General features: G+C 44.2%; 1 protein-coding gene across 1 annotated transcript; it reads left to right on the forward strand.

Moving 5' to 3' along the window:
* Window positions 1–14,823: 14,823 nt before the first annotated feature.
* Window positions 14,824–72,285, forward strand: thbs2a (thrombospondin 2a). Its single transcript, XM_078405410.1, has 20 exons — window positions 14,824–15,377; window positions 15,588–15,666; window positions 34,391–34,587; window positions 35,029–35,169; window positions 43,245–43,338; window positions 47,223–47,393; window positions 49,569–49,745; window positions 50,769–50,942; window positions 52,280–52,407; window positions 52,494–52,646; window positions 53,396–53,614; window positions 55,583–55,690; window positions 56,426–56,585; window positions 58,333–58,451; window positions 59,857–60,091; window positions 60,764–60,991; window positions 61,964–62,235; window positions 64,770–64,867; window positions 66,147–66,286; window positions 67,870–72,285. Exons 1-20 carry the CDS (start codon window positions 15,003–15,005, stop codon window positions 67,875–67,877), a joined length of 3,276 nt encoding a protein of 1,091 aa, XP_078261536.1. The 5' UTR covers window positions 14,824–15,002; the 3' UTR covers window positions 67,878–72,285.
* The last annotated feature ends 71,894 nt before the right edge of the window (window positions 72,286–144,179 follow it).

Consider the following 144,179-nt stretch of genomic DNA (forward strand, 5'->3'; position numbering starts at 1 on the left):
GGCCCCCAAACTGGAGAGGAAACAAGTCATCCTCCATTCTGAGGGCCCGCCAATGAAGTAGAGAAAGATTACATGCTGACACAATGACCTGCTTCATTTTCGACATTACAATGGGAGAAGGTTCGCCCGTGCGCAGTTGGGGCCCATTGATCTAATACAGATGCTCCTTGACTTACGATGCCTCGACTTACGATATTTCGTCTTTGCGTTGGTCCAAACGGCGGGAGAGGGAGACGATTAAGGGGGGTTGAGGGGGGATGGAGTAGGTGAGTGGGCGAGTGAGAGGGAGGGGAGAGGGGATAAGGGGGATTGAGGGGGGATGGAGTACATGAGTGGGTGAGGGGGGGATGACGGTCAATAATGGAGTGGGTGAGTGTGGGAGGAGAGGAAGGGGGGGAGGGGGAGAGTGGGGGTGTTGAGAGGGGATGGAGTTAGTGAGTGGGTGAGGGGGTGAGGGGAGGAGGGGGGGATAAGGAGGGTTGAGGGGGGGTGGAGTGTGTGAGTGGGGGGAGTGATAGGGGGAAGGGGAGAGTGGTGGTGTTGAGAGATGATGGAGTGGGTGAGTGAGTTAGTGGGTGAGGGGGGTGAGGAGAGGGGGGATAAGGAGGGTTGAGGGGGGATGGAGGGGGTGAGTGGGTGAGTGGGGGGGTTTGCACGGAAGGTTGCCGGGCCCGCAGTAGATATTTGGACCCAACGGGTCCACGCCCGTCTAGTTCCCCTTAATATCTTACTCAGTTATTTTAAATCAGTCTATCAGTTACTGCTTCTTCTCCACTCCACCATCCCAACCCACCCTACTGAAATAAACCACAGCAATTTGCAGCAACTCCATCAAAACTAATTTTAGCACAGAAGGGGAGAAATTGTTTGGAGTGACTACTTGATGTTTTAAAACCTGGTCCATATTTACTCTAATGACTTGAGGTTGAGAGAACTCCAATGATGATTAAGCTTCACCACATTCTGCTGTTTCTTAAGGTTTCTCAATATTCTGAAGAATCAAATATTTTCCAAACATGAGTATTTTGGTCTTTGAACGGCTTAATTCATTGTTGCTAATGCAACTCTTCTGCTGTCTAGTTGTTCCTGTTTACATATGTATCCAATTTCCTATTGAGATTTGCTATCAAAGCTGTTTCCACCACTTTTCAGGCAACATATTCCAGATTGCAAGAAAATTAAATGGAAGCAGGAGCAGGCATTCGGCCCTTTGTATTTGCTCCATTCAATAAGATCACAGCCTATCTTTCTCCTCAGCCCCACCTTTTTACATTAAACCCATTCCTCCATAAATATCCAAAAATCTTTTATTTCTGATTTTCAGCATTTGCATTGTTTCATCTCTCATGGTTCCAGTAGGTTTCTCCCAGTCTTCCATTCCGATCCGTCTTCTATTTACACCTCCACCTATTTACACCAGATTTGGCTAAGAAGCCTTCACCACCTTCTCTGAGCCAGCATCACCGAGTCTCCTTTGATTTCCACCAAATCAAACCATTTACCTTTTTTTCTCTCTTTAACATAAAACATGTTTGATTTCTAACTTTTTTCCAGTTTAGTTTAACTTAGTTTTGAGATACAGCACGGAAACAGGACCTTCGGCCCACCGAGTCCACACCAACCAACGATCCCCGCACATTAACATTATCCTACACACACTAGGGACAATCTACATTTATACCAAGCCAATTAAGCTACAAATTTGTACGTCTTCGGAGTTTGGGAGGAAACCGCAGATAGGGCAGCATGATGGTGCTGCCTTACAGTTCGATCCTGACTACAGGTGCTGTCTGTACAGAGATTGTACGTTTTCCCCGTGACCGCGTGGGTTTTCTCCGAGATCTTCGGTTTCCTCCCACACTCCAAAGACGTATAGGTAAGTAGGTAAATTGGCTTGGCATAAGTGTAAATTGTCCCTAATGTGTGTAGGATAGTGTTAAAGTTAGGGGATCGCTGGTCGGTGCAGACTCAGTGGGACAAAGGATCTGTTTCCGTGCTGTATCTCTAAACTAAACTAAACTAAAAATCTCTGAGAAAACCCACGCGGTCACGGGGAGAACGTACATACTCCATACAGAAAGCACCCATGGTCGGGATCAAACCCGGGTCTCTGGCACTGCAAGTGCTGTAAGGCACCAACTCTACTGCTACACCACCATGCTGCCCTTTGCCATAATTCTGATGAAAGGTTTGGTGCTTTTTGAAAAAAGAACTTTTTCTTTCTCCACAGATACTACTTGCCTGCTGAGTATTTCCAAGATCATGTGATCTTATTTTCAGTATGCTATTGCCCTGCTCACTAGTTCACTACCCTTTAAAAAAACACCTCTCCAATCCTGGAATGTTACATCTGTAATGAATTTGCACATGTATTCCTAAGCAGAGAATTTGTGCATGGATCAAATAGGGTAGCACAGTGGTGCAGTGTGAGGACCTGGTTTCAATCCAGACCTCTGGTGTTGATAGTGTGATATTTGCACTCTCTCCCTGTGACTGCGTGTGATTCCTCTGGGTGCTCTGCTTTCCTTCCATATCCCATAGACGTGCAGGATGGTAGATTATTTGACCATTGCATATTGCTCCAGGTGTTTAGGAGTGAGCGGTATAATCTGGGAGGAGGTGATGAGAATGTGAGGAGAATGGAATAAAGTGGAAATAATGTATCACTAGTGTAAATGGGTGGTCGATCATGAACCTAGTGGCATAAAGGACACCTTTCTGTGTCGTATTTCACCACGGGAGTCACAGGATAAAGGAGTTGAGGCTTTGAGGGAACTTATGGAAGAATTCTTTATACATAGCGGTGGGGTAAAATCTGGAATGGAGACATATGAAACTGCATATGCTGGAACCTTGGGTAAAAACTAAAGTTCTGGGGGGACTCAGAAGCTCAGGCAACATCTGTGGAAGGGTGAAGGAGTTTTGCCATGGTTTGCTTTCACCTGCATACATATACTTGGCCACACCTTGGATTTAATCTGAAGTGTTTGTAAAGCACAATGGTTGCCAGCACAAGGAGTTTAGTTTAATTTATTTTGTTAAGTTTAATATTGTCACGTGTACCGAGGTACAGTGAAAAGCTTTTGTTTGCGAGCTATGCAGTGAAAGAATAGATTATACTTTATTACAATCAAGCCATCCACAGTGCACAGATAAAGGATAAAGAATACAACATTTAGTGCAAGGTAAAATCCTATAAAGTCCGATCAAAGATAGTTCACCATGAGGTACGTGGGAAGTCAGGACCACATTCTAGCTGATGACAGGACCGTTTACCTGCCTGATAACAGCTTGTAAGAAATTGTCCCTAAATCTGGAGGTACACGTTTTCAAACCTCTGTACCTCTGGCCCTATGGGAGAGAGGAGAAGAGGGAGTGATCAGGGTGAGACTGGTCCTTGATTATATTGGTGGCTTTGCCAATGTGACGTGAAGTGTAGATGGAGTCAATGGAAGGGAGCTTAGTTTGCGTAATGGTCTGGGCTACGTCCACAACTCTCTGCAATTTCTTGCGGTCTTGGATGGCCAAACATGCTGCAATGCATCCCAAGAAAATGCTTTCTACATTGCATCCGTAAAAGTTGGTGTGGATTGTTGGGGGCATGCCGAAATTCTTAAGCTTTCAAAGGAAGTAGAGGTGTTAGCGTGCTTTGTTGGCCATAGCTTCAATGTGGCTGGTCCAGAACAAATTGCTGATGATATTTATTCCTAGGAACTTGAAGCTTTCGATCATCTTTACTTTGGCACCAACAATGTATACTGTGTGTGTACTGTTTCATCACAATCTCCTTTGTCTTACTGACATTGAGAGGTTGTAGTCTTAGCACCAGGTTACAAGGTTCTCAATTTCCTTTTTCATTCTGTCTTGTCATTATTTGATATGTGGCCCACAACGATGGTATAGTCTATGAGCTTGTAAACTAAGTTGGATTGGTATTTGGCTGCACAGTCATGAGTGTATAGGGAGTATAGTATATAGTATAGTATAGAAAGAGTTAGATTTAGCTCTCAGGGCTAACGGAATCAAGGGATATGGGAAAATAAAACAGGAACAGGGAGTATAAGAAAATAACTGCAGATGCTGGTACAAATCGAAGGTATTTATTCACAAAGTGCTGGAGTAACTCAGCAGGTCGGGCAGCATCTCGGGAGAGAAGGAATGGGTGACGTTTCGGGTCGAGACCCTTCTTCAGACAGGAACAGGGTACTGATTTTGGATGATCAACCAGGATCATATTCCATTCTTGGTTTGGCTTGATGGGCCAAATGGCCGACTTCTGCACCTATTTTCTATGTCTTTATATGTTTCTGTAGTAGGGGGCTGAGAAAGCAGCCTTGCACGGCACCATTGTATGGAGAATTGAAGAATTGCAACCATGCACAGCACCATGTCATGGTTACAATGTTACAAATGGTAGCTGACACAGGGTACGACTTTGCTGACTGGCGTTTTGAGAGGAAGAATTTCCATTTCTCGTGTTGCAAGTTTGGAAGCCATTAGTGATGGGGAAGCACAAGGGGTGAGCAATTTTAGTTTGGGAAGCAAAGATTAAAAAGGCTGAAAAATATAAAGCTGGCCTGGAGATAGCACATATACTTATCACGGGAAGCACATTTTTCTGCCTGGTACCTGTCTCACACCCTTTAAAGATTCTCTAACAAATACTTTGTAATCAAATTATTTGATAACATTCCTTCTCTCACTGCCAAATTTTATCTGAATTAATGTGAACAAACCTGGAAACTACATTGCGGGTCAGGTCTCGACCCGAAACGTCACCCATTCCTTCTCTCCTGAGATGCTGCCTGACCTGTTGAGTTACTCCAGCATTTTGTGAATGGAAACTACATTGGATCGGTTTTATAAATTCAAGTTATAAAATCAGATAATCATGGAGTCATATAGCGGGGAAACATGGCCTTTGGCCCATCTTGTCCATGCTAACCAAGATACCCATCTATGTTCAGCCCACTTGCCTGCATTTGACCCATATCTATCTGAACCTTCCTTATCCAGGTAGCTGTCCAAATATCTTTGAAATGTTGTTACTGTACCTGCTTAATAACTTTCTCTGGCAGCTTGTTCCATATATGCACCATTCTGTGAGAAAACGCTGCCCCTCGAGTTCCTATTACATCTTTCTCCTCTCACCTTAACCCTAAGCCCTCGAGTTCTTGATCCCCCAACCCTGTCTATGGCACTCATGATTTTATAAACCTCTGTAAGAACACCCTTCAGTCTATGTGCCAAGAAATAAAGTCATAGCCTGCCCAACCTCTCCCTATAACTCAGTTATAGAGTCATACAGCACAGAAATAGGCCCTTCATGCCGACCAAGATGCCCATTCTAAGCTAGTCCCAATTGCCTGCATCTGTCCCTTGAGTCTTGACAAATATTCCGCGTGAATCTTTACTGCACTCGTTCCAGCTTATTGGCATCTTTCTTATAGCAGGATGACCGAAACTAAACACAGCTATGAAATCACACAGCCCTTTCGCCTTCCACGTTCATTCCAACTAGTATAGACCATCCACAGCAATCCCATTTACCAGCACATGGTCTGGCCTGGTTAACCACTAACCCACATAAATTCAAATGATATTTACTTGATGCAAAGAATGAGTCAGTTTTGCCACACATAATGGGACGTTGTCTGAAGCTCTCTGATGAGTTTTCCGTGACCTTATTGTGTTCCCTATGAGTTCTCTTAGGATGGAATGTGAGAAAAGTGAAAAGGTCTTTTGGATATAAGGACTAACAAAAGAACACCGTTGGCATGCTGAGTGGGCTTGTGGTCATCGGAGTGAAGCATACTTTTCATCTTGGCAATAAACTTACCACAAATATCCAGAAATAATTCACCAGTCAGACTTTGCATCCTGGAACACTTTAAAAAGGTTTATTAAGTCACTCTTGGATAGCTAAAAGTTTTTTTTGTTGTAGCTTTCAAGATACACCGAACTTTCACAAGGACAATCTTTGCAATAAAAAGAGTTTCTTTGAATTCCTAATTTTAACAACTAGAGAAATCTAAGGGTTTAACTGCATAATAATTTGCAATTGGAAACAGTCTTTCTTTAAATGCAGACTTGCAAGATCCCTGCGGCACTGTGATTAGAGTAATAGGCGTAATAAGCATGTGTATCTTGAATCCATTGGATGGCATTAGTTTTTGGCAATTAAATGTGTGACCATGTGTTCATTATAACCCAATTCAAAATGACAGCTTGTGTTCCTATTTAAACTCCTCAGAAAGGAGCCAAAATGCCAAGTGGGACACTTAGTTACAGCTGTTAAAATATTAAGGGCACTTTACCTTTCTAGTCATCCATTGTTATCACAATGCAAGCGCACTGAAGCAGAAAATAATAGAAAACGTATTATTTGGGTTGCTGTAGTGAATCCTCTAGAGACAAAGAACCTGTAATATAACTTGGACTGTTGGATAGGACCTGGTTGTTACCAGCTTTCATGTGAGAGATTCAGATGTATCATCCTGGTTGGTCGTGCTTGTGGATTCTCTGCGACATTATCAAAATAAAGATTGCTGCAGTATTGATGCTCCTCCACTAGGGGCCGGTGCTGATTGAATGGCAAGCACTTCCAGAGGTTAGGCCATTCCTCCCCAGTACCGGTACTACCATGCCATAATCTTCAACCCATGCCCCTGATCACCCTGGCTCCCCTGTGAGATCACAAGATCCCTTCCCTGAATGATAAAGCATGCTGAGGAACACAAGGAAACAAAAATATTAGATTTTGGTAACCTTGAGTCCATTTTAATGATGAGTCCAACTTTATATTTTTGCAAATTTGATGATGAGATCTTCACACTTTGGTTCCATTCTTGGTGGGGTTTGGTAGCCTAACTAAGGAAGTTGTTTTCAATATTGTGTTATTTATAACACAAGGCTTGGTTCTGCCACTGAGGAATGGAGGGACACACCCAGAACCTGAGATTTGAAATAGATAGCTGTAGTGATTTGAATAGGAATCCGAGGTTGTCCCTTTTAGAGAAGACTGCTTGATATAACAGAGACGATCAGAGCTATAAAGGGTACTTGTTGATGAGGAGGTCACCACACAACCAGAAGAAAGAGGTTTAGAAAAATTGGCAAACAATTCAGGAAGAGTAGATTTTTTTTTTTCCCAGTTGAGGGTTTATAATCCGGCAATGCCGGAAAAGCAGTGGATGCAAACTTTCCAGCAAGTTGGATAAAAATTTATAAAATTCATAACTACATGAAGAAGAAACAGGAGATAAAGGAGACCATAGGTGTACTGCACAGCGACTGCTCTTTCAGAGTCAGACTCAGGAACAGCTTCATCCCCAGGGCCATAGCTGCTGTGAACCGGTCCTGCTGAGCCGGATGGCCACAACACATAGATCAACTTGCACTTTACCCTGTCTAAAAACTGTTACAATTGTTTCGTTTCGTTGGGTTGCTGTTAATTACTTAAATTATTGCATCGTATGGGAGGCGCATTCCCAATCTCGTTGTACCCCTGGGTACAATGACAATAAAGATATATTGTATTGTATTGTATTGTATTGTATGTAGAGCTGGATAATTTAATAGAAAGGCGTTCTTTGGTATAAATTAGAAATAGTATACTCCAATCAGTGATAATTATTTAAATAATTATCTCTGGTTGTGAAATTTGATGTGTGGTCTGGAATAGATATCAGTGAACAGCAGCTGGTTGTACTGTCAGCTGTGCTTCTGAGCTCAGTGGTCAATGAGGTCTACACACATGCCCTTGTGTGAACATGCATTGCTCTGGCGGTAGAGGAGGGACGAGGGCTTACATTCCTTATCCCATGCGTGCCATGACTAGCACTTCCTTAATCATATTTAGCACATTCCAAGGGGTACAGGTAGACCACTTGGGAATGTTTTGAATGCAATGTTGCATTTAATTGGTACAAGATGATTTCACCTCTGTAGTTTATCAGCAATCACATCCTAAGTTGTGTTGCACTTTATGCAGCAACCTTTATGAAAGCCGAAAATACAAGGATATTGACTGCACAAGTTCCTTTGAAAGCTATTATAATGTGGAGGGAGTCTCAGAATTAGACTCAGAAGATATAATGACTTTAGCAAGTCTAGGTTCAAACAGTTCTGGGCAGGACACATCAGTGGACATGACATAATATCAAAGCAGCGTCTGAAGAAGGGTCTCGACCTGAAACGTCACCCATTCCCTGCTGCCTGTCCAGTTCAGTTGTTCCAGCATTTTGTGTCTATCTTCGGTTTAAACCAGCATCTGCAGTTCCTTCTTACACATAATATCAAAGCAGCCAATTTTAGGGAGAGCTGACTGAGGACAAACGATCATGTGGTGAACACAAAAAGAAATTCAAAAACTCTCAGAGTTTTGGAAATGGCACACACCCCTGGGAACAGCAGCATTGGATTGTCCTATCTGGCGTACCTGCATTAAAAGTACTGTTTGTTCATGCCAGGAAGTCAGAGGAAAAGCAAATGTCTTCTTAAAAAATTAAGAAGCTTGGATGCTAAAATATCATTACACCTCTGTCACCTGCGAAAAGAAGGTCCGAGTCCCAGATTAATTTAATCCGCCATCTCCATATACAACTCAATACTGTAGACTGGATATCATGCACTTACCCAAGAACTCAATGAATGACAAACAATAATAAGGAAGAGACAGGAAGAGCTTTTCTATCGTTAAAGTGTTGCAGATAACATGTGGGCATTACTGGCCTTTATTCACCATCCTCCGTTGCCCCTCAAATAAGGTGGTAGTTTCAAAAATAGGTTTTGAGTCACATATGGGCTAGATTGTCTAATGGCAAGAGATGCCTCTTTCAATTGAACTATACTGAAGAAGCTGGGCTTTGTTCCAATTGTTGCGCGCTCATCTTTATTGATAGTAGCATTTCATTGATAGTAACTTTCACAGTTACTTGAATTCTTAGCCGTTGTAACAGGCTTGAACTCTAGAACACTGATCCCGGCCCATGAATACTCATTGAGTAACGCAACCGCTGTGCAGTACACCTATGCTGCAGCTGCAACCAATCTGGAAAATGGATCTTGAGGATAATTTGAAGTGGGGAAACGTGAAAGTGTTCATGTGGTTAGGTGAAGAAATGTACGGGCCATGCTGGGGAGTCCTGAAACTGTACAGATCCTCAAAGAAGCTGCTCAGGCTGCAGTTAATTTCACCTGTAACACTTGGAATGACAGGGCATTTCATGATAGACCATTTGCCAGTCTATGCCAGTGTATGTGTTCCATGAGTTTCCGCCCACTCTGTTTCTCATTGAATTATGGAATTAGACTCATAGTGTCATAGAGCTATACAGCACAGAAACAGGCCCTTCAGCCTAACTCGTCCTGCTGATGAAGTTGTCACATTTGCCTGTGCCTGGCCCATATCCCCCCAAACCTTTCCTATCCACGTATGTGTCCAAGTGCCTTTTAAATGTTGTAATTATTCTTGCTTCTGCCACTTGCTCTGGCAGCTCGCCTGTTGTTGAAATTTATGGCATTGAGGAGTTTACTCAGCCCATTCTGTTCACGCCAACAAAAAAATGGGCTTCAGGTTCAAATCACTCCAACTCCATCCAAATCTCAACCCTGGCTCCCCATATGTTCCATTCCCCTCAACCATTCCATGTGGTTGTAGAGCCTCCTGTGTAACAATGACCTTCCAATTCCTCCCATCCAGGGCAGCACAGTGGCACAGGTGGTAGCTTGGCAGCTCTAGAGACCTAGGTTCAAACCTGACCTCTGGTTCTCCCTGTGACCATGTGGCATCCCAAAGATCTGGGGTTGATAGGTTAATTGGCCACAGTAAAATGCTTTTGAGAATTGGTATTTCTCTGTGAGCCAGCATTGACTTGTTGGACAGAACTGGCCTCCTTCTGTTTTTCAAGGAAATAGGGGACTAGACGGTTATCAGTTCCAAACAATTGTGATGTTGTAGTGCAGATTAATTTCTACGCTGGTTTTTGAAGGTTTTTTGGTAGCAAATATTCGCTCTCAGTATTCTTAATTTATTGATATTGCAAGAAAGATTAATGGTTCTGATCTTCACAGCCAAATAGCTACATGGACAGCTTTACTGCGCACACACATTGATGTTAGTGATTGAGAAACTGTGAACCAGAGGCTTTAAGAATTATGAATCCATCTCAGATAGTGTGACTCATGAGGTTTCCTGAAGAATGTTCTTAAAAGCCACCACAATTGACTGGAACAGATAAGTTATTTCATTGCAACACATTTCAGACACCCAGAATAAATCATCTTTGAGTTGATCGGAAAACAGAGAACTAAGGCAAGAATGGGATCTGCAAATGGAATTGCTCCCATTTTCCTATTTTATAGATTGCTCATTGCACAGCAAGTATCACCAGGATATTCCCATTAAAATTATTCCTCATAGTTTGTTCATGAAGCCAAATAATTAAAGTTATCTGAAAGATGGCAGTTGGAGTGCGACAGGGATCTTGACTGTGAGAGTCTGATGAAGGGTTTCGACCCGAAGAATCATCTATTCCTTTTCTCCAGAGATGCTGCCTGACCCACTGAGTTACTCCAGGGCAGAGAGTGAGGCAATGAGAACAGGATGTGGGACAGTGTAACGGTTCTTTGAGTGCCTATGGAGATGCCAGTCCATTAGGTGTGAATCCACTGAAGGTGTGAACCCAGTGGAGATGCTGATCTAACACATGAATCAATCTACTGGAGATGACAATATAATGTTATCCCGGTAAAGATGTTTACACAGTGGAGATGTTAATCCAATGAATGCATAAAACTAGTGTATGAATTACTCCAGTGGACATTATTCCAATATATGTGTGAATTCAGTGACGGTTAATTCAGTGGAGACGTCAATCTGGTGGAGATACTAAATCAATGGATGTTAGTCTAGTGCTGACGTTGAACAATTGTGATGTTGAACTAGAGTAGTGGTTCATCTGGTGGTTTAATTCAGTGATGGGGATCCAGTTGTAATGTTGATCCAGTGGAGTTATTAATCCAGTGGATGAATCAGTGGGTATTATTACAGTGCGATGTTAGTCCAATGGATGGGGTGAATGAGATAGGGGTATATATTTGCTGTATAAATTAATCTAGTGGATGTTAATCAAGTGAATGGGTTAATCCAATTAAAATGAATCCATTATAATCCAGTGAGAGGTTAATTTAATGGATAATAATCCACTCTATGTTAACCCACTCTACTCGGCTTCATCGAGTTCGATACTTACATCCAGAAGCAGAAGAAGTCGTACGATGACTCGTGGTCTCATTGGAAGCTGGGACCTATCAACACTGAACTACAGGACATACAGAGGATCATGGTGACCAACACTGAGATCTTACAGAGGGGCGAGTCTGTCCGGTGAGTCCCAGCCTGGCCTGGCTGCGCGGTGTGGGGAGGAAGGGGTGGTGGAACTGAGGGGGGTGGGGGGGGGGTTGGGGACCTCATTGAAACCCACCAACTAGTGGAAGGCCTGGAGTCAGAGAGTCAGTTAATCAGTTAAGTCAGAGGGTGGTGAATCTGTGGAACTAGTATTGGGTGTAATGATTGTTAAACCAGGGAAACACATTGAACCTATGGGCTGAATTCAGTGGATGTGGAGAGGATGTTCCCACTGGTGGGAGAATCTAGGACCAGAGGTCACAGCCTCAGAATTAAAGGTTGTTCCTTTAGGAAAGAGATGAGGAGGAATTTCATTAGCCAGAGGGTAGTGAATCTTTGGAACACATTGCCACAAAGGGCTGTGGAGGCCAAGTCAATGGATATTTTTAAGGCAGAAATAGATAAATTCTTGATGTGTATGGGTGTCAGAGGTTTTGGGGAGAAGGCAGGAGAATGGGGTTAGGAGGGAGAGATAGATCAACCATGATTGAATGGCGGAGTGTACGCGATGGGCCGAATGGCCCAATTCTACCCCTATCACTTATGATCTATGATAATCCAGTGGAAATTAATTCAGCAGCAAAATTAACCAATATGTGTTAATCTGGTGGATGTTAACACAGTAGGTTCTAGTTTTAAAATAGTTTTAAATACCCTGCAGATATATTAATCCATTCTGTTAATTCAATGGTTAATCCAGTGATGGGGCCAAATCCACACATTTATCATTCCAGTCCCGCCCCCCTGACATCAGTCTGAAGAAGGGTCTCGACCCGAAACGTCACCCATTCCTTCTCTCCTGAGATGCTGCTGCCTGACCCGCTGAGTTACTCCAGCATTTTGTGAATAAAAACCTTGTATTATTCCAGCAATGGGATTCGGTTTAAAGCAGCATCTGCAGTTCCTTGCTACACCAGTGTATATTAATCCGGTCCAGGGCAGGGGTCCATCGGGCCGGTTAGTCTCACCAGCACCAGAGGCGAGCGCACTGTAGTCGGGACACTGGTGAAGGATGAACTATGAACTATGTATCACCTCTTCCAGTCACCTCGCATTTTAACACTCGCTGCACTTGAACTGCATACCGGACACGTTGCTAAATGGCAGGGGTTTGAAAAGATTGGTTAAAGCAGCCCGCTGCGCACTGTGGAGGACAGACTCGCGGAGAACGTTCCCCTGTACTCTCCCGCACATCTAAGCCTGTAGAGTGGCGGGCGGCTGGCTGTCTCTAGGGTGTGATTTTGAAGCACCATTCTGATTTAATATTTTGTTGATAAGCCACGGGTGCGGATATGCACTTTAAACTCGCAATTTACTCCCTAACTGAAAACCTCGCACTAAATGTAAACTTGGAAACCCTTCTAGTCGGGGGGTGATTTCTGCATGAAAACTGCCACGAATCCCTCCAAATGTTCTAATGTAAAGGGGTTAAGACGTGGTCGGTGGTCGTAGAGTCAGTCGGAGGGCGAAGGGTCTCGACCCGAAACGTCACCCATTCCTTCTCTCCAGTGATGCTGCCTGTCCCGCTGAATCGCTCCAGCACTTTGTGTCCACCTTCGTTCTAATGTAATGTGTCCATGAAATGTTGACATTAGCCGGGTGAATGGGCGGGTTTTCCCTTCACCCTTTGGTCCTCTGTACTTTCCCCACGTGGTGAGAGTCTCTGAATTCAGCGCCAAGCCATTGCGTTTAGTTATTGATTTGCAATGGTGAGATTCCTGCCCTAGCTAGCCCTTAACGAACGGTGGGCTGGAGACTGTGTCCTCCTGTCCCGGGGGGGGGCTGGAGACTGTGTCCTCCTGTCCCGGGGGGGGGCTGGAGACTGGGTCCTCCTGTCCCGGGGGGCTGGAGACTGTGTCCTCCTGTCCCGGGGGGCTGGAGATTGTGTCCTCCTGTCCCGGGGGGCTGGAGACTGTGTCCTCCTGTCCCGGGGGGGGGGGGGCTGGAGACTGTGTCCTCCTGTCCCGGGGGGGGGGGCTGGAGACTGGGTCCTCCTGTCCCGGGGGGGTGGGGCTGGAGACTGGGTCCTCCTGTCCCGGGGGGCTGGAGACTGGGTCCTCCTGTCCCGGGGGGGGGCTGGATACTGGGTCCTCCTGTCCCGGGGGGGGGGGCTGGAGACTGGGTCCTCCTGTCCCGGGGGGGGGGGGGGGGGGCTGGAGACTGGGTCCTCCTGTCCCGGGGGGGGGGGCTGGAGACTGGGTCCTCCTGTCCCGGGGGGGGGGGGCTGGAGACTGGGTCCTCCTGTCCCGGGGGGCTGGAGACTGTGTCCTCCTGTCCCGGGGGTGGGGGGGGGGGGGGGCTGGAGACTGGGTCCTCCTGTCCCGGGGGGGGGTGGGGCTGGAGACTGGGTCCTCCTGTCCCGGGGGGCTGGAGACTGGGTCCTCCTGTCCCGGGGGGCTGGAGACTGGGTCCTCCTGTCCCGGGGGGCTGGAGACTGGCTCCTCCTGTCCCGGGGGGGGGGCTGGAGACTGTGTCCTCCTGTCCCGGGGGGGCTGGAGACTGTGTCCTCCTGTCCCGGGGGGCTGGAGACTCGAGAGAGGGTCAGGTCCCACCACCGGACCTGCAAGCGAAAGAAGTTTGCGGGACGGGACGGGGGGGGGGGGGGGGGACGGGCGCGGGAGAATTATGTAACTTCTCTGGAGGCATGAGTGTACACCACTTCCCCTCGACTGATTGACGGCGCTGACGGGAGGGTATATAAAGAGCCGAGCCCAGTGAATCCCGGCTACTTTCAGCTGCTGGGCACAGACCCAGTGAGTGGAGAGAGAGTCAGACAAGCCAGCGAGCCCCTACAACACACACACACACACACACACACACACACACACACGGCTACAGGCTTACAAGATTACAAGATCACTCTGCCACATCGAGTACAGGCACCAAACACCGGGTGAGATACCTTTTAAAAAAAAAACCAAAATCCTTATAATTTTAATGCATAAGAAATAACATGCAGTATTTGCAAAGAACGTCGATATGATTTGAACATTCCCATTTATCATTGCTAAGTTAAAAAAGACTTGCGTTTCCTTTGTTGGGACTCTTTGGGTAAATTGTTCGCAGTCTTTGTCAAACAACGTGGTAAGTCCCCGTGTTTGTCGGGGTTTCGATTCACTTCTTTGCAAAGAGCTGGAGTGTGGGATGGGAAAGTGGGTGGACGGTTTGGGTGTCGAGTTTGGGACGCTCTTTCAAGATCTGCTGTCCTCTGTTGTAGGGCTGATGGTGCGAAACGAATATCTGCGATGGCTTCTGCCTCTGATGCTGGTGTTTGGGACCAGGAGTCAGTCTGTCGGTAAGTTCACAAGTTATAGGCTTTGCATTGTCGCACCCAATCTATCTCAAGCGTTTGGATTGGGTTTGAAATGGTCGCTGTTGGGTCACTCTATGTTTTTTTTTAACTTGCTCCTCAGATGTTCCTCCCGAAGAGGAGGTCACCTTCGATCTGTTTGCGATCAGCAATGTGAATCGGCAAACTGCTGGAGTGAAGTTGTTTCGAGGTCCGGACCGCAACACCCCTGCTTTCAGGTTCAACAGATTCGACCAGATCCCAGCAGCTTCCAGCGAGAAGTTCCAGGAGATCGTGAGGCTGATGCAGTACCAGGAGGGCTTCATCTTGATGGCCAGTCTGAGGCAGGACAGGAAGAGCCAGGGGACGTTGCTGGCCATCGAGGGGCCAGGTTATAAACGCCAGCTGGAGATCATCTCCAATGGACTGGCAAACACCCTGGATTTCCAATACTCAGTGGAGAGGTCCCAGAACCTGGTCTCCTTCCAGGATGTGGACATCGCTGATTCCCAGTGGAAGAATATCACCATCCATGTGAATGGAGAGAATGCATATCTGTATGTGGGCTGTGAGCTTGCTGATAGTTTCATCCTCGATGACCCTTTTTATGAACAGCTGACCTCAACCAACAGCAAGCTGTACGTGGCCAAAGGACTCACACCAGGCAAGAACTTCAAGGTATGTATTGGGATCTTATCACCAATGGCTGCATCCAGCAATAAGACTCTTGGAATTAATAACAATCCTGAAATTCTAATCGCCTTCCAGACTAAATGCCTCCATCAATAATCCCAGAAACCTGTCTCTGTTAAGCTGACATACTGATTTTGTGAGTGGTTGCCCAGTGCTGATTGTGAGGAATTAATGGTGTTGCTGTCTTGCCCGTAGGGTTTCCTGCAGAATGTCCAGTTTATTTTTGGCAGTTCCATGGCGGATATTCTCCAGAGTAAAGGCTGCCTCCAGCCAGGTAAGGTTTTATTCTCAGACCAGCTGTGTTTGGTGAAGATGCTTTCAATTGATTTGTGGTTCAGTTTGGTTTTGTTCTGAAATAACACTGGGTAGAACAGATAATCACAGAATGGCATGTCACTTATTTCTCTTTGGTGTCCTTCATGAGGTTTCCTCTGTGTGTTATAGGCTGCATAGACTGTTATCATGTTGTATGGAGCTTCCTGGCTTGATCACACGCACAGAGTTAACCACTGATATCATGTAACAACAATAATAAGTCACATTCGTGGCTCAACAAGTTGCACTCTTGTGACCTGAAGCAGAATGTTGTAGGTTCACATCCTATAATGGGCATTTGAGTATTAAAGCCTATGCTGAAGCGCTGGTGAGGAGGCTTGGATGAGATGTGATAAACCCGCTCTCCCAGGTGATCCCAAGAAATTGTTCTGAAAAGTATAGGGGAGTTTTCCCGGAGTCCTTGCCAATATCAATCTGTCAGCGCCAACACTATTTAAAAAGAGTGGCTTGTCTGGTCATTATCACATTGCTGTATACTGGTACTCACTGTATGTATTAGCTGCTACTGTTCTTTGATGCAGAAATACTTAAACAAGTACTTCATTTCTTGTAAAGAGCTTTAGGGAATTATGAATGATGCAATGATTTTTTCCTAATTCACAAACAAAGGGGTTTGGAGAATACTTTTGTTGTGGGTTATTTTGCAAAGCATTGCGAGACCAAAGGAAGGAAAACTGCAGTGTTAAAGTTGGGAAGGATGGATGCCATTGACAGGTTTAAGTTACTTGAGAAGAGAGCCCAATTGTAAGAGGAAATGGACTGATTTCAGAGTTGTTACCTTAATGCAAAAGGCTTGGGTTTAAGAGACCTGTCATGGGTTGGTTGCTTCAAAAATAAAACATGCTGATTGCCATAAAATTTGGTTGGAAAACGGGGCCATTTATATCAGAAGTTGTGAAAGGTACGTCATAATATTAGGGCAGTCTACAGAGCAGTAGCTGTCAGCAAAATGTAATGCATATGTTGTAGAGAACTGCAGCTGTTACTACTGCGTACAACTTCAGAAACAATTTCCATAGGCACTATGGCCAGACAGAGAATCCATTTGGAAAATATTTGAAGTCAAGTATGGCAGGATGATTCCTAGAGATGGGAAGATAAGAGATAAATTGGCATTTGATTCACTCAGCTCACACTAACCTGCATCCAGCCCAGGTTTATTTAGTCTACATCTGAGGAGCTCAGTATTTCCAAGGGCTTACGAATTGAAGGATTTATTGGAATGAGAGTAAAAAATGGTCAACTTGCTTAGAAGACCACGTGCCATCACCAGCTGGAGATTCAGAGCTAATGTTTCAGTCATAAACGTTTTCTGCAGAACTTGACTATCTGTCCACAAATGCTGCTCAAACTGCTGAGTACCTTTAGGTTTTGCTGCGGATTATTAGCATCCTCATAACTTGTGCCTTAATCATTTTTCTGCTGGTTTAATGATTCGGTGCACTAGGGGGCAGATGACTCCGTGGGCTCAGCAACATGTACAGATGCTGGAATAAGAGGCAGGCAACATCTGTGGGGAGCCTGAGGAAGGGTTAACCTTTCCTGCCTTTTCCTCTGTTTTTCTCTCTCCACCAATACTGCCTGATGCACTACCGAATGTTTCCAGCTTTTTCTGTCTTTATTCCAATAACAAATCCTAATACAAAGAGGATGGACTTAATCGTAGGGACAGTTCTCTCATCCCAATGAAGTCCTGTTGCTCAGCTGCATGATTATCTTTTCAGAAGCTTTGATCATGTTTCCTGTCAGGGATTTATTTATTTCAATGTTGTGTTAAGTCCAAGTTTTCCTGAAATGATGTACGCAGGAGGCCATTCAGCCTGTTGCGCCTGTACTACTCTGCAATTTACACCACTCCTCTGCTCTTCATCAACAACTCTAAAATTTCTTTTGAAGCAGCTCAACTTTTGTTGAGGGTTTTCCCACCCCAAGATGGTTGAACTGCTCTAGTCTTTTAAAGGCATTCATTGGTCCTGTTTGCTGTAAAGTTTGGAGCAAAAGGATCAATGAGTACTTTCAAAAGGCTATTGATAGACATTTGAGAGAGAACAATTTGGTCAACTGCAGGGTAAGGTCAGGGAATGGCGATGATGAGATCACTCCACAAGGCCATTGTGGCCAAATGGGTGCCTTCTGTGCTGTAACAATTCAATGATTTTAATTCAATTCATTTATCCTCTGGTGTTGGCATTAAGAATGGTCTTTATAGACAATAGACAATAGACAATAGGTGCAGGAGTAGGCCATTCAGCCCTTCGAGCCAGCACCGCCATTCAATGCGATCATGGCTGATCACTATCAATCAGTACCCCGTTCCTGCCTTCTCCCCATACCCCCTCACTCCGCTATCCTTAAGAGCTCTATCCAGCTCTCTCTTGAAAGCATCCAACGAACTGGCCTCCACTGCCTTCTGAGGCAGAGAATTCCACACCTTCACCACCCTCTGACTGAAAAAGTTCTTCCTCATCTCCGTTCTAAATGGCCTACCCCTTATTCTCAAACTGTGGCCCCTTGTTCTGGACTCCCCCAACATTGGGAACATGTTATCTGCCTCTAATGTGTCCAATCCCCTAATTATCTTATATGTTTCAATAAGATCCCCCCTCATCCTTCTAAATTCCAGTGTATACAAGCCCAATCGCTGTCTTTCTTTCATACACTCAAGGATACGTTATAATTGCAGACTTAAACTAACAACTGAAATGTCATGTGCAGTATAGAACAAATGGAAACATTCAAAGTCCTTGACTGGTGCTCTTAACATTCATGGATGGATTTCAAGGGTCTACCAGGAGCACAGGCAACCTAGAAGAGGTTTCAAAGATCTCTAGAATCGCAGCTGAATCCATTCAATGCACAGCAAGCTTTGGATAACCTCTTTCTGTCACCTATTCTCCATAACAACTTGAGTAGAATGCGGGCCACAGCTAATCAGACAGCTGGCTATAGTCATCAAAATTGCTAGGTACACCCAGCATTGGTCGTACTTGTCCAGACATTGGTCACACATCATCCAGAGCACTGGACAAACTCCACCCATAACACCGGCTACAACCCATCGAAACTCCCATATACTCCCATCCTGAGATTGGCTGCGCCCTATGTAAAGCTTTGACTACAATCCATCCAGAGCTTTGACCAGGATCAACAAAGAGAAATGGCTGCATCCCACCCCCAGCTCTACCACACCTGATTCAGTGCCCTGGTTGCATCTAATCCAGTGTCTTAGCTACATCCCATCCAGTGCCCTGGCTGCATCCCATCCAGTGTCTTGGCTACATCCCATCCAGTGCCCTGGCTGCATCCCATCCAGTGTCTTGGCTACATCCCATCCAGTGCCCCGGCTGCATCCCATCTCGAAGAGCATTGAAGGTCTGAATATTCTCTTTGTGTTACTTTGTGTAACTCTGTCCAAATAAAAGATCCTCACAGGTTTCTGGTGTAGCCCTGACTGCAGAGAGAAAAGAGCTTAAGAGGGCGTTCTGGGCCATATCCTTGCTTCAAAATCCTTTCCATGATTCTCCACAGTCTGAACTCATTCCTTCATGTCCAAGAGCAAACTCGACCCTAGATCACACCAGGCTCTATAATGTGGAACTGAACTGTTTCTCACATAGCTTCTAAAGAAGGCCGGCAAGTCATTCATAATTCACTGAGACTCCCCTTGTTCCAAGAGTGCATCATCTGAAACCACATTGGAAATGTCAGGCACCTGGGAATTTGTGTGCAGACACATGTAAGGTCATTGGCTTTGATCCTCTCTGTGTTTCCCCAAGTTAGCCAAACCAATCTCTGTCAACTTTTGCCAAGTGTCAGGGGAATTGAACAAGTGGAGAAGATTGTTGTGTTGAATCATTGTTGATCTGATGGACCTGCACTTCATCGTGGTGCCAAGGATGATACAAATGTGGTACGGGCTGCCAGAGAAAGTCGTTGAGGCAGGCGCAATAACAACACTTAAGGGACATTTGGACAGGTACATGGATAGGAAAGGTTTAGAGGGATCTGCGTTAAATACCGGCAAACAGGACTGGAGTTCCTGGCAATCACGGTGAGCATGGATGAGGTATGCCGAAGCAGTCTGTTTCCATGCGGTACTCTCTGACTCTTTGATAAAACCTCTCCCTTCAGATAGGAACTTCACCCCTGCTATTCCACTGTCCACCTTACAGCATGTTTCAATCTCCTTTGGTGATGACCACACCTCTTCCTCCTACACTCTTGTGTGCAGTGGCCGGTTGTTGAGCAGACGGGATGTTGCACTCTTGATGTGGAATCTCACTCCTCTATCCTTTTGGACTTTGTTCACAATGACTTCACAAGTGTGCCTGTCTGCAGTTCCTACTGATTTAGAGTTGCTCTTTCTCTCCCTTTGGAAGATAATTTTGATTAGAGTTTATTTTCACTCTGTTCTTTAAGATATATTTTGCGTTGGGCAGTGGTGTTTCTCTGTCCATATTGATATAGAGCAGCATGGGCACCACAAGCCAACCTCAGTGAATCGAGGATCCTCCCTACCACGGATCCCACTGCAGAGACGTAACTACCACAGGGAGGGAGTGGACTGCTGTTCTTTCAAAGGTGCTGCCTTTCAGACTGTGGCACGGTGCTGCCTCGCAGCACCAGAGATCCAGGTTCAATCCTGACCAATCATGTCTGTGTGGAGTTCGCATGTTCCCCATAACAGCATGGAATTACTCCTGTTAGGGGTCATTTGCATGCCTAATTAACCTGCCAGCAAGTTATTATGATGTGGGAGGAGATTGGAGCACAGGGGGGAAACCTACATAGACACTGAAAACATGCAAACTCCGCACAAACAGCACCTGAGGTCAAAACTGAACCTAGAGCCTTTGAGGTAGAGCACCAGCTGTATCACTTAACCTGGTAGCCACTAACTTACCTAAGATCAGTAATTTCCTGAAGGTTGAACCAGGGGACTTTGTAGTCTGTAGGTTTCCACTCGTTTTTAAATGATGAACAATTGCTAAAACTGTTAGAATGTGCCAAAAACAAAAAAAACATAATTCATAAGCTGCGGCCATCTCTCCTCTGGCCAATGTTGAACATCTACCTGTAATTACCTTTGAGAGGCTGGTGTTGAGCTACTTTCCTGAACCACCACATTCATCTTGCATTTTCTCCCAAGGTGCTATTAAGCAACGATGATGAAAATAATGACACATTTCTAAGTCATGAATCTCCGTGACTCATGCTGATGCTGCTGGTGCCAGCGCCTCCATGCTGCCCTTATTATGTAGGTGACAGAGGACAGGACTTTGGGAAGCAGACTCCTGGCCATCACTCGTGTTCTGCCTGAGTGTTATTGCCAGAATTTCATCAGGCACACGAGCAAGAGAAGCAGAGACCATGTGTTGCCAACAATTACTCAGTGTTGTTCTCTTTGAATGTTAGCAGTAGTTTGTTTTCAGTTTGTGTCTCAGCTGTGGTATCCCAGGCACAAAGGATTCTACAAATTGGACCATGAACTCTGTAGAAGATGAACTAATCTGAACTATTCTATGAGCTATTCTGCGAGTGTGGGGGATTAAGACAAGATCCTGTGAAGGAACTCATGCCAGCACTTGCATCGCTGGAGACCCGAGTTCGATCCCGACAACAGGTGGTGTCAGTACGGAGTTTGTACGTTCTACCCGTGAACACGTGGGTTTTCTCTGAGATCTTCGGTTTCCTCCCACACACCAAAGACATACGGGTTTGTAGGTTAATGGGCTTGGTATAAGTGTAAATCGTCCCTAGTGTGTAGGATAGCGTTAATGTGCGGGGATCGCTAGTCGGTGTGGATCACTAGTCGGTGGGTAGAAGGGCCTGTTTCCCCCCCTGTATCTCTAAACTAAACTAAACTACTATCCACCAAAACATCAGAAGAGACACCCAGCATGGGAACGGGCCATTCGGCCCACCGATTCATGCTGGCCATCAAGCATCCATTTACATTAATTCTGCAAAAATCACTTTTTATTCTCATTGACTCCTCCCAGGATCTACCACTCACCCCCTCACTAGCATCAATTTTTAGTGGCCAGTTAACTCAAAGCCTACACGTCTTTGGAATGTGAATGGACCAGTTCAAAATTGGACTTAGCAAAACACCAAGTACCTTTTACAGATCCATGTGATGACTCATACTTGTCCAATACACAGCAACTCTCGACGAGATTCTGGCAACTTCCCTGCAAGAACTCTCTGAATGACGAAGAAAATACAGCTGGAAATTGATCTCCTTTCAGCCACGCTGAGTGTAGAATACAGTGATGCCAATGCCTGGCTCTCCACATCCACTCCTTTGATTTTATTGCAGCCACGTAGTGTACACATCAGCTCAAATAAAGTTTTGAGATATCAGTCTAAGTCACCTGAGTGATGTTGTGGTGCTGGTAATCTGGATTTTAAAAAAAATTAGAGGAGATTTAAATTTGATGTCAAGAGGAGCATCACCTCAAATGCTGACTAATATGGTGACTGGATTCGTAGTAGATGATTTTCATTCATGCGCAGTTTAGTCCTGATGGTGGCAATGTGTACATGGTCTGGTTGGTTTTATACTTGTCATATCATCTTGTGAAGTGGCCTGACTATTATATGAACTCGTTGACACCATGGGCTTGAATCCATTGCAATGTTTTGTGAATGTAGGATGATGTCTTCGTATATAATCAACACTTTATTTTCCGGGCAATAAGAGTCATTCAACACAGAAACAGTCCCTTCAACCCACTTGGCCAAGCCGACCAAGGTACCTACCTAAGCTAATTCCATTTGCCTGTGTTGATCCATCTAAAACTTTCTGATCCATGTACCTTGATGTTTGTATCTTTCTTGATGGGAGGAATTATAGAGTTGGAAAGTACAGAGACAGGTTCCATGGCCCGCCATTTCTACGTGAAACAATTCACACCCATCTGTACAACTCCCATTTACCTGCATTTGGCCTGTAGCCTTCTATGCCCTGATGATTTAAATATTCATCTAGACTCATCATGCAAGGGTGAAAGCAACAGGTGTCCTAAATTTTCTGAGACGCAACTTTTTATCATTGTTCAACTTCTATCAAGGAGAAGTTATACTTCACCCTTGTTAGACCACATTTGGACTACGCAGCTGCAGCATGGGATCCATACACAATTAAAAACATTTCTTCCATCGAACATGTCCAAAGACAGGCAGCTCATTTTGTTACAAATACCTATGAGAGAGAAGCAAGTGTTACCGGACTTCTAAATTCATTGGGGTGGAACACTCTCCAAGACAGACGTAAAGCCCACCGTTTGACCTGTTTTTACAAAATGTTAAATGGTCAGCTTGACATAGATTACCACATCTACACCAAACCCAAACCTATCAGGAGTAGACGAGGGCATTTGATTCAATTTGAGATACCAGCTATCAAGACAAATGTGTATAGCAATTCATCCATCCCTCGCACAATTAAAGCATGGAATAGTCTTCACCCTACTATAGTTATTCAACCAGATGCAACTAAATTTAAGACAGCTCTTCTCCAAGAAGCCCTTCTAGCTTAAATCCATACCCTGCCATCTCCAGTTTAAATTCCAAGAACCAAGAGAGTGACAGTCTCTGCACCATTCTCTCTGGCAGTGCTTTCCCGATTCCAACCACCCTTTGGGTTGAAGTTCTTCTCATTGGATCTAAACATCTTACCCCTTGTGTTAATCCTGTACTATGGTGAAAAGGCTCTTATTATTCACACTATCTCTGTCCTCATTCCATAAATTAAAGGTAGTCTGAGGAAACCTTCAGAGACCCTAAATAGCCACGTGTATGTCAAGAGACTGATGGTTGATGGGAAGAAGCTGTTCATGAACCTGGAGGCCAGAGTTCTCAGATTCCTCTATCTTCTTCCTGATGGTAGCAGCGAGATGAGAATATAGCCAGGGTAGTGTGGGACTTTGATGATATTAGCTGCCTTCTTGACACAGTGGTTCCTATAGATCCCTTCAATGGTGGGGAGGTAAATACTGGGCAATGTCCACTTCTTTCTGTAGCGTCCTATGTTCTTAGGCATATGAGTTACTGTACCAGGCCGGTATGCAACCAATTAATATGCTTCATTATAATGAGTGGTCCACCCGGAAGTCCTATTTCCTTGAATTAATCATTTGAAATTAACTTGTTACATTGCTGCTTTCCATTGAGATGTTGTAACAAACTATTACAACATCTCAATGGAAAGCAGCAATGTAACAAGTTAATTTCAAATGATTAATTCAAGGAAATAGGACTTCCGGGTGGACCACTCATTATAATGAAGCATATTAATTGGTTGCATTCCTCATCTAAGGTCAGAAATGGATTATCTGTCTTAATGGCTGTTTGTGGGAATATGCCGCATATAAATTGGCTATTGCATTTTCCATGACAATAGTGAACGCATCTCTGCAATTCTCTTCCACTATAAAGTGGACCTGGGTGAACTGCTATGTAAATCCAAGTTGTCTTTTACTTGGAGCACATTCTGAACACTGCAGTTATCTCAAATTGAACTTCAAATGAAGGCTGGTTCTAAGTTGTTTTTTTGTTGATCAGGTTAGGATTATTTGTAATTGAGAAAGTGGTTTCCTTAAAAAAAAATCTTTACAAACTGATTTCATTTTAAACAAGTGAAGAGAAAATGTTCTGATGTATTACAGACACAAAATGCTGGAGTAACTCAGCGGGTATTAGATCATGACAGCAAGATTGCCACACCTCTGTGTGTTGTTGCATTCCAAGATATAGTGGTTTGTGATGCAGCGTTACCACTGAGTTATCTGTTGTCATAAATGTTTGCAGTTTGTTGTCTGAACTCTTTGAACAAAATGCTATTGTGGTAATTTTATTCCTTTAGGAAATTATTAAATTAATGATTCAGGGAATCATTACCCAGGAATATCATAGACTTGTTATAATTCACTACAGTTTCAATATTTTATTGCCATTGCTAATGTCTACTCTGCCATAAACAATGCCAGAAGTATCATTGTGTTGTTACAAATTGTTCCCAGAGTTATTGCGATATAATCATTTCCTAGAATACTATTAATTTAATATGAGCTATCCAGGATATTAGTGGATTATTGGGGCTAATCGCTCTAATACTGTAGTTACCCAGCTGTACCAGAGAGAAGCTTCCGCTGGTTGCAATGCACCTGACCTCCCACTCTGCCCCAGATTCACTACCTAGTCCAGGTTATGAAAGTTTTATTTTACCCACAAGGATTTGTGATCCCTTTGTCCCAGAAATCAATCCATGTACATTTAACTAAAGTTTTCCATAAAGGGATGGTTTAGAAATGAGCACTTTACTTAATTTGGAGGAAGAGAAAGGAACTAGGATTCAGAAGATGGAATTTCCTTTGCCTTGCTGATTTGCATGGCTTGCTGACATCAGTAACCTTCAGCAATAAATCTTCTATGGCCAAGTCTACAGGGTTTATCAACTCAGAGGTGGTGGGGAAGATATTGCTCAGTGAAAAACAGAATAATTTATCTCGACCAATAGGTAACAATACACATATTGGAAATGGGCTATCTTGACATTAAATTTAGGGTTGTTTCTTAACTGATGGAGCTAAGGATTTGAGTTAGACTTGATATATGTGTCCTCGTTTATATCAATGAGGCATTGAACACAGTCACACCATTTGAATGGTAATTTCAATTAATATACGTTTGGTGAAATATTTTTAGTTTTCCTTTTTTTATATTTATGTTATTAATTAACATTAATTAAATGTCAAATGCATCATGTTTAAATTGTAATAATTTAAAATTATTAAAATCTATTTTAACGTTTAAAAAATATTGGAGCTTATGTGAGACATTAAAATAGTATAATTAAATTGTAAACACTCGACAGGTTGGTGCAGTGGGTGGAACCTCAGGATTGGTTATTATTAATTTAGTTTAATTTAGAAATACAGCGTGGAAACAGGTCCTTCACCCCACCAAGTCCATGCCAGCCTGTTCACACTAGTTCTATGTTATCCCACTTTCTCATTCACTGTCTACACACCAGTGGCAATTTAGAGAGGCCAATTAACCTATGAACCTGCACTTCTTTGGGATGTGGGAGGAAACCGGAGCACGCGGATAAAACCAATGCTGTCACAGAGAGAGCTTGCAAACTCCACACAGACAGCACCTGAGGTCACGATTAAACTTGGGTCTCTGGTGCTGTGATACAGCAGCTTTACCAACTGTGCCACTGTGTGATTGACATTTCCTCCAATATTATTGTATTCGTATCAATTACTCCTCTATGTGTTACCCCTATTTTCATTATGTTGCATTTGTCTCTCCATTATTTTGTTCTTGCTAATTCCTGAGTTTTGCGGGTTTGAAAATTCATGCTGTGGAGTATCATAGCATTGTTCTCACTTACCTAGAATATCATTGTAATTTAGTTTTGCTTCTGGCATTATTTTATTTTTGAGTACTTTCCCAAATTTATTTGTAGCAATTTCTGTTCCTCAAAGGTGATTTGCATGATTATCAATTCCTAGAGTATAATTGTGTTGGTATGATTTAATACAAGTATCGTTCTGTTATTACTAATTCTCCCCAGCATGATTGTGTTATTTTATCCCCCAACCCACCTTCACCAGCATCATTTTGTACTTTTTAGTTCCCTGAGTATCATTCTACATTGCCTGTATCATTCTGCCAATGGCAATTTCTAGAGGCATCAGTTTCATAGGGTCTCATTATGTTTAGTTTAGTTTAAAGATACAACTTGGAAACAACGACCGTTCACATTAGTTCCATGTTATTCCACATTCTCACCTACTCCCTACACACTAGGGCATGTTTTTTGGGATGTGGGAGGAAACCAGAGCATTGGAGGACCCCCATAGGATCACAGGGAGAACGTCCAAATTCCGTACACACAGTACCCGAGGTTAGGATTGAACCTGGGCACTCAGAGGCAGCGGCTATACCAGGTGTGCCAGTGTGCACCTCTATCAGCAATTTCCATCAGTATTTTTATGCTATTACCACCCAATATAATTGGGCTATCATCAGTTCCTCTGGTTATTATTTTGCTATAATAATTTTAAAGAAATGGCATTGTGAATTTGGCAACTTCTCGCAATATCGCCCTGTTATTATAATTTCTCCCCAAAATAACTTGTTATTCATTCCTTGGAATATGTACCTAAGCAATTGTCATTGCATTATTACTAATTCTCACAACTTCAGGGAGAGAGCAAATAGTATCATTGAATAGACTTCATTGAAATTGGGGACGGACCAATATCCTAGTGGATCACACAACTAGCTCTGTAGATAAAAAATTAAACTAATTCAGAGGTGGGGGATAGGGAGTGGGATAAGCGAGTTTAATGGGAAAACATTTGGAAAGTTAAAGCTAAAGTACAAGATGTGAGTGTACTTTAATTAAAATGATAATGGTAATCAAAGTTTTGTCAGGAAGGGAATAAACGTAAAACATAAGAATTTACTTCCAAGCAGAATGCAACTGAAAAAGGCAACATTACGGGTGCTATCTGAATGCATGATACAAGAAAGATAAATTAACGGCATAAATAAATGGATACAATCTAATGACAGAAATGTGGTTGAATCGTAATGAGGAGTGGGAATTAATTTCTAAATTGTACTTAACTTGAAGACAATTTGCAGAGAATAAAAAAGGGTGAGAGACAGCCCTGATAAAGAACAAGATAAAAATATCTGTAATCAGGACTAGAATCAGTCTGGGTGGAACTTGGAAGTAACAAGGGGGCTGAACACATTGGGGGGAGTTGTCAATGGGCGTCCAAAAAGGAATGGAATGTCAAGTGCATGTAACAGCTAATATTATTAACATGGGGAGCTTGATCAACACATGTATGCCGTCTCTACATCAACGCTTTTATGGTTCCTGCCATTTATTTTGTATGTACTACCAGAATCTGACCGCCCAAAGAGCATTACCTCATATTAATCTGGATTAAATTCTATCCGCCACCACTCCACCCAACTCCAGCTGATCTATGTCCAGCTGCATCCCGAGACTGGTGGTCCAAGGCTTTCAGTGTTTTGCGGTGAACGTTTATTGCCAGCGGGTAGACCGGTGCAGCAGGGCAGGTGGGCAGTGGGGATCTATTGTTAAGGAAGTGATAACAGGGCACTTAGAATCCATCAATATGTTTGCTTTTCTGCATGAATTCATACAATTGAAATTACTTCAGGGATTTATTAGGTATCACAAAAAGCTGGAGTAACTCAGCGTGTCAGGCAGCATCTCAGGAGAGAAGGAATGGGTAACGTTTCGGGTCGAGACCCTTCTTCAGACTGATGTCAGGGGAGGGGGCAGGACAAAGAAAGGATGTAGTTGGAGACAGGAAAAGAGTGGGAGAACTGGAAAGGGGGAGTGGAAAGAAAGGGACAGAGGAGCTATCTAAAGTTAGAGAAATCAATGTTCATACCGCTGGGGTATAAGCTGCCCAAGCGAAATATGTGCTGTTCCTCTAATTTGCGGTGGGCCTCACTATGACAATGGAGGAGGTCCATGACAGAAAGGTCAGACTTGGACTGGGAGGGGGAGTTGAAGTGCTGAGCCACCGGGAGATCAGGTTGGTTAAGGTGGACTGAGCAAAGGTGTTGAGCAAAATGATGGCTGAGCCTGCGTTTGGTCTCGCCGATGTAGAGAAATTGGCTTCTAGAACAGCGGATACAATAGATGAGGTTGGAGCCCTGCCTCACCTGGAAAGACTGTTTGGGTCCTTGGATGGAGTCGAGGGGGCAAGTAAAGGGACAGGTGTTGCATCTCCTGCGGTTGCAGGGGAACGTACCTGGGGAGGGGGTGGTTTGGGTGGGAAGGGCCGAGTGGACCAGGGAGTTACGGAGGGGACGGTCTCTGCGGAAAGCAGAAAGGGTTATTAAGCATTTTCTGAGGATGAATAAGCAGAATAGATTAGGGGGACGTTACCAGCAGTCATTGTGTTAGTATTGATTTCCCATTATCACTGTATTAGTATCAATTGCCCCAGTACATTTATGTTAATACCAATTCCCCCAATGTTATTGTGCAAATATCATTTGGCCCTGTGTCATTGTGTTAATACCAATTGCCTCAGTATCATTTGATAGTTTCAGTTCCATTAGTATCCCTGCGTCATTATCGAATTTCCTGGAATATCACTTTATATGAAGTTGATCTTTCTGCTTCACTGTTCATCGTCACGCACACAGAAGCTGTTTGCTGATATTTGATCTCCCATTCCAGCGTCTGGAAATGGGGAATCTACATCTGGCACCGAACTTCGAGACTGAGAAAAAATAAACGTTTTTATATATTGTCTCACTTCGGGGGTCTCCAGTTTTCAATTGCAATCATTCCATTCCGGCAATAGAATTATTAAGCAGAACCTATTTAAAGTCAGCATCCCAGCAGAAGTCTGAAGAAGGGTTCCGACCCGAAACCTATTCCTTTTCTCCAGAGATGCTGCCTGACCCACTGATTTACTCCAGCATTTTGTGTCTAACTCAGCAGAATAAATGCTTTAGGAAAATCTATAGGTCTTGAAGGTCAGAGAACAACATGTGCAACACTCCTCAAAGTGCATCAGATGAGGGGTTGATACCGGGACGGATTCAACAAATGAAATAGGAACAAGGTGCATGTTAATAAGAAAGCACAACTGTATCTGACTGTCATGGACCTTTGAAGACACTGTTCTGCCAACTTTGCAATGGATATTATTTCCATTGGATAACAGCAATTACTGTTGGAAATAAGACATTATGAGGTGTAGCATCTGTATTAGCAACTTCCCATTGTTAATATTAAAATGCAGATGATCATTGTGTTGCCATCATGTACATAGAATATTTTGATTTCAGACCAATATTCCCTTCTTTGCTTTCATATTATTAAAGCCTAGATCAAGTCCCAGCAATATTATCATGTATTGTTATTTCCTGGACCATCGTTATGATTTCATCATCCCATACAATGGGCACCTCTGCCTGCAAGGCTGAGTTCGGCTGAAGAGCCTGTTTCCGTTCTGTATGACTCTAGACTGCCATTGAGGCATAAACTATTCCCCAGAGTATCTCTTGGACAGGAACATCTCCCAGAGTCTGGGATAAAAACAAAAAGTGCCGAAGATATGCAGCAGGTCAGGAAGCATCTGTGGAGCATCTGGGAAATAGAGTTAAAGTTTTAAATTGATGGCATTTCATCAGAACTCGATGCAGAAGTGGATTTAATGAACAAAGCATCAAAGAGGATCTGATGAAACATTTTCTTGAAAGGTCATTCGCCTGTGAAATATTAACTCGTTTTCTTGTCCCACAAATACTATCTGAGCTGTCAAGTCTTTCCTACATTGTCTGTTTTTACTTCAGATTTCCAGCATCTGCAAGACTTTATTTTGCCTCCCAGGTATATTGGTTTACTTGTTCACACATGTGCATATTACTGCTAGGACCAGCATTAACTGGCCATCCTTAATTGCCCTTGAGAAAGTGGTGGTGGGCTGCCATCATGAACTGCTGTGGTCCTCCCATGGTGCTGATGGGAAAGGTGTTCCAAAATTTACACACAGTTGCACTAAAGGACCTGTGACACATTGCCAAGTCAGTATGGTGTGTGACTTGGACAGGACCCTGTAGATGGTTGTATTCCCATGGGTTGCTCCCATGCCTTCCTCGATAGTAGAGGTTGCAGATTTAGAGGGTGTTGTTGAGGAAACATGCTAGGTGGGAATATACTTTAAATACAGGATTATTATAATTTCTACAGGATATAACTATGAAACACAAGCATAGGCAATGAAAATGCATTCATGATGATTGTCATGTCATGGCTTTTCCTTTACACTGTTTTCCGTTGTCAAATTCTTTTTTACTGCTGATAAACCAAGCGATTTGCTGCCTTACAACAGTTATTGAGGAACACCAGTGAGGTTCACATTCATAGTCACAGCCTGATCATTTGTTCTAGTTCTACAGGCTTGCCAAGCTGTCTGCTCACATGAGATTGGTGGATATCGCTCATGGATGATAATGCACCAACTTGGACTGAATGTTTATTCCATTTAGCCCGTTAAGCTCATTGTATAATCAGACATGAGGATCACAGTCTATTAAGAAGCAACAAGCTGTCTCATCCCTCACAAATGTTAAGAGATATGAATTTAGGAGAATCGTCTACAACTTAAGTGTTTTCCAGACAGTGAAGGAATGCTTCTGATATGACCTCACTACGGTATGTCAGAAATTTGTTCACTCATTGCTCCTACAAAACAGCAATGTGATAATGGCCAAATAGCAACATTAGATGATGAGTGAACGTTGGGCCTAGGGACATTAGGAAGAAGCTGTCAACCCTCACTGGACCCAATGAAGCATTGCTGGCTACCTGGGACTCTTGTAGCAGTAACATCTCCAGTTCCTCAGCTGGAATTGGCAACTTGGAATTAAGGCCCTGGTCTCTGGACTGAGCACTCCAGGCTCAGAATGTGAGAGTATTAATCCATTAATCCAGGGTTGCCTTTGTGTTTGTATCTTAAGAAAGGATATTAGGAATGGCCTGCAGCTGAAAGATTCAAGTGGAGGTTGGTATTGGGAACTCCAGCAGTCAGTATTTTACACCATTTTTCTTTCAAGTTCAGTTAGGGACAGGAATAGGAGGAGAATATTCAAACTTATTCCATTATTTCCTGAGATCATGATGTTTGTATTTTAACTTGATCATTATAACCCTTCAGGCAGACACAAAATGCTGGAATAACTCAACAGGAAAGGCAGCATCTCTGGAGAGAAGGAATGCGTGACGCTTCAGGTCGAGACCCTTCCTCAGACCAGGGGAGGGGGCGGGACAAAGATAGGATTTTTTCCTACACATTATAACCCTTCATATAGGCACAAAATCAATCCATCTTAAAGTTTGTCATTTTAGCTTGCCCCCTTAGTCTCAGCATTACATTTTGCCACAAGAATTCATATTTCCGCTAACTGGCTGAAGAAGGGCTTCCTGAGATTACTTCTGAATGCCTTGGCTCCAAACCAATCTCTATTTAGTCTTTTGTCTTCCTGGGCCCAAGTCAGTTTTGGAAACTATGATTCTTTCATTCTTCCCCCAGTTCTAAGCAAGGGTTACTGACCCAGACCATTAACTGGTTTCTCTTTCCGCGTCAAGCATCCTCAGCGCATCAGGCATCCTCTCTGGAGAAAAAGAACAGGCAACGTTTCGGCTCGAGACCCTTCTTCAGACCTAGAGTCAGTGGGAAAGGGAAACGAGAGATGTATAAACGGTGATATAGAGAGATATAGAACATAAGCATAAAACATTTTATGTTGTGTGAGCTGATTTATAAGGTCAACTCAGTACTCTCATAATCAACAAAAGGACACAGTGCTGAAGTACCTCAGCACATCAGGCAACATCTCTGGAGAACATGGACAGGTGACATTTCGGTTAAGTTCCTGATGTCTGCCAGTAGATCAATCCCATCAATCCCATTTCTCCTGATCTTTCTACATAACCCCATGAATTGTTCTCTCTCGTGTGGCTGTTCCCTTGAGAGGACACTGTTTCCATCTCCTCTTCTGCCACTGGGTTGCAACTCTCTGCATTCAAATGCTTTTTCTCAGATCATCCTTGTGCATTTTGCCAAAATCTATGTTCCTGGTGCTTTAACTGCCACTAAAGGGAAGAGCTTCCCTCTATCAACTCAGTTTAATCCAGTCATGTTTTTGTACATTCTGAGGAAAATAACTCCAGCTTTGAGCCGTAGTGTTATACAGCACAGAAATGGGCCCTTTAGCCCACTATGTCCAGGCCGACCATTAAGTACCATTCTATCTAGTCCCATTTATTAGTAAATAGTCCATGAGCTTGCATGCCTTCACAATTCAAGTGCTTATCCAGATACATTTTACAGACTCTTTCTACCTTCACAGACAGTGCTTTCTAGTTTGTATCCACTGTGTTTTCCACAGACCTGAGCCTTCTACTCTTCAACTTATGCCCTCTGGTTTTGGACTTCTCCACGGAAGGGGAAAATACTTGCCTAGTCCATCTACAACTGGAACTGACCCTTATCCCGGCAACCACTCTTATGAATCTCTTTTGCATCTTCTCTCGTGACTTGCACCTCCTTCCTTTACTTTCAAATGGGACATTGGATAAATACTGAAATAGTGGAAATAAGAAGACTCTGGGCAGAGAACAGGGGAGTAACCCCAAAGTGCCAGGACCACCATAAAGGGCCTCCTGCCGTGGAGGTGAGGGCTGGAAAATGGCTACAGGGAGAGTGGTCTGGGGTTCAGGAGAAGGCAGAAGAGAATTCACCGATGAAGGGCTGATGAACACCGATGGATGGAGGTGATTTTGGAACAAGCAGAGAACAAAAAAGTTTGTGTGGATACGAAGGGACTGCAGTTGGTGGTTTATACCAAAGATAGACATAAAATGCTTGAGCAACTCAGCGGGTCAGGCAACATCTCTGGAGAAAAGGATTAGGTGACGTTTCGGGTCGAAACTCTTCGAGAAGAAGGGTCTCGACCTGAAATGTCACCTATTCTTTTTCTCCAGAGATGCTGCCTGACCCACTGAGTTACTCCAGCATTTTATGTCTAATAAAGTTGATGTGATTATTAACAGGTGAGACAGAGGAAAGTGTGGATGATCCAACCTAGACAATATAATAAACAGGATAAAGGCTAGCTACTGAAGGGTAAACAGTGACTTGGACATGGACTGAGAAATGTTATGGGAGGGAACTGAATACAATAAAGGGAGGATCAGGCACCTTTCCTGTTAGAATGAATAGAATCCCCTTTGGGATCCACTTTTGCACTTTGAGCGCTGTTCCTCTTGCCACAGGTACAGAGTGTCACCAGCATTTTCACTGCTTTGCTTGTGTAAGCATGGGGTTGGTCTTGCAACCCAATCCTGGCTAGGTACTGAATTGAAAATTAACGAGTCATTTAATTGAGGATTTATTGAGGGAGTTGGCTGCACTTTCCCTGCTGGACCACCTCAATTCAAAGGGCACATCATTAGAACCGACCTGTCTGTGATGAAATTAGGAAACCCATCTTTACACATTTAGCAGAAATACAGAATGAAAGAAATGGAAATTGTCTGAAAAAAAATTATTGTTTTAGCAAAATTTTGTGATAGGTGGTAGCTTCTCCAGCTCTCTGAGGGGGTTCAGCTGCAATTCAATATCACTATGCCAGCAGCAATATTTTGTAAATGATCTGAGGTGTCGAAAGAATGGTGTGTGTTGGGTTTCCAGTGGTTGGCAAGGCAGCAGCATTCACATCTGGGCCGTGCTTCTGAAAAAGATTTTGCCGATGATTTTCCGTCATTATTACGCTCCCCAGTCCTCACCAGTGATTATCTTGGCCACATGTTGATCCTGGAATCCATTCCCTCATTGTACTGCTTCTAATGCGAGAATTTTATGTGCAAAGTTGGCGGTTTAGATTACCAGCAAGACTGTCGAAACAGTTTCATCACATTAAGTGGATAGATTTCTGCTGATTCAGTTTTTGGATGTTTTCAGTCAAAGCGATTGTTGGCAGCACTTGATGCGGCAGCCATTTTGAAATCTCGACACTCTCCGTCTTCCCAGCACTTGAATTATAGCTCCTGTTCTTTCATTCCCACCGTACAGCCGAAGCCACAAGCAGCCATGAGAGCCAAGAGTTTTCAGGTGTCGTCCCTGCTATCAAGAACGATTTAATTGGCCACAAAACCAACAAAGTCGTGGATTTCTGTGACCATTCCTGCTCTGATATTGGGAACATGTTTAAAGAACTTCATGGACTAAGGGTTCTTGTCAGCAATCTGGCTGATGGACTGGTTAAAGTGGTATGTACCATATGTTTCATATCATAGGGACACACCTTTATCAAATACAATGCCCCTCCATCTGTGTACATGAGGGAACACAGATACACAGGAATATACCTTGTATTGTATATATGGAGGAACACACAGACACAGGAATATACCGTACATTGCGTACACAGGGGACACTGGTATGGAGGAATATATGCATGGGGGCATGCAGGCATATACCTTACGGAGTACATAAGGAAGCACAGGTCCACTGGAATGAACATTACATTGTGTACGCAGGGTATCACAGGTACACATGAATATACCTCAGACTGTATATATGGGACTGTATATATGGGAGAACACAGGTAAGCAGGAAAGAAGAAAATAAACAAGGGAATGTACCTCAGCACGTGTTCCAAAATGCAAATGCAAGAGTAACTCCTGTTGCACATGGAAAATCTTTTGCAGACAGAAGAAAACGTAATAATTCGTGACGTCCTGGAGGAGTCGATGAAGAAAGTGCGTCCGGGTCAATGCTGGCACAGTGGGCGGCTCTTCGACAACAAGGAGGAGTGGACTGTGGACAGCTGCACCAAGTGTACCTGCCAGGTGAGCTGGGCTCAGATCTGGGCCTTAAACACCATCCATGCATAGTAGTGGGAGCAGCTGGTGCCTCGCTCAATGCCCAGATGATAACTTTAGTTTAATTTGGTTTAGAAGTACAGCGCAGAATCAGGCCCTTCGGTCTACCGGGTCCGCCCGATCTGCGATCGCCACACACTAACACTATCCTACACAGACTAGGGACAATTTACAATAATGCCAAGCGAATTAGCACACAAGCTTGTACGTCTTTGGAGTGTGGGAGGAAACAGGAGCACCCGGAGAAAACCCACGCAGGTCATGGGGAGAACGTACAAACTTCATACAAACAAGCACCCTTAGTCAGGATTGAACCCGGGTCTTGGCCCTGTAAGGCAGCAACTTTACCGCTGCGCCACCATGCCATAAGAACTTTTGCAGATCTGATTCTTAAACTGATGATACTGCTGTTATAGAGGGTTCAGGAAGAAGAATAGAGACTGTAGACAGGAAATAATATGTATTTTAAAGACTTTCATGATCACCGCTGAATATTTCCAGCACTATCTTTTTCCAAGGGTATGGGAGTCTAAACGTAGAGGACATTGATTAAAGGTGAGAGGGGAAGGAACTTAAAAGGGACCCGAGGGCAATTTTTCCAAACTCATGGTGGTGGATAAATGGAACAAGTTGCCAGAGGAAGTGGTAGGGCCAGGTTCAATTACAATGTTTAAAATACATTTGGACAGTTTCATAGATAGAAAAGATTGAGAGGGATAAGGGCTAAAGGCAGGTAAATTGGACTAGCTTGGATAGACAGTTTGAAGAAGGGTCTCGACCAGAAACATCACCCATTCCCTCTCTCTAGAGATACTGCCTGTCCCGCTGAGTTACTCCAGCATTTTGTGTCTAGCTTGGATAGACATCTTGTGCAGGAAAGAACTGCAGATGCTGGTTTAATTCAAAGGTAACTGAAGATGGACACAAAATGCCGGAGTAACTCAGCGGGACAGGCAGCATCTCTGGAGAGAAAGAATGGGTGACCTTTCGGGTCGAGACCCTTCTTCAGACATCTTGGATAGACATCTTGGCAGGCATGAACGAGTTGGGTCAAAGGGCCTGTTACCATGCTGTATTACTTTATGCCGCTGTATGTGTTTAAAAACAACATGAGAAATCTCCGGGTTGTACAGCCAGCCAGGGCCGTCTTAACGCATGGGCCTGATGGGCACTTGCCCGGGGCCTCACGAGCATAGGGGCCCCATGCTGATCTGTGTATGTTAAGTGACTTGCAATAAATAAATACTACTTTAAAAATGTAGGTTCAATAAGTGCTTTTTTCGCAACATTTTCCATCCCTAAGTGCTTCTCACAGCGATCTGTAAGTGCTTTTCGCAACAATGTAGCACCCTAAGTCCATCACTAAGTGCTTTTCGCTGGCACGACAGGGGGGGGCTGGTAGGGAAAGGGGGGTGGGGGAGAGTAACGGTAGGGGCCCCAGTACACTGCTTTGCCCGGGGGCCCATAATGCTGTAAAAATGGCCCTGCAGCCAGCCAGAGAGAATGGGAGAGAGCAGCTCCTCTTCCCATAATTACCCCCTCTTCTCAAGACAGCCTGTCCACTCTTTCTTGATTTAAGTACCATTTCAATTTTGGCTTCACTCCAGTAAATCGTTCTTGCACCTTCTCTAGTATCTCAATATCTTTGTAATAATATAGCAACCAGAAGTACGTTAAAACTGTTAGTGCAGTCCAACCAAGGTTAAATTTAAACAAATTATATTTGTTGCCTATTAATTATATCCCTTCAGAAATTTAAAGAGCTTTGCTTGCTGGTTTATAACATCATCAGCCCACGTCGGCTACTTTTAGTGGTGTGTCTAACCACTCGCCATTTCCCTCTGCTCCTCTGCTATTTAGAAATGTGGGAAATTAAATCCCCCCTTAGTCACCTGATGCCTCTTTGCACAGTGGTCATGCTTGTTCTTTCTCCACTGCCCCTGAAATTCATTTCCATTTGTGTGGAAACCAACATCATCTGAATCTTTCATTCTCGACACACATTGGATTATCATAGAGTCATAGAGTGATACATTGTGGAAACAGGCCCTTCGGCCCAACTTGCGCACACCGGCAAACATGTTCCAGCTACACTAGTCCCACCTGCCTGCGTTTGGTCAATATCCCTCCAAACTTGTCCTATCCATGTACCTGTCTAACTTTTTCTTAAACGTTGGGATAGTCCCTGCCTCAACTACCTCCTCTGGCAGCTTGTTCCATACACCCACCACCCTTTGTATGAAAAAGTTCAAATTCCTATTAAATATTTTCCCCTCCACCTTGAATGGCGGTGCTGGCTCGAAGGGCCGAATGTGCACATGAACCTCTCTCACTTGGAAGGGCTTTTGAGGGTCACTGAATGGAGGTGAGAGAGGGGGTGTAGGGATGGTGTTACATCTCATGATCTTCTACACCTCCAACTGTGCACCCCTCATCCTTCTACAAGAACACCTGGCTTTCTGTGTTGTGTGAATCTTCTCTTGCCTGATCACAGGCACTTGGGCCATTTCTTACTCTCCTTTCTGCACTCAGCTGTCATCCACACAGTTCCATATCCTCCATCTAAGGACCTCTTCCTTAGAGTGAGAATTCATATTAAACCTGGACCAAACCTTGGCTAGATCAAACACAAGAGCTCTGAATTCAGCTCCTTCCCAGAGAGGCAGTGGGAAAATTGCAACAGACTCACGGGAATGTAACAGGATAATGGTGGTGACATGGAAGATTAATCATGATCTTGATGAATGGCAGAGGAAGCTGGAAGGACCTATTGGCCCATTCCTGCACCAGTGTTCACTGCAACGCATCTCCCGAAGAAGACAGATAAGGATGAGAGACGATGGCATTAAAATGTACAAAATCCTTCTGGGACGGGCAGGGTATACTTTAGGACAAGGTTTCCTAAGGCAGGGGTGTCTAGAAGCAGGGATGAGATTCTCAGAATCAGGGGTCAACTATCCAGGAATTCCTTAATCAAGAGGTTTATAAACCCTCAGTGGCTGAATATATTCATAACTGAAAACAATCGATCTTTAGAAATTCTGGGAATTAGAGGACAAAGGGTTTGTACAGAAAAGTCCTGGTGTGGTGAAAGATCAGCCTTGATCTTATTTAATGGTGGAGCAGACCTGAGGGACCGAATGCCTTCTTTAGCTTGTGTTTCTTGTTATGAATTCAGGAGGATATTCTTCAGCTAGACTGTAAAATACAGTTGAACTTTAGATGAAACTAGATCAATGCTGGAGGTAAGGAGGGGTGCGAGGCTCTTGTGGAGCAGTAACAGCATCATGAGCAGGCTGGCCTGTTTTTGTTCAGTGGGACATTCTGCGTCCATCCTCCTTGATTCCCAGGCCCTTCCACTTCACCCCCTGCCCAAAGAACTTTAATCCACAGGTTCCCATGCCCAGTTATGAGCTCAATGAATAGGCAGTAATTGCTTTCATCTGAGTGCGAGCTGGACTCCGTGGAGCTTGGGAACCTGAAGCTGGAAGGCACAGTGGAGAGGCAGTGTAATGCACACACAGCCCCGCTCCCAGGCTGCAGAGAAACTGCAGCAAAGAATGAATAATGGCTTTTAAAATCAGATTTGTTACAGATGTAATCGTCATCTGTGAAATGCTTTGCTCCTCGATGGTTCCAATCATTGAAACCATTTCCACGCGTCTGGCAGAGGCAGGAACCACCTGAACGTGGTTTTTATTATTACTGGGGCGGAGCTCTGAATGCATTAAACTCCTTAATGGCCTGGCCAGTATTTATCTCTCAGCTGACATCACTGTAACAGCCTGATAATCTGGCCATTTACCTTACTAACGTTTATGGGAGTTTGCTGCACATAGATCGCCTGCCAAGTTTCCCACTATTACACCCGTTGGACTGTAAAGGCACGTTGGGACGTTCTAAAATTAAGAAGGGTCATGAATGACAGGGTTTACCTCATTACACCCCCTGTGGATCAAGCCTCTCACCCTACATTCGCACCTCTGGAGGGTTCTGGAGAAAAGCCAAAGTGACCACCTGGTCTCTGCCGTTGCTCCACTTGAGGAATATTTCCTAGGTCCTTGTAGGTTTTCACCATGGAAATAATCGTCAAAAGCTGTAGAGGCCCACCCGGCTATCAGGGTTTATAGAACCATATAGAAGCCAACCAGATGGGTGATCCTTCTTCCCTTTGCTCCTTTCACACATCTTTGAAAGAGTTCTTCCACTGTCCCTTAGTAAAGTACTTATCCCATTCCCTTCTGAAAATTACTAATGAATTGGCCTCAACTGGCCTTTCAGGCAGAACATGGCAGGCTGTAAACACCCTTCTCAACGCGCTGCTTCCTTATGAATGAGGAACACAGGCATCGTCCCCAGATTAAATTCTCCCATTGGGCTGATCTCTGCGCATTTATATTTAGACCAACAAATCTGTTTGGTGTTTGGCCTCTGCGTGAGTAGGAAGCCATAATTGCATTTGGCCTAAAAAACAAAATGCTGGAGTAACTCGACGGGTCAGGCTGCATCCCTGGTTGCGACCCGTCTTAGACTGATTGCAGTCGGAGATAAAGGTGGAAGAGATGTAGTAGTGGAACAAAACAAAGGCAAGTGATAGGTGGATACAGGTAAGGGGAGTTGTTTGGCAGATAAGTCCAGAGAATTAAAGGAGTCAAAAGATTATTAGATAAGGAGAGAAGAATTGAGGGGAGCGTGAATTGTGAGTACAGAGGAAGGGCTATAGGTGAAATGGGATTGGGGATGGGGAAAGGGGGGGGCAGGATAGTGGGAGAAATGGGTGTGCATCCAGGTGGGGCACAGGGAAGCGAGGTGGGACGGGGGAGTAGAGGGGAGATGTTGTTGGGTAGTTACCTAAAATTGGAAGATTCAATGTACATACCGTTGGGTTGTAAGCAATGCAAGTGGAATATGAGGTGCTGTTTCTCCAGTTTGTGCATGCCTCACACCGGCAATGCAGGAGGCCCAGGACAGAAAGGTTGCTATGGGAATGGGAGTAAAATGGTAAGTGACTGGTCTGCCTTGTCTCTGCCTGACTCTTATTCAGATCCCTTATCACATTCAGATTCTCCATCTTCAGGTTCCTGTTCCCTGCCCAAAATTCCAGAGGTGAGGATTCACCCTGAGGTATAACCCATGATCCCTGCTCCTTCTGGCTGACCTAAATCAATGCCCAAGTATGCCACGTTAACATGACTTGCATTGCACTCGTATCCACCTCTGAGCTGTGTTGGTGCATCTTTTGTGGAGAAAACTGGGTGACTCGATTATCTAATAAGGCACCTTTGCACCTCCATGTGGGATTCTCACCCCCAATCCCCGATGGTAGGGAGAACAGCAGAGATCCCAGTGTTTCCAGCAATCAGTCCAGTTTCAATGCACCACTCGGATGTCCTCTTCTACTTAGTCCATTGGGATTAACGATGACTTCCTTAAACCATAATGCAGAGTGGAAGATGCCAGAGTTCAATGGTTCAATGGTACTTTATTGTCACATGTACGAAATGCAAACGCACAGTGAAATTATTTTCTTATACCAACTACCCTGGCCACGGTCCACCGGCTTGACGGCGAGTATGAATCCTCTTAGCATGGGATGATAAATGTACATCAACTACCCCAGAGATCGACAGAGCAAGCTTTTAATTCATTTCAGAAGTTAGTTTGAAATTGCATTCTTTCCCACCCTGAATTTGCATTTCCTGAGCACATTGTCGATCCAATTAGCATAAAATTGGGTGCAAGTAGATGTAGGTAATGAACCTCCCAAACTCAAATGACTTTTTTCTTCAAGTATGCACATTAGTTTAATTCCTTCAACTATTGCTCATAATTATTCAATGCCACATGTTAAGAATTAGGGAAGGTCTTCAATGTTTGATGTGACTCAGATTGATGCCATAAAATTTCATTCAAAGAAACAGATAATTGGGAGCAGACTAAGTTTAAGGAAAAAACAAACAATTTCTGTAAAACAATCCTGGCTGCTGAGCCTGCGATTCTGTCAATGGCTTGGGAGCCTTTGAGCTGACACACTCATGGGAAACTTGTGCAGGGAAGTCTACAGTTTGGGGATGGAGCCAGTTTTTTGGGTGGCGGGGATACGTTTTGGGTGGAGGGAGTGAGAGATGTCATAAGAGGTTAAGGAGATGTTTGCCTCATTGAATGTATGCATTAGCAGCCCGTGATCTGCCGCAGTTGTAACTAAATGTAGACACAAAAGGCTGGAGTAACTCAGCAGGACCGGCAGTATCTCTGGAGAGAAGGAATGGGTGACGTTTCAGGTCCAGACCCTTCTTCAGACACTAAGTCTGTGCCGCTGAGTTAATTCTCAAATAATTCTGTGGCTGTGCAGAAAGTTGACTTCATGGGCTATACAAAGAACGTGCACGTCGACAAAATGAACTCTTCATGACTCATTTCAGAGATTGCAATGATTTCAGTGTTGAAGCAGCTAAATATTCAACGGAGTAACATCACGGAGTCACACAGCACAGAATGGGCACTTCAGCACACCACTTCCATGATGACCATGTTGCTCATCCATAGGCGTTCAATTTGCTTGCATTAGCTGTGTATCCTCCTGTGCATTGCTTATTTAATTGCCTGTCTAAATGTCTCATAAGAGTATCTGTCTCAACTACCTCCTCTTGCAGCAACCTCCACGTATCAACCAATTTTTATGTAAAAATCCCTTTTCTTCAGATCCCCTTTGAAATATTTTCCTCTCAACCTAAACATGCTCTCTTGTTATTGATATACCTTACCTGGGAAATAGATTCTGACTAGCTACCCTATGTAATCGTCTAATAATTGTATACACTTTTATCAAATCACCCCTGAACCTCCTACACTCCAGGATAAACAAACTCAGCCCATCGTATCTCTTCCTATGACTGAAGTCCTCCAAACTAGGCAACATCCTGGTGAATGTGGTCTACGCAATCACATCCGTGACATCATGTGGTGACACATTACTCCAGTGTTCTGTAAAGCTGTGACTTAACAACACATATTTTATATCCCAATCTGGAAGGGGGGGGGGGGAGAGAAAAGAGAGAGAGAGGAGAGAGAAGAGAGAGAGAGAGAGAGATAGAGAGAGAGAGAGAGAGAGAGAGAGAGAGAGAGAGAGAGAGAGAGAGAGAGAGAGATTTCAGCTGTGATTTTAACCATGCATCTTTGTAGATGCTGCCTCACCTGCTGATTATTTGAAGCATGGTCTGTTTTATCTGGCTTTTAACCCTACAAAATGGAACAGGTTTTTTTTGCCGAAATGTTATCTGAGGTCATACCAGGATAAGACACCAAGAGCTTACTCAGAGATATTGATGTTAGGCACAAACTTAAGGAGGAGCAGAGAGATATATGCTCCAGAATGGATGGCATAGGCACGAATGGCGGACTAGCCATTAAGGGAACCGAATTAAAGGAATGCAAAGATGGGGGAGGGTAGGTGTGGTTTTCAGGGATGGGGATGAGATGGATACCGGTGTAAAAATGTTCAAATTCACAGGCAGTCAGAAAGAAAATGAGACACCGTGTGAGTTAGGATATGAACATCCAAGTATCCGAACAGAACGTGTCCTCTTCCCCCTGAGATTCCCTCTCCCTCCGAGACTCCCTCACCCCTGAAATTCTCTCTTCCCCTGAGGATCCCTCATCTGCTGAGATTCCCCTCCCACCGATTCCCTCTTTACCTGAAGAAGGGTCTTCAGTCTGAAGAAGGGTCTCGACCCGAAACGTCACCCATTCCTTCTCTCCTGAGATGCTGCCTGACCTGCTGAGTTACTCCAGCATTTTGTGAACAAATACCCTCTTTACCTGAGGTTTCTTCTTCCTCTGAGATTCCCGTTCCCCATTCCCCTGCAATGTGAGCACTGAATGCAAGACTGGGGCTCATCCAGAGAGGGACAGGCTTATTGTGAGCGACCGGTTGGGATAACGTCTCCGAGCAGTTCACAGGCATTTCTTGGACATTCCTTCCCTGGAAGGTAATTACGCTTTTTTTATTATTTCTCAATAATCTTCTTAATTACTCTGTGCAGGATTTCAGCATCATCTGCCGCCGGATCACCTGCCCCCCTGTGTCATGTGCGAACCCCTCCTTCGCCGAGGGCGAGTGCTGCCCCTCCTGCCTTCGTGAGTACACACCGTGTTTCCTGGCCGAAGTTCGCAATGATAAAGTGTGTTTCCAGGTTTTCCCAGTGGGGATCAGAAACATAAAGCTCTGGTGGGGTGACCTGCCTCGGGTGGGGTGACCTGCCTTGGGTGGAGTGACATGCCTTGAGGTGACCTGCCTTGAGGTGGAATGACTTGCTCCCGGTGTCGACCAGTTTCCGGTGGGGATCAGAAACAAAAAGCCCTTGTGGTTGAAGTGCCAAAACCGCAGCTTGAAAGTAATATCCATTGTGCCATGTGTCCTGTACCTGCAGGGTGACCTCAGGTTGCCAGCCTGAGATTTCCAGATCCTCTCCCCCCGGGATCTTCTGCCTGCTGAGATTCCTGTACACTCTCCCTGAAATTCCCAAACCCTCTCCCCCCTGAAATTCCCGTACTCTCTCCCTGATTCCCAGATCTTCTCCACTCTGAGATTCCTAAACCTACTCCACCCTGAGATTCCTGTTCCCTCTCTTAAGATTTGCGTTCCCTACCCCTAAGATACCTGTACCATCTCACAAATATACCCTTACCATCTTCTCCTGAGAGTTCCAAAACCTCACCAATATTTACGTACCCTTTCCCTGAGATTCCGATACCCATTCTCGCTGAGATTCCAATGTCCTCTCCCATTTAAGATTTCTGAACTTTGGCCCACTGAGATTCTGACTATTCTCCCCGAGATTACCTTACCATCGCCATTCCAAAGCCATATATTCTCTGCCCTGAGATTTTTATCCTCTCTGCTCCCTGAAATTCCCATATGCTCTAGACTGAGATATTCCTGAGGATTTTGGCAATGTTTGTGTTCCTTTACAGAAACTTGTTCCAAATTGGAACACAAGTACAATTTGAGAAATGCTGTTCACTCCTTTTTTCGATTAGATTCTGGCCACGGAAGCAGAGTTTTCTCTGGGATTTATTTTCACTGTGTTACTACTGGATCGTGCGGAGGTGAGGCAGTGCGAGTGCTGTTATTCCATGGGGAATGTTGCAGGACCGCTGAGAAGTTTATGTTTTGAGGTGAAATCTTTGAGGGGGTAGTCATGGTTGTGCTGGAACCATTCCCTCTCTCAGCTCATGATAGACTTGGGCCAAGAGGGAAGCTGAAGAAAGGAGGTCGGATTGGAGAAGGAAAAGAGGAATCCAAGGGAAGGCCGGGGGGAATGTGTATGTAATCAGTGAAAGGCAGTAAGTGCCATAGCTCGTTAAATAGTTCAGCAGCGACCAAGGGTTCAAGCTGGACATAAAAGCAGTGGGAGAGCAAAATAGAATGGACGAATCCTGCAGATAATCTGGCATAAAGACTGGAATCAGTGGAAGAGCCCAATTGGTTCAGGCAGCATCTGCAGGAGGTGGAAAACAAGGAATGCAAAGGGTGGTGAGCTTCGAGCCCCTGTTCCACCATTCAGTGCAATTCCTATCGGTTTTCCATCTCAACTGCACTTCCATGCCAGATCCCAAATCCCATAATTCAACCTCAGATCCAAATATCCATTAATAGCAGTCTAAGTGGCACTGTTAGTAATGCCCAGAGACCCGGGTTCAATTCTGACCTCAGGTGATGTCTGTGTGGAGTTTGTATGTCCCCCCCACCCCCCGTGACTGCGGCTTTCCTACTGTTGTCCACATCCCAAAGGCGCGTTGATTGATAGTTTGCTTTCCGCTGTGATTTGCGTCTGGAATGAAAATACAAACTGGGGTAGAGTTGACGCAAATGTGGGGTTGAATAAAGTGGGATTAGCGTAAATGCTTAGTTGCTTGGCATGGACTTGATACGCCGTAAGAATGGGATGTCTTTTTCTCAGAGGATGGAAGAGACGTTCCATTGGATTTCAGTCCTAAATATCTGATCCCTTATTCTGAGAATGTCCCCTGACTTTAGACCCACTCATAGGGGGAAATATGATCTCTGCACATATCCTATCTAATCCTTTCAAAACTAAGTGAGATCGTAGAGTTGGGTCACAGAGTCATGTAGATACAGCACACAACAGATGCTTTGGCCCACTGAATCCACACGGTCCATCAAGCACCCATTTACACTAACCCTGCACTAACTCATTCTATTCTCCCATCAACGTCCTGACATTTTACCACTCACACATACACTGGGGGCAGTTTGCAGCAGCCAATAATCCTGACAACCTGCATACCTTTGGGATTGTGGAGGAAATCGGAGCACTCGGGGTCACAGGGTAAACTTGCAAATTTCACACAGACAGCACTGGAGGTCAGGATCAAACTTGGGCCTGGAATTGTGAGGCAGGGGCTCTACGAGCAACAGCAATGTGCCACCCAAACCAGTTAATGACCAAACAAAGGCAGTGTTAAAGCCATATGAAGCATTGAGCTCTCTGGCCAGTCCTCGATATTGCTCACAGAGGTTCATCATTAATAATGTCTATATTGAATCATAAGGTGCAAATACATTCAACAGAATAACGTGCTTTGAAATAATTAATGGCTTCATGCAAATTCCCGATCAGTTTAAAATATTCTAGAAATAAATCTGTGATTATAGAATCATGCTGATTAGTGTGTGAGCTGCCTCCTACTTCAAAACCTGACCTGTAGGAACAGAATCATTAATTACTGTCTGAGAAACTTGGAGAGGAAACTATACTATGAGCTGTCCAATACTATGAGGAGCTCACTTGAAAGAGAAGCCAAAAAAAATTGAAAAGTTTATGAGGGTTCATCCAAATTCCAAATTGTCAACAGTGATGAGCTATTGAGCAGAGGATATTAGTTTAACTTGGCATTGTGTTTGGCATGGACGTAGTGGGCCAAAGGGCCTGTTCTGTGCTGTAATGTTCTACGTTCTGTACTCTGTGTCTAATTGCAAACCCGACCTGTGAATGTTATAATTGCTGATCCTAACTCTGGGACCAATGACCACTGTGATAAGTCTTCACAACTGTAAATGCTCCCGATTCAAACGGGATTGTCTCGTAATTTATAATTTGGGTCCAATATCCACGGTCAGCTTAGCTCCACCTCAAATCCCCATTGGTGCATGTGTGTTTGGTACTGAGTGCTATGGAATCGTACAGCATAGAAACCCATCCTTCAGCCCACCATGTCCATGCCAACTATTGCAACAATCTACACTAATCCCATTTACCCTCAAGGAGTCCTTAGACTTCTATGCCTTGGCAATGTGTTGCTGAGGGGTGGTGGGTTGGCCAAATGGTGTTCAAGAAAACAGCTCAAGACCAAATCTTTGAAAAAGTTACCGAGTGTGCAATGATCTGGCCATTTCTGTCAATTTACTCTGTGTTGTTGAACTCACTGTTCCTTCCCATCACCCTCTTCCACCATCTCTGATCTGCTAAGGGCTCAGCTGGAATTCCGTATCCAAGTCTCGTCACCACACTTCAGAAAGCGAGTGAGGGAGATGTGGAATGGTTCCAGAGAAGAGGGATTTTAGCTTCAGGTTTAGACTGGAGATGGGTGAGAATGTTCTCACTGGAGCAGAAAAGGTCAAGGGGAGATGTGATAGAGATGGACAAGATCATGGATTGTAAATAGGGAGACGCTGTTCCCGTTAGTGAATTGTAAAAGATATTGTGGATGGAGTGACGTGTGGAACGCCTGATTATCGAGAGTGGGGTAATCAACTGGAACTCATTGCTTGGAAATCGGCTTTCAGAAAGGAATTGGATGGGGACAGCGAATATAATTTACACAGAGAAAGGGCAAGGTGTTCCCAGTGAACAGACTGCTGTACTTAACCTGCCTACTCGTTGATTCTATTTAGCTAGGGTGCCCCAACCTGCGACCTTTGACCTTTAATCTCTGCTATCGATGGAGGGAGGACGTGTGTTGTCCAGCACTCAGTGATTTTGTTTTTTTGCCTCCAGTTAAAGACAGTGAAGATGGTTGGTCGCCGTGGTCGGAATGGACCGAATGCTCCGTCTCGTGCGGCATCGGCACGCAACAGCGGGGAAGGTCATGTGATCCCACCAGCAGCCGGTGTGAGGGCCCGTCGATCCAAACAAAGTCCTGCCAGCCAGCAGAATGCGACAAGCGGAGTAAGTCTCGCTGAGGGTCTCAGTGGCAGTGGCCTTGAAATCACTAAATTGTCCTAAAAACCCACCAGGTACATTCGCTCTGGGGCAATTAGGTCTGGGCAATCAACACCAGGCTTTGTCGTTGATGTTAACATCCAAAGGATGAACTAAAACACTAAGAGGGAGTACACCATGCAATTAGGGTCTGGCAGTGTAGAGCAGCTTACGGTGAACCAGGCATAGTTCGGTGCCTCTCACAATTCCTGTTTCTATTCATGTAAAAGTTTATGTTCATAAGTTATAGGAGCAGAATTAGGCCATTCGTCTACTCCGCCATTCAATCATGGCTGATCTATCATTCCCTCTCAACCCCATTCTCCTGCCTTCTCCCCATAATCCCAGACACCCTTACTAATCAAGAATCTGTCAAACTCTACCTCAAAAGTGAAGCTGCTGACCCAATATTGCCTGCTTTCCTTCCATTTGCATAGTCCAGGACCCTCCCCTGTCTCCTGTAATTCCCTGTCAAATTTATCAGGGAATCTGTCAAGTAGTGTGGCCATGACCTTACGATATGTATGGGGAGCCTGAAGCCACAGTCAGGCTAAACAGCTGCTGCTGAGCAGAATTCATGAGAAAACCCTGATCTGGAACATGTCCAACCCCTCCTCGGGCTCCTCTCTCCTTCGTTGAAGTCTGTCTGTAAAGAATGTCTGCACGGTTGCTCTAACCCTAATATATTTGTATTGGAGAGTAGCCTGTTTAACATCAAAAAAAAGTGCAGCAAGTTTTCCCTGGAAGCTGCAAAAAGGACAGGAGCCATGAATTTACTCTTTGAACCTGCTTCTTTCCATCACTTGAACTTTACCAGGTTGTAGCCCAAGCTGAAGAATGGGGGCAAGTTATCATTTGCAATGATAAAGAACAAGAAACCAGATCTGTAGCCCGATGTTCCAGTCCATTCTCCTGCGTCAGTGGAAAACGTGGGAGTGGTGCACAGGGGACAGCTCAGATTTCCATATTTCTTCACGACATAGAAAAAGGCCACTTGGACCATCATTGCAATTTGTGGTGGACAATTAATCTTCCAGCCCACTAGACCCTGCTTCCAGCCAAAAATAAAAAACAGGCCAATTGCTAGCCCCATTCGCAGCCCCACTATTCAATAAGGCCAAGGCCCATCCACATTCTCACCAGATCACCATATCCCTTGATTCTATTAGTTTCCAAAGATCTACTGGTCTCATCAATGTTTATACTCCATGGTACATCCCATACACCTCTGGAGGAGAGAATTCCAGAGATTAACTGAATGAAGAGATTTCTCCTCATCAGGCCTCGACAGCTGACTGCTTACCTTGCGAGGATCCCCTGGTTCCAAACCAACAACCAACCTGACAATCCGACAAGGTTTGGACATTGCAGTGAGGCCGCCTCTAGCGCTAAAACCTGGGTGAGGGCTGTCGGGTTCTATTTCATTTTTACACAAAGGACTTTTCCTAGAGAACATGGCACAAGGAAGATTCAAATCAACTTCCTTTGAAATCTAATAATTCTTAGAATGTACCTGTCGTAATCAATTGTCCATCACTGATTGCCTTTGAGGAAGTGATAGTGGATCGATCACCTTCTTGAATTGCAGCAATGAATACTGATTTTTTTTTTTAAAGACATACATGGCTGGGGCAACTGAGTGGGTCAGGCAGCACCACCTCTCCATCCTAAGCCCACCCTTCTCTGTTCTGTTGTGGTCTGGATTGAAATCCTCCAGTTTGAAATTCCCACTTATTTTCTAATCGCTGCCACATCTACCTCTGCAACTTCACCGTTGTATAAATCACTGAAATCCCTGTAGTCCTCTCTCTATCTGTGCCCTTGCTCATACTTGAATTGACTTGCTCCAATCGTGCTGTACCATCGGTTGCAAGGACCATCGCCTCTGAACTTCTTGTTTCAAACCTCCCTGCCTCCCTTGATGTCCCTATCCTTTTAGCAACTGGTTGATTATTTGTCTGGGTGTCTCCTGACGTTGACTTTGTATCAGTCCTCATCTTCCCCTGTTAACTACCTTGCAATGTTTTGCTATGTCAAAGGTGCTAAAGAAATGGAAGTTGTTGATTGTGCTTGCTGTCTGTCCTGTGTTTGATCTTTTTCCACTGGTGCGCTGATGTGCCTCTGATCTTCCTGTGCCTTCAGTTCGTCAGGATGGTGGATGGAGCCACTGGTCACCATGGTCACCCTGCTCGGTCAACTGCGGAGATGGCATAACCACCCGCATCCGTCTCTGCAACTCGCCCGTGCCACAGCTGGATGGCCAGGACTGCCAGGGGAACGGTCGGGAGACAAAGCAATGCACAAAGGCCCCATGCGCCAGTAAGTCTCCTTGCCCCAGGGCTTGTCACAACTCGGGACTCCACACTGCGCCTGGCACTACTCTGTATGCACCTTCAGTCTGGTTTGTGCCATGGCCTGCAATTAATCCTCATTATTAAAAATGGAGTGGACAAGAGCTCAAATAACAGGCCATAGATCTTTCTATGCATGAGTGATGTGTGGAACGAGGGCTTTCCAAAAATGGGAGGCTGAGTAGATTGTTCCGTACTCATTGGAGTTAGTAGGAATGGGAGGGGAGCTTGTTAAGGCACATTTTTCTAAGGATTGATGGACTGCAAGGTTAAACTAGCGAGGCTAGTGGTAAAGAAAGCTGAGAGGAGATACGAGGAGGAGATCTAAGGAGGAGGACTGAGATGAGGAATAACTTTTTCACCCAGAGAGTTGTGAATCTGTGGAATTCTCTGCCACAGAAAGCAGTGGAGGCCAATTCACTGGTTGTGTTCAAGAGGGAGTTAGATTTAGATCTTAGGGCTATGGGAATCAAAGGATAAGGGGAAAAAAACAGAACAGGGTACTGATTTTGGATGATCAGCCATGATCATATTGAATGGTGGTGCTGGCTCGAAGGGCCAAATGGCCTACTCCTGCATCTATTTTCTATGTTTCTATGAAGAATGTACAGATCACAACTGGGTTTGGTGGGTTTGACAAGGGAAGCTGTTCCTGTTAATGGGTGGCTGAAGAACCAGGCAACTGAGCAAACATACAAATGTGGAAGAATGGAGCGTATAGGTTTAGCAGAACAGGTAAGAAATTTACTGGGATCTGTGGAGGAACTTTTCACCCAGAGGATGGTTAACCTCTGGGATGCAAAGGTGGTGAAGGAAGACACTCTCACAATATTTAAGAAGTATCTTGACAAGCTCTTGAATATCTAGGTTTAGAAGGCTACAGACCAAGTGCTGGCACCAGTTTGTCCTCACTAGCCACCACCTGCACACTACCACCACGAAGGGCAAGTCCTCCTTCCCGCTACCTGACCCACTCTCTGCTCCTCCTCAGTTGACGGCAGCTGGAGCCCCTGGTCGCCCTGGTCACCCTGCACGGCCACGTGTGGCGGCGGACTGCACGAACGCAAGAGGAACTGCAACAACCCCGTGCCCAAGTACGGCGGCAAGAAGTGCCTGGGTGACACCAGGGACAGTAAACTGTGCAACAAAGAGCCCTGTCCCATAGGTAGGTTGCAGCAGATCACCATGCACTCTGTGTCACGATATGTTTGCGATTATGACAATTTTATATCCAGTGTTGATGCAAGATAAACCTGCAATCCAATTGCACATTTTGCCATTAGTTTAATTTGAAACAAAAACAGCAATTATAGAACAGTTTAACGTATAATTATGTTTAAAATCGACACAATTTACTTCAAGCCTGCTCTTCGGTGTATGCCATCTTTAGCCATTATTTTTGGTGCATTCAACATCATTCTTTGCATAGCCTTCACTGCAATCTCCTCACTGTTACCCCTGAGCCAAATACTCTGGTGTGAGACTGGGTCACAAATAGGCCAGGTCACCACTGCTTGGGTCCTTACGAAATGTCCACCAACTTTGGGTAGATGAGGAGAAATGGAATAGTGGCCTTGGGTGAGATTTGTACACCTGGCTCCCTTCCGGTTTATTCTCATCACAGTGCTGTGCCTTAAGTCTCTCCCTCTACCCTTGATGCTCTGTCTAAAACAGGGGTGTCAAACTACCGGCCCGCGGGCCGCATCCAGCCCGCGAAGGGGTTCAATCCGGTCCGCGGGATGATTAGGAGGAAAAAAAGTATATTCACGACCACTTATTATGTTTCTGTATGGCAGCCGATCTCTCTCGCCGCTCTCTCTCCCTCGCCAAATGTTTCCAGCTGCCCTTGTTTGCTTCACCTTATGTTTTACCAGATTACACAATATGCAACCCTTTGGTGAGTCCTTGTTCCCTCCCAACCTATGTAGCCATCTCAATCCTTCCCCTCCCCCACCTGATTGCTGCCTGTCAATGTGTAGGAAGGAACTGCAGATGCTGGTTTAAACTGAAGATAGACACAAAAAGCTGCAGTAACTCCATAAGAAACAAAATTCGTATAGTGAGACACTTTGTAGTAATAGCAGAGACTGAGACACATGAGAGCAGGTTGACAAAACGAAGACAATGAAAGCTGTGGGAGCACGTGCGTGCGTGCGTTCGTGCGTGCACAACTGATCCGGCCCGCATGAAGTCGCATTTTACCCATTCAGTCCCGTGACCTAAAATGAGTTTGACACCCCTGGTCTAAAATGTCTTCCTCTACCCATGATGCTCTGCTTGATGCCTCTCCCTCTATCCTTGAAGCTGTGTCTAAAGTCTCACCGTCTACCCTTGATGGTTTGAATAAAATACTTCCTCTATATGTGATGTTCTGCCTGGTGCCTCTCGTATATCCTTGAAGCTGTGTCTAAAGTCTCACACTCTCCCCTCGATGCTTTATCCAAATCCTATTCCTTTATCCTTGATGCTGTGTTTAACGCCTCTCCCTCCACCCTTTGCCAGATGGGTGTCTGTCCAGCCCCTGCTTCGCTGGGGTGGAGTGCAGCAGCTCTTCTGATGGGTCCTGGGAGTGCGGCCCATGTCCTGCTGGTTACCGGGGCAACGGCACCTTCTGCAAGGACATCAACGAGGTATGGGATTTACAACCTGAGCGCTGCACCACAGTTCAGATCCGACACGTCGTGGCCACTTGCTGACCTCTTTGATTTTCTTGCAGTGTGAGGAGGTCCCTGATGTCTGCTTCCAGGTGAATGGTGTTCAGAGGTGTGAGAACACTGAGCCAGGATTCCACTGCCTGCCCTGCCCCCCACGCTACAGGGGCAACCAACCCTTTGGTCTTGGAGTCCAAGCCGCCCAGACAGACAAGCAAGTAAGGAGCACTTAATGTGGGATGCTTACGCTTCAGACGATCCTCAATTTTATATTGTGGGGGGTTCGCGTGGTAAACAGAATTACTGCCAACAGAGCATGTGTCCCATCATATTGCAACAGCGGTGCCTGCATCGACAACACAAAGAGATTAAAAGCAAGATGGGTGGAGGCCACTCGGCCCCTCCAGACTGCTCAGTGTTTGAGGTGTCTTGGTGCCTCTCCCCTGTCTCTCTAATCTCCTGCTCCGGAGCCTCCCATTGATCCGGCTGTGTCTTCACTTGTCCAGGGCTGAAAGCCTAGAATTCCCTCAGTAATTCACTCCCTGTTCCTCCAAGAGTCAATTGCCACTAGTGAGAGAGTTCAGGACCAGAGGTGATAGCCTCAGAATAAAAGGATGTACCTTTAGAAAGGAGATGAGGAGGAATTTATTTTGTCAGAGGGTGGTGAATCCATGGAAGCCAAGTCAATGCATATTTTTAAGGCTGAGATTGACAGATTATTGATTAGTCAGGGTGTCGGATTATGGGTTAAAGGCAGGAGAATGAGGTTGAGAGGGAAAGATAGATCAGCCATGATTGAATGGCAGAGTAGATATGATGGGCCGAATGGCCTAATTCTGTTCCTTGAACATATGCCTTTGGACTGACCCTTTCATCATATGCCCCAGTATTTCCCGTTCTCCTGGGGGATGTTTACGTGTTACGGCTTGCGTTTGTGTTGTGACCCTCTATCCTTTCCACCCTGCAGGAGTGTGAGCCCCACAATCCATGCAAGGACGGCTCCCACAACTGCCATAGGTACGCCAGGTGCATCTACCTGGGCATCTTCAGCGAGCCCATGTACAAGTGCGACTGCCGGATCGGGTATGCCGGGGACGGCGTCATCTGCGGAGAGGATTCCGACCTGGATGGCTGGCCCAACGAGCAGCTGGCCTGCACAGCCAACGCCACCTACCACTGCAAGAAGGTAAGGAGGAGGGGTTGGTAATGCAGGACGCTAAGAGAGGCTCCCACAGTGGGGAGCGCAGGATGGAAAATATATTCCAAACAGGCCGGGTGAACTGGATGACAAGGTGTTGTGCCGTATGGGCACTGCACCTTGTACAAAGACCTGCACCCCCACACTTACACTTATTTGTGCCCCCACACTTACACTTATTTGTGCACACACACAAACTTTCACGTCGCAAGGTGCAGCATTTGAATTACATCTACCAATTACTTTTGGGGCCATAACCATATGACCTGACCACCTGATCCAGCCCACCCCTAGTGTTCACAGTACACTAACGCCCCTCCTACATACATTACCTTTGTAACACACACATACAGACACGCTCGCATGCACAAGCACACACGCGTACACATACACATATATTCACACACAAACACATTCGCTCTTTGTCATACAGGCATCCTGTCTGCCTCATACACACACAAACCCAAACCATCTCCCACATACACCCCACTCCACATTCACACTCGTATACACCCAAAATGTAGTCACGCGTTCACATATTTGTGCACACACTCACATATATTGTTTCTTTCGTCAGATTTTATCATGTCTTTAGTCAGAGGGTAGTGAATCTGTGGAATTTATTGCTGTGGAGTCCGTCAATGGGTCATTTTAAGGTTGGGATTGACAGATACTTGATTGGTAAGGGCGTCAAGGGTTAAGGGGAGAAGGCAGGAAAATATTGTTGAGAGGGAAAGATAGATCAGCCATGATTGAATGGTGGAGTAGACTTGATGGACCGAATGGCCTACTTCTGCTCCTATGACTTATGAACTAAAAACGTATACTTTCATTTTCATGCACATATTTACACACTGGTGCAAATAGACTCTCTCTCACACACTTATTTGCAGCCACACCCACACACACTTTCAGTCATAAAATCACACATGCACAAGGCACACTCAGGTACACACACTTTCATTCACTCACACCTTCGCTTGCACACCCATTCACACACACACACATAAGCACAGCGTAACCCTGACCTTATAGCAATTGATGGAATGCCAAAGAAGGTCGTTAATAAAACTAAAATAACACATAACTGGTTTGAATACTATGAAAAATGTTTACTTCTCTGCTTGAAAAATGATAGGAGAGTCGTTAACCATTTTGTTATTTCAGGAGGCAGGAATGGGTTTTAAATATGTTCCTAATTTGAATGCAGAGCTTTGACCTCATTCACAATCTCTATCAACTCGACGGCCTCCTCCAGGCAGTAATCAGACACCCACCACTTGCATCAGGGAAAGCAAAAGGCTGTAACTGGCACGATTTTTCAAAATCCTCCCCACTTTGTTTTAAACTGCTGTTAATGATTATGGTCCAGAGTTTCTATTACGTGGCGATACTGTGCAATAGACTTGTGTCAGAGTTTGGGCTCAAGCTGTGCCATTTATGAACTGCAGAATTGCATCCTGTGTGTGGCACGGAGGCACGCAGTGGTATTGAGACAGGCACAGTGGTGCCCAGTGGTGTGTAGAAGAGTCTCGTCCCGAAACATCGCCTATTCCTTATCTCCGAAGATGCTGCCTGACCCGCTGAGCCACTCCAGCATTTTGTGTCTTTCTTCGGTGTGTAGGGTTTGTTTGCAAGCCACTTCATTTGTGCGCATGGGAGACCTGCTTCAGCGTAATCCAGAATGAACTGTCCGAGTTGCTGCGATCTGTGCTTGGGGCCAACTGCTCCAATTGATACTCTCCAACCTCACAGCACAAGCAGCTAAAGGCCATAATCTGCCTCCCACTGTGGTTAGAACAGGGAAAGGAAAGAGGATCTAGGGAATTGGTGCAACAGTGGGAAGGACAAATGTGGGAGGTGATGGGATAGTGGAACGTCAATGTGCCCAGAGCAGGCAGGGTGGTTGAGGCTTGGATGTCAAACCTGCTGATAATTCCACTGCTCCTCCATCAGGATAACTGCCCACATCTGCCCAATTCCGGACAAGAGGACTTCGACCGGGACGGAGTGGGAGATGCCTGCGACAAGGACGATGACAACGATGGGAGGAACGACGAGCGAGTGAGTTCTGGAACCTTCCTCTGGGATTCTTCCCTCAGACAATAAAAAGCACGGTAAAACTCGATATTCTGACACCCTTTAGTGGTGCTGGACTGGTAGATTTTCCAAACTATTACCCTCACACACACTTAATTCACTTGTTATGAGTGGTAAAGTTAATTTTCCTGTAAACACAGTTAGTTTGAAGGGAGTGTGGGAAATAGGATCCTGGCGATATTGAAGATAGTGCGGGGGACTGGTGAATTTCAAGAGAATGCAGGAAATGGGGCCTCGGGGAGTTGAAAGAGGCTGCAAGGAATAGAACCCTGGTGAGTTTACAGAGCGTTTGGAGGATTGTGGCCCAGTGAGTTTAAAGAGAAAGTGGGAAATGGGGCCCCAGTGACATTAAAGAAGAAGTAGGTTTGGGTCCCTAATGAGTTTAAAGTGAGTTTAGGAATAGGATCCCAGTGAGTTGAGAATGGGGCTCCAGTGAGATCCAAGGGAGAGTGAGAAGTGGGAACCCAGTGAATTTAAGGGAGAGTGGGAATGGGTCCCCAGCAAGTTTAAAGAGTGTGGGAAATGGCGTTCTAGTGAGTTTAAAGGGAGAGTGAGAAGCCGGTGGCTTTGAAGGAGGTGTGGGAAATGAGGCCCGGAGAACCAGATGCCGAACCATTAGGATTCCCAAAGCTTTGCTGTGTGTCGCACCCAATGCACCCCATGGACTGGAGTAACACGGGACATGTCTTCCTCTTCCAGGACAACTGCCCTCTGCTCTACAATCCCCAGCAGTTTGACTATGACAAGGACGATGTGGGCGACCGATGCGACAACTGCCCGTACGACCACAACCCAGCGCAGATTGACACGGACGGGAACGGTGAAGGCGACGACTGCTCAGTTGACATTGATGGGGATGGTGAGCATGACAGGGACCCCCACCAAGCTCAAGGCCAACTGGTGTGCAGCCTTTGCCTGGATGGTAGTGAGACAGTGAGAGAATGCGTGCACACTGGGGTACTGGTAGAAGTGGCAGGAAGGAGAAAAAGAATGGGGTAAGGCGTTACCTAAAATAAAACCTCATGTACATACCATAGGTTGTAAGCTACCCAATTGGAATATGAGGCGCTGTTCCTCTAGAGTGCACGTGACCTCACTCCGGCAATGGAGGTGGCCCAGGAACAGAAAGGTCAGTATGAGAATGCAAGGGTGAGGATGGCAGCCGGGAGATCCAGTCGGCCACAGAGTTAAGATTTCAGTCCTCAACCCTGCATTCTGATCGAAGGTCGTTGACCTGAAGCTTTAATTCTGTTTCTCATCCAAAAGTGTTGAGCATTTCCTGTATTTCCTATTTCTTTTTAATTTGAAGCCACAAAAATAATTTTCATCCAACAAGAAATTCACGGGAGTTTGTCATTCTGACAAAGGTTAGAAAGTGGAGACAAAGAGCTGTCGGAGTGAAGAGCACTTAAGGGGAAGCTTGGTTGGCGCATGGGAAGGATAGGACACAGTGATCGGGTAAGGCAAGGAGCAGTTGGACACTGTATCTGTATGAGGTGCTCCATACAAGAAAGGATAGGGAGTGGGGCATATTCCCACTGGTGTCTGGTTCAGATTATCCTCAGCTCTGAGACGGCATGCGTACAAATGTTCTCACCACCCCCATTGGTGTTCTGCGTTCATCACTGGGTAAAGTTCCTCCACCCCGATCACTACTAGACTAATTCTTCATCTGGTTGGGAGCAATCCCCACTTGGACTGGACAGCCAGAGGGAGTAGTGCAGGTGGCAACTTCTTTCAGGTACATTTGCATAGCGCAGGAGGGTGTGGTTGGAATGGATGTTGCAGCAAAGGCCATGGTCTTCTCACGTGTACCATGAAAATCATTGGTAGACACAAAATGCTGGAGTAACTCAGTGGGTCAGGCAGCATCTCTGGAGAGAAGGAATGGGTGACGTTTCGGGTCGAGACCCTTCTTCAAACTCCACCATGAAAACTTTTGTTTTGCATGCCTTCCATGCAAATGATAACATACATGAGTACAACATGGTAGTGCAAAAAAAAAAAAGAAAGGAATCAGAGTGTTGCAGTATAGTGTTGCAGCTTTAGAGAGAGTGCAGATAAAAAAATAGTGCAAATGTGGCAACAAAGTAGTTAACGAGATTGGGAATCCATCCTTAGCAGATGAGAAGTCCTATAGTCTGATAACAGTAGAGAAGAAGCTGTTCTTGAATCTGGTGGCACGTGCTTTCACACATTTGTAACTTCTGCCCAATGGGAGTGGGGAGAAGAGAGAATGACCAGGATGGGAGTGGTCCTTGATTATATTGGTTTCTTTCTTGAGGTAATGTGAAGCAAAGATGGAGTTGATGGGTGGAGGAGGCTAGTTTGCTTGATGGACTGGGCTGCGCCTGCAAACCTCTGCAAATTCTTGTGGTCTTGGGCAGTTGCCACATCAAGCTGTGATGCATCTCAATAGGGCGCTTTCTATGGTGTATCTGTGGAAATGGATAAAATGGAGACATACTGAATATCCTTAGTTTTATGAGGAAGTAGAGATGTTGATGTGGTTTCTTGATCTGCTCTAAAGTTAACATAAAGCTCCTTGGTTTAATCTTTACATTAAAACCAATGTTATTGTAATAATCTTATTCTCGTGTCAATAGGCATCCTGAACGAGGGTGACAACTGTCCTTATGTTTATAACACTGACCAGAGGGACACTGACCAGGATGGGGTTGGAGACATGTGTGATAACTGTCCACTTATGCATAACCCTGACCAGGTAAGGACAACATCTGCTCTGCTGCTCGACCTAGAATGGTTCAATAATCACCAGTCTGACGGGAGCACCCAAACTCAAACCATTCCCAAAATTGGAAATGCTTTTCCGCTGCTTTCCTGTAGTTGGTTCTGTGTCCTGGGACTCCTTGGCCAACTGCGTCATTCCCTGTTCTACCTTGAAATTCACTGGGGCACGGCAAGAAAGACGCAGCATTTCAAGAAGACAGCACAGCGCAACCTTCTCAAGGGTCAGTTGGGCTCAAGAAATAAATGTTGACAAATGAATGAAACAAAAACTGCCAATGTTGTGAGCGAGGCTCAAGAAACAGTCTCTCCTCACCGTTCCAGGTTCTGCTTTTCTCCATGGAAATATATGTCCAGACTCAGACATTGTTATGTGGAAACCAGTTGCTTGTATTTTCCGAAATTACACCAGTAACTACATTTCCTTAAGCACAGCCTGGCCATGAGTTGTTGAGCTCGTGGAAGGTTCTATAGACTGAAGAGAGTGCAGATGTTGAAATTTTGAGTAAAATACAAAAGGAACTCAGAGGAACTCAGGAGTGAATGCAAGGTCTTGACCCAAAATGTTTTCCTATACCACATAGGCAGTTCCTCCCATCTCAGAGTTATTTCCAACTCTGATCTGTCTGATTGGTCCATACTTCCCACATATGTCAAGATGCTTCCACAGATGATGCCTGGCCTCTGAGTTCCTCCGGCAGTTTGTGTTTTCTTAAAGAGAAGTTCCAACCAGTGCAGTGGATAGGGTCAGTCACAGATGAGAGGTCAAACAGAAGCCTGCCTTCCTTTCAGAGTCAGAATAATAAGGACAGACACAGGCCCTTCAGTCCATTGAGTGCACATCACCCATCAACTGCCTATTTACACCAATCCTACGTGAATCGTGCATTCTCACTGCTCCTGACAGATTCTACCTCTCGGTTAAGTTAGGGTTGATTTACAATGGCCAGTCTGCATGTCTGTGGGATTCGAGTCCCAAACATCTAGGGGAAACCCACACAATCACAGGGAGAACATATAAACTGCACACACACGGCACCTGAAGTCAGGATTGAACTGGGTCCTTGGACCTGACAGGTGGCAGCTCGCTCAGCTGTGCTGTTCCGATGGATGTGAAAGAGGAAGACTGTGTGACATTGTGTCAGGGTGAGTTTTCCCCAATGTCCTGGCCCGTATTCATCCCTCAGGTGGCATCACTAAAGAAAGAGTAATCTGCCTTTTATCACATGTGGTTTGCGGGAGCTTGCCATGCAACGTCCAGTTTCTAACAGTGACCAAACCCAACATTAGTCAATGAAAAATAAAGGGCGTTGTTTTGCCACATATTACAAGATGTCTTTGGGCAATAAAGGTTCAGCTCATGGTGTTCTCTCATCCTGCAGGAAGACAATGACTCAGACCTGGTGGGTGATCAGTGTGATGACAATCAGGACATTGATGAGGATGGCCACCAGAACAACCTGGACAACTGCCCTTACATCGCCAACTCCAACCAGGCCGACCATGACAAGGACGGGAGGGGAGATGCTTGCGACCCCGATGATGACAATGATGGCATTCCTGATGAGAAGGACAATTGCCGTCTTGTCCCCAACCCTGACCAGATCGATTCCGATGGTGAGCACCCTTTGGTGAACAATTCACCAGGATCCTGCTGCAGTTTCAGAAAAGCCCTGGAGATGAATCCAAGCATTAGGCCTGCACTCACCTGCTAAATACTTTGTGTTTAGAGACAATCGTTGACTGCTGAATATTGAGAGTTTGCAAAATTATCAAGTTGTTTGCAAAATGCTGGCTGGACTCTCCCTCCCTTTCTCCCCTCCCTACTACGATCAATCTTATCTCACAGCCTTTTTTCTCCTTTTTATCTCCACCCTTTGTCCACCCATCTGCCAATGGAACCCCCACCTGTATCTACCTATCACTTGCCTGGTTGTCTCTCCCCCGCATCTTTTCCCACTTGCTCCCCCCCCCCAACACAATCAGTCTGAAGAAGGGTCTCAGCCCAAAACATCGCCTATCCATTTCGTCCACAGATACTACCTGACCTGCTGACTTTCCTGTCCTCTGTAGACTTATTAACTACCTCCTAAATTCATAACCAACTTAATATGAATAATGATGGTTGTGATAAACCCCTGGCATGTGTATTTTTATTCTGAAATGACTGGATTATCAGTGATATGTTATATTGTATTACAATTGTTGCTCCTGTGTTGAATCTTCCACCCCAATGCCTGATGCTGAGGGTGTGGGGGGGATTTAACTACTTCGGATTTTGCCCTGCAGGTGACGGCAGAGGAGACATCTGCAAGGACGACTTTGACAACGACAACATCCCAGACATCTATGATGTGTGCCCCGAGAACAGCGCCATCAGCGAGACCGACTTGAGGAAGTTCCAAATGGTCCACCTGGATCCAAAGGGGACGACGCAGATTGATCCTAACTGGGTAGTGCGCAACCAGGGCAGGGAGCTGCTGCAGACTGCCAACTCTGACCCTGGCCTTGCTGTCGGTAGGTAATAACGGGGACACTCTAGAGTATGTCAGAGGCCCTTTCCCCATGTTAGTGGGCACCTGGCCTACTGGACACCCGATAGACTGCCTGGAGAAAGTAATGCATCCTGTGGTCCCATAGTCTGGAAGGCCACAGAATTCAAGTGGGTTGTTATCCCTTAGTTTATCAATAACTGACAAAAGAAAGGCCGAGCAAGAGTTAGCTCCAGGATGCTCTGTGTGCCATGCCCTCCTCACCATCCCCATCCAAACCTATCTATACCCCCTACTTCAATGTTAGGGTTCCTCCCAGAACCTTTCCATTGAAGGTTGACCAACCCTGGGCCAAAGGACCAAGCTTAATGATCCCAGTGCAGGTCCACTGCTGTGTACAGTAAATCATCGTGGAGTTACACTCAATTTGTAGCTATGAAAAGCACTAAAATACAAGGCTGCTGGGCTGGCATTGTTGGTCATAGTGCCAGTTCTTCACGGATAGGATGAAGTCCCACCATTATCCCCTTGTCTGTGCACCATTACCCCAATCTCACAGCACTACACTGTGGGAGCATCTTCACCACATAGTTCATGGAGATAGATCACTGGATGGAGAAGCATAATGGGTATGTCACTGGTCTAGTAATCGAAAGGTTTGGCCTATTGATCTGGAGCTTTTGGTCCAAATCCCACCAGAGCAATTGGGAAATTTGATTTATTTAATTCAGAGAAATGGAGGCACAGAAATGTGCTGAATTGTAAAAACCCACCTGTATTGTTGGTGTTCTGTGGTGGAAAGGGCGATCTGACATCCTTACCTGGTCTAGAATGTTTGTGGTTCCAGAGCCTGGCCACATGGTCTGCTCTGAAATTGCCCAGCCATCAAAAGTGAGCATTATCTTCATCCATAACGATGCTTTACCTTTCCTGAAATTGACATCGCAAAATGGTGAGACTTCCCTGAGAGGAAAAGTATTGTGTTGTTAATCCACAGGCTTCGATGAGTTCAACGCCATCGACTTCAGTGGCACGTTCTACGTCAACACAGACCGCGATGATGACTACGCCGGCTTTGTCTTTGGCTTCCAGTCCAGCAGCCGCTTCTATGTGGTGATGTGGAAGCAAGTCACCCAAACCTACTGGGAGGAGAAGCCGTCCAAAGCCCATGGATATGCCGGCGTCTCACTCAAGGTGGTGAACTCCACCACAGGCCGGGGGGAGAACCTGCGCAATGCTCTCTGGCACACTGGCAACACCCTCGGACAGGTAGGACTGAGCCATGGTAAACTGGTACATCCCCCAACCCCCCCCCCACCCCAACCCCAACCCCAACCCCAACCGAGTCTGCTGTACAAAAGGATGACCACAAAGGAAATAGACCTTTCGGCCCAACTGGTTGAGGCACTATAGAAATCTGTGCCTTGGAAGGAGGCCAGTTAGCCCATTGTGTCTGCATTGGCCACAAAGAAAGACGTTGTCCTTCAGGAAATGTCTGCGGATATGTAACTCTGAGCAGACCGGTGTGGATGATGCATCTGAAAGGGTTCAGCAAGCCACAGTTCAAGAAGGAAAATACATGCTGTCATTGCCACACAAGAACACAAGAAAACAGGATCAGGAGTAGGCCACTCGACTCCGAAAGCCTGCCCTGCCATTGAACATAATCATGGCTGATTTGCCCAAGATCTCATCTCCTTTCTCCACCAGTTTAATATAGCCTTCAATTCCCCTTCTATCAAAAATGTACTCACCACCTCTTTAAACACTTATATTTATCCAGCATCCACAATGCTCCTGAGTAAAGAATTTCAGAGGTTCATTACACTCTGTGGGAATGAATTACTATGCACCTCGGTTTGTTAGCAGTTCACACATCCTAGGAAAACAAAAACTTAGGGTAGTCCCACTTCCCAACTCTTGGTCCATGGTCTTAAAGGTTTCAGCTCCAAATGTTCAACTAGGTGCTCTTTAAAGACTTGAGCTCTTTCCTCTTGCTCCACCCTGTCAAACTGAATTCCAGCTCCACTGCTCTTTGTGTGAAAAGAAGTTCCTCCTTTCCTCGCTAATCTTTCCATCGATTACCTTGCCTTTGCCTCTTTAACCCTACTGGGGGATCTAAATCCTTTTGTTCTATTCAGTCCAAACCTCTCATTGCATTAACTCCTCCCTCAGGCTCTCTCGCTTCAAAATTAGCATCGCCGTGTTCAAACTGCACACAACTTTGCTCACACATTACTTCATTTGTCCCCATTGCTGATCCTCTCAATTCTCATCCCCCATAATCCATACCTGTAGATCACTCCGACTAAACTATGTTTTCACCCTGGCTAGAATTTTCTCCTGACCACTTGGTATTCGATGTAGCTCTCATGTTTAACTTCCTCAGAGGTAGAGGCCTATTTTCTCCATCTATCTGCAGCTGCATGGAGGTCTTCAGCCGTATGTTTTTCACGAGGAAAGATCCTTGGCCTGCTCAGTGGCTACCAGCTAAGTACAAGCAAAGTTTGGTTTCCAAACAGTTCAATGAATCAAGTCTGAAAAATAACTTAATAACTTAAATAAATAAAAAATAAATACGAAGTGAATTTAAGGTGTGAGAAGGGAAGATCAAAGCAGATGCTGATGAGGAAATGTAGAATGGTTCATTGTTGGCTGAGGGTAAGGTAATTTATTTAATGCTAAATTCACTTTGTACCCTTCCATATCTCTAGTTTCCCTCTCCCCTGACTCTCAGTCTGAAGAAGGGTCTCGACCTGAAACGTCACCCATTCCTTTTCTCCAAAGATGCTGCCTGTCCCGCTTAGTTACTCTGGCATTTTGTGTCTATCTTCGGTATAAACCAGCATCTGCGTTTCCTTCCTACACTGGAAATAACTTATTGGAGGAACAGAGCAGAGCTGGGACCTCTGCTTCCCATCCCTTCTGCCGCTAAAAACACTTTCTACCTGTCACAACAAACTCTCATCATTTAGAGCACCTCTATCAAATCCTACTTCTGCTCTCTACACAGTGCTGGATATTTACTGTCTGTCACCCACAGCCTCTGCCCTACAACCACATTAAGAGCTTGGCTTTGTTCCTAAAGGGAGAAACCTAGATCTGGATGCAATTCTAAGGGCTGGGCATAGATTTATACAGGTTTAGCCCATTGCCTTTAGTCTGCAATTCATTCTCTTTACGGAATGAAAGATTGCTTAACCCTCTAACACAATTTGTTGAGAAACATAGACACATAGAAAATAGGTGCAGGAGTAGGCCATTCAGCCCGAGCCAGCACCGTCATTCAATCTGATCATGGCTGATCATCCAAAATCAGTACCTCGTTCCTGCTTTTCCCCATATCCCTTGATTCCGTTAGCCCTAAGAGCTAAATCTAACTCTCATGAAAACATCCAGTGAATTGGCCTCCACTTTCTTCTGTGGCAGAGAATTCCACAGTCACACCTCTCTGGGTGAAAAAACTATTCCTCATCTCAGTCCTAAATGGCCTACCCTTTGGCCTGTTCAGTGGCTACAGCCAAGTGCAAGTGAAGTTTGGTTTCCAAACAGTTCAATTAATCAAGTCTTAAATATAACTTAATAATTTAAATAAGGTTGGAGATCAGTTTAGAGAGCATTTGGGATATGAAAACAACATGGATAAATGAAGGTGCAGACCCTAGCCATGGTGTAATTGAAAGGTGGAAAAGGTTTGAAGGGCTGAATGGCCTCCTGTATCTACCTAACACTCCCACATTGTTTGCTGCTAATGTAACCTTGTAGAATCACGAAAGGTGAATGTGGATCTGCATCTGTTTCAGGTGCGAACTTTATGGCACGACCCCAAGAATATCGGCTGGAAAGATTACACCGCCTACAGGTGGCACCTGATCCATCGACCCAAAACAGGCTTCATCAGGTAACTGGGCCTGGGTGCAGGGGAGAAGCTGCTCAGCGCAGCAAGCACTTAAGACTAATGTCCATCCACAATCTGATGATGTTGTTCTTTGGGGGAATCACTCAGCAGCGAAGGGTGAGAATTACAGATTGGAAAGTTACGCTATTCTGGCCTGGGAACCGTCAGATCTTGTTCTCTCTCGTTAGAACAAAGGGAACAGGATCCATACAGAGAGTGGACAAGGCGCCAGAGGGCATGGTTGAGACAATAATAATATTTAAAAGACACTTTAAATGGGATATGGATAGAAAAGATTTAAAGGGATATGGGTCAAACACATGCAGATGGGACTAGCTTAGATGGGCATGTTGGTCAGCATGGATGAGTTAGACCGAAGGGCCACCTTCTATGACTCTGACACAATGAGCCAGAATGGTCCAAAATTCCCCTTAGTCAGGATTAATATTTTGAACAGAACACATGAAAAAGAAATAAAGCCAGGTATTATGTCCAGAAATGCATAGTGGACAAAAGTGTGGGGAATGGGAATAGCCAACAGCATTTTCAGAGTGCTGGGTCAGGCTTAATGGGCCAAATAGCCTCATGCTGCACTGTGGTTCTACTACTATTGCAAATGAGCCCAACAAATCAATTCAGAGCACACAGATCAACCACTGTTGTGCAAGAGGAAAAGGTGATTGAGCATGATGATTATTAACAAGATATAATTAGGTTCTTTCTTGAAATACACTTGAAACAATCACACAAATCTCCCCTGTCTGTTCACTCACACACACAAATATACACACGTTACATTCATGCATGTTATATTTATACACAAAGTTAGCTGCGCATGTATTCTGCCTGTTTATGTTGTGATATAAACATATACTGCACATATCTTTTATATTATTCCATGTATTCTTTGAGTTATTCATTGAGTTCTTTGACATGAATATTGAATTTCACACAACAGTTCTGTGTCACACAGTTCCACACAAAAGAAGTTCTGACCTATGTCTGTTCAAATACTGTCAATATCTGGAGTTAATATCTGATATCCGCCTTGCGTTGTGAATGCTTTCAGTAATGTCAGCGCAGCTATATTAAGAGGGATCTGATTTAGGGGTGTAAATGTACTATTGAGAATTGAATGTGCCATAAGCTGTGTCCTTTGATACATTGCTGTACCAATTACTGGTGCTAGTTGAGAGTAACTGTATATAATGTTTTATCGGTAGCTGTACCTCTGTCATTTGCATAGAAAGCAACAACAGTAAAGATGTCTCTGCTTCAACAGGGTGGTGGTCTATGAAGGGAAACAAATAATGTCTGACTCTGGTCCCATCTATGATAAGACGTTAGCTGGTGGACGACTAGGTCTTTTTGTCTTCTCCCAAGAGGCCGTTTACTTCTCTGATCTCAAATATGAGTGTAGAGGTAAGTCTACCATAGACAGACCTTGTATGAACACAAGTTTTATGGTCCCAGTGATTCAGTGGCCCACAAATCACTGCAACTCTCTCAGCGTTCACTTTAAGTTTCAAACCCGACTCTCACTTCCATTATTCCTCCCAACAGTTAAACCCATCTTATTATTATTCTAAAGTTGGGAAATATATTCACCCAGAGGATGCTAGGGGTCCAGAACTCAAGTGTTTGAAAGAGTAGGTGAAGCAGAAACCCTCATCACATTAATTACCTCAACAAAACTCTACAAAGTGGAACTACGACAATAATGTTGACAGCATGGGTCCCCTGATTCGAATGCCCTCGCTCTGTCTGTGCTGTGATTATATATATTCTACAAGATGGGAAAGTCCTAGGAGCCCGTTAGCCTTGAACAAATGCCATCGCTATAACATTTTTCAGTCCCATTTCCCATTCTGCTCTCTGGAAACATGTCCAATTGTTTGCTGGCTTCACCGCCATCTGTTTCGAGAGCTGCCTTTCTGTGCTCATCGGCAAGCATGAGAGAGCTCCCAGCAAAACACACCTTATCTTTGGAAACACCTGCAGTTATCGAGCACATACATAACCATTAAAATGTCACGGGCGGCATGGTGGCGCAGCAGTAGAGATGCTGGCTTATAACGCTTGCAGCATCAGAGACCCGGATTTGATCCCGACTATGGGTGCTGTGTGTATGAAGTTTGTATGTTCTCCCTGTGACTGCATGGGTTTTCTTCGAGATCTTCAGTTTCCTCCCACACTCCAAAGACGTACAGGTTTTGGCTTGGTATAATTGGCTTGGTATAAGTATAAATGGTCCCGAGTGTGGGTAGGATAATGTTCATGTGCAGAGATCGCTGATCGGTGCAGACACGGTGGGCCGAAGGGCCTGTTTCCACACACTATCTCTAAACTAAACTAAACTAAAACGGGCTGATCCCCCCTGAGAAATGAAAGCAAGCGTGTTTAGAGTTCTGTCCCAGTTTCTTGCATTAAGCAGAGGTCAGACATTGTTCTCTGCTTTTCAAACTTGACTGAAGTCAAGAAGCTAAATTTTAGAAGGCCCACTTATGCGTCATGCTTCTAGCATGAGTGACCAAGGCCAAATGTATTCCTTGCCACCAAGCAGGGAATACTGGAAATATTCAACAGGTCAGACAATGTCTGCGGACAAGGTAATATTTCAGAGTGCAGCAGGTAGTGCTGCAATCTCACAGCTCCAACAAACCAGGTGCGATCCTGAACTCCGTGCTGTCTGTGTGGAATTTGCACATCCTCCATGTAACCACGTGGGGTTCCTCTGCGAGCTCCAGTTTTGTCCCACATCCCAAAGACATTGCAGATGGCAGGTTAATGGGCCATCTTAAATTGCCCCTAGTGTTGGTGGGTGGCAGGAGAATGTGGGGGGAGAGGGGGGTTTAGGAATGTAATGGTCCAGTGAAAGAGAATGTTATTAGGAAGCAAGTGGAGGAATGGGACAGATGGGAACGTTCAATGCTTAATGGGGCTGAATGGCCTCTCCTGTTGCAGGAAGTGCAGTGTGTAAGTGATGTGATGTTCTGTGTCCACAGATAACTGAGAAGTGCCTGCAGCACACGTCATGGATCCTCGAACATGCTGCGCAGCCTCGTCACCTCAATCAGACTGGCGTCTCGACTCCCGCCCACTCTTTCACTACTCTCTCCCTCCCTGATGGCCCCTCACCTCCACTCGACTGCCCCTTCTGTTGACTGTGGTGACCCCACCTCGCTCCTTGCACACTGCCTCTATGGATGGCCCCACCCAAATGCAGCAACTGAGACCACACCGGCTGGAAGCTGACTGTATCTCAACAAATCTCACACCAGCGCTATACCTAGATAGAGGGATTAGTGAACATTTAACAAACTTGTACTGCTAAGATACGAGTCTGCCCCATTTGTTTTCTAATGTCATGGAAACCAATTAGCAGACTGTTTCTACTTTAAAGAAAAGAATCTGATCGAACGATGTTTAAAATGACATTTTTTTGGGAAACAAGAATGAATTACAAAAAAAAAAGTTTTAAAACCACTTTGTTTATAACTTTTTATATCACATTTCACTGTCTGTACATAGAAGCTTCCAGGTATTTTGGCATTACAACTATTGCAGGTGATGGTATTCAGCAGGTACTCTCTCTTTACCATTTAATCCTTCACTGGCATGTTAGTTGCTTCCTCATGTGGTCAACACTAACTGAGTAAAAGCTATGACTGGTATTAAGGGGATAGGGGCAAAGTAAGCAACAACCAATAATGTATCTGCTTATTCTGAATATATGCACACAGAGAGATATATTCTACATATTGCATATCATTTTTGAAAATCACTGTTCTGGATATTGCACACATTGCGGGCTCTTTCAGTGTTTACCAACGTCTGTTGAGTAACTGTCAGACAAGAAGCAACCGATTCATTCCTGTCACCTGCCCCTCTCCCTCTCTCCTCATACATTCCTTTCCCCCACCACCTAATTCTGGATGAAGATAGTCCCAACAGTTCAACAGGTCAACTTAGTGCGAATGTCGTTCGAGGATAAAAGAAATGGCACTTGTAGTTGGGGAGGGGAAAAGATGTGAATATTTAGATTGTATCATATTTTCCTATTTAATTTATTTATGGTTTTTACCTCTTTCTCTCTGCCTCTCTTTCTGTCTATCTCTCTCTCTCTCCCCCTCTCTCTTTCTCTCGCATTCTTTTTAAAATGTTTGTGGGAAGTAGTGAATTTTGCCAAAGACTGTAAATAATTTATTTATTTGTTTACACTGAAGTAATATCGAAATTTGAAAGCAAAACTTGGCCGAACAAACCCTAGTCTTTATTTTCTTGATTAATGTTAGGCAAATAAACTATCAAAAAGGCTCAAACAGTGTTCTGTGAGTTAAACCGATCTCTGTCCTTCCTCCATCCTCCTTAGGTAAATACATTTGCTGAATTTTGTTTGCTGTAGGCTGTAAATAGCAGTGGTGTAGTGTAAAGCAGGCTTCTATTTGTTGGCTAGGTGACCCTTTTATGGAGATCGCGCAGGCCACATCTAGCAGTTTATTGACATCCCCATTAATCTGCTCAAGAGGTTGACACTAGAGTTTTGGCATCTCCGATTCAATATCAGAACAAACCTTATCCAGTCTTAGGAGCAGCTCTCTATCCCCTTGGCTAGACAAACTAGCCTGTAAATAAAAGCGGAACAATGGGTAATCAGCATCTGCGGAGGCAAAAAGCGCAAGTCATCATTTCGGGTCAAGAGCCTGCATTAAGACTCCTGAGGCATAATCTCGGCCTGAAAATTCTTTTGTGTCTGCAGATTCCAATTGACCTGCTGGAATCTTCCAGTGTTCTGCCTTTATATGGAGACACAAGTGTCTACAAATGCTGGAATCTTGAGCGGAAAACAAACTGCTGGAGAAACTCAACAGGTGATGCAGCATTTGTGGAGGAAATTGGGCAGATGACATTTTGCGTCTGGACCCTCTTCAATTGGAGTTCCTCTGGCAGTTTGTTTCTTGCTTCTGTTTTTATATTCCGGATTCCAGCATCTGCAGTCTCTTTTGTCTTCAGCCAGTAACTAGTAGGAACTTAATTAGACCAGATAACTTGCCCTGGCAGACTGCAATCTGGAGGTTGTGGTTTAGAGAACGTTCCCCTCGACAACCCACTATCCCACCAAATCCCTGCCACTGACCGCCAACTCTCACGTTTTTCATTGCCTCTCTCTCTTGGCATTCTGCTTATATCAGTGCATGACTTCACTTTGTATTGTTCCAGGATAATTTGTTTCCTTGCATCAGGTTATTAAAACTTGTCAAGTTTTTGGTTTCTCTTTGATATATATCACGCTCATAAAGTTATTAACTGTATATAGCCAAAGGGTGCAGATTGTTAACGAAGCATATAATAAAGTATTCTTGTACTGGAGTTGGAGCTCACGTCTACCAGAAATGATTTTCCGAGGCCTTCTGCTACGTAGTAGTGCTTTTGATGAGTGACCATCTGACATTGTTCCCTTCTTCTGACCAATACCTTTGCATTTGCACTGTTACTCTGTTCCAGGGTACAGTGTGCAAAGATCTATGGACCGCCTTGCGACAGAGTATTAGCCACTAGTGACGCTAAGAGTAGAGAATGAGCTTGCATTTCCAACAACCTCGTGGCAGCCATTGGGAGTATAGTACAGGGCTTCTCAAATGTTGGTAATCGGCTCATTCACAGAATAATCACGCGGCCGGCAATGTGATAACAACAAACAGATCCATTAGCGAAGTTGGTTGGCAGGATATCATGAGAACTATCCCATTACTCCAGCACCATAAATCTTATAATTTAAGTGGATGTTCCAATTTCTGGGCATTGCATTTGAGTGTTCATCATGAGAAGCACTTAACCTCAAAGTCAGCTGACTCAGAACTACAAGCTTTCCCTCTGAGTTGCAGCAGATCCCTTCAACTATGTTGCCTCCTTTCCTTACTGTGGCAAGACTGAGTGTTTCGTGAAAGCAATAATGGAAATGCTGAAAGAATTCAGCTAGTCAAGAAGCATTAGTGAAAAGAGAAGCCAGTGAAGTTTTCAGATCAAGGACACTTCCTCAGAACCAATTCTGAGGAAAGACTCCTTGAAACCAAAACATTAACTGGTTTCTCTTTCCATGACTGACTGTTGAATTCTTCCAGCCTTTCTATTTTTGTTTCAGATTCCAGCATCTGCGGCTTTATTTGTTTTCCATTTCTGTTGAGCATGACATTCCTTTCCAGCAAAGCCAGCGACGTGCTCATTTCATTTAAATGTTGTCTTGGTCCTGACTCAGTGCGCTATGCCTTGCTCCTGAGCCCTCGACTTGTGCATTCAAGTCCCACTCCAGAGACTTAAGCACAACGTGCAGGATGATGTCCCAGTGCAGTGTTGGCGAAGAGCACTTATTCCAAAGGCATGGTCTTTTCAAGTAAACATTTATCCAATGCTCTACCTGCTCTCTAGCAGGGCAGTTAAAGATTCCCTGGAAGTATCTTAAGGGGCTTCTTTCTGGTATCCTAATAAACACTCGTCCATCACCACAAAAGGAAAAGCTGGTGTCTGGGAGTTTGTTGTGGACAGAATTATTTGCCGCGTTACAAGGCCAACTACATACCAGCCACTTCATTGTTTGTATCTTGCCTTGAGTTATTTTAGGTGGTTGCAATAAGGAAAGCACTGTCTGAGGAGGTGCCGGGGCCAGGTATTCTCACAACATTTAGGAACCATTTGGGCAAGGCATAGGAGGCTACAGACCAAGTGCTGGTGAAAGGAATTAGTACAGATAGGTACATCAGCACGGATATGGTTGGTCTTTTCCTGTACTGTATTACTCTATGTTCTGAGGTTGTGAGAGGCACAAGATGCCTTCTCACAAGTAAAAGGCAAGGAAAAACTGTTGAGTGCAATGTCTTCTACCCTTGGTAACTTATTGTCCCACACGAGACATTCCTTCTTCTCCCTGCTCCCATCGGGCAGAAGGTACAGAAGCTTGAAAGTGCGCACCACCAGACTCAGGAGCAGCTTCCCCTTTGTTATCAGGCTTCAGAATTTCCATAAGCTAGAGTTCTGTCCGATTCCCTTCCACCCAATGCGGACATTGGACTTTGTCTATGGAATTGATGTGTTACAATGCTGAGAACTATATTCTGCACTTTGTATCTTCCCCTTTGCTCTATCTATTGTACTTGAGTTTGACTTGATTGTATTTATGTATAGTATTATCTGATCTGTTTGAAAAGCATGCAAAACAAAGCTTTTCACTCCACCTCAGTACACATGGCAATAACAAAACTGATTCTAACTCTAAACCTTCTTCATTGAAAAGATTAGATTTTGAAGCCCAACAAAGCAATTTTTTCAGAGAGCAGCACAATAACTCACACTCTCCCTTAATCCTTTCTCTATCCAGTAATCCATCTCCTGTTGTTTCTTGAAATCATGTCCACTTCCGTGCTAATTCAATCCATAATCTTGCTGCTTTTAAAGAAATAAAGCTTCTGCTGCAATGTGTAGAGTCCTTATTCAGTGTCGTATTCTCTGATTACTTGACTCCTGATTGTATTGAATGAAGAGGGGTCGGGAGAAACCCTGTCTCAAGCAATGACCCTTGATGGGCCCAGTTAAACAAAATGGACCTTTCTGAGCCATACATCCTATGAATAACATCAACCATCACTATTACACTGAATGACCATATTAATAGTTGATTGCAATAATTGTTTTACTTCAGAAAATTCACCATGGGCAAGAATTTTGAAACACATGTAAAATAATTACATCCTGTGGGAGATACCAGTACCTCAATGCATAATTTGCAAAGAAAAAGTGCATGCTGTGCTATTAAATTGAGTCACATTCTGTAGGCAACACATCGGGGGAACTGAGAATTTTTTGTTAATACACCAAATAGTTGTGATGTGCAAGAGGGGTGGAAACAAATTTGATGGAAACAATGGGATAAATAGTTGGAAAATAAATATTTCAGAGCTGGGGCAAGAGAGCGGAGAGACTGGGACAAGTTGGCTAATTCTTCCAAAGAGCCATCACAGAAAAGATGGGCAAAATGGGCTGATTCAATAATTAATCCGAAAAAGCCCCTGGAGGGAAATTCAGAGGGGACCTTTTTGCCATGGTGAAAGGAAGGCGATATTTGTGCATCTATGAAAAATTAAGTTGGTTTGGAAGAGAGGGTATTCAAAAACCATTGCTTGCAAAGTCCAAGGACTGATTTCAGACAGTCTCAATCAATGTGGGGAAATTCCCCCTTGGATCTGAACTCGGAGTGGCCATGCCGATTCTGATCAGAAGCTGCAGAATGAAAGGGACATTCGGCATCGGGTAAGGTCGGCAGTAATTCTATCGTAGGGCAAAGAAAAGAATAGCCTGTAGTTGCCCCAGGACCTGGCACTAGTAGAGATTGAGGAGGAATCCCACCAGCTCGTACTGCTGAATTAGACTGAATTAGCCTAACAATCCCACTTTTCATTTAACTGTGTCTATTGTAAAGTATAAATTTCACTGAAAACCACACAACTCTGATAGCAAATATCTCCCCTTCACTTGGGAGCTTGTGACTCCTGCTACCATGATATTGTCCTACCCTCCGCATCCCCAAAAGATCCTGGCCCAAGCAAGTTTAGATTGAGGCTTTTGAACCTTTGTTAGATTTTAGATTGAGACTCTTCTGACCAGACTTCTTGAACATAATTGGGATGACCCACTCAGCCCCAGTGTAAGTTAATATATTGATACCTCTCTAGTTTGACATACAACTTTATATGCTTAATGCACCCTGCAGCGTTTTGTGGGTAACCTGAAGCTATGGTGTCCTTCAGCCTGATATAAAAGCAGATAAAGAATTGGAACTTGGGGCAGCATCTGTGGAGAGAAAACCAGAGCTAATATTTCTGGTCCACGTTTTAAGTTTTTATTTCATATTTCCACCTGCAGCATTTTTATGATTTTAATTTTGAACCCTGCAGTCTCTTTTTATGGCAAGAGGAAAAACACCCTGCTCCAGAAAACATGTGTACTTGCTTCTCTTCTTGAGTTGTTGGAAAAAGGGGAGGAAAGCAATGGTACGTTAATTTGGTTACATGGCTATTGGAGGTGCCCGGAATAGATACACAATTAGGAGCAGGAAGGAGTAGGACATGCAAAGCCTAGAGCAGTTCCACCATCGTTATCATGGCTGATCCTTTACCTCTGCTCTAGTTTTTGAACTGTTCCCATATCCCTTGATTCCCATAATATTGATTCCCATAAATCTGTGATTTGTATGAGCTCAGTGGCTAAGTCTCCACAACCTTCAGGGATGGAGTATTCGAAAGATTCACCATCCTCTGAATGAAAAAAATATTCTCTGCATCTCAATTTCAACCGGCCTCCTCCTTATTTAGATTCCAAGACCATTGGTCCTGCACTCCTCAGTCGGATGAAACACCCAGTGTGTTGAACCCCATAAGAACTTTCCAATTTTTGAAGAACATCCTTTTTGAAGAACATCCTCTTCCATATGTGGCCACATCACATTGAAACAGGGATATCACCAATCTACTGTACTGGAGGGCATCAGAAATCTATTGATAACCATTGGTTGGGGGAGATGCAAGCAGTGGCTCTCACTGAAGATTTCACAAAAAGGTGAGGTTTAGTTAGGGAATTCCATGACATGGAGGGGGGGGGGGGGGGGGGGCAGCTGTCAAAGGTACCATGGGCAGGGCAAAATAAGTGAGAGGTCCATCAAAAGCCAGAGTGGGTTGTAGACTGGGGAAGGGTGCAGAGATAAGTTGAGTTTGAGTTTAGTTTATTGTCATGTGTACTGAGGCAGGGAGAAAAGCTTTTGATGCATGCTGACCAGTCAGCGGAAAGACAATACATGATTACAATCGAGCCATCCACAGTGTACAGATACATGATAAAGGGAATAATGTGAATAAGTGTTCAGTGCAAGGAGAAGCCTGTAAAGTCCAACCAAAGATATTCCGAGGGTCTCCAATGAGGTAGATAGTAGTTGAGGACTGCTCTCTAGTTGTTGGTAGGATGGTTCAGTTGCCTGATGACAGCTGGGAAGGAACTGTCCCTGAATCTGGAGGTGTGCGTTTTCACACTTCTATATCTTTTGCCCGATGGGAGATAGGAGAAGGGGGAGTGGCCAGAATTCGACTCGTCCTTGATTATGCTGGTGGCCTTGCCGAAGCAACATGAGGTGGATATGCTTTGTTGATGAAGGAGAACATCATGGCAGGAGTCCAAGATGGCATTCCTGAGGGATTGTCCAGTGAAACTATATGGTGGAGCTGAGAAATAAAAAGGGAGTGATCACCTTGTTGGGAGTGAACGACAGGCCCCCAAAGAGTCAATGGGAATCAGAGGAACAAATATGTCAGGAGATTGCAGACAGCTACAAGAATAATAGGGTTGATCTGATAGGGGATTTTAACTTTCTGAATGTAGGCAGGGACTCCATGGGGCCCTCAGATGGGGTGCAATTTGTCAAACGTGTTTGATCAGGCAATACTTAGAAGGTGAGGGAAAAGCTCAAGAGTCAAGAGTCAAGAATGTTTTATTGTCATCTGTTCCAAACAGAAAAATGAAATTCTTACTTGCAACAGACCAACAGAATATGTAAACATAGTACTCTGTAAAGAATATCATAAACAAAAAAAAAGTTCAGCATACATCTATCTCTATATATCTATAACTATATATATGTGTATGTGTATGTGTATGGATATATATATATATATATTGTATATACAGTGTGTGTGTATATATGTATATAGTGTGTGTGTGTATATATATATATATACATACACATTCATTCATGCATCCTTGCATACATATAAAAACAAACTAACTAAAAATAAACAAACAGTGCAAAAAGACAAAACCAATGTCCCTAAGACTATGTAGTTCAGAGCTTATTTGGAGGTTGTAGTGTCTAATAGCCTGATGTCTAAAGGGAAGAAGGTGTTCCTGAACCTGGACGTTACAGTTTTCCGGCTCCTTTATCTTCTTCCCAATGGCAGAGGTGAAGTGACTGTGTGGCCAGGGTGGTGTGGGTCTCTGAAGATGCTGGCTGCCCTTCTGAAGCAGCAACTCCTGTGAATCCCTTCGATGGTGGGGAGGTCATTACCCGTGATGGACTGGGCAGCGTTCACCACGTTTTGCAGTCTTCTTCGTTCCTGGGCATTCAAATTGCCGAACCAGGCCGTGATGTAACCAGTCAATATGCCCTCTGCTGTGCACCTGTAGAAGTTTAAGAGAGTACTCTCTGATATACTTGAGAGCTTTACCTACTCTTAGGGCAAGTGACTGAGGTGTCACTTTGGAACCAGCGGCCATAGTTCTATTAGTTTTAAAAGAGCTATGATGTTTAAATTTTGGCAAGGTCAAATTTGATGGTATTAGAGAGGAACTTGCAAAATTTGATTGGAGTAGGTTGTTTGTGGGCAAAGGGATATCCAGAAAGTGGGAAGCTTCTTGAAACTGTGATATTGTGAGCTCAAGGTATGCTTGTTCTATAAGTGTGAATGGCAAGGCAGGCAGTAATAAGGAACCCTAGATGATGAAAGAAATTGAGACTCTGGTCTGGAAAAAGAAGAAGGTATGGGCCAGGTATAGGCAGTTAGGATCAAGAGTATCCCTAGAGGGGTATCGGGGATTGAGGAGCATATTTAAGAAGAAAATCAGAAGAGCAAAAAGAGGGCATGAGATACCCCTGGCTGGTAAGATTAAGGAAAATCCAAGGAGATTTTATGCATATCAAAGGTAAAAGAACAAGTTAAGGGAAAATAGAACCCGTCAGAAACCAAAGTGCAGCCGCAGACAGTGGGAGGGTTCGTCAATGAAAATGTTTCCTCGGCTTTTTTCGTGGAGAAAAACATGAAGATTAGAAAAGTTTGGAAAGTTAATAGCGATATCTTGAGGACAGTCAAAGATCTGCTAGATGTCCTAAAATGAATGACACTAGATAAATCTCCAGGGCCTTATCTGGGTTTTCCAAGAACACAATGGGAAACAAAAGAAGAAATTGCAGGAATCCTGGCTGAGATATCTGAATTATTGTTAGCCATGGATGAGGTGCTGGCAGACTGGAGGGTGGCCAATGCAATACCTCTACTTAAGAAGAGTTGTAAAAAAAGCTTATAGACTAGCATGTCTGACATCTTAGATTTACATGTATTTGGAAAGACTGAGGTTGATTAGGGATAGTTAGTGTGATTTGTCCCATGAGTTTTTAAAAAATGTGACCAAGAACGTTGATGAAGGCTGTGCCGTAGATACAGTCAATATAGACCGGCAAGGTCTTTGATAAGGTTCCGCATGATAGGCTGTTCTGGAAGGTTAGATCACAGGGATCCAGAGAGAGGTAGCTAACTAGATACAGAGGTGTAGGAAAAAAAACTGCAGATGCTGGTTTAAATCGAAGAAAGGCACAAAATGCTGGAGTAACTCAGTGGGTCAGGCAGTATCGCTGGAGAACGAATGGGTGATGTTTCTGGTCGAGACCCTTCTTCAGACTGATGTCAGGGAATGGGGCGGGACAAAGATAGGATGTAGTAGGAGACAAGAAGACTGGTGGGAGAACTGGGAAGGGGGAGGGCATAGAGGGAAAGGGGAGGCCATAGAGAGGGAAAGCAGAGACTACCTGAAGTCAGAGAAGTCAATGTTGATACCGCTAGGGTGTAAACTACCCAAGTGAAATATGAGGTGCTGTTCCTCCAATTTGCGCTGGGCCTTACTCTGGCAATGGAGGAGGCCCAGGTCAGAAAGGTCAGATTGGGAATGGGAGGGGGAGTTCTCCAATTTGCGTTTCTCTTTGTAATCTCCAATTTAACTAAATGCAGACTTGGCTTCATGGTAGGCTGGACTTTATGGACTCTATATCAACAACTTGGATAAAACTGCAGAGACCGTTCCCTCCGGAACTCCCTGGTCCACTCGTCCATTCCTACCCAAACCACCCCATCCCCAGGTACTTTCCCCTGCAACCGCAGGAGATGCAACACCTGTCCCTTTACCTCCCCCCCTCAACTCCATCCAAGGACCCAAACAGTCTTTCCAGGTGAGACAGAGGTCCGCCTGCACCTCCTCCAACCTCATCTATTGTATCCGCTGCTCTAGATGTCAATTTCTTTACATCGGCGAAACCAAATGCAGGCTCGGCGATTGTTTCGCTCAACACCTTCGCTCAGTCTGCCTTAACCAACCTGATCTCCCGGTGGCTGAGCACTTCAACTCCCCCTCCCACTCCCAGTCTGACCTTTCTGTCATGGGCCTCCTCCAGTGCCATAGTGAGGCCCACCGGAAATTGGAGGAACAGTACCTCATATTTCGCTTGAGCAGCTTGCAGCCCAGCAGTATGAACATTGACTTCTCCAACTTTAGATAGTTCCTCTGTCCCTCTCTTCCCCTCCCCCTTCCCAGTTCTCCCTCTATCTTCCTGTCTCCACCTATATCCTTCCTTTGTCCCGCCCCCCTGACATCAGTCTGAAGAAGGGTCTCGACTCGAAACGTCACCTATTCCTTCTCTCCTGAGATGCTGCCTGACCTGCTGAGTTACTCCAGCATTTTGTGAATAAATACCGGGAACTTCATGCTCGGTATGGGTTCAGGAGTGATGCTAATTTTGTGACCAACAAAGACAGATGTGCTGAATGACTTCATTATGTGTTGTACATTTTCTATGATTCTTTGATGATTTTAATCCCTCTCGGGATAACACATTGTATCCTGAATTTCATCCTAGATTAGATGATCTTCCAAACATCGTTACCATAACACCACCACAAACCTCATCCGAATTCTCCCCAATCAAGCACATTCACGAACATGTAGCAATCATCCTTTGTTCCTCTTTTCTCAGAAGGGTGGCACAGTGGTGCAGTGGAAGATTGGTGTCTTACAGTGCCAAAGACCCGGGTTCAATCCTGACTATGGGTGCTGTCTGTACGGAGTTTGTACGTTCTCCCAGTGACCAACTGGGTGTTCTCCGGGATCTCTGGTTTCCACCCACACTCCAAATTCTTACAGGTTTGTAGGCTAATTGCCTTGGTATAATTGGAAATTGTCCCTGGTGTGTGTAGGATAGTGTTAGTGTGTGGGGATCGTTGGTCAGTGTGGACTCGGTGGGCCGAAGGGCCTGTTTCCGCCCTGTATTTCTAAACTAAACTTATCTAAAAGAAGAGCTGCAGTCAGCGTAATATTTCTACATTTGGCATAAGCTCAGTTGTAAAGTTATTTATTTTTAAATCTCTTTTTGCATCTTTAATAATAATAATAATACATTTATTTTATATAACGCTTTTCAGGATACTCAAAGACGGTTTACAGAGCAAACAAGACATAAAAACAAACAAACAAACAAAAGATTTGTCCAGCGCACATACTTCCAAACCACTGCACAATGAGGAAATTCTTTTGCTCAATGAGTGGTTAGGATCTGGAATGCACAGTCGGGGTCTGTAGAGTAATGGAGTCACATGGCACAGAAATAGGCCCGTGGGGCCAAGCTCATCCATGCCAACCAATGTACCTTCCTGAGTTAGACCCATTTTCCTGTATTTGGCCCCTATCTGTCTAAACCTGTCCAAAAGTCTTTTAAATAATGTAATTAAACTTGCCTCTACCACTTCCTCTGGCAACTCTTTCCATATACCCACCACCCACTGTGTGAAATACCTACCTCTTTAAATCTTTCCCCTCTCACTTCAACCTGTGCATTCTAGTTTTACACCCTTTTTCCTTGGGGAAAAAAAGAGTGTGACCATCCACCTTCTCTGTGCCCCACGAGATTTTATAAACCGTTATCAGATCACCCTTCAGCTTCCTTTACACTAGGGATCTTCTGCTAAGGGGAATGGTTTTCTCTTTATTTAGCTCACTCATCATTGTATAACTCCAATTACGTTTCTCCTCAGCCCCCTCTATTCCAAGGAAACCCACCCCAGCTTATCTATGAAGCTTATATACCTTCATGTGGTATTAGGGGAAATATCAGCTTGGACACTATGAATAACATCACATTGATAAAATGTTATATTTTATATCCACTTCAGGAGACAATAGCTTATTATCCATCATGGAATAGATGGATAGCAAAGGTTTAGCAAACCAGTTTTGATCCTGACTAAGGTGCTGTTGGGATGGAGTTTACACATTCTCGCTGTAACAGTGTGGGTTTCCTCCTGGTGTGCCAGTTTCCCCCCACATTCCAAAAATGTGCAGTTTGGTAGGGTAAACTGTGTCTGTAAATTGCCCTGAGTGGATAAATGAGTGGTAGGGTCTATGAGGAGTTGATGTAAATGTGAGGAGAATAAAGTGGGTTGGGGTAGATTAATGTAAAGATGGTTTCATAATGGTTGGTTGGACTCGGTGGGCTAAAAGGCCTGTGTCTATGCTGTATGTGTTTATGGCTTCATGTGTGGTGCCAGTGAACAGGGTTGATCCGTCCAATTGTCTCCATTAGTCTACCAACAGCGCCAGTGCCTTCCGAGAGTCCGCTCTTCAAGCGAACATCATTGCCAACAACAACCTTTGCCAGCTTGCTCTTCTCACTCTTGACGAATAGACTCCCTCGGTGGTTCAATGCATTTTCTTCTACGCCTCCATTTTGAGTGGAAATTCGGTACATAAAACATTCATGGGGTGTATTTAATGGCGACCTTGACTTGTTTGTGCAGATACTTGTGGCTGTTTATAGTCAATGAACCTCGATGGAAAAAGTGACTGCTTCTTCAATAGCATACATCCTGTGGTGCACTGTGGGGGTCTTCTGCCCTGTTCAGTGAATTATTTGGGATTTGGCCACTGATCCATCACTACTAAATCTCCACAAATCTATTTCAGAAGCCATTAACAGTACTCGAGGGGGCTCTAGAAGGATGCCTCGGACTAGGAAACATTCCTTTCCTGAAAGATTTATTCTCCTCCTTCAAAGGTCCTGCGCCAAAATATCAACTGTGGAAAAAAAGTGAGGACTATTTTTAAAAAGTGGACAATCTTGTTTCTTTACGGTAAAACAAAATGGAAAGTAGACAGAAGAGATTTCTATTCAACACATTGTTTTAAATAGGGTGGACAGACTTTGTTTTTATTGCCCAGTGTCAGTAAATTTTGATTTTGCCTCACACTCTTCAATTAACAAAAATTGACAAAAAGTCTTTAATAATTGGAATCAATCAATGCATGTTGTGCAATAAATGCAAGAGGTTAACCAGAATACAGCGTGGATTAGCGGGTTTTAGCTATAAGGAGATGTTGGACAAACTTGGATTAGTTTCTCTGAGGCATTGGAGGGAGAGGGTCGACCTGAAAAAAGTATATACAATTATGAGACGAATAGATAGGGTAGACAGTCAGAACCTTTTTCCCTGGGTGAAGATGTCAAAGACTATTGGGCATAGTTTTCAGGTCACAGGGGCAAAGTGTAAACGAAATGTGCAGGGCAGGTTTTTTACACAGAGTGGCGAATGTCTGGTATTCATTGCCAGCTGTGGTGGTAGAAGCAGGTAGAATGCAATAATGGGATTTAAGAGGTTTTTAGATAAGCACATAGATATTTGGGGAATGGAGGATATGGATCGTGTGCAAGCAGAGGTCAGTAATTTAACTTATCATGTTTGGCATAAGATTTTGTGGGCAGAAAGCACTGTTCCTGTGCTGTATGTTCCTTGGTAATTGAAGAATTGAGATTTGTTGGTATTTTTTAATTTTTCCAAGAGTATAACATTATTGACATCTTGCGGTACAGTGGGTAGAGCTACTCCCTCACAACTCCAATGGCCCAGGCTTAATCCTGACCTCGGGTACTGCCTGCGTGGAGCTTGCACGTTCTCCCTGTGACTGTCTCAGTATTTCCTAGTTTCCTCCAGCATCAAAAAGATATGGTAGATTAATTGATAAATGTAAATTCCCCCTCGTGTAAGTAGGTGGTAGAAGAATCAAGAGGTGAGGGTAGGAGTTGATGTGTGTATGAAAGAGCGTAGGTTATAGGGAAATAACTGGGGTTACGGCCCCAATACGAACACTCAAAGTGTTGACAGAGACTTACAGAACTGAACATTTTTGCTATATCTTAAGAAAATATGAAAATTTACAAACCAACCTTTGTGTTTTGCATTGCTTACTTCCATTGACTGGTAAAACACCATGTTACCCATATTGGATTTTTTAGCAGTGATCACATTTAATTGACTATGGTGCACTTCGGCTGTTTTGTAACTACACGATCTGAAATGCCGGTCTAATTTATGTAATTAACCTTTGTCTCTGAAAAAGTCTGGTCTACCCCAACAGCTGCTGACGACCTTCTACCGCTGCACCATAGAGAGCATCCTAACGCATGGCATCCCTGTGTGGTACCTCAGCTGCACGGAGGCAGAAAGGAAAGCTCTACAGCGGGTAGTCCATAGAGCTCAGAGGGCCATCGGAACACAGCTACCAGACTTAGAGGGCATCTACAACACACGATGCCTCAGAAAAGCCACCAGCATCCACAAAGACTCTTCACACCCCTGCAACAGTCTGTTCGGACTCCTTCCATCGGGTAGACGATACAAGACCTTCTACGCCCGCACCTCCAGACTCAGGAACAGCTTCATCCCCAGGGCCATAGCTGCTATGAACCGGTCCTGCTGAGCCGGATGGCCACAACGCATAGATCAACTTGCACTTTACCCTTTCCAAAACTGTTATAACTGTTTCGTTTCGTTGGGTTGCTGCTGTCTAAATTACTTAAATTATTGCATCGTATGGGAGGCGCATTCCCAATCTCGTTGTACCCCTGGGTACAATGACAATAAAGATATATTGTATTGTATTGTATTATTGTATCCTTAATGAGCTCCCATGCAGTCTCTTGGACAGATTCCTACTGAATGTCCAAATTGTAATATGCTCATTGTTATTGTGGTACTATTTGTATTTTATATTGTTATTATGCCTGAATAGTTTCATGGTAAGTTTCATGAAACTATTCATGAAATAGTATTGGCATGGTAATGTCATGGCTAATTTTCTGGACTAGCAACCCAGTAGCCTGGTCTAGTGATCTAGCAATACAAGTTCGCAGCCCACCATAGACATTTAAGTTTAACTATTTAAATAAATCTGGATTTTTAAAAAAAACTAGCATATTTAAAGGTAACATTAAAACTACTAGACTGATATAACCCCAACTGCTTCATTGAAAGGTAACGGAGAAGGAACTATGCCATCTGTACCCTACCTTTTATGTGACTCTTGTCCCATGGTAGCATAGTAGACCTGCCACTGCTATCTGAAGTGACCTAGTGACCCAAGGGGATGGTCAATAAATGCTGGATTTGCCAGGAGCCCCTACATTCTATGAAAGAATGAATTTAAACAAAAAATTGATGATGTTAAGATATAAATATTACTTACATTTCCCAAATAGCGTGATGTGACCTTGCACCCAAAACAGAGCAACTGCTGAAAGACGACATCCCCAAACAACATAGGGTTCCTTTAGTATCCTCTGAAATATCAAGCTACATTCTATCTTCAACTCCTACTGTGAGCCTTGTACCCTCGACTCAGAAATAACAGGTCACTAATTTAAGAGATTCAAGGAACTGCAGATGCTGGTTCACAAAAAAATCAGTATTAAATCAGTATTCATCCACCTGCTACTGATCAAGTAGAACTTCAAAGATGGTTTGTGCGTAAGTGCTGGACTTTTGCTTATGAACTTGACTTTTATCTTGTCTGGGTACACTTCACTTCTGGGCTACAGTTGTTCGTACAATATGTGTGGCTGCAAAATTAAACTTCCAGAATCAGTTGCATCCACAAGTTTGTTCACTTTAAGACTGGATTCAGTATCTAAAGGTCAGATACGCAACTGGACACTGTATTGCCTGAGCTCCTGAACCGTCATTCATCTCTCCACTTAATTATTGCCACAGTAAATGTGCGCTCTATATGCTGATAGGACATGTCTAGCCTTGCCTGTAGCAGTCTGAATTACTGTTAGAGGTTGATTAAAGATGAGTTAATTGCTCCTAAACCTTGAGATCGATTGAAGTGTACTTATACTTCAGCACATTGATAGCAGCTTTTCTTAGCAATTTTAAAAAAACAAGACGTTATTTCTCTTTTGCTTTTTTGGTTGTACTGCTTTGGCCTTCACTCCAGAACAGTGCTGGTTCTTACGTTGAACTTCACAACACTAACGTGCATTTACAGTGTGCCCTTGGCCTAGCCAATTGTTCCAATTCATAGGTGCAAGAGCACCAATATCTCAGGATATTACGGGTAGCATAAGAGGCCATTTAGCCCAGGACACCCACCTTGCACTTATCTGAACTGAATTCCATTTGACATTCCGAGGCCCACTTACCCAGTTGATAAAGATTCTGCTGTAATTCTTGACATTCTTCAATGTCTACAATATCACCTAATTTGGTATCATCTGCAAACTTATGAACCATTAGAGTCTTTTTACCCTTGCAGTTTTTCAGCTCTACCCAGGGACTCTACATCTTCTGATCTTATGTCACCCTTTGCTCAGGACTGAATTTCATTCCTTACCAGCAGTGCTACCTCACCCCCTCTGCCCACCTGTCTGTCCTTGCGATAGGATGTGCAGCCTTGAATATTTAGCTGCCTGTTCCGATCCTCTTGTAGCCATGTCTCTGTAATGCCTACAACATTATACCTGCCAATTTCCAACTGTGCTACAAGCTCATCCACTTTGTTCCTTATGCTAGGTGCATTCAAATACAATACTGTACCTTCAATTTTGGGTTGACCACCCCTCTTCTCACAACCATCCCGATTTTACCCGACCTTACTCTCTTCTCCCTTTTAAAACTTTCTGTCCTGTTATTTCTGGAGACTTCCGTGACCTATCCTGCACCCTCTTTTCCTTTAACTCCACGCATACGCTTCCACGTTGTTGACCCCCACCCCCCCACTATTTAGTTTAAACCCACCCGTGTAGCACTAGCAAACCCGCCTGCCAGAATGTTGGGTTAAGGTGCAACCCGTCCCTTTTCTACAGGTCACCCCTGCCCCAGAAGAGATCTCAATGGTCCAGCAATCTAAATCCCTGCCCCCTGCACAAATTCCTCGTCCACACATTCAGTTCCCCTATCTCTCTGTTCCTACTCTCACTAGCACGAGGTACTGGAAGCAAACCAGAGACAACTAACCTGGAGGTCCTGCTTTTCAGCCACCCATCTAATTCTGGTGTTCTCGCGGTGCAGAACCTCCTTCCTCTTCTTACCTATGTCGTTTGTGCCTACATGCACAACTACTTACGGCTGCTCCCCTTCCCTCTTGAGGATGTCCTGCAATCGTTTCCGCTGTTTCCTTCATGCGGTCAGTCAGAAGCTGCAACTGGATGCATTTCCCACAGCTGTGGACACCAGGAATGCTGGAAGGCTTCCTGGTCCCCCACATCCTGCAGGAATAGTACCCCAAGGCCCTAAGTGCCACCTGTTGTTACAAATTGGTTGCTACACGGGTGCCCCGCTTCTTTTCATGCAATTCTCTAGTCTGTCACTCCTGGAAACTGCTGTTTTAAAATCTCTTGTACTCCTCCTCCTTTCAGCACAGTTTCTAATTAATATTAAGCCACGGAGTCATAGAATCATACTGCATGGAAACAAACCCTCGGCCCACCTTGTCCATAACGTCCATGGTGGCATACTGGGCTGGTCCCATTTGCCTTCACTTGGCCCATTACCCTAGTCCCTTGTTAGTATAGTATAATTCCAGTATAGTCCCTGATGGACTCTTGGGAAGTGATGACCACAAGATACAAGATACCCTCTAAAACCTTCCTATCTATATATCTATCCAAAAGCCCTTTTCACCATTCTGCCTACCTGTGACGCCCCTATCATGTACTTGTGATCCCAGATGCCTCCGTTTGACAGCACAGCCCAGGGCTCTGCCATTCACTCTGAAAGTTCTACCCTGGGTTGACTTCTCAAAAAGTTTCCCCAAATAGTTGCAGATTTCCCTTGAAACGTTATCACTTAGGCCAGTCGGTGAAGCAGACTGCTCTGGAATTCACATTTGAGATGGATTGCTTAGTTTAAGCTGTCGGGAGGCTACCGCTGGGAGATAAACCTTGGAAGAAAATGTGATGTCAGGAGCCGGGAAAAGAACAAAGTGTTGGAAGCAGTGAATTAGCTTCACTGAACTGCGGTCAGTTTCAGAAGTTAAATCATTTCCCCAAACATCAAAGATTCATTCTCTTTCCATTTCCTGTCAATGAGTTGAATTTTATTGTACCAGTCATCTTACTGACCTGTGGCCTTCTAATTAGATTTCAGACAGTGCATCAAAATGTTCAATTGGCTCCTAGTTGAGTTTGCACAATGCAGACCAAACTCAGCCAACATTGTTTTGCAAATCCCTGCTTCTGCATTGTGCTCACGGCTATAATAGCATTGGAAATAGGAGCAGGAGAAAATCCTTGTGCTCTTCACACCCGTCCACCATTCCCTTCTGACATCATATTTCCTGCCTGACATCATATTTCCTGATTCCCTCCAGCTAAACAACTGAGCTTTCTGGATGTAGAGAATTGCAAACATTTCACCAGAAAACAATTCCTCCCCATCCTTGCCTTAAACGACCCACATGTTACCCTGAGTCCCAGCCTCATATGGCCATTGTTATCCCCTCCTTTATCAGAAGTTGGCGAATATGGCAAAAATGGCATCAGATCTGTAGAGTGCAGAACTGGATTGGTAAGTGATGATTCAATTTAGTGTACTGTCACGTGTACCAAGGTACAGCGAAAAGCTTTTGTTGCATGCTATCCAGTGAGAGAAACTAACTGTTCTTCAATTTTGTGGTTTGGGAATTCCAATTTCAACCTCACAAAAGTTTCATATATAATCAAAAATATGTTGCTTTCCTAAAAGAAGTAACTTTAATGCCATAAAAATCAATGCTCATTTTTCCTGTGAAATGAATGATGCCACATATCCATATTCCATAGTTATCCGTGAGGCATGACTTACTTATTGTGGGAGCCCCATTTACTCAGCACTCCAAACAAGCAATAGCTGAATGGATTAGTATAGTTATGGTTTGTTGAGAAATTTGGAAGGGAACCAGGGATTTTATTTGTTGAGAGTCAACTTAACAAGCTGTTCGGCATCTCCAGCTTGTCGTACAGACACAGTTACAGGAAAACTCATGCACTATAAAACCAAAAAGCCCCCATTAAAAAATGACTTCATTGCTGAGCCAGAGGTGAAAGGTTCTAACTGAAGCTGCGATGGCTAAGGTTCAATTATCCTGCCTCTTGGGAAATAGTTTAAGATCTAAGACAGATTGGCACGGCAGGTCAAACCACTGCCTCACAAGCATCAGTGACCTGCATTCGATTTGTGGGGCATTTGCGTGTTCTCCCTATGACTGCGTGGGTTTCCTCCAAGTGCTCTGGTTTCTATTCACACTTCCAAAATGTGCAGTTTGGTAGGTTCATTGGCTGTTGTAAGTTCCCCCTAGTGTGCGGGTGGGTGGTAGATTCCGAGAGCATTGATGGGAATGTGGAAAGAATAAGAAATGGGATTAAGATAGGATCAGTGTGTGTGGGGATTTGATGGTTGGTGTGGACTTGATGGGCTAAGGGGCCTTTTTCCATGCAGTGGGACTATAACTCTTTCTTTGTCACATGGATGTGGCTGTCTGATTGAGAAGCTCTTTCCAGACCCGAGTCTGTGATGAGCTTTACTTGCATTGCTTTTGCTGACCTTCATTGACTCCTGTTTAAAGGATATCTCAGTTTTCAAAGAACACAGTGCTGGAGTAACTCAGCAGGTCAAGCAGCATCTTGGAGAGAGCATGGGTAGGTGATGTTTCAGGTTGAGAATCGTCAAAATTGCAATAGTTCACTCTCGTTTACATATCTCTCATGGTCACACAGCACCAAAACAGGCCCTTTTGCACACTGAGTCTACACCAACAAACAAGCACCTATTTATAAACATTCCACAGTAATCCCATCTCATTCTCTGCATGTTCTCATCACTTCCCACTGATCCCACTAATTACCTACACACTAGAGGCAATTTACAGATGCCAACTAACCAGCCAACCCATTTGGCTTTGGAAGAAAACCAATCCACCGATGGCGGCATGGTGGTGGTGCAGCAGTAGAGTTGTTGCCTTACGGTGCCAGGAACATGCAGGATTTTAGGTTAATTGGCTTCTGTAAATTGTCCATAGCGTGTAGGATAGAATTGGTGTGCAGGTGAGCACTGGTTGGCATGGGCTCTGTGGGCCGAAGTGTCCGTTTCCACGTTGTATATCTCAGGGGAAACCCATGCAATCACAAGGAGATCGTGCAAAATCCACGCAGACAGAACCATAGGTCAAGATTGAATCAGGGTCACTGAAGCTATACCTGTTGTATCCGCGGCACTGCTTTGTTGTCCTTACACAGTTGCTAGAAATTTGGTTGTATGTCAGGTCTGAACTTGAGTCACCAGGGGCCACTGTGCTACCCCTCTCTCGCTTTTAGAAACATAGAGACATAGAAAAATAGGTGTAGGAGTAGGCGATTCGGCCCTTCGAGCCAGCACCGCCATTTAATATGATCAGGCCGATCACCTAAAATCAGTAACCCGTTTCTGCTTTTTCCCCATATCCCTTGATTCCTTTAGCCCCAAGAGCTAAATCTAACTCTCCCTTGAAAACTATTTTCTATCACTACTTCCAGGATCCCTGCCCGGCCTGGATAGAGTGGATGTGGAGAGGATGTTTCCACTAGTGGAAGAGTCTAGGACCAGAGGCCATAGGCTCAAAATAAAAGGACGCATCTTTAGAAAGGAGGTGAGGAAGAATTTCTTTAGTCAGAGGGTGGTGAATCTGTGGAATTCGTTGCCACAGAAGGTTGTGGAGGCTAAATCACTGGGTATTTTTAAGGCAGAGATTGACGGATTCTTGATTAGTAAGGGTGTCAGGGTTATGGGGAGAAGGCAGGAGAATGGGGTTGAGAGAGAAAGCTGGAACAGCCATGATTGAATGGCAGAGTAGACTAGATGGACTAAATGGCCAAATTCTGCTTCTTTAACATATGAACTAATAAACTTTAATGGTAACCTCTTGGTAACTTACCATCCGATGAATTGCTTTGGAGGTGTAATCATATGGGATAATATTCTCTTTTGTTTCTGGAGCAAAAAGTACAATAATGGTTTATATTTTATCACCACAAAAATCAGGCAGTTTATTATTCCCCAGCAGCAATTTTAATCCATCCCTTTACATTAGCAGTGTGTGAAGCCAAACTGCTTAGAGGGTTGTGCCAACAGTGAGGTGTGAATACTGACCATTGGCATAGATTCACCGAGTTATACAATCAAAGATATATATATAGCATGGTCTTCAATCCAACCCGTCCATCCCAACCAAGAAGCCTTCCTGAGCTATTCCCATTTGTCTACATTTGACACATATCCCTCTAAATCTTGTCCAAAAACTGAAATGGTCCAAATGACGTTTAAACAGTGCAACAATGCCTCTACCACTTCTTCTGGCAACTTGTTCCGTACACCTACCCCATTGCACAATCTCCTTGTGATCGCATGGTTTTCTGCCGGGTGTTTAGCGAGATACAGACCCTTATGCCCACCGAGTCCATGCCAACATGCGATCACCCTTACTCTAGTTCTATCCGACACACTAGGGGCAAGTGTGAAATAGTTGCTCCCTCAAATTTCCTTTAAATCTTTCCCCTCTCGCTTTAAACCTATGCTGATTCATTTTAGACTCCCCAATGTGGGGAAAAGGCTGTGAATATCCACCTTATTCATACCTTTCATGATTTTATAAACCCCTATGTGCGGCACATTCTTCAGCCTTCTTAACTCCAGGGAAAACAGTCATTGAGGAAAGTACATTAGTCAGGATTCTTGGAGATTTCTGCTCTCTTTAAACTTGGCAATGAATCTTTAATGGTTACCTGGTAATGGGGATCTGTTTCTCATCTCATCTGAACAATGTCTGTCTGACAATGCAGCACTCCCTCAGGACCGCGCAGCAGTTTTGATCTAGATTATGTGCTTAAGCTCATGTGTGAGGTTTGTACTCTCATAGGAGAAATTCATCCTTTAAAACACCAGAACTGTGTGAGTATTGGGCACTGACTTCAATGGAAGTGTACGTTGGAAGGCGAGAGCAAGCAGTGGCCGATCGCTGTGCATGTGTTTAGCACTGGTGATCAAAGGCTGCTTTCTCCATCCGTCAATCTGCCTCAGCCCACCGAGCCTAAATCAACAAGTCAGCTGACAGAGTCAGACCAGGGAGATGTGATTGGAAATCAAAGGGTTTGAGGAACTAGGGGTACTCTTACTCTCTTTCTCTTTCTCTCTCTTTCTCTCTCTCTCTTTCTCTCTCTTTCTCTCTCTCTCTCTCTCTCTCTCTCTCTCTCTCTCTCTCTCTCTCTCTCTCTCTCTCTCTCTCTCTCTCTCTCTCTCTCTCTCTCTCTCTCTCTCTCTCTCTCTCTCTCTCTCTCTCTCTCTCTCTCTCTCTCTCTCTCTCTCTCTCTCTCTCTCTACAAAATGTTCCATAATGGTATATAATCTGCACTTTTTTCTGTCACCTCCTCTTTCTTTCTGCATGCCGTTTCTTCAGCACGCCTTCTGCCACTAAGAAGCCATGTCCTCACATATTCTTCGGGGTTGAATTTTGACAGAGGAGGTCCCACCAACTTAATAAATAGAAGAGTTGAGAGATGATCAGTTTGAAGTCTTGCACGTTGTGGTGACATGCAGAAATTCAGGCCACTGAAGCTTCTTTCACATTCTGCTGTTGATACCGGAATTGTATTTACAGCCATTACCAGCTGCTGAAAATCTGCAGAAACTATCTTCCCTTGAGATTCCTTGAATTCTCTGAAGGCTCTGACACAAAGCCGACCATTTAAACCAAATTACAGTTCGGTAAGACGAAGCAACCCATCCGAAAACACGACCAATTTTCAACAGTTGACAGTGAAGAGCCTCAGCACATGCAGTTAACTCGTCCTGATTCTTAGGAGATCTATGATATAAGGACTACTAGAACAGTTTTCCCATTAAAAGTAGTAGATTCATCAATCATAATAGACATTTTAGATTGTTTTGAAATTATATTTTCCACCACTGTCTTTCGCATCTGGTTCCCTATGTGGTGGGAAACATCTGCACATGACTTACGAGAGTGTAGAACGTACCCTAAGTCGATGCCGTTTCTTTCTTGCAGTTCAATATCAGAAGACATATCTGTGTAGGGCCTACCTTTGTGTACAATATTATATACAGTTCTAAAAACTCGACCTGTTTTTGCTTCGTCCTTTTTCAGTGACATATACACTACATTTTCGTTTGCTTTTTTTTCAGCTGTTTCATTGATTTTTTGGCATCTGATATGAGCTTCACTATTTTTGTGCTTAAAATCTTTTTTCTTAAACTCATTAACTGTTTTGTTTTGTCATCACTCACTCCTACTACATTAACACTGCACCACTCACGAGACAAATGAATTCTTTGTGTTCAAGTCCAAGATGACACTTGCTGCATACACTACATCCTAGTTTTCTGTTTTTAACAATTAGCCAGGGATATTCTTTCTTTTTGTTTAAGTACATTTCTTGTGTCCAACAGTGTCTGGAAGATCACATTTTTCAATATCTTTTGAAATGTCTTCACATGCAACATCAGGCGAAACAGCTGCATCAGTTACATTATCATTTTCAAGTAATTTTGCCTTCTTTTCTGGCTGAGTGTTTTCATTATAATTTATTTCTTCATCGATCTGAAGACTCTGTCTTTCAAAGTATCTCAGTATGCTCATTTTCACAGGGGTACACAAATCTGAAATTTATAGATATTTGATAGTGATTTGATAGTGATATATAATAAAATTTGATAGTGATATATAATAAAATATTTCCGCTTGCACTATTGTTTTGCTAAATAAAACCACCCACAATAAAATATTTACCACTCACGATTTAGGCTGGAGAAAACTATTAGTACTACTTATTTAATTTTCTCCCCATCCATTCTAATTTAACTGAAAGAACTGAGGCACAGCGGCAGAGAGGCACAGCAGCAGAGCGGCAAATAAAATAACGTGGAATAATAAAATAACGTGACTTTACCTGAGCCCGTGCTCGCGGTCCGGTAGCCCTGACAGTGAGTTTGAGAAATTCTCCCTTGAATTTTATTCAAAGGAACGCGGTGTCATTAATACATGGTCAAAACACAATTACATTTACTGAGGAATGTGGATCGATGTATTGATGACACATTGTATAACTACTACCTGTTAACTACTGGCTGTTAACAAGTGCTAACAGTGGCAGTTAACAAATCGTTTTCGTCTGAGTTGAATAAAGTGATAAACGACTCAAATCTTTCTGCAGTACTCATTAAACCCGAGCTGGAAATTGAAAACTAGGGGAAAGCCGCCCCCCTGCGTACCCCCCCCCCCCCCCCATTTCCATCACTGATGGGAAGGAAATTTAAAACAGATATCAGGAAGCATCTCTTTCATCAAAGAATGCTAAAAAATTTGCAATGATCTGTCAAGATAAGGCAAAAATGCTGCAATCGTGCTAAATATTACTGCTTACTCTGATGAATAAGTTAAGGAATTTCTCATTTGATTTTTTTTTAAAGTCTAAATTCTTTAAACTCACCAATGTAAGCATTTTTACCGAACCCAAACAGTGACTTACACTTGTGTAAAATCTTTAATGTAGCAAGATACCCCCAAAATACTCTTCATCAATAAAAATGGACACAAGGAGATATCCGGGCAAATGAGTGACATCGTGCTGCAACAAGTTGTGTCACCGACATAAAGGGCCAGCAAACCCAGGTTCAATCCTGGCCTCAAATATTGTCTTTGTGGAGTTTGCACGTTCCTTCTATGACCACATGGTATGCTGGCCCTTGAGCACTCAGGGATGCTCTGGTTATGTGAATGTTATGTTAAACTAGACCAAGTGGACCCGTTGGGCCCAAACCTCTCCTGCAGCACCCTCTCCTCCCGCATTCCCCCCCTCCCCTCTCCCCCCCCACTCCCACCACCCCTCTCCCCCTTCCCTCCCTCCCCCCTCCCTTCCCCTCCCTCCCCCCAAACCCACTCCCCTCCACCCCCTCCCTCCACCCCTCCCCCCAAACCCACTCCCTTCCCCAGCAAACCTCTAGCTGACTTTCAATCACTCAGGAACAAACTTGAAGAGCTGAGAGCAAGGCTGCTGTTTCAAAATGCCTGCTGCGTTCTTTGTGGCACTGAAACATGGTTCACTCCTAAATCACCTGTTCCTGCTGTACAATCCCTCCATTGATTGTATGGGCCGCAAGGAATCCAGAAGGCAAGATTCTGTGATGGTGAAAGATGGTGGGTCTGCTTCTTGTCCATTGCTTTGTGGTGCATTGATGTGATATTCTTAGCTCGACTCTGCATCCCTGACGTGGAATATCTGTTCATAGAAATGCCATCTATTGAAAGATATGCGGTCACAGGGAGAATGTATAAACTCTGTATAGATAAGTGCCCTTAATCAGGATCAAACCCAGGTCTCTGGCAGTGCAAGGCAGCGATTCCACCGCTGCGCCACCATGCTGCCCCACAGTAGTGTTAGAAGCAGATATGATAGAGCCATTTAACAGGAATGGAGGAATATGGATCGATATGTAGGCCGAGAAGATTAGTTTAACGTCATCATATTTGGCATATCGTAGGCCAACATACCTGTTCTTGGGCGGCATGGTGGCGCAGTGGTAGAGTTGCTGCTTTACAGCTCTTGCAGCGCCAAAGACCCTGGTTTGATCCCGACTATGGGATGCTGTCTGTACGGAGTTTGTACGTTCTCCCCGTGACCGCGAGGGGGTTTTCTCCGAGATCTTCGGTTTCCTCCCACACTCCAAAGATGTACAGGTTTGTAGGTTAATTGGCTTTGTATAAGTGTAAAATTCTCCCTAGTGTGTGTAGGCTAGTGTTAATGTGCGGGGATCGCTGGTTGGTGTGGACTCGGTGGGCCGAAAGGCCTGTTTCCACATTGTATCTCCAAAACTAAAACTAAACAACTGTGCTGTACTTTTCTGTGTTCTATGTTCAAGCAGGCCATTCTAGACTGGGTATTGAGTAATGAGGAAGGGTTAGTTAGCAGTCTTGTTGTGCGAGGCCCCTTGGGCAAGAGTGATCATAATATGGTGGAGTTCTTCATTAGGATGGAGAGTGACAAAGTCAATACAGAAACAAATGTTCTGAACTTAAAGAAAGGTAACTTTGAGGGTATGAGGCGTGAATTGTCCAAGATAGACTGGCAATTGATGCTGAAAGGGTTGACGGTGGACATGCAATGGAAGGCATTTAAAGGTCGCATGGATGAACTACAGCAAGTGTTCATCCCAGTTTGGCAAAAGAACAAACCAGGAAAGGTAGTGCATCCGTGGCTAACAAGGGAAATCAAGGATAGTATTAAAACAAAAGATGAAGCATACAGATTAGCCAGAAAAAGTAGCATACCAGAGGACTGGGAGAAATTCAGAGTCCAGCAGAGGAGGACAAAGGGCTTAATTAGGAAAGGGAAAATAGATTATGAGGGAAAACTGGCCAGGAACATAAAAACTGACTGCAAAAGCTTCTATAGATATGTGAAGAGAAAAAGATTAGTTAAGACAAATGTAGGTCCCTTGCAGTCGGAAACAGGTGAATTGATCATAGGGAACAAGGAGATGGCAGACCAATTGAACAAATACTTTGGTTCCGTCTTCACTAAGGAAGACATAAACAGTCTGCCGGAAATAGCGGGGGACCGGGGGTCTAATGAGATGGAAGAACTGAGGGAAATCCAGGTTAGTCGGGAACTGGTGTTAGGTAAATTAAATGGATTAAAGGCAGATAAATCCCCAGGGCCAGATAGGCTGCATCCCAGAGTGCTTAAGGAAGTAGCCTCAGAAATAGTGGATACATTAGTGATAATTTTTCAAAACTCTTTAGATTCTGGAGTAGTTCCTGAGGACTGGAGGGTAGCTAATGTAACCCCACTTTTTAAAAAGAGAGGGAGAGAGAAAACGGGGAATTATAGACCAGTTAGCCTAACGTCGGTAGTGGGGAAAATGCTAGAGTCAGTTATTAAAGATGTGATAGCATCACATTTGGAAAGTGGTGAAATCATCGGACAAAGTCAGCATGGATTTACAAAAGGCAAATCATGTCTGACGAATCTTATAGAATTTTTCGAGGATGTAACTAGTAGAGTGGATAAGGGAGAACCAGTCGATGTGTTGTATCTGGACTTTCAGAAGGCCTTCGACAAGGTCCCACATAGGAGATTGGTGTACAAACTTAAAGCACACGGTATTGAGGGTTCAGTGTTGAGGTGGATAGAAAATTGGTTGGCGGACAGGAAGCAAAGAGTAGGAATAAACGGGTCCTTTTCGGAATGGCAGGCAGTGACTAGTGGGGTACCGCAAGGCTCAGTGCTGGGACCCCAGTTATTTACAGTGTATATTAATGATTTGGACGAGGGAATTGAATGCAACATCTCTAAGTTTGCGGATGACACGAAGCTGGGTGGCAGTGTTAGCTGCGAGGAGGATGCTAGGAGGCTGCAGAGTGACTTGGATAGATTAGGCGAGTGGGCAAATGCATGGCAGATGCAATATAATGTGGATAAATGTGAGGTTATCCACTTTGGCGGCAAGAACAGGAAAGCAGAGTATTACCTGAATGGTGACCGATTAGGAGAAGGGGAGATGCAACGTGACCTAGGTGTCATGGTGCACCAGTCATTCAAAGCAAGCGTGCAGGTGCAGCAGGCAGTGAAGAAAGCGAATGGTATGTTGGCATTCATAGCAACAGGATTTGAGTTTAGGAGCAGGGAGGTTCTACTGCAGTTGTACAGGGCATTGGTGAGACCGCACCTGGAGTATTGTGTGCAGTTTTGGTCTCCTAATCTGAGGAAAGACGTTCTTGCCTTAGAGGGAGTACAGAGAAGGTTCACCAGATTGATCCCTGGGATGGCGGGACTTTCATATGAAGAAAGACTGGATAGACTAGGCTTGTACTCGCTGGAATTTAGAAGACTGAGGGGGGATCTTATAGAAACATATAAAATTCTTAAGGGGTTGGAGAGGCTAGATGTGGGAAGATTGTTCCCGATGTTGGGGGAGTCCAGAACCAGGGGTCACGGCTTAAGGATAAGGGGGAAGTCTTTTAGGACCGAGATGAGAAAACATTTCTTCACACAGAGAGTGGTGAGTCTGTGGAATTCTCTGCCACAGAAGGTAGTTGAGGCCAGTTCATTGGCTATATTTAAGAGGGAGTTAGATGTGGCCCTTGTGGCTAAAGGGATCAGGGGGTATGGAGAGAAGGCAGGTACAGGTTACTGAGCTGGATGATCAGCCATGATCATATTATCATATCATATCATATATCTACAGCCGGAAACAGGCCTTTTCGGCCCTCCAAGTCCGTGCCGCCCAGTGATCCCCGTACATTAACACTATCCTACACCCACTAGGGACAATTTTTACATTTACCCAGCCAATTAACCTACATACCTGTACGTCTTTGGATGGCAGTGCAGGCTCGAAGGGCCGAATGGCCTACTCCTGCACCTATTTTCTATGTTTCTATGTTAAGTTGGTTGTCAGAAAGTAGTTGTTCCTGAACTTGGTGTTGTGGGAGTTAAGAGTTTTCTACCTCCACCTTGATGGTAGCAGCGTGAAGAGGGCATGACACAAATGGTAAGGATCGTTGAAGATAGATGCCGTCTTGTTGAGGCAACACCTCGTGTAGATGCTTTAGATGGTGGGGAAGGCTGTGTCATGATGTTCTGGGGTGAGTCCACAACTTTCTGCAGTGCCTTGTGTTCCTGTGCTTTTGAACTGCTGTAGCAGGACATGATGCAACAAGTCAGGATACTTTCTGAATTCAATGTTGAGAGCTGCAGCTTGTAAAGTGGACAAATGGTAGATGAGGTTATGTTGCTTAAGCTGCCTTGACAGTGCAGCAGTCCACAGACAGAGAGATCAGAGCAGAAATAGAATGGTGAATATAATATGTGAATATGATTATGTAACTAGACTGGTAATCTGGAAAAGCCTGCACATCTACTCCCCATTGACTGAGTTCAAATTCCTCTGTGGCAGCTGTGAATTTAAATCCAATTGCCTAAATAAATCTGAATGAGAAACTTGACATCAGCATAAGAGACCAAGAGACTACTGGATAGTTGTAAAAAACAACTGGTTCATTATTTCTTGTATGGAGATGTACCCGCTATCCAGTCTCCAAATATGAATTGAGACCCCTTATTTGGATTATGGGTGTGTCACTTGCTTCAATGGAAATAGGGATGGGCAATGAGATCAGGCATTGCCAGTGATTCCCACTACCTTTGCAGATAATACAAGAGGCTGAAAGCATACTGTAGCAATGAAGGCGTGCTGCACTAAGAGGGAAGCCATCTTTGGGAGAAGATGTCACTTATGTCTATTTATGTGAGCTCCACCCTACGTTCTGAGCAATGTCCGTCCTGCCAACAACACACAATAGATTATCTGTCATTATCACATTACAGTTTGTGGCATCTTATTGTTGTGCTAGTTCAGTGACTACACATCAAAAGTAATTCTGTCCTCTCCCACAACATTCTAGCCTTTCCCTTCACTATCTCTTCTCTATCCAATTTCTATCTTCTTCCTTCTCTACCCTTCTTTTCCCCTGATGGCTCAGATCTTACCTTTCCCTTCCCCTCCACCCCATCAGCTACCACCCCTCCGCTACCAATCCTTTCTCATACTTCTCCCTCTCTTCCCCATCCCCTCTTCCCCATCCCTTCTCAGGTTCCATTCTCACTATTCCCCATCTACTTCCTTCCCCATTCTCTCCCTTTCTTGATATCCCACCTCCCATCTTCCCTGGTGTGTCCCTCTCCTGATATCCCATGTTTTTCCCCAGCTCCTGTGTAATTCCCCAATATTCCAGATCCATCCCCCTCTCTCCATATACTACCCCTTCTTTCCCATTCCTCTCTCCCATGATGTCCCACACTTCCTTCTCTATCATCTGTGACATCCTACCCTCTCCACAACCCAGCCCACTTTCACTCACATCCAAACCCCTCCCTCCCCTAATGGCTTGCCTTTTCTTGCTCCATCTCTCCAGTAATCCTTCTAAAAAGACAGTGGGTCAGTTCATATGAGGCCTTTTCAATAGGGTTAACATGTCCATCTATTCCCCAGACGAGACTAAACAAAGTGTCTGAATCATGACTAGAGATTGGATCGAGAATTATCCCTCTGACCAAGTGAGCTACTCAGCAAGCTGAATGATAATCCTTCAATCCCCATAAACAACCTTTGTTCTGTCAACCTCTCAAATTTTCCAACAACATTGAGTCATGGGCTGACTCCTGCTTCATCTTATGTCATAGATTGCAGCAATAATTTGATTTAATATGTGCCTTGAATGTCCCTATTTTCCTCACAGGAGCATTACCAAACAACAGCTAGCACTGAGCTACAGAAGGAGGTGTGAGAACTGATGACCAAAAAGCCTGTTTCTAAGAAATACTTTAAAGGGAGGCAGAGAGGCTTAGGGAAGGAATCATGGAGCTTATACCCCGCAGCTGAAATCATGGCCATCAGTGGTGGAGCAATTTAACTACAGGATGGTCAGCATTGCCGGTTACCAAATGGCATGCAGGGAATGCTGAGAATTTTTACGTCTATTTTACCAGGAGCCAGTATGGACAGTGAGTACAGAGCTGAACAAAGCACTTGAATAGCAAAGTTTTAGACGCTGCTTCCTCACATATCCAGTGCCCCAAGTTTAATCCTGATCTCGGGTGCTCACTGAATGGAGTTCGCATATTCTCCCTGACACCATGTGGGTTTCCTCCAGGTGCCCTGGTTTCCTTTCACATCCCAAAGAAGTGCGGGTTGGCTGGTTAATCGGCTCTGTAAATTACCCCATATTGGGAAGGAGTTGATGGGAATGTGGGGTTAAATGCAGGATTAGTGTAAATGGTTGCATGATGGTCAATGTGGCATTGCGGCGTTGTATGGGATTGTGACCCCTTCTGCAAATTGGTACCAGTGATGTTTGCTATTGCTCCTGTGAACTTTCTTGGTTTGCTCCATTATGTTAAAGGCACCATATGAATGCTAGTTGTTGTTGCAAACAACAAACATAAGAATGGACAAGTCAAGAACACAATGGAGGAGGCTTTTGGCAGGAAGAGCGGTAGGAGGTAAGGTGAGGATGTGAAGGCAGAAACTCCTTTAGCGATGAAACTAGGCAGTGCTAATCATAGCGGGGTCCAAATCTCATCCCCAGGTCCAACTGGTCTGTTGATGATGTTGATGCGGCTTCGCGTTGAAGGAAATTGCAATATGGAATGTTTTCTGGGAATGTACCCCACCCCCACCCCCCCCCCCCCCCCCCTCCCCCCCGTCCTCCACCATAAAGCGGGAATTGGCCGTGCTCTTCACAGTCTGGTGGTAAAATAGATTCAATGCCTGGTTCTGAGCACACTGCGCATGGGAGGAGACCATTACTTTATTGGCATTGATGAGCCCCAGGGAGAGTTCACCGAGTCCAGAGTTTCAGCTGACGGCTATCTTTAATCCAGGGAGGGGGGTTACACTCTCAGTCCCCCTGCGATTGACATCTTAAATGCATTACAATGGACTAAGTAGATTAACAAAAAGGGATTGTGTTCATTACCTAATGCCTTGATATCATCCAAATCCCAATGCATTAAACAGCCTCTAGGCATTTTCTGCAGTCAGGCATTTATTAATAACCAACAGTCATTCTGAAGTAAGATGTGTCCTTTTGGGATGATGTTTCATCTTCAGTGTGAAATTTGTTCAGGCTTTTATGCCATTTACGAGAGTCCCATGGGCTGTCCTCGATATCAATGATGCTCCAGCTCTTTCCCCCCCCCCCCCCGCCCCCCCCCCCCCCCCGCTCCCCTCCTCCCTCCATAAGCACTGTGCTTGGCTGCAGAGCAGTCTTTAAGAGAATGCAGAGGTGGAATCGTGATTCGACAAAATCTGGATGCCAGACTACTGCTCGAGACCGAGTGTATCGTGAGCTCTCTTATATTGGGAACAGATGACCCGTTCCAAGGAGAAAATGAGTGCCAGATCGCAGTATGGTATCAACACCTTCCCAGATGGAATTTTAATAGGTCTCCCCTCGAATAAAAAATCAGCACACTATTGAAATGTCAAGTATCCTTCTTCCTAAGTAATAGTCAAGAGAATCGTACACTATCACATTTGTGGAGAAGAACCCCATTGGACCACATGTGCTCCTGTTGCATCTCTCCAAATGGTTGTGTGCAGCAGACACAGGGAACGTGCAACAGTTACTGCTTTTGACTTCTGATTTCTGTCTCCCTCACCCCGCAGCAGTCCCCGGCGTTTAAAGAAATATGATGGTAACTGTTACTGGGCAGCATTCTTGCTTGGACCATTCATAAGGCCTCAGCACTTCATAATCAGCAAGGGCAATAATCCTGTGTTGCTGTTATGTCATTCCTCTCCCACAGCACTGCTTTCAGTCTTGCTGGCATCCTCAATCCATTAACTCATTCTCTTGAACATTGCCCTCTCGGCTCTTTCCGACTTAGTTGAAATGTCCCTTTCCCCCACCATCCAATGCAAGTACCATCTCCTCTATGGAACTTTCGAGAGACAAGAGCGCTTCACCAGCTGACAAAACAGCTAACCTTAGGCCCACTACCAAAACTGCATATCTATATGCAAGGTGGTGGCACTCTTAATATTCTTTCTATATTCAACAATTATTATAGATTGTACTACCTCCATTGCTCTCAACCCCCACAACCTCAGACATCTCCAGTGGCTGCCCACATGCTTAGTTTATTGTACACTGGCTCTCCATTCTTACCTACTCTGCAATAATATAGGAATGTGGTTACAAAATGTTTCCATCTGCTGGCTTGGCTCCTCTTTGCTAAACCAACTATTTCTAAAGTAAATTGAACTGCAATAAATGGGAAAGTCTGCACGGTAGTTTCCATAAATCATTCTTATTGTCCAGCTATTTGTCAGGGCACATTTATCCTGTAACCCAGCGGAGCTTGAAGGCGCGCCTGCCGACCATTTCAGCTTAAGCTCCAACACCATCAGCACGATGTGGTGGGTCCTTCCTTACAGAAAATTATGTTCTGTGTTAAGATGTTTCTTTCTCCCTCACAACTGGCTCGGGTATGGAATGAGCCACCTGAAATACAAGCTCAAATACAACTTCCAAAAGGGAATTTAATAAACACTGGAAACATTTGCCACAGGGAAGGTATAAGACAATGAGGACTTTCAGAGAACCATCATGGTTGCAATGTTCAGGGCAGCCATCCATTCCTCTGTGCAGGACCAAAGGCAGAAAACCATTTTTCTGTTTGAACATTTGAACCATCTAATCCTGTGACTCTGGCCATGTAGTTTTGGAAGTTCCATCACTACCAAGCTTCAGCTTCTCTCCACAGCTCGTTTTCCTGTATGATTTAGAAAACATGATGAATGCTTCTTCCAGGAGATGACTATTGCACTCTCAGTCTAGTTGAGCACAGCAAATTTAGTTTATGCCCTTCCATGATTACTTCCACTGCTAAGTCTATTTGAGTGGTGTGAGCTTTAAGCAGGTTTTCTAAACATATTCCAAATATGTCTGGTGCGTGTTAATGATGCGTTGAGGTATGTGATATGAATGCAAAGCCAGGTACTTGATAAATGATATTCCAAAAGTATATCAAGTTGAGTCGAGTTTATTGTCATATGCACAAGTATGGTAAGGTGCAGGTACAATGCTATATGCTTGCTTTCAGCATCATCACAAGCATATAGACTCAAACACACAAAAACAAATTAAGACATAAATCACAAATAAAATTTTGAAAAGAAAGAATACTGAAAAAAAACATTCATGCAAAGGTATAATTAGAATAAAAAAGTCTACAGTTGTGGGCTCTTTGTTCGCTTTTCTCGACCCTTGATGTAAGCCTTTACATCGTGTTTGTCAATCACCTACTACCCATCATGAGGTCGGAAGTGATTGGTAATTATTGCACAATGTTCAGTTCCATTTGTATCTCCTCAGCAAGATCTGGACAACACTCAAGCTTGTGTTAGTAAGTCGCAAGTGACATTATGCTGTAAAAATCCAGGCAAAGACTACCTAAAATAAGAGAGTCTAATCATCTTCTGTCAATGTTCAGTCACATGGCCATTACAAAATATTTTAACAATCCACATCCCATGGATCACCACTGACCAGGAATCCATCTGAACCAGCTGTAGAAATGCCAACTAGAGCAAGCCAGGGATGAGGTTTCCTGCAAAGTGACTTACCTCATGACACCTCAAGGACCAGAGCATGAAATACTCTCCATCTGACTGGTTAAGATCAGCCAAACAACTTCCAGCATCTTGACACCATCCAAAATAAAGTAGCCACTTGATTGGTACCACCCTAACTATTAATTCCTACACCACTTTGGCTCAATGGCTAAAGTGCACACCATCTACAAAATGCAAGAGTTGCCCAGGCCAATGGTTCTCAGACTTTTTCTTTCCATAGGAGAGCACTTCAAACAAATATTTCACCCACATGGGTCAATACCAATAAGCTCTAGCTTTGCAGATTATTTAAGTGAGCGGAGATAGCAAACCAATCTCTAACATGCCACAACCCACTCAAGGGTCTTAGCAATCCCCCCCCCCCCCTCCCTAAACTTTGAAATCCAATGGCCTGGAGCTCTTTGATAGCACCTCACACACCGTTACTACCAGAAAAGTACAAGGACAGTCCAATCACAGGAATACCACCACCGCCATCATCCTCACTTGGAAATATTTTGCAGGTCGTTCATCATTGGTTGATCCATTCCGTGGAAATCCACGCCCAACAGCACTGTGGAAGCACCTTCATGAAAGGACTGCAGCAATTTAAAAAGGCAGCTCATCGCCATCTTCTCAAGGGTAATTTGGAAGGGCGATAAATGCTGCCATTCAAAGTGATGTCCCTATCAAAAAAATAAAGGAAAAAGCATTGCCAAGAGGTGATATTTCCACATACATGAGAGACTGATATTTCTGTGATTTACGGGTTGACTGGATGTGGACATCACACAATTTCCTGCCCATCCCAATTGACCGTGAACTGCACAGGAAGTTACAAAACATGCACTTGGAGGCGCTGGAGTCAGATCCAAACCAGACTGGGTGAGGAAGGATATTCTGAATGAGATGGGCTGCAATGACAATCCAGAAATTTCAAGGTTACTTTTTCTGATCTTATTTGCAGATTTATTTAATCATGGATTTAAATTCCCAAACTGCCAGTAACATAACCACTCTGCTACCATAAACGCTACCATGTCCATAACTGTTAGTCTGAAACTAATCAGAAGCACAGCTTGTTAAAATACCTATCCTCCTGAGACCACAGCAACTGCAACGTTAAAAGAATGTTGATGCTTTCGGAGAGTTTTCCAATATTCTCCAAATAACAGATGTCATGCAAACACATCTATGATGAGTGAAGGCACTTGACATAACTCAGGAATATAAGAATCATTGCTAAAAGCACTGGATTACCAAAGTTACATTTAACGTTCAGCTTCCTGACATGAGTCATACCCTTTATTCGGCTAAATGTTTAACAGGGAAGAGATTCGGTGAAGTTGGCTAGTGGGTGTATTAGAATTATAAAAATGTGTGTCCATCTTCTTTGACACCGAATAATGAAACTTTGAAGATGTAGAATACAATTCAGGTTCTCAAGTCCACGATTCCAAAGATACGAGATTCTGGCAAGCTTTAAAGTGGCAATTATCCATGGTACTAATGAAAATGCACAAATGCAGACTTACGAGAACAGTCAAGTTACCAGAATCATTAAGGGTAGTTAGATAGTCATAGGCCCAATAAATGTACATTCCGGTTTGGATGATTTCTGCAGAGACAAATTATAATGATGATTACATTCCTGTTGACTAGAGAATAAATAGTAGAGCACTCCCTAAACCAATCGATATTAAGGCTCTGGAAATAAGCATGGGGATGGGAAAGGAAAGAAAGATGTGCCTTTCTCTGATGCATATGCCATCTCTTTCAGGATGCTGGAAACACTTTGCAGTCAGTGAAGTACTGATGAAGTGCACTCCCTGGTGTAATTCCAAAGGGGAACTTGAAAGGATGAATTCAATCACCAAAAGAATTAAAGAGTGACTAAAGAAATATTTGAACATAAGGCAAAAAGAGGAAAAACCTTAGCAATGCAAAACCTGATATTTTTTTAATCTCCCTGAAAAATTCAGGCCACATTTGTTACAGCCGATATTTGATACTAGCGAGTTTGACAGCCTTAAGCATATTGTTGAAAAGGTTTTGGACTAAAATAGTAACAGGCCGACAGTGTCCAGGTACTCAGAAGTCACACAAAATATTTTTTTATTTTTCATTTTGCAAGATTTCGCAGGTTTGTTTCCAACACCAGCATTGGCCATCCTTCATTACCCCTGAGAAGATGGTGGTTAGCTGCCTTCTTGAAGGTGCTCCCAGCTTGCTGTTTAAGAAGCAGTTTGAGGATTTAGACACAGTGACAATGAAGGATCAGTAACATATTTCCACGATGGATGGATGGATGGATTCAGTGATGGATGAGGAGAACCTGGAGGTGGCATTCCAGGCATCTGGTGCATTGTCTTTCGTGGTCGTGTGGACATCGTGGATTTGGAGATACCAATGAGGTCGCCTGGATAAACAAGCATCAGTGCATTTAGTGAATGGAACTCACTGCGACCACTGCACGTCAGTTGTGGAGGGAGTGAATGTTACGAGAGGTGGATAGGATGAGAATGAAGTGGGCTGGATGGGTAGATATGATATCAATTAAGTGAGCTGCTTTGCCTGGATGGCATTGAGTGTTAAATCAACACTGATTCAGATAGACACAAAATGCTGGAGTAACTCAGCGGGACAGGTAGCATCTCTGCACAGAAGGAATTTGTGATGTTTCGGGTCCAGACCCTTCTTCACATTCATTCAGATAAATTGAGGGTAATCCTTCAAACATCTATTATAGATAGATAGCAGGAAAGCTTTTGTTTAATATAGAGTGGCAGTCTTACGCACCTGTCATTGAATTGCAATGTTTCTGTTACTGTAACACCATTAGACTGTAACACTACATTCTGGTATTTTTAATTTTACACTACCTGCTCGACTTGTATATCGCTTGATTATACTTATGTTTACTATGTCTTGATTGGAGGCCATGCATACAATGTTTTTTCACTGTATCTTGATACACGTGATAATAAACCAAGCCAAATGCCAAGCAAGTTACTACTAATGTTATGAGTGGGGGGGGGGGGGAGCATGCTCTAAATTCCCCATTCTCAAGTTGAGGAAAGTGTCAAGCTAGTAGCTGTTGTTGAATGGACTAAATGGCCTCCTTCTGTGTAGTAACCTTGCTTTGATACTCTGTTCGTGGTCACAAACTCCCATTCCTTCTGAAGTTAGCAGCATTAACAAGTATGCCGCAAGCTCAAGTCTAGCTCCATCAGGACTGTGTCAGTTCTGATAATATCCTTTGTTGTTCTCCAACTTACACAACAAACTGCTACTAGGTGTACTAAACTACAGTATAAAGCTTTCAAGATACTGGTTTATTTTTCATTTTCTAAGTTCCCATAATGTAATGAATATAACGTGAGCCTCGTCAAGGTTTGTTCTGCCCTTGCAGTGGAGCATCGGCCTGAGATGGTGGGCCCATGCACCATTCATGCGAATTGTCAGGTACAGTGTACATCACTTTTCAGTCAACATCTTGCTCTGAATGGTGAAACCCACTTTAACAGCAGCACTGACACCACATCATCAATTAAATCTGGCTTTCAACTTTCAGGTAAAATCAGATCTTCATGCTGAATCTTTCAGGTCAATTAAAACAACCTTTCTTCATAGAAGGGGCACAGAATGGCACCGTCAGCTCAAACTATTAACACACATAATTTCAGCCTAGTTAATGCACGCTTTGCTCTGTATCTTCCTACATTCCCTGCACTGCTCAGTCATTTGAGAATCCTGATCATGTTTCTCTCAAGGCACTCTTTGGCTCTGAGAGGATCTGAGAAACTCTGTCAGGTTTACACCCAGTCCACTCCCAAACACTCCCAAAGCATTGATGTTGCTTGGAGGTAAGGCATCCAGATAATTGAGCTTAACTGCTGTAGAATTACAAGAAACAAAGTGCTGGAGAAACTCAGCGGGTCAGGCAGCATCTGTGGAGGGAAGTGGACAAACAATATTTCAGGTCAGGACCCTTCTTGAGACTGATTAAGGAGAGTGAGCATGGTTTTGTACTTGGGAAATTGTGTAAGAATGCTGGAAATACACAGCGGGTCAGGCAGCACCCATGAAGGGAGAAACTGATTATATATTTCAGGCCCGAGGGAAAAAAATTAAATTGCAAAGAGACCAGAGAGAACAAGAGGAAATGTTGGTAAATATCGTGACAGAAAAATTGAACATGAAGAAGGAGATACAAGTTAATGAATAATTTCAAGCAACTTCTGTACTACCTCCCTCTCCTCTCCTCTCCCTCCCTCCCTCCCTCCCTCCCTCCCTCCCTCCCTCCCTCCCTCCCTCCCTCCCTCCCTCCCTCCCTCCCTCCCTCCCTCCCTCCCTCCCTCCCTCCCACCCCGCCCCTCCCCCTCCCTTCCTCCCCCCCCCCCTCAAGTCAACCGTCCAGTTTCATTTTTCGCATCCTTGTATACTTTTTGTTATCACACTTTCCCCAGCCAACAATGGGCCACTATGGACTCCACCCTTCCCGAGGTCATCTCTGTTGTCAGCCCTGATTTGTTCTGGCCTTTTCTTGCCTCCAGTTTATTCCACCCCCTCCCTCCCTCCCACAAACCATCCACCTCTACTTTCAGACTGAGGAAGGGTTCCGACCTATTCTTTTTCTCCAGAGTTGCTGCCAGCATTTTGTGTTTCTTTTCGGAATAAACCAGCACCTGTAGTTCCTTCCCACCAGATTAGTGAGTGACATCTCCCTCCGTCTCCCTTCATTGTTTTTCACTTCCTTATCTCACTCTGTCAGCCAGCACCACCCACAAAGGACATCTGTGAACCAACTGAGTTTTTATAGCAAATCACTTGGTTCAAGAACCATTAATGAATCATTGAAAATAAAACAGTGACTTAATTAGCAGAATTTAATTTCCTCATTTGCCATGTTGAGAATTGAACTAATTTCTCTAGATCTTTCCTCCAGGCATCTGGTTCAGTGGCACAGTACGTAGCCCTTACGTCACCACAGTCCCAGTAACACTGCTGCAATCCTATTGCAAACATCACATTTATTCATCAGATTTTTTTGCTAAACCCTAAAGTTATGAAACATCTTCTACCGGGCACCAGAAGAAATTCCAACGGAGAGGTTTACGCACGGAATCTTTGTGTATGATGGTCATCAATAGTAAAGTTATTGTCCTGATGGTCAGAACATATTAACAGTCCAAAAAGATATATGAAAGACACAAAGAACTGTAAATGTTGGAATCTTGAGTAAAACACAACATGCTGGAGTATCTCTACAGGTCAGGCAGGATCTGTGGAAGGAATAGATAGGAGATGTTTTGGGTCGAGATCCTTCTTGAGGCTGAAGGAACCAGACAGCACTTTATGTTTTACCGAAAAAGCTACAGTTTGATTTTATGTTTCTCATTAACGAATTGTAAACCATTCTCTGTATCATGCGAATTCTCAGCTGTCCCACTGGCAAAAACATAGAAACATTGAAAACCATTTGTAAATGTTCAATAGCAATGGATACAAACCACTCTGGACACCGATTAATTTTATTAAAAAAACTAACATCTGACCACCCTCAATAAACACACCTTGACTGTTCCAAGGAGTATTATATTTTCCTATGGTCTTCCTATTCCTGACATTAGCCAAGAGATTAGCCAGTGTACAAAATTAACACCCAACCCAGCCACACTCAATCCAAGCCCAACCTGTAATTATTTTGCTATTCAATCTGACTCTCGCCAATGATCCTTCCAGCCCGAGCTGGGAGCTGTCATCAACTTGAAGTACAATTGAGGCCCTTTATGTGTCTGACTTTTAATATTTGATTCCCAACTACGTTTATTTACAGAGAGGCTTGTGTCTACTTTTACCGCATGAGGATCTACAACTTTTCACCCCCTAACTGGACACCGACACATTCAGCGATCGCTGTCAGGGTTGCATTGGGCAACCTAGTTCCACATCAGTCTACCGGTCAACAACAACAACAACTTGGACACACAATGGTCTGTAGAATTAGAATTTCAAATCAAACATAGTGCTGGAGTAACAGGCACATTCTATCCAGAGATGCTACATGGACAACACAACTTGCCTTCACACAATGCATCAAGAACAAAACAGCTCACAACCACGTAAAGAATGATTAAATAAGGTCTCACATGGAGCTAGATTAGAGTTTACTCCTCTTATTTAGTTGTGAAATATAGTGATATTTGTAAGACACATTGTACTCCTCTTGAGAAATTCAGTTTGATTGATTTCAAGTAAAATTGACTCAAGTTTCATTGATTTCAGCTGAATTTCAACAACAAATTTGGTACATCACAGATTTACCATGTGCGAGACTGCTCACGCTTGAGTGTTGCCCAAGGTGCATTTTAAAAAGAAGGAACAGAGGTGTAGAAAGGGAACAAAAGCAGTACGAACTGGCACAGGACTTGAGCAGGCCCTTGTCTGATCCATGTACAGTTTTGGTCTCCTAATCTGAGGAAAGACGTTCTTGCCTTAGAGGGAGTACAGAGAAGGTTCACCAGATTGATCCCTGGGATGGCGGGACTTTCATATGAAGAAAGACTGGATAGACTAGGCTTGTACTCGCTGGAATTTAGAAGACTGAGGGGGGATCTTATAGAAACATATAAAATTCTTAAGGGTTTGGAGAGGCTAGATGTGGGAAGATTGTTCCCGATGTTGGGGGAGTCCAGAACCAGGGGTCCCGGCTTAAGGATAAGGGGGAAGTCTTTTAGGACCGAGATGAGAAAACATTTCTTCACACAGAGAGTGGTGAGTCTGTGGAATTCTCTGCCACAGAAGGTAGTTGAGGCCAGTTCATTGGCTATATTTAAGAGGGAGTTAGATGTGGCCCTTGTGGCTAAAGGGATCAGGGGGTATGGAGAGAAGGCAGGTACAGGTTACTGAGCTGGATGATCAGCCATGATCATATTGAATGGCGGTGCAGGCTCGAAGGGCTGAATGGCCTACTCCTGCACCTATTTTCTATGTTTCTATGTTTCTATTCAATAAGTTCATGGAATATCGCAACATGGACGTAATTCCCATAACACTTGACTCCCTTGTGAAGCAAACATCTGAATATAAATTTGGGAAGAGTCAGGCCAGAATCATCAGAGGCTAGGCTTCTTGGTGATGATTCAGATAGATTGAGTAACAAAGGTTCATAGGTTTCATTGGCCAGCTTATAACCCAACCGTATGAACATTGAATTCTCCAATGTGAGGTAATTAACTGAAAATCCCCACTCCCACCACCTTGGCTGTGTTTTAAATCAGGGTTGGCTACAATTTTTCACCCATGCTGATGTCTACACTTTTAAAAAGCAAAAAAATAAATTGCAAGTACTGTGCTAGAAATCTGAAATAGAAGCAGAAATTGCTGGAGATACACAGAGGTTAGCAAAATCTACAGACTTTTTAAACCGTGATTGCCTCCAGTGCAGGAAAAGTGAGAGGCAAGCAAGTTTTAAGTTGCAGTGGGCGAGAGATGAAGAGAAGAGGGAGCACATTTGTGAGACCAAAAGAAAACAGATCAGCGATGATAAACAAGCTTTCATCACCTACTCTTCAACTGCACTGACAGCATGTATTAATTGAACTCTCTTGCTCTACATCCTCTCATCGACAATCCTTTTTTTTCCCCACCCATCCCTTTCTATAAGTTTTTATTTTCAGCTTTTCTTTGATACCATTCAATATCCGTACTCTTGCTTGAAGCAGAGATTTTGTTCCGTATACCACAAGACCTTTGTGCCTTAAGCAAGCCCCCCATTCAATATCCATCCCCTGCTGCCCTTGAACTGCTGCCGACCTCTGATGAAGGTACTCCCACAATGATGTGCGGAGTGAGTTCCAGGATCTAGACCCCACAATGATGAAAGAGTAATGACATAAGAGTGCTGTCACTGGGGCCCCGAGATGATGGTGTTTCCATGCACCTGTTCCTCACTGGAGCGGTGACTTGTTCAATGGACTGTTTCCTTCCTTACGAATTCCTTTGCCTTGTAGCACAATGGTTTGGAAGTGAAAATTTAAAGAACAGATGGGAATGAAAACAGATGGAGATCATTTCTGTTTTGAAAAAATGCCCTTAAATTTTATTATGTGACAGGCCTAGTACATTAGTGAGCACAGCAGGAAAGGAAAATGATAGGTAATTGTAGGAACATAGGAGGAGCGGGCCATTCAGCCCCTCAGGCCTGTTCTTACATGATCCTATCCCCACCCCAAAATCCCTTCATATCTTTGCTAAGAAAAGTCGACAACCACACATTTAAAGACAAAACTTGGCCACATGTTGCCTGCTCTTGGGCAGAAAGTTCCAATTCCTTATCCAAACATCCCCCCCCCCCCCCCCACTCCATATTTACACACACGCACGAGCACTTTATCAACATTTATCACCAAGTCCTCTGTCACAAATCCTGCAGCTTCCCCATTAGGCTTCAACCTTGCTTGCTATCAATGGGCCTTGCTGGACAGGTCAAAGGCAGCTCAGAACCCATACATGTCAAACAATGACGCAACACAAATGCAAACTAGGACACTTGTTGTTGGTGAATGATCGTTGCCTACATTTAGTACTGGAGTGCCAGGACTACATTCTGAGGATGCTATAAACACCTCTCGCAAAGTATACACCGAATGACAAACGGACTGCCGAAAGGCTTGGCTCTAATGATCATTCTTCTTTGATCCTGATTTAACAGCTAGCAATCCACCAGAGTGTAGAGTAGTGACAGAGGACTTGATCAAAGCACGTAAGACCGGGAGGACTTTTGATAAGGTGGGTATGGTGAGGATGTTTTCCATGGGGGGGGAAGAATATAAACTGGGAACCATTGTTTAAAAATAAGGGAGCTGGCCATTTAAGACAGTGATGAGGTGAATTTTGACGCATTATCATACTATTAAGATAGATGTACTTGATAGGTAAAGAGATTGCAAGGGTTTTCTTTGATGTGAAGCCATCATGTATGGGTGAAGGCCCTGTCGAAAAAACTTTGACAGCTAGCTAGACAACCAGAAATATTGGAAAACTATTAAAAATCATTCAAACTGTGAAAATTGCAATTAAAAAGATTAAAACAGCGGTGTAAAAAAATTAATTTATTATCTAAAAATACTATCACCTCAATTCCTGGCAAGCATTCTTGTCTATTTTGGATCCATACAATCAAATACATTACTTTTTTTTTAAACATCGTGAATGATCTGAATTAAGCTTCAATTCCTAAAGATCTGAAGGGACAAGGTTTAAAGTTTGACATCATTTCTCAACAGTACAATGTTTCCAAAGGCACAAGTGAGAAAGTTGAAAAGAAAGAAACGACTGTGCGGATTCCAATTCTTTGTGGGTGGCATTGCAAGTTGATTAGGTGGTTAACAATTTCAATGAAGGTTCTTCTCTAAACAAGCGCTTTTACATTTGAGGTGCTGTTGTCTCCTGGGGTTACGTAGTGTTCCATAATCTGTGACATTTGCTGTGTCCATGCTTTGTTGTCACAAATTGACTTCAAAGGATGCTTTGTCAGGACAATTGGCAGGTAGCTGATTTTCTGCAACTCTCCATGTGCCCAAAGGACCAGAGCTGAGATGATGTAAGATTATATAAGGTGATACCTTAAAGAAGGCTGCCAGGATGATATGTGCCAGCAGAATGTTGTAATGGTATCCGTTCCAACCCTTCTTCAAGGTGTGGTTGGCCATATAGTGTTACCATGTGCTGGATGCCCCTGGGTAACTGCAGTCACCTTTTAAATGCTCAGCTCTGTGGAACTTGCCATTAATTACAACAGTGACTCCACCTCAAAGGCTCCTGTGCAGTTCATCATCTCCCATGGTCATGCCATACAAATGTAAGTCTTCCTTTTGTACAGGTTTCAAGTTACAGTCAGACCTGCTGACACGTCACTTCACGCAGCCTATCCCAGTGATACCCTAACTGTCCTGTACTATATGTGTAGGGTAAGTGTAGGGGTGGCACAGTGTCGCAGTGGTAGAGCTACTGCCTTGCAGCGCCAGAGACCCGAGTTCGATCCCGACTACGGGTGCTGTCTGTATGGAGTTTGTACATTCTCGCCGTGGCCTGCGTGGGTTTTCACCGACATCTTCCCTTGGCTTATAAGAAAATAACTGCAGATGCTGGTACAAATCGAGGGTATTTATTCACAAAATGCTGGAGTAACTCAGCAGGTCAGGCAGCATCTCAGGACATAAGGAATGGGTGACGTTTCGGGTCGAGACCCTTCTTCAGACTGATGTCAGGGGGGCGGGACAAAGGAAGGATATAGGTGGAGACAGGAAGATAGAGGAAGATCTGGGAAGGAGGAGGGGAAGAGAGGGACAGAGGAACTAACTAAAGTTGGAGAAGTCGATGTTCATACCACTGGGCTGCAAGCTGCCCAGGCGAAATATGAGGTGCTGTTCCTCCAATTTCCGGTGGGCCTCACTATGGCACTGGAGGAAGCCTATGACAGAAAGGTCAGACTGGGAATGGGAGGGGGAGTTGAAGTGCTCGGCCACCGGGAGATCAGGTTGGTCAATGCGGACCGAGCGCAGGTGTTGAGCGAAGCGATCGCCGAGCCTGCGCTTGGTTTTGCCGATGTAAATAAGTTGACATCTAGAGCAGCGGATGCAATAGATGAGGTTGGAGGAGGTGCAGGTGAACCTTTGTCTCACCTGGAAAGACTTGGCTTGGTATAAATGTAAAATTGTCGCTAGTGTGTGTAAGGTAGTGTCAATGTGCGGGGATCGCTGGTCGGTGCGGACTCGGTGGGCCTAAGGGCTTGTTTCCATGCTGTACCTCTAAACTAAAACTAAAGTGGCTGCACTGGACTGTACAGCGAGTGGTAACTGACCTGCAATGTCTTTGCTGTGAAGTTGAACAGATATTTCCCATTGGAGCACTAAACTATTCAGAGACAGACAAAAGGGATAATCAATGTCACCTCCCCCCACACCACAAACAGCCATCCCAATGGTTAAATCCACGCTTTCTCATGTATTAGATAAAAGAAAAAAATAGAGATAAGGATACATCGAGAAACAGAGAGAAAGAAAGAGGAATGAGGATCATGTTTACGGCCTCACTATTCCCCCCCCCCCCCCCCCCAGGGATCTGAGCACAACCCCGGGTTGACACTGCAGTGCAGTACTGACTTGTCTGAAGTGCTGCTTTACTGATGACACATTAAACTGAGGCCTCTTCTGCCCTGCCAAGTGGTCTCAGGGATACGAGCACATTTAGCAAAAAGAGAACACTGAGGAGCTTACAGAGCAGAAGTGTGTGCCCACACTTTACAAAACCTTCCCTGGCATTCAAGTACTAAGAACATTTTCTATCCTTCTTTATTTCTTTTTAGATACAGAATCATGCATCAGGGAGACAAGTCATTCGACCCAACACATACATGCCAACCAAGGTGCCCATCTAAACCTGTCCCATTTGCTCTCAATTGACTCATGTCCTTCTAAACATCATACTTTTTTTCTTGTAGAACCACAGAACTACAAATGCTGGTTAATACGCAAAAGAACACAAAGTGCTGGGGTAACTCAACGGATCGGGCAGCGTCCCTGGAGAACATAGTTCAATGGTACTTTATTTGCACATCTACTGAAATATAGTGATATTCTTATTTTGCTTACAGTTCAGTGATAATCTTACTGTACATTTGGCACAATCATACTAAACATCGGAATGCAAGGTAATAGACCACATTCCGTACACAAGTTTTAGGCACCATCATGTACCCTTCAAGTCTGATTTTTTTTTAAATTGTGTCTTAATGTCCTGGCCTTAATGTCTTAATGTCAATGTAACTTGGTCGAAGTTGCAGAGGTCGGCCTGGCCAGGCGATGTTGTCCATGTCCTCCGCCACTGCTCTCCGCTGTTGCAAGCAACATCCAATCCACGTGCTCCACCCTTCTCAACCCAAAACTTCACCCATCCATGTTCTCCAGGGATGCTGCCTGATCTGTTAAGTTACTCCAACACTTTATGTCCTTTCCTTTTTTTGTTAGTTCTCTCTATATTTCTTTCTCTTTTCCTATTTCTCTTCCTTTGCTTTTCTGTTCCTCTTGCTTTTTCTTTCTCCCACTTCCACCTTTTTAAAATTCCTTCCATCCAATGCATAACAAAGACTGTAGAACAATGGCAAAGGCCGTATGGTGATGGGAGAGTGGGTGTGTGGGGAGAGGAGGTTGGCTGTGGGCGTCCTTCTACTGGAGAGCGAGACTCAGCAACTCTCCATAACTCAAGCAGCCTGTCATTTCTCTGGTCAAAGGACTGTGGAACAGAAATAAACTAAAGCAGTTCACGTTTCATCTGATACTTACTAACCTCCTGGAAAATCAGTGCTGTGGGCATACTGTAATGATCTGGATTCTGATGGTTCAGGCAGCCCCCAATCTCCTGGTTGGTCCACATGAGGCAGGGAACTGGAGGCGAATGATGGACAAAGAGGGCTGTTAACTTGGAGAATTCACTGCCTGTGCAAGGATGGATGAAGGTCAAATTCTCCTGAAATCATGAGCAATCTTATTGGAGTCAAAACTAACCCCAAAGCATAAAGCTTCAACATAAGGTCATGGTTAGTGTTGTGCCGTGCGGTTCAAGAGTCTGAATGTTGATCGGGAGAAGCTGCTCCTGAAGCTGGAGATAATGGTTCTCAAACCACTGTACCTTCTTCCCAACAGCAGTGAGAATCTTGATGTAATCTTGGCCTCAGCTTCACTTAGGTTCATCATAAGCTTTGACTCCACGATAGACCAAAGACTCAGCCTTGAACAGGTAATAATAATAATAATAATAATGCATTTTATTTATATAGCGCTTTTCATATACTCAAAGACGCTTTACAGAGATTTTGAGAACATAGGTAAATGAATAAATAGATAAATAAGTAAATAAATAAATGAACAGAGAAAGGAGACAGAAGGTGAGGTGACCTTCCGTGGTTGAAGGCAGTACTGAACAGGTGAGACTTCAGCGATGTTTTGAATGTGCAACCACTGCCTCCACAGCTCACTGGGGAAGAGATTGGCGCCACGAACCTCACAGTGCGGGTCTGCAGGGAGCCCTTCAGTGGCAGATCTGAGCCGAGAAGCAGCCGCATTGAGGACCATCCCACCCGGTGTGAGCCTGTCTGTGGGGCGGCACAGTGGCGCTGTCAGTATAGAGCGGTTTCTCTCCCACGTAGAATTGTGGGTGATTAGGCCGCCATTACTTCCACCGCACCCAGTCCACAATGGACAGATCGTGACCTGGGGTGGAGAGTATTGCACCGAGGAGTCTCCTGCAACCTGTTCCTCGCGCGGTTCACAGACTCGCCAGCATCCTGCCACTTTTGCGGGTTGGAAGAGTCTGTGTACCACGTGTACATGGAGTGTGTGAGGTTGCAGCCCCTGTTCCAATATCTAAAGGGGGTGCTCCTTGCTTTTTGGCTGCACTTTTCACCCACCATCCTCATCTTTGGACACCCTGTGCGTGGGGGAGAGGGTAGGGCCGAAGATGACCTTGTTGGGCTGCTCCTGGGCCTGGCCAAACTGGCCATCAGCGAGTCACGGCGCCAGGCGGAAGAGGGCTCTGCCCGAGCCAGCTGCCTGCCCCTTTTCCGGGGTTACATCCGCGCCCGGGTGGTGTTGGAGAGGGACTACTCGCTGTCCACGGGCACCCTGGAGGATTTCCGGGTCCGCTGGGCACCGCGGGGGATTGGATGTATCCTGGATGGGGATTAGTAATATAATTGTATAATAGTTTCAATTGGTATATTTGTTTGTATAGTATTCTGGTGGTGGGTTCTATTTTGGTTTTATTGTATTGTATATATTATTTTAATATTTGAATAAATATTTTTGATCAAAAAAAACAAAAACAACAAAAAACAAACGATGGACAGATCGTGAGCTGGTGTTGGGTTTCTAGACGGAGAGTCTCGATCCGAAACGTCACCCATTCCTTCTATCGAGAGATGCTGTCTGTCCCGCTGGGTTACTCCAGCATCTTGTGTCTGTCTTCGTTTTCCAGACCCCGCCGAACTCCCGAATACCCGAATCTGGAGAGGTAAAGGCTGGAAACGGGACTCAGACACGAACAGAGTTATACTCCCAGTAAAGAAAGAGAAACTTCTTATTGTAGGTAGGAAATCATGTCTGAGGAAGGGTCCAGTCAGACCCGAACGCTTGCTCCGAGTGTGGGAAGGGGTTCGCTCAGTCATTGGAGCTTCGGACACACCAACAAGTTCACACCTGGGAGAGGCCATTCGGTCGCTCTGAATGTGGAACAGGATTTACACGGTCATCCAAACTGCTCACTCACTCACTCACTCACTCACTCACTCGCTTGCTTGTTCACACCGTGGGTAGGCCAGGCCGTTCACCTTGTCCAAGGGGTTCGCTCAGTCATCGGACCTTCTGACACGCCAACAAATTCACACCCAGGAGAGAGCGCACGCTTGCTCCGAGTGCTGGAAGGCATTCAGTCGACCCTCCGACTTGCTCACTGACCAGCGGGTTCGAGCCGGGGAGAGTCAGCTTACCTGCTCAGAATATGGGAAGGGATTTATTTACACGGTCATCCAAATTGCTCACTCGCCCGAGGGTTCACACTGGAGAGAGACCGCATGTTTGCTCCTAATGCGGGAAGGCATTCAGTCGCCCGTCTGTCTGACCGTCACTGGAGCGAGCACCAGTGAAGACACGCCGGGGAGAGGCCATTCACCTGCTCCGAGTGTGTGAGGTGCACTTGTTTATCGGACTATCTGCCACACCGACGAATTCATACCGGGAAGAGACCGTACACTGGCTCCAAGTGCAGCAAGGCTTTCAGTCGACCACCCGACCTGCTGACGCAGCAGCAGGTTCACACTGGGGAGAGGCTGTTCACCTGCTCCAAGTGCGGGAAGGGATTCACACTGAAGAGAAGGTTTGACTGTGCGGTACCCGGGTGTCTAAACACTTCAGCGCCCCAGACACCGGTGAGTCCACAGGTGAGCGCGGCGGACGGTTCTGCAGTCAGTGCTGTTGTTCATCGACCCCTGTTATTGGGCACATTGGGGGGGGGGGCAGTTCACCCCCTAGAATTGGACCACAATTCTATTCTTCATCAATTATAAATATATCTGCCCTATTTGAATTTCGTGAGAAGTTTATTAGTTTAGTTTATTAACTTAGTTCATTATTGTCACACGTACTGAGGTTCAATAAAAAAAATTCTGTTGTGTTCTATCCAGTCAGTGAAAAGACCATACATGACTACAGTCAAGCCGTCTACAGTGTACCGATAGAGAAAAAAAAGGAATAATGTTTAGTGTATTATGTCCGATCAAAGATATTCTCAGGGTCTCCAATTAGATAGATGGTAGTTCAGGACCGCTCTCTAGTTGGTGATAGGATGATTCAGTTGCTTGATAACAGCTGGAAAGAAACTGTCTCCAAATCTACAGGTATGCGTTTTCATACTTCTCTACCTGATGGGAGAGGGGAGAAGATTCGTCCTTGATTTTGCTGGTGCCCTAGCCGAGGCAAGGTGATGTGCAGGTAGAGTCGATGGAAAAACATTAATAACAATTATAAAATAAAACAAATAAAAACAAAAAGGGTGACACAAGGGCGAGGCGGTAGAGTTGCTACCTTGCAGCGCCAGAGACCCGAGTTTGATCCTGACTACGGGTGCAGTCTGTAAAGAGTTTGTACATTCTCCCTGTGACCGCGTGGGTTTCTCCGGGTGTTCCGATTTCCTCCCACACTGGAAAGACGTGCAGGTTTGTATGTTAGTTGGCTTCTGTAAAGTGTAAATTATCCCTAGTGTGTAGGATAGTGCCAGTATACGGGGTGATCGCTGGTTGGCACAGGTACGGTGGGCCAAAGGGTCCACGTTGTATCTCTCAAACAATCCTGAAAATTTACAACACCTGAGAGAATAACTCCCTCCTCTGGAAACAATGCCCCATGATTTTATCTACTCCCCAAGGGGAAAAAATGTCACAGCAGCCCCTTAGAAACTCATGCCCAGTCAGGCAGTGAGACTGCCCACTGAGTTATGAATCATGTCCCCTCTACCAATGCAACATGGATATCAGCCCCAACCCTTTCAGTTTTGTTGCAACTTATTACAGAAATTGAAGTTGATGCACTTTCACAATGTTTTGTTTACTGACTTAATAATGGTCCCTGATTTTGATTAGCAATGATCAAACAAAAGCCTTAAAAAAAACCAAGAAATTCAACTCTTAACCATAGTTTACTGCAGAACTGTAACTTTCAAAAGCACCTTCATTATCCGTAACCCTAACACAAGCACATTCCCAATCAGAGCAAAACCGAGCCCAGCTCCCAATTATTCAACAGGGACCAAAACCCCCTCAACCTGATGAGTATGAGCTGAGAAGAGCCAGATATGGTGGGGATAGAAGGGGTGGTGAGTACATCCACAGAATTGAATAAAGGATCCTGCTGTGCAGTGGGACAAGGTTTTCAATGAACCTGGAATGGGGCATGAGCATCCTGAGATTGATTCTACCCAGTACATGGAACAGGACACACAGGAACAGGCCCTTTGCATCACAATATATGTGCTGTCCATGATGCTACTTTAAACTGCACATCTGCCTGCACATCCCTCCATTCTATGCCTGTTCATGTATCTGCCACTTAAATGATGCTATCATATCTGCAGTAGAATGGAGCTCGTGGAGATTGATTAGGAAAACATCAGTGAAAGAGGAGATAGTGATATGTAAAGATAGTAATTTGCACGTCTGCAGGACCTTCAGCATGTTCAAACATCCTGAGGGACTTCAGGGGACAAAGCAAAGTGTTCTGTTGCTTTTACATTAGCTGGTTATAGAAGCAGGAATTGCAAGACCACTCTGTAAAACTAATCAGCCTGGCCTCCTTTATAGCATTTATAACTGATTTAGCAGTATAATCCACAAATACTTTCCCCCTCCTCCAGCTAACTTCAATCCTTTTAATTGCCCAAATGTATCCAATAAAAATAATTATCCATCTATCAAAATGCCACTGCACCCACTTAACCTTTGTAGGAGGCTAAGAAATTCATAATCCTCAGATTTATTTTGCAATTCCTGCTTCTATAACCAACTAATGTAAAAGCAACAGAACATTTTGTTTTGTCCTTTTCAAATCTTCTCTTAGACATTGTCCATGTAACATTCCGTGCTGCACAAATAATCATAAAGAACTGTAATATTTGCATGCAATGTTATCTGAATGAGAAATAACTCTTGTAAAGAAGATGTCTGAGAAAATTTATTTCGCCTTAATCCTATTCTTCCACTCTTCTCTTTGACCCATGGATCTCTTTCTCCCTCTGAATTGCCTTTGCATCAGTAATAGATTTCAATAATTATTAAATCAACAATAATATGGAAAGGTTAAATAAGCTGCAGGAGCGAGAGAGAGAGATGGCGGGGAATTATAGACCAGTTAGCCTGACATCGGTGGTGGGGAAGATGCTGGAGTCAATTATTAAAGAGGTAATAACGGCGCATTTGGATAGCGGTAGAGGGATTGGTCCATGTCAGCATGGATTTGTGAAGGGGAGGTCCTGCTTGACTAATCTTCTGGAATTTTTTGTGGATGTGACAAGTAAAATGGGTGAAGGAGAGCCAGTGGATGTGGTGTATCTAGACTTTCAGAAAGCCTTTGATGGGGTACCACACGGGAGGTTGGTGAGCAAAATTGGAGCACATTTTATTGGGGGTAGGGTATTGACATGCATAGAGAATTGGTTGGCAGATAGGAAGCAAAGAGTAGGAATAAACGGGTCCTTTTCAGAAAGGCGGAGAGTGGAGTGCCGCAAGGCTCGGTGCTGGGGCCGCAACTATTTACAATATATATTAATGATTTGGACGATGGAATTAGAAGTAACACTAGCAAGTTTGCGGATGACACAAAGCTGGGTGGCAGTGTGAACTGCGAAGAGGATGTTAGGAAGTTGCAGGGTGACTTGGACAGGTTGGGTGAGTGGGCAGATGCACGGCAGTTGCAGTGTAATGTAGATAAATGTGAGGTTATCCACTTTGGCGGCAAAAATAAGGAAGCAGATTATTATCTCAATGGTATTTATTCACAAAATGCTGGAGTAACTCAGCAGGTCAGGCAGCATCTCAGGAGAGAAGGAATGGGTGACGTTTCGGGTCGAAACCCTTCTTCAGACTGATGTCAGGGGGGCGGGACAAAGGAAGGATATAGGTGGAGACAGGAAGATAGAGGGAGAACTGGGAAGGGGGAGGGGAAGAGAGGGACAGAGGAACTATCTAAAGTTGGAGAAGTCAATGTTCATACCGCTGTGCTGCAAGCTGCCCAAGCGAAATATGAGGTGCTGTTCCTCCAATTTCCGGTGGGCCTTACTATGGCACTGGAGGAGGCCCATGACAGAAAGGTCAGACTGGGAGTGGGAGGGGGAGTTGAAGTGCTCAGCCACCGGGAGATCAGGTTGGCCCAAGGTCAGACTGGGAGTGGGAGGGGGAGTTGAAGTGCTCAGCCACTGGGAGATCAGGTTGGTTAAGGCGGACTGAGCGAAGGTGTTGAGCGAAACGATCGCCGAGCCTTTCGTTTGGTTTCGCCGATGCAAAGAAGTTGACATCTAGAGCAGCGGATGCAATAGATCAATGGTGTCAGATTAGGTAAAGGGGAAGTGCAACATGACCTTGGTGTCCTTGCACACCAGTCACTGAAAGTAAGTGTGCAGGTACAGCATGCAGTGAAGAAAGCTAATGGCATGTTGGCCTTCATAACGAGAGAATTTGAGTACAGGAGCAAGGAAGTCCTTCTGCAGTTGTATAGGGCCCTGGTGAGACCACATCTGGAGTATTGTGTGCAGTTTTGGTCTCCTAATTTGAGGAAGGACGTCCTTGCTATTGAGGCAGTGCAGCATAGGTTCACGAGGTTAATTCCTGGGATGGAGGGACTGTCATATGAGGAAAGATGGGAAAGACTAGGCTTGTATTCACCGGAGTTTAGAAGATGAGAGGAGAATTTATAGAGACGTATATAATTATAAAAGGACTAGACAAGCTAGATGCAGGAAAAGCGTTTCCAATGTTGGGGGAGTCCAGAACCAGGGAACACAGTCTAAGAATAAAGGGGAGGCCATTTAAAACTAAAGTGAGAAGAAACGTTTTCACCCAGATAGTTGTGAATTTGTGGAATTCTCTGCCACAGAAGGTAGTGGAGGCAAATTCACTGGATGAATTTAAAAGAGAATTAGATAGAGCTCTCGGGGCTAGTGGAATCAAGGGATATGGGGAGAAGGCAGGCACAGGTTACTGACTGTAGATGATCAGCCATGATCACAATGAATGGCGGTGCTGGCTCGAAGGGCCGAATGGCCTCCTCCTGCACCTACTTTCTATGTTTCTAAAGAGATGGTGTGGGTGAAGTGTTAATGACATGGTGGTGTAGTCAATAGAGATGCTACTTTGCAGCTCCAGAGACAGGTTCAATTCTGACTTTGAGTGCTGCCTGGGTGGAGTTTGCATGTTCTTCCTGTAACCTTGTGGGTTTCCCTCAGGTGGTCTGGTTTCCTCCCACACCCCAAAGACTTCCAGGTTGATGGGTTAATTGGCCATTGTAAATTACCCATGCATGGAGGAGAATCAGGGGGGACTTGATGGGCATGTAAAACAGAATCGATTCAGTGGAGAAATTAGTTTGATGGGAATGTTCTGAGGGCTGACAGAGACTTAATATGCTGTACATCCTTTTGTACATCAAAAGGATATGATGGGAAATATGATAACATGACAAAGATCAGGAGTCTAGGAACTTCTACTTATAGAGGACCATAGAAATGTAGGCACTCCAAATCTTCTGCAGCTCCAGAGAAAACAATCCAAGTCTGTCCACACTTTTCTTATTACCCTCTAATCCAGGCAACATCCTGGTAAACCTCTTCTGCACCTGCTCCAAAGCAGCATTCTTCCTATAATGGGACAACCTGAACTGCACACAATATTCCAAATGCAGCCTAGCCAAAGTTTTATGAAATTGCATCATGACTTACTGACACTGATACTCAATATCCCAGCAGATAAAAACAAGAATAACATGTGCCTTCTTGACCACTCTGGAGTCAAAGTGGCTGGGGTTGCTCACGGAATGTGCGCTAGGGGAAGTCGACAGCATAGGTTTTAAGTTATGAATGTTCAATGTAATGGTGAAAAATGCTCAGTTCACTTTAGTTTATTGTCACGTGTACCGAGGTATAGTGAAAAGCTTTTGTTGCATGCTAACCAGTCAACAGAATGACAATACATGATTACAATCGATCCATTTATCATGTATAGATACATGATAAGGGAATAACGTTCAGTGCAAGGTAAAAGCAGCAAAGTCTGATCAAGGATAGTCCGAGGGTCATCAAAGAGGTAGATAGTAGTTCAGCACTGCTCTCTGGTTGTGGTAGGATGATTCAGTTGCCTGATAACAGTTGGGCAAAACCTGTCCCTGAAATCTGGTGGTGTGTGTTTTCACACTTCTATACCTTCTGCCTGATGGGAGGGGAGAAGAGGGAATGGCCTGGGTGCGACTCATTCTTGATTATGCTGCTGGCCTTGCCGAGGCAGCCGGAGGTATAAATGGAGTCAATAGAAGGAAGGTTGGTTTGTGTGATGGTCTGGGCATAGAAAAATCAGTTGTACTTACTGTTTATCTCCACCTCTGCATAGGACCGGCAGTTAATATCAAGAATTGGCTGAACGCTAAAAAGCAAGAAGTCTCTGCAAGTTTGCAAACAACAGCAAAAATCCAAATGGGGAACGTACACATACAAAGTTACTGTCAAAGGTCACAGGCTGCTTCAGTCTGGCACTGTCTCCAGAATGTGAACAAGGTGCACAAGGAGCTGACTACAGGTCAGGAAATGTAGGTCACGTGTGGAGCCCAGGGTTGGGAATGTGGAACGAAGCAAGTTGGAATCGTGTTAACATTTAGATCCAGGGTAGAGTTAATTACCTGTGAATTACTTGCCTGCAAACAATCTGGCTTTTACATTTGCTCCTGGGACCAGACTTGAACCAAGGAGAAGAGTTAAGTTTAATCTCAACGCTAAGTATGCAACAATGACTGTGTTTTGTATTAAACTTCAGTTGGGTTGTCTCAAATTATAGCTCCTTGGGGTTACTTAATGGATGCCACAGATTTCAAGAAACAAATATGTAAATGGTTCTTCAATCAGCCACTCATTAAAGTCCAATTTGTTATAGCATCCTACAAGTTTGCATTCTCTTGCAGGTCAAGCCTGCTTGCCATGCTATTTTGCAAGATTTTGGCAGCCAGAAGTTCCTCTGGAGTGACACACAGTGTTATCCCATGAAATTTTTTTGTTTGGCCAATTTAACAGGCTGATAATCAAGTAGTCTGCTTCTGATTTATTATCAAGTATGAGCTAAATCTCCATGGGGAGTTAACGGTTAGTCCATCGAGGCAGGAGACTAGCTATAAGGTACTTAAGGGTTGCTTGGTTTACAGGAAAGCTTCAAAGTAAGGGGTTAGCGTCAGTTTGCCGGCAGTAGAGCAATTGCCCCTCTTTGTTCCCATAACCACCTGAGATTATTAGCCTCACTGTTAACTGCTACTTTGATCTGGCCCACATCTTTGGTCCTTCAGTCCAATTCCATCTACCTTTATGCACAGACTGGGTTTACATTGCAGAATTCTGCAGAAATATCAGTTTGTTTAACAGATGAAAGAGCAGTTATGCTGAATAATTGGGAGCTGGGATCGGGTTTCTCTGATTGGGAATGAGTTTGTGTTAGGGTGAGGGATAATGAAGGTGCTTTTGAAATCTACAGTTCTGCAGTAAACTATGGTTAAGAGTTGAATTTTTAATTTTTTTTTTAGGGGTTTTGTTTGATCATTGTTAATCAAAATCATGGACCATTAAGTCAACAAAACATTGTGTAAGTGCATCAACTTCGATTTCTGTAATAAGTTGCAACTAAATAACATTACTAATTCATTCCATAACATATATTGTCACTCACATATTTGGTATTGCATGAATTCCCATTCATTTGCTATTCCCTTCCCACTCCTGGATCTCTTCACTGCCACTCATATTCCATTACATTGTCCTTAAAAAGATGTGCTTGGAGAACTTTCCCCTGCAACCACAGGAGATGCAACACCTGTCCCTTTACCTCCCCCCTCGACTCCATCCAAGGACCCAAACAGTCTTTCCAGGTGAGGCAGAGGTTCACCTGCACCTCCTCTAACCTCATCTATTGTATCCGCTGTTCCAGATGTCAACGTCTCTACATCGGCGAGGCCAAACGCAGGCTCGGCGATCATTTCGCTCAACACCTTCGCTCAGTCTGCCTTAACCAACCTGATCTCCCGGTGGCTCAGCACTTCAACTCCCCCTCCCTGTCTGACCTTTCTGTCATGGGCCTCCTCCGTTGTCACAGTGAGGTCCAACGCAAATTGGAGGAACAGCATCTCATATTTCGCTTGGGCAGTTTGCACCCCAGCGGTATGAACCACCCCCCTTCCCAGTTCTCCCACTGTCTTCCTGTCTCCTACTACATCCTATTGTTGTCCCACCCCCTTCCCTGACATCAGTCTGAAGAAGGGTCTCGACCCAAAACGTCACCCATTCCTTCTCTCCTGAGATGCTGCCTGACCCGCTGAGTTACTCCAGCATTTTGTGTGTACCTGCTTGGTGAATCTGCTCACCATCCATACTGTGAAAGATCATTCTAAAAGCAAAACGCACCGTTAATATTGTGAAATATATTGGTAACGGGTAAATCTATCTGTGTAAAGAACTAAAAGAATACACAGTTTAATGAGTTTTGAAATGTTTATTTTTCAGTTATTTCTAGTAAAAAAAAAAAAGCTTCAAGGTCTATTGGTGATTTTAAATTGACCGATAATAATCTTAGTGTATGTAATAAGGTAAAATATCTTGGACATTTTATTACAGAACCAATGACAGATGATGAGGATATTTATAGGCAACGCCGCATGATGTATACACAAGCAAACATTCTCTTGTGCAAGTTTGGTGCATGTACAGATGGGGTGAAGATGTCTCTGTTCAGAGCATACTGTACACCACTCGACACTGCACACTTGTCAAACTATAGAAAAGCTAGCTTACAGAGTCTTCAGGTAGCTTTTAATGATGCCATGACGATATGACTTAAGAGACCTAGATGGTGTAGTGCATGTTAAATGCTTGTGGCTGCAGGAGTTAATACCCTACAAGCCGTGCTAAGAAATTTAATGTATAAATTTATTTGCCGAATTAATGACTCTGAAAATGAGATCATCTCAGCATTATCACTAATAAAGTTTAGTACTACACGCAACCAATCACAATTGATCACTGATGGCTGATGCTTTAAACCATGCATTGTGCTTGTATATAATTTATTGTGCTTTTGTTAGTAATCTGTTAGTAACTTACTGTGCTTTTGTACGTAACTTATTGTGCTTCTGTATGTTTATTATATGTAATGTCTTGGCTTTTATCTGGACCTTGAGTCTGTAATAATAAAGTATTGGAATATGCTTGTCCAGGAAGAGTTTTTCAGAAATATATAAAGAGAAAGATATAAATGAACACTAATCTCTGCGCCTTCTGAAAGCATTTGCATTTCCACATGTGTAGGAAGGAACTGCGGATGTTGGTTTATGCCGAAGATAGGCCCAAATGTTGGAGTAACTCAGCAGGTCAGACAGCATCTATGGAGAAAAGGAATAGGTGACATTTTGCATTGGAACCCTTCTTCAGACCACACTCTGAAAGAAATCATTAAATAGCTCCTCTCTTCAACATTTGCCTTTCAACCCTAGAAAAGTTCTTACTTCTTGACTTACACAGTTGCACTTAAACTACTCAATCTGATCCTGTCACGCATGCAAGCAGCGAATTTCACTTAACAGCTCGCTGCGTAAATTGAAATCCACCTCATCTCCACTCTGGTTTTCCTGCTGATGACCTTAAATCTGTTTTGGCCAAATAATAAAACCGCTGCCAGTGGAAATTGTTATTTAGTATTCAGCATAAATATTACTCTCATCGAATGAACCACTAGAATCTGTTGGGAATCACCTTGTGAAAATCAATGCTGTCAAATATTTCATTTAAATCCATTTTTCATTTTCATTTCTGCTTTATATCAGCAACTTTTACATGTCTGAAAAGAAATCCTGAAATATAGCTAAGTCATATTGGCAGCCCCTGTCAATGGATATTTATTTTCTAATTTATCACTGACAGAAGAACATGTGACTGGAAAGGCCAGAATTTACCGCCCTTGAAAAGATGATGCTTCATGAAGCACTCTACTTTCTTAGAAGGTTAATGAGATTAGACATGTCACTGAATAATCTAATATAGTTCTACAGATGCATTACAGAAAATATCCTGACTGGTTGCATCATGACAGGTTATGACTTTTTCAACATATTGGAATCCAAAGGCTTACAGAGAGAGTGAATGCAGCCCTATCCATCATGGGTACAGCACTCCCCTCCATGAAAAGCAACCATGAGGTGCTGCCTCAAGTAGGCGGCATCTATTGTTAAGGGTCCCCATCATCTATACCGTGCCCTCCTCTTACTACATCGGACAGGAGGTATTGTCCTGAAGTCCTACGTTACCAGGTTCATAGGAACAATTACTTTCCTGAAACCATCAGTCTCTTAACCTGCACAACCTTCATTCTACCTCAACAATGAAAACTGTGGACCTCCTCTTGCACTACCATGGACTTGTTTTCTAGTTGTGTTTTGCATGAATATCTTGTTTTTGCAGTTATTTTTACTTCACTGTCTTCTATACATAGTTTATGTTTTGTGTGCTGCCTGAGTCTATGTACTGTAATGCTGCTGCAACACAGATTTTCATTGTTCCTGCACCTCTCCGTACTTGTAAAAATGACAATAAGCTCGACTTGACTTGACTTGAACCACTGCAGTCCTCCGGGTGAAGACACCCCCACAGTATTGTTTGGGCAGAGAGTTCCTGAATTTATACCCAAATTTACATACGACAGTGAGAAATGGCAATATATTTCCAAGTCAGGATGAAGTGTGATTTGCAGTTGATTATGTTCCCATTTGCCTGAAGCCGTTGTCCTCTTTGGTGACATGAGCAGTACAGGTTTGATTAGAGCGGGTGTCAGGGGTAATGAGGAGAAGGCAGTTGAATGGGGTCGATAAGTAAAGGTAGATCAACCATGGTTGAATGGCGGAGTAGACTTGATGGGCGGAGTGGCCTAATTCTGCCCCTATAACTTATGAGTCTGAGATGGTTTTGGAAAAATTGAAGTCAAGGAGTTTGGAGACCATGGAAGGGGACAGAGCTGAGGCCAAATTGAGATCAGACATGATCATACGAAATGGTGGAACAAGCCTGAGAGGCCAGTTAATTATAGAGTAATGTAGAAAGGTACATGGCCCTGAGTTATAGCTTCATCAGGTTGGCATCTTTGCCTGTTGCTATTTACATCAATGTCAATATCGTGTCAAGTTTTATTCTGCAGAAATTGTCCGAGAATCCGATAACCAATGACAAGGGTTCATCTACCAAGGTTTCTTCATGTCACATGTTAGCCAGGACTTTCTTTTCGTGGTTGGTTTCTAAGTTACCACTGGGAAGTCCGGAAGCTCTGTGTTGCTTCTTTATGATGTTGTCTTTGTCTTTTCTATCCTCACAAAAAGTCAATCAGAGAAACAGCGCCTCGAGCAAGGTGACAAAGAGGTAAACCATGGATTATCATTAAAAAGGAAAAAGTGAGTCTAATGCTTTCTACCTCATATTGGATCCAGATGGTTTTCTCTCTCACTTGTGAAGTTAGGTAAATAATAAATTGCTCCAATTTGGCTCCAGCTGAAGAAATTGCAACTCATTTTCCAAGTCTTTTTCCTACATCAAATCTCCCTTGTTATTCCAAGGATGTGTCAAGCAGAGTTTTATTTTTTCTTCACAAAGTGTTTCAGCATGACAGTGTGGAATTTGCTTTCATTCTTATGCATCAAGTCATACTTTGGAGCTTTACATACTCGCTTTAGAACAGTTTAGCCTCTCAGCTTTGGAGGCAATGGTCGTTAATCCTTTGAAAAGACCAATCCTTGGGGGCAGAGGAGCATATCAAGAAAAGCAGTCTCCTGCCGCTGCAATTATCTGGAAAGAATTTCCCATATCATGGTTCTGTTTGAGCACTGGGGCACTTTGATTGTGATGTAATACCATTTGCAGGAAAGTTGCAAGTATGGGAATATAAGGAGCAAGCTAGTAGGCATTGGATGAGCAAGTTTGCTTTCAAGAACATATAGGAGCTTGAGCAGGCTATTCAGTCCCTTGAGCCAACTCTGCCATTCACCAAGATCATGCCAGGTCTACCTTGGCACCATTTCCTTGCCTTCTCCTCATATTCCTTGATTTCTTTAATATCCAGATCTCCGTTTAGAATGACTGGATTTCCACAGCTGTCTGGGGTAAGAATTTAAAGGCCTCCTTCATAATTGTGCAGAGTGTACTCAAACCAAAGCTTTGACAGGTCAAAGTGAAGTACCTTCTGTGTCCTGAGGCAATCACACACTCCCTTAGGTACGTAGCATTGTCATTTTTTATCAGCTTGACTGTTAGACACCAAGAACTCCCTTTGCAGACTCTGGCGTAATGCAAAGAAGCAATCCAATGCTTTAAGTAGTTCGCCATCTCTTCCTATGAAGAGATTTTTGAGTGCTTCTCTTATACAGTAACAATCGAGGAAATAAAATAATCTATCACGGCTCTGTACTTCTGAAAATCTTTCTTCCAGCTGGGAACAAAGGACACAAGGTCACATATTGGAGTGGATACAGAGAGAGGAAGGGGATACTCAGCCTCTTCAGCAGGAGGCTGAGTATCCCCTCTGCCCTTGCATTTGAAATTTGTGGGTTCAAACTCACTTCCAGTAGTATGAGCTGGCCTGGACTTGATCGGTTGAATAGCCTCCTATGTCGGCGCTGCTTACTTTTGGATATTACATTATATCCAGGCCAATATACACTCTGTGGACATAGAAGACCCCCTGATCCTATCTTGAAGTCTGCTTGGAAATCTGCTCAGAAGTTCCTTAGGGTGTCACAGTGGTGAACGGTAGAGTTGCTGCCGTACAGCGCCAGAGACCCGGGTTCGATCCCGATTCCGGGTGCTTGTCTGTACAGAGTTTGTACGTTCTCCCTATGACCCCATGAGTTTTCTCCAGGTTCTCCGGTTTTCTCCCACGCTTCAAAGACATACAGGTTTGTAGGTTAATTGGTTTCAGTAAATACAGTAAAATTGTCTCTTGTGTGCAGGATAGTGCTAGTGTACAGGGTGATTGCTGGTCAATGCGGACACATTGGGCCGAAAGGCCTGTTTCCGTACTATTTCTCTAAAGTAAAGTTTAAAGTGGGGATGTTTGCGCAACGTTCAGTTCCATTGATAAAATGAAGCAGTCCTACCTGTATTCAGCAAGACCTAGACAACATTTAGGCCACAGCTGACAAGTGGCAAGTAGCATTTGCGCTACAGGTAATAATCATCTCCAGTGAGGAAGAGCCTAACCACTTAAATCAGAACACAAAAACATAAGAAACTGAAACAGGAATTGGTTGTTGGGCCTCTTGTGCTTGCTCTGCCATTCAAAACAATCATGGATAACCTGGCCTCTATATTCTTGCACCAATTCCCTACACTTTGATTCCCATGGCATTGATTTTACCATTGCAGAGTCTAACACCATTTGCCAGAACCTCTGCTGGACCAGCCACATAAACATTGTGGCTTCAAAAGCAGGTGTAAGATAGGGTGCCCAAGGGCAAGTGACTTACTACCTGTTACTCCAAGGTCTTTCAATAATCTTCAAGGCACGTCAGGAATGTGACAGAATACCCTCCCATTGTCTGGATGAGCACTGTTCCCACAATGGTCAAAAAGCTCGACACCATCCAAGTAAAAACATCTGCTTGATTGGTAGTCCTCCAAACCACTCTAAACATTCACATGTGTACAGTAGGTACAAACTGCACTAGAGCTACAGGCCCAAGCTAATCTGACACAACTCCTTAAGCCACAACCTCACACAGAAGGACAAGGTTAGCAAGTGAATGGAACCACCACCGCTTGCAGGCTCCCCTCCAAGTCACACATGATCCTGATTTGGAAACCTATTGCTGGACCTTCATCATTATAGGATCTAAATCCTGAAACTCCCTGGTCAACCACACTGTGGTAGCACATTAGAATCACACTACTGAAATAGGCCCTTTAGCCTAACTATGTTGCCTAGCTGAGCCAATCCCATTTGCATATATTTGGCCAGGTCCCGCCAAACTTTTCCTCTCCATGTACCTGTCCAAATGTCTTTTAAACATTATAATGGCACCCACCCGTACCATTTCCTTTGGCATCTCATTCCATATACCCATCATCTTTTGTGTGAAAAAATTGCTCTTCAGATCCCTTTTAAATTCTTCCCCTCTCATCTTACATCTCTGCCCTCTGGTTTTGGACTCCCATACCCTGGGGAAGAATGTGACCATCAACCTTAAGTCTGCTCTTATGATTTTATGTACATTAATGACTTAGACGAAGGGATTAAAAGTACCATTAGCAAATTTGCAGATGATACTAAGTTGGGGGGTAGTGTGAATTGTGAGGAAGATGCAATAAGGCTGCAGGGTGACTTGGACAGGTTGTGTGAGTGGGCGGATACATGGCAGATGCAGTTTAATGTAGATAAGTGTGAGGTTATTCACTTTGGAAGTAAGAATAGAAAGGCAGATTATTATCTGAATGGTGTCAAGTTAGGAGGAGGGGGAGTTCAACGAGATCTGGGTGTCCTAGTGCATCAGTCAATGAAAGGAAGCATGCAGGTACAGCAGGCAGTGAAGAAAGCCAATGGAATGTTGGCCTTCGTAACAAGAGGAGTTGAGTATAGGACCAAAGAGGTCCTTCTACAGTTGTACCGGGCCCTGGTGAGACCTCACCTGGAGTACTGTGTGCAGTTTTGGTGTCCAAATTTGAGGAAGGATATTCTTGCTATGGAGGGCGTGCAGCGTAGGTTCACTAGGTTAATTCCCGGAATGGCGGGACTGTCGTATGTTGAAAGGCTGGAGCGATTGGGCTTGTATACACTGGAATTTAGAAGGATGAGGGGGGATCTTATTGAAACATATAAGATAATTAGGGGATTGGACACATTAGAGGCAGATAACATGTTCCCAATGTTGGGGGAGTCCAGAACAAGGGGCCACAGTTTGAGAATAAGGGGTAGGCCATTTAGAACGGAGATGAGGAAGAACTTTTTCAGTCAGAGGATGGTGAAGGTGTGGAATTCTCTGCCTCAGAAGGCAGTGGAGGCCAGTTCGTTGGATGCTTTCAAGAGAGAGCTGGATAGAGCTCTTAAGGATAGCGGAGTGAGGGGGTATGGGGAGAAGGCAGGAACGGGGTACTGATTGAGAGTGATCAGCCATGATCGCATTGAATGGCAGTGCTGGCTCGAAGGGCTGAATGGCCTACTCCTGCACCTATTGTCTATTGTCTATTGTCTATTGTCAGAGAGTCACCCCTCAGGCTCCTATGGTCCAGGAATAAAAACGTTCCAAACTATTCAGTCTACCTTCGAACTCAAATGTACCAGTCCTGGCAACATCCTAGTGAATCTTTCGTTACCCTTTCCAGCTCAAAGACATCTTCATTTAGCCTAATGACCAGAATTGCACACTGCACACCAAGTTAAAAAAAAAAAAAAGTGTAATCTCAACAATGTCTTGCACAGTTGTAATATCTCATCACAATTCTTGTACTCATCGCCCTGACTGATGATGACAAGTATGCCAAATGCTTTACATAATCATAATCATACTTTATTAGCCAAATATGTTTTGCAACAGACAAGGAATTTCATTTGCCATACAGTCATAACAATAAAAAGCAAAAGAACACAAAATCCATTTTAACATGAACATCCAGCACAGTGCCTCCTCCGCATTCCTCACTGTGATGGAAGGCGAAAAAAAAGTTCAATCTCTTCCCTTCTTTGTCTTCCAGCGGTCAGGGGCCTCTAACCTTCCATTGACGGGACGATCTTACACCGGTGGCCAGCGATCAGGCCTTCCTCATCGGGGTGATCAAGCTCCTGCATCGGGGGGGGGGCATCTCACCTCTCCCGTGCCGGGCGATCGAACCCCAGGTCGGGGCTTGTCGAACTTCTGGAGCTTCCTGCCCTCGGTCTCAACCCGAGACTGCGAGCTCTTTAATGGTGAAGTCCACAGGCCGCGGTTAGAACATCGATCCCAGGCAAGGGATCATAGGCTCTGATGGTAAGTCCACACCCCATGGTGGGGCTCAAAGTTAGTCACGGGCAAAGCCTCCAGCACCACGATGTTAGGCTGCAGAGCGACCGGAGATACGATCCGGAAACCAATCGCATCTCCACCAAGGTAAGAGATTGAAAAAAGTTTCCCCCGACCCCCCCCCCCCTGCCCATCCCCCACATAAAACAAACCAGAGAACATCAACACATACTTTTTAAACTCACCAAAAATAACAAAAAAGAGACGAAAAGGACAGACAGACTGTAGGCGAGGCTGCCATCAAAGTGCCACCTGGTGGTTTTTTAACCACACTCTCTACCTGTGTCTCCACTTTCAGGGAACTGTATGCATTGTCTTTCTGTTCTACTACACTTTTCAGGCCCCTGCCATTTACTATGCAAGTATCTTTGTTTAACTTTTGAAAATGCCACATTTCAGACATGTCTGAGCTAAATTTCATCTGTCGTTCTTTGGCTCACTTTCTCACTTGATTGAGATCCTGTTGTAATCTTAAATAATCTTCTTCTCTGCCCAAAATACTAGTAATTTTAGCATCATCTGCAAGCTCACTAGACATGTCAACTACATTTGCACACAAATCATTAGTATGGATGACAAACAATAGTGGAGTAAGCACAATAATGGTCACCGGCCTTCAATCTGAAAAACAATCCCCCCACTACCACCCTCTGACGTACCACAAAGCCAATTTTACATTCACGCTGAATCCATGCAATGAGACAAGACCAGCCTACCTTTCGCAACTTTGTCAAAGGACTTGCTAAAGTCCATGTATACAATGTCTATCACCCTGCCCTTGTTGGTCCTCCTGGTCACCTCTTCAACAATCTCAATCTCAAACTGTGTGCAGTTTTGGTCTCCAAATTTGAGGAAGGATATTCTTGCTATTGAGGGCGTGCAGCGTAGGTTCACTAGGTTAATTCCCGGAATGGCGGGACTGTCGTATGTTGAAAGGTTGGAGCAATTAGGCTTGTATACACTGGAATTTAGAAGGATGAGGGGGATCTTATTGAAACATATAAGATAATTAGGGGATTGGACACATTAGAGGCAGGAAACATGTTCCCAATGTTGGGGGAGTCCAGAACAAGGGGCCACAGTTTAAGAATAAGGGGTAGGCCATTTAGAACGGAGATGAGGAAGAACTTTTTCAGTCAGAGAGTGGTGAAGGTGTGGAATTCTCTGCCTCAGAAGGCAGTGGAGGCCAGTTCGTTGGATGCTTTCAAGAGAGAGCTGGATAGAGGTCTTAAGGATAGCGGAGTGAGGGGGTATGGGGAGAAGGCAGGAACGGGGTACTGATTGAGAGTGATCAGCCATGATCGCATTGAATGGCGGCGCTGGCTCGAAGGGCTGAATGGCCTACTGCTGCACCTATTGTCTATTGTCTATTGTCTATTAAATTCACAAGATACAATTTTCCACATACACAAAGCCATGTTGACTAGACCTAAGCAGTCCTTCATCGTAAGGACTGAAGAGGTTCAAGAAGACGACTCAATAACACCTTCTTGTCAACTTTTTTCAAAGCAGTTAGAGATGGGCAATAAATGCTGACTGTCCACGTGCACAAACAAATACAAAAAAGTCCTGGCCAATTTTTATTCCTCATTCAACATTTCTAAAACAGATCCCGTGACCATCGTCACATTGCTGCCTGCGGGAGATTCCTGTGCACACATAGACTGACACTTTGTCTACAACAGGACTGCTCCTTCACAAGCCTTCATTGTCTGCAAAGCACATTGGGACATCCGGAAAGCGAGGTCAAGGTCAAAATAGAAAGCAAATCTTTCTGTTAACACTCAATAGATTAGTTGGGGTTTGTACTAAATGCAAGACCGTTATCTAAATTGCAGAAGTTTAAAAAAAGTTTTCAAATATCTTCCACATTACTGCGGAGTGGGGGTTATCGAAGTGTTTCACAGACGAAGAGATCTTTTTGAAAGGTAGCTGGCGTTGTACCATGGTTAGACGTGGCAAGCAATGTTTGTGCAACAAACCTCTACAAACCATTAATCCGTTTTTGGTTGTGGAAGGAATGTTGGAGGGCTTACCTTCCAGCCACCTCAAATATCCTTGTGGCTCCCTTTATATTCTGCTAGTGAATTCAGCCACTGAAAATAGACTTTAAATTAATTAGAGGGAGGAAGGATTTTGATGACAGCAAGATTCATAAATAACGAAGGAAGGGGAGAAGGCACTGGCACAGGGTTTGGAAGCCAAAGCATGGAAGGACAAAAAGAAAATATAAACGCAACTGTGTGGCAAGAAAGGGCCAGAGAAAGTAAAATTAGTAAAAAAGTCAAAGCTGAAGGCTCTATCTTGATGCATACAGCATGTGTAACAAATAGATTATCGATGGCACAATGAGAAACAAATGAGTTTGATTTAGCAGCTATTCAGAGATATGGTTTCTGGTTGCTAGGGCTGAGAAGTCAATATTCAATGTTTCAAAAAAATAGGCAAAAAGGGAAAGGAGGAGATGCTCCATAGAAAGTATCCTGACCAGTCGCATTGGCCTGGTACAGCAATATCAACACACGGGAAGGCAAGAGGCTGCAGAGGGTGATGAACTCTGCCCAGTCTATCTTGAGCACAGCCTTCCCATCCATCAAAAGCATCCACATGAAGTGCTGCCTCAAGAAGGAGGCACGGTGGAGGGCTCACCCAGCTACCTCAAATATTCTATTTCAAAGATTCCCAAAATCCGGGCCATTTCTCCCTTCTCACTGCCACCATCGGGCAGGATGTACGGAGAAGCCTGTAGTCCCACACCATCAGGTTCAGGAACAGCTACTTTCCTACAACTACCAAGTTCTTAAGATAGGCACAAAAAGCTGGAGTAACGCAGCGGGACAGGCAGCATCTCTGGAGAGAAGGAATGGGTGACATTTCGGGTCGAGACCCTTCTTCAGTCATCTTGATGAAGTTTTTAAACCGACTTGCAAAACCCAAATTCTACCTCAGCAATGGAACACAACGGGCCAACTTTTGTACTGCCATGAACTTGTTTCTAATGGGGTTTTTTGCACTAATGCCATGTTTTGTAGAGTCTTTTTCTTTTCGCTGTCTTGTAATTTACGTATAATTTTATCGTGTGAATGTTGCCTGAGTCTAATGGTGGGAATGTAGCACAAGCAGAGAGAAGGTCAACTGGGTTTGCAATCACAGGAGCTTCAGAGCTTTAAAGAATGAGAGGGTATCAAATTGAAGTTTACAAAATTCTGGAGCAAACTGCTGGCAAAAATCAATAGGCAAAGCAGTGTTCGTGGAAGCAAAGGGGGTGGTCGATGTTTCCGGGCAGATGCAGAGTCTCAACCTAAAACGTCAACCAACCCTTTGCCTGGCAGATGCTGCCTTACCTACTGAGTTCCTCCAGGGATTTGTGTTTTGATCCCGATTCCAGCATCTGTAGTCTTTCTTGTCTCCATTGTACAAAGTTCTGTTAGTGTTGGACAGATGGGCAGTGGGGAGAGTGATTCCCCTGTGTGGGCTGTCTAGAAAAAGAAGTCACAGTCTCAGCTTGCAGGGAAAGTGTTTAGTTTAGTTTAGTTTAGTTTAGTTTAGTTTAGAGATACAGTGCGAAAACAGGCCCTTCGGCCCACCGAGTCCACACCGACCAATGACCCCTGCACACTAACACTATCCGACATACTAGGAAAAATCTACAATTGTACCAGGCCAATTAATCTACATACCTGTATGTTTTTTTAATGTGTGAGGAAACTGGAGATCCCAGAGAAAACCCACGCAGACACGTGGAAAACATACAAACTCCTTACAGACAGCAACAGTCAGGATTGAACCTGGGTCTCTGGTGCTGGAAGGCAGCAACTCTACCACTGCGCCACCATGCCACCCAAGAGATGAGAAGAAATTTTGTCACTTAGAATGTGGTGAACCCATGGAATTTACAACCACACAAAGCTGGAAAGGCCAAGTCGCTGAATATTTTAAGAAGGCGATGGGTAAACTTCGAGACGCAGAAGCTATCAAGGAGTATGGGGAAAGTCTGGGCTTTGAGATAGAGGATCAGTCAGAATGGTGTTGAATGGGGCAACTGTCTTGAAGGGCTGAATGGCCTACTCCTGCTCCTATTTTCTATGTTTCTATTGTCCATATATCTACAGTATTTTAAGCACAGATCAAAACAGAAATAATAGAAACCACTGCAAACTCTCGGAACTAGCTTGTTCATTTAAATTTCATTTCATCAACAAATGAGTTGCCTGCTGCACACAAGTAATGAGGCATGTAACGTACACACAGCAAGCATTCACCAAAAAATGTTTTAAAATTCCTTAATACCTCTGCTTGAGGAAAGTCAATCCATCCTAGATTTAAAATTCCCATTTGACTGCATATCAATTGCTGTTTGCAGAAAGAAACCTCAGGTCCTGTGTGCAGAAGTGTTTCCAAACTTTTCTCCTGAAGACATGGCTCTAATCTGTAGATAAATGACAACAACCCTGTCATGAAAGTTTTTTTTAAATGAAAGAGTACACTTTAAATTAAATCACCTTAAACACATTTAAGGTGAGGGTGGAAAGGTTTAATAGGAACCTGAGGGGTAACGTTTTCACACAAAGGATGGTGGGTATATGGATCAACGGAGGAGGCGGTTGAGGCAGGTACTATTGCAACGTTCAAGAAACAATCAGACAGGTACATGGATAGTACCGGTGTAGAGGGATATGGGCCAAACGCAGGCAGGTGGGACTAGTGTAGATGGGACAGTGTTGGCAAGTTGGGCCGGAAGGCCTATTTCCACGCTATGACTTTAATTGAAAAATAGCTCAATGGAAATGATAAAACACAGGTATGTACCTGATCAGAATGAAATAGCTGCACTTCAAACTGAATGTTATAAATAAAATAAAGGAAAACCATGGAATTCACATCATCTCAAATAAAACCAGTAACAGAATAAAATTTCATAAGGCGCCTGACGTAGGTATTTATTTGGTGTTTCCATGTATTATAAGCCAAGCAACACCATTCCAAGAGAGAGGTGTCACTCATGGAGCCTGGGATTGACCTTGGTTAATGTGGGCTAATGTGGGTTTGGTCAGCAACATAGATGCAGGCTGGGTTACCGCAGAGAGACCCAACAGTACAGTCGACTGCCCTGAGGCCTTTCCTGGCCTGAATGTTAGGCAGACCCTCTGATGATGGACCAGGTCCAATCCAGGTAGGAGGTCTCTAAACTAAGATCAAGAAACTGCAAATGAAAATTTAAAAGACTGCAAGTGCTAGAAATCTGAAACAAACACAGGAAATGTTGGAAACAGTCAGCAAGTCAGGTCACATCTCAGTTAATGTTTCAGAACCATGATGTTTCTGATGAAGAGTCCTGGTTCCGAAAGATTGACTGTTTCTCTCTCCTCAGATGCTGTCCGACCACTGAGCGGTTTCACCATTTTCTATTTTTATTGAGGAAAACAACTGCTGATGCTGGAAATATGAAATAAAGTAGTTTAGTTTAGTTTAGTTTTTGTTTGGTTCACTTTATTATTGTCTCATGTACCAAGGTACAGTGAAAAGCTTTTATTTGCCTGCTATCCAGTCGAAGAAAAGACTATACATGATTACAATTAAGCCATCCACAGCCTGCAGATAAAGGATAAGTGCAAGTATCACATCTATAAGGAGTACATAAGTACATCACAAGGATAAGTATATTTAGTGCAAGATAAAGTCCGATTAAAGATACTTCGTGGTCTCCAATGAGATAGATGAGAGTTCAAGACCGCACTCTAGATGAGAGGACCATTCAGTTGCCTGATGAAAATTGCAAAGAAACTATCCCTGAATCTGGAGGTATGTGTTTTCAAACTTCTGCACCTCTTGTAAGAGGTAAGAAGAGATAAGAAGAGGGAGTATCCAGGGTTAGTGGTGCTTGATTATGTTGGTGGCCTTGCCGAGGCAGCATGAAGTGTAGATAGAGTCACTGGAAGGGAGGTTGTTTTGTGTGAAGGTCTGGACTATACCCATACCTTTCTGCACTTTCTTGTGGTCTTGGATGGAGCTGTTCCCAAACCACGCTGTGATACAATCAATAAAATGCTTTCTGCGGCGCATCTGTAGAAGTTAGTGAGGGTTGTTGGGGACATGTCAAAATTCCAGCCTTAAGTAGGGCATCGGTATGCTTGGCCATTGGTTTTCGATGTGGTTGGTCCAGGTCAAAATGCAGATGATATTTATTCTGAGGAACTTGAAGTTAGTGACCATCTCTACTTCAGTGCCATCAATATATACCAGGGTGTGTGTACTGCTTTGCTTCCTGAAGTCAATCACAATCTTCTTTGTCTTGTTGACATAGATGGAGAGGTTATTGTCTTGGCACCAGGTTACAGGTTCTCAATCTCCTTTCTGTTCTCTGTCTTGGTATTATTTGATATCTGGCCCACTACTGTGGTGTCATCTGTGAACGTGTGAATTGAGTTGGATTGGTATTTGGCTAGCCAGTCATGGGTGTGTAAGGAGTATAGGAGTGGGATGAGATTGCATATTTGTGGGGCACCAGTGTTGAGAATTATCATAGAGGACGATCAGTGATCTTTTGGTCAGGAAGCCGAGGTTCCAGTTGCAGACGAGAGTACTGACTCCAAGTTCCAGGGGTTTGGAGATGGGTTTGGTTGGAATAATGGTATTGAAAGCACAGTCTATGAATAGAAGTCTGACGTTGAGAGTATCCGTGAACACTCCCGCGAGTTGGTCCATGCAGTTCTTCGGACGCGACCAGATACTCCATCCGTGCCAGTTGCTCTCTGTGGGTTCATTCTCAGGAAGGCCGATCTTACTTCTGCAACAGAGACCATGGGAAAAGGCACACTCGAGTCTGACAGGACTGATGTCATCACCCTGTTGGCCTTCTGCTCCAAGCGAGCATAGAATGCATTAAGTTCATCAGCAATGCTGCCTGACTTCACTTTGTCGCCCATTTTTCGTATTCATGTTCTGATATTGCTGGGGCTACTTTGTTGTATCCCAAGGACTACTTTGTTTGCCTGTGTAGGAATGTGTATATATATATGTGTATATAAGAGATTGGTTCCAGGTGGCCACGGAATAAACAGCCTGGAGTTGAGCTCCAGCATTGTAACCTTTTACACACGTGTACTTGTGGTCCGTCCAGAGTCTCAACAAAGGTACAACAGGTACCGGACCACGAAGTACAACAATTCAGACCTTGGGTATCCAGTCAACGGGTGTCCGAGTGATTATACCGGGGCTCAAGTTTGACCCGGTTTTGTCTCTTGGCATTCCGGATGGTTTTATGAGATTTCTTGTACCACTCAGGATCATATGACTTGTACACTGCGGTCTTGGCCTTTCACCTGGGTATGGACCTCACGGTTCATCCATGGTTTCCAGCTGGGGATCACTTGGATTGTCTTCTTTGGCACGCATTCCTCTGCAGAAATGCTGGAAACACTCGATAGATCAGGTAGCCTCTTAAGAGAATTAATGTTCCAGAACAAAGAGCCTCGTCAGAAGTCGAAAAGAAAGAAGAAAGCTTGCTTTTAAATTGCAGAATGGTGGGGAGACAACAAAGAGAATATCTCTGAATGGGTGAGACCAGAAAATATGATGGTGAAATACTGGTTGTTATGCTAATGAAGGTTGTTAGAGAGGGGGAAAAAAAAGAAGACGTAAGACTATAGATGCTGAAATCTTATTTCCTAACCAACACTAATCCCTCTGGATGGGATAGTAATGTAACGGTACAGTTGTTGCCTTACTGCGCTAGAGACCCGTGTTCGATCCTGACTATGGATGCTGTCTGTACATAGTTTGTATGTTCTCCCTGTGACCACATGGTTTTCTCCGGGTACTGCAGTTTCGTCTCACGCTCTACATCTCACAGGTTTGTGTGTTAATTGGCTTTGGTAAGTTGTAAAATTGTCCCTAGTGTGTGTTGGCTAGTGTACGGGATGATCGCACTCAGTGGGCAAAAACGCCTGTTTCCACCCTGTATCTATAAAGTCTAAAGTCAAGCACTGGGGCTCGTGACAGAACTGGTTGGTGGCTAAAACCAGCTAACAGTCTTCCTGCCACAGAGTCTTCTCAGTTATGTCCATGCACAGCAACGTCCGCCATAGTGGGCATATCGTAATGCCTGTCATGACCTCCCAACAAACTGAACCCCAAATGGCTGGAATTATCAACCTTAACAGTATGATATCCTACTGCAGGCACTGCCAGTTAATGCAGTGTTTTACAGCTGTGAAGAATCATTTAAGGACAACAAACAGAATGTGTTTTTGGCATTACCTGATAGTGAGGACAGCCGAATGTTTGAACTACGTGAGAGGCCAACGTTCAATGAAAGCAGGACACACTGGTGTCCAGGGAGGAATCTCAACTGTGCTCCAAGATAATTTGCAATGGACCTGAAACATTTGCAACAGAGATGTTGACTGGAGCCTCAATCAGAACCAGTCTCAGTACAGGGTCGCTCCATTACAGGAAGGATGCAGGCTTTGGAGAGGGTGCAGAAGAGGTTTACAAAATGCTGCCTAGGATAGGTGGTGCTAGACACAAGGAGAGAAGCACAAACTTGAATTGTTTTCTCTGGAATGCCAGAGGTTGAGGGAAGACCTGATAGAAGTAGATGAAATGATGTGAAACATAGATAGGGAGGACAGTCGGAACCTTTCCCGCAGGGTGGAAATGTCAAAGACTAGAGGGCATAGCTTTAAGGTGAGAGGGGCAAAATTTAAAGGAGATGCGCAGGGCACGTTTTTTATACAGTGGCGGGTGGGTGCCTGGAATGCACTGCCAGGGGTGGCGGTGGGGGCAGGTATATTAGAAGCATTTAAGAGGCTTTTAGATAGGCAAGGGATATGCAGGGTATGGAGTGATAGGAATCATGTGCAGGCAGATGAGATTAGTTTATTTTAACATTACGTTTGGCACAGACATTAAGGGCCAATGGAGCCTGTTCCGATTCTAACTTTTCCTATGTTTAATGTACAGTGGTGAGCTTTGGATTAAAACCTTGCACTTTCATGATCAGGAGGATAGATAATTGACAATAGGTGCAGGAGTAGGCCATTCAGCCCTTTGAACCAGCACCACCATTCAATGTGATCATGGAATGATCATTCACAATCAGTACCCTGTTCCTGCCCTCTCCCCTACCCCCTGACCCCGCTAGGATACCAGTGCTCAGTGGGTTGAATTATGAGAACAAGCTTTGTAGCCCTTGTCAGGGTAACGTAGGTTGAGAAAAGAACCATAGCATTAAATGAATCAATGAATGAATAAGTTTATTGGCCCAGTATGTACACATATTGTCTGTAAGATACCATGACAGGTATTTCTTTCTGGACAGTTTCAGTACAGATTTTATAACAATGTTTTTATTACAATGAAAAGGGAAAATCTCTGAACGGACGCGGAGAGGTCAAACACAAAAGGTTAAATTTAAAAAAACTCCTTTCAAACAATGGTGAAATAGGGTGGTGAAGGAATGAGTGAAAATTTATAGGGAAATAAGTCAGTGAAAGGGAATGATGAGATAGCTCCCTTCCATGCAAAAGTAAGAAATACAAGAGGAAGGGCAATCAACCTGTCATATCAGCATCAGCTATCCAGTAGGTACATTCAGTGGGCAGACTGGAGAGGCTGTGGGGATGTAAAATGAAGGGCAAATTTAGTTGAATATCATAATTGCGATAAATTTTGTGCATATTTTTAAATTGTCTTATGCCGTATGTGTTAATGTTTAAAATCCATCATCCTCTGTTACTATGAATGTCCTTGATGAACAATTATGGAGGTGATTCAAACCTAACACTGGTGATGGTTTGCACCTTGGCCACCCATCCTCAAACAGATTCACTCCAGCATTGGCAGCCGTGCCTTCATCTGCCGCTCTCTGGAATTCTCACAGTAAACCTCTCCGCTTTCCTTTGCTTCTTCAAGTCATTCCCTTTGTCAAATCTTGTTTGGGAACGTTCCTTTCAAATGCCCGTTTGATTTTCTATACAGTGCAGTAAAGTATTGCCATACCTAAGCACAATTCCCGATTAGTACAAAGTGCATAGAAATAGTCCACTCAGACCACATGCAAGAGGCAACAGCTTTTGGCGCCATTTACAAAGTCCAGTCTGGTCCGTGAGCCCGAGCCAGGCGAGCCCCAAGCTTCTGCGGGGCCTCCAGCTGTCCCCTCCGACCGGATCGTCCAAAGAACCGTCACCTCTCTCCTCGCCCGGCCACCTTCAGCCTTCGTGCCACAGCAAGTCAAGAGTCAAGAGCGTTTTATTATCATATATGTCCCAGATAGAACAATGAAATTCTTACTTGCTGCAGCACAACAGAATATGTAAACATAGTACACTGTAAACAATATAATAAATGAGAAAAAAAAAGTTCAGTGTGTGTATATGTATATGTACACATAAAAAACAAACAAACAATAATATTGCAATCAGTATCAATGATAATCTATGTGGTTCAGAGCTTATTTGGAGGGTGTCGTATTTAATAATGGCTGTAGGGAAGAAGCTGTTCCTGAACCTGGACGTTACAGTTTTCAGGCCCATGTACCTTCTTCCTGATGGCAGGGACAGGCAGACGAGTGCGTGGCCATTGCCATGATGCAGATTCACTGCCTGAAAGGGTGATGGAATCAGACTTGGTTGGAACTTTCAGAGGGGATAGTGGGAAGAAGCCAAGGGGACTAATTGGACTGGTCCTTCCAGTGCCCTGACACAGGAGCCTTGAGCTGAACTGTCTCTTGCTCTGCGATAGAATCTCCGATTAGAATGAAAAAGAATTGCAGAAGTAGTTGTACCAGGAATATATCCCAAAACGCCAGAGGAACACTGGTATAAGGACAGACATATTCAACAGCCAAAAATCAGATCATAACATAGGGAAGAGATGAGAACATTCAACAGGAATGTATTCCCTTAAGTATAAATACCCACCACAGTGTACAGTGTTTCCAGCTGTAGTGAAATGTGCCAGAATCCAAAAACACATTCAATTTATACAGTCAGCTAAAACAGTTGATCAACCTCACATTGAAAGAATGCTTTGCCAAAAAATCAAGCTCCATTTATATAGTGCCTTTAAAATTGCTAACCATCCTGAGGCAATTGAAAGGTGCAACCATTTTAAGCAAAGGTTGACACCAGGTCACATGACTAGACATTAATCCTTTGAGCTAAAGTTTGGGGAGCGAAGGTGGGTTTTAGTTAGGAGGAGAGAGGGCTGGGAGAACCATCAAGAGAAGAGGAGACGATAGGTCGGCGACGGGAGGCACTCCCTGGACACAGAGGTGGACGGGCGAAGAGTGGGACTTTGGTTCGCAGGTCGATGCACATGTCCAAGGAAGGCATTGGCTGGAGACCCACACCAGCCTGGGGTTTGCCTGGATCGAACAACCCTCATAAGAACTAGAGCAGGGACCGGACTTCGAAAATGGTGCCAAAACATGGTGCCTCTTGCATGCAGACTCAGTGGACTGTTTCTGTACACTTTGCTAATCAGGATATGTTTAGGTATGGCAATACTTTACTGGACTGTTTGTAGGAAAGGAATTTCACTGTGCATTTGCACGTGTGACAATAAAGCACCATTGAACATTGAACCAGTGATATTCCTCTAAGC

The sequence above is a fragment of the Rhinoraja longicauda genome, chromosome 9 (assembly GCF_053455715.1).
Source record: "Rhinoraja longicauda isolate Sanriku21f chromosome 9, sRhiLon1.1, whole genome shotgun sequence".
NCBI classification, from domain to species: Eukaryota; Metazoa; Chordata; class Chondrichthyes; order Rajiformes; family Arhynchobatidae; genus Rhinoraja; species Rhinoraja longicauda.

Coding starts and splice junctions, on each gene's coding strand:
- thbs2a (XM_078405410.1), top strand. CDS start 15,003: ATGCAGTACCAGGAGGGCTTCATCTTGATGGCCAGTCTGAGGCAGGAC. Junction 15,378..15,587: donor CACCAGGCAAGAACTTCAAG/GTATGTATTGGG, acceptor TCTTGCCCGTAG/GGTTTCCTGCAGAATGTCCA. Junction 15,667..34,390: donor TAAAGGCTGCCTCCAGCCAG/GTAAGGTTTTAT, acceptor CCCACCGTACAG/CCGAAGCCACAAGCAGCCAT.